General features: G+C 46.2%; 4 protein-coding genes and 1 non-coding gene across 6 annotated transcripts in view; 2 read left to right on the top strand and 3 right to left on the bottom strand.

Moving 5' to 3' along the window:
• SLC6A19 (solute carrier family 6 member 19) overlaps positions 1–22,620 on the top strand; it is a 30,828-nt gene extending 8,208 nt beyond the window's left edge. The window contains exons 2-12 of the mRNA XM_038770367.1: positions 7,916–8,056; positions 9,226–9,363; positions 10,133–10,314; positions 10,473–10,583; positions 13,329–13,441; positions 15,231–15,359; positions 16,162–16,318; positions 18,367–18,571; positions 19,108–19,267; positions 20,013–20,175; positions 22,125–22,620. Coding sequence (XP_038626295.1) covers positions 7,916–8,056; positions 9,226–9,363; positions 10,133–10,314; positions 10,473–10,583; positions 13,329–13,441; positions 15,231–15,359; positions 16,162–16,318; positions 18,367–18,571; positions 19,108–19,267; positions 20,013–20,175; positions 22,125–22,328 — 1,703 coding nt within the window. The 3' untranslated portion in view covers positions 22,329–22,620. The remainder of the gene's footprint in view (positions 1–7,915; positions 8,057–9,225; positions 9,364–10,132; positions 10,315–10,472; positions 10,584–13,328; positions 13,442–15,230; positions 15,360–16,161; positions 16,319–18,366; positions 18,572–19,107; positions 19,268–20,012; positions 20,176–22,124) is intronic.
• A 6,604-nt stretch (positions 22,621–29,224) lies between these two features.
• SLC6A18 (solute carrier family 6 member 18) lies at positions 29,225–61,696 on the top strand. Of its 2 annotated transcripts, XM_038770412.1 has the most exons (12): positions 29,225–29,411; positions 37,538–37,678; positions 39,234–39,371; positions 42,133–42,314; positions 44,821–44,931; positions 46,139–46,251; positions 49,172–49,300; positions 52,504–52,660; positions 56,261–56,465; positions 57,855–58,014; positions 58,882–59,044; positions 61,371–61,696. In XM_038770412.1, the coding sequence occupies exons 1-12, from the start codon at positions 29,249–29,251 to the stop codon at positions 61,575–61,577; spliced, it is 1,869 nt and encodes a 622-aa protein (XP_038626340.1). In that variant the 5' UTR covers positions 29,225–29,248; the 3' UTR covers positions 61,578–61,696. The 2 variants fall into 2 exon arrangements, with proteins under 2 accessions (XP_038626340.1, XP_038626341.1); XM_038770413.1 differs by lacking the exon at positions 49,172–49,300.
• Positions 61,697–72,659: 10,963 nt separating this feature from the next.
• Positions 72,660–102,948, bottom strand: TERT (telomerase reverse transcriptase). The gene is given in 17 exon segments (XM_038770288.1): positions 72,660–72,763; positions 73,482–73,619; positions 74,469–74,593; positions 77,590–77,651; positions 79,517–79,643; positions 81,772–81,960; positions 82,973–83,044; positions 84,777–84,890; positions 85,850–85,935; positions 87,815–87,910; positions 89,503–89,664; positions 90,629–90,811; positions 92,550–92,739; positions 97,588–97,783; positions 99,288–100,431; positions 100,433–101,104; positions 102,709–102,948. Coding segments are annotated over 17 exon segments (3,900 nt in total).
• LOC119948985 lies at positions 97,381–97,518 on the bottom strand. Its single transcript, XR_005457084.1, has one exon. It is a non-coding gene; the product is annotated as a small nucleolar RNA SNORA7 (small nucleolar RNA).
• A 13,051-nt stretch (positions 102,949–115,999) lies between the features above and the next one.
• Positions 116,000–142,367, bottom strand: CLPTM1L (CLPTM1 like). The gene is made up of 17 exons (XM_038770484.1): positions 142,108–142,367; positions 139,546–139,646; positions 136,841–137,030; positions 131,772–131,917; positions 130,107–130,185; positions 128,858–128,975; positions 128,234–128,328; positions 126,791–126,875; positions 124,414–124,517; positions 123,798–123,863; positions 123,291–123,341; positions 122,224–122,306; positions 121,274–121,308; positions 120,369–120,424; positions 119,979–120,023; positions 117,520–117,635; positions 116,000–116,881 (listed from the first exon to the last, which is right to left on the bottom strand). The coding sequence occupies exons 1-17, from the start codon at positions 142,267–142,269 to the stop codon at positions 116,797–116,799; spliced, it is 1,617 nt and encodes a 538-aa protein (XP_038626412.1). The 5' UTR covers positions 142,270–142,367; the 3' UTR covers positions 116,000–116,796.
• Between the last annotated feature and the right edge of the window lie 1,812 nt (positions 142,368–144,179).

Here is a 144,179-nt window from a genome sequence, read left to right as displayed (position 1 = left end):
TTCTAGATAAAGCTTCACTGACAAAAGCTGACCTCCTCCACGAGGCCTTCCCCAGCTAATCTCTCATTTTCTTTTCTCCCATTCCCTTCTGTGTCACCTTCACACCTGGATTTGCATCCTTTATTCACCTCTCCTTTAGTCCCAGAGCACTTATGTACATAGCCATAATTTCTTTATTTATATTTATATCTGTCTCCCCCTCTAGATTATAAACTCCTCATAGGCAGGGAACATGTCCGTCAATATTGTCCTCTCCCAAGCTCTTAGTACAGTGCTCTGCACCCTTACGTGCTCAATGAATGTGATTGATTGATTGATTTCCTGCTGGCAAATTCTCAGTTTTCAAGAGTTAGCATACTGGAGTGGAATTCACCCTGCTCTGGTCAGAATTTAGACTCCCAACAGTTCCCAAAGAGACCAAGTGTTCTTGGTGGGGTGAAGAGAGCTACACGAGAAGTAGAAGAAATTTTCCAGCCCCAGCAATTTGATCAGCTAGTGACTGAAGCCACAAAAGTGGATTTTTCTCATCTTCTTTCTTCACTGACTTGATTCCATTAGCAGCGCTGAAAGTGATTAACTTTAGATTGGCTCTCTGACCTGACAGCCTCAAGATATCTCTTCCTTATTTTCCAACTTTCCAAGGGCAGGGAATGTGTCTGTTCATTGTTCTTGTGTCCTCTCCCAAGCACTTAGTACAGAGAACTGCACATCATAAGCAGTGTGGCTCAGTGGAAAGAGAACGGGCTTTGGAGTCAGAGGTCATGGGTTCGAATGCTGACTCCGCCAATTGTCAGCTGTGTGACTTTGGGCAAGTCACTTCACTTCTCTGTGCCTCAGTGACCTCATCTGTAAAATGTGGATAAAGACTGTGAGCCTCCCGTGGGACAACTGGATCACCTTGTAACCTCCCCAGTGCTCAGAAAAGTGCTTTTCACATAGTAAGCGCTTAATAAATGCCAACATCATCATCATCATCATAAATGCTCAGTAAATACAATTGAATGAATTAATGAATGTTAGAATAGGCCCTCTCTCACCACGAGGATGGGTGTCTGGAAGCTACCAGCTCACTTTTCCTGAAAATGCCCACCAAAATGTTGAATATTGGTCTGTTCCAGCTGGGTATTTCTTCTGTCCTTTCATCATCATCATCATCATCATCACATGCCTCTTTATTGTTACATTGTACTCTTCCAAGTGCTTAGTACAGTGCTTTGCATACCGTAAGTGCTCAGTGAATATGAATAACTAAATGAATAATGGTAGCATTATATTTTTAAGCATCTACTAGTCGTCAGGCACTGTTCTAAGCACTGGAAGAGATACAAGTTAATCAGATCGGATTTGATCTCTGTCCCACATGGGGCTCACAGTCTAAAAAGGATGGAGAGGACCTGTTGAATCCTGATTTCACAGATGAGGAAACTGAGAAGCTAAGTGACTTGACCAAGGTCAGCAAACAGGCAACTGGCAGAGCTGGAATTAGAACCTAGGTCCAATGACTCCCAGGCTGATGTTCTTTCCACTAGGCCTCACCGCTCCTCTGCTATATGCTATTTTAGTGACATCTTTCAAGAGAATTTTCTTTGGAGATTCTGTGAGGGAGAGAGGACCAGCACTAGAAGGCAGTAGGAAAGTAGAACAGGCGTTTAGTTGTCATTATAACCAAGAGGCCACACACACTCACACACAAAATCTATTCAGGTGTCCAGGTAACAATGAGAGTATAATCATTACCTGAAGGCCAGCAGTAGATTTACTCCAACTGTTTACTCCCAGCATTTGAACTGCGGCAGGAAGTACCCTTGGCTTTAAACAGCACATCCTGTTTTTCAGTTCACTTTGCTCTGAGTGATCTATAGATACAAAACAAAATCAATTAAATGGCTCGTTTCCCAATTAAGCTTCGCCAATGCCAAAAGGTTTAAGAAATATTTAACAAATAGAAGCAAAGTTGCTTTTTTTTTTAAAAAAAAAAATGACGTCTGTAAAGCATTAACTGTGTGCCAGGCACCGTTCTAAGTGCTGCGGCAGATACAAGGTAATCAGGTTGGACACGGTCCCTGACCTACATGGGGCTCACAGTCTTAATCCCCATTTTACAGATGAGGTCACTGAGGCAACAGGGAAGTTAAGCGACTTGTTCAAAGTCAAACGGCAGACAAGTGGCGGAGACAGGATTACAACCCAGATCCTTCTGACTCCGAAGCCCATGCTCGATCCATTAGGGCACACTGCTGTATGCAAATATTGTTCATTGGAGATGAAAGCAGACTCTAAAAGTCCGAAATTGGACTTGGGTTTTTGGGGGGATCTTTTGTATTTTTTTAAACCACACACGCATAGCGGATACAGCACGGACCTGGGGATCAGAAGGTCAAGCGTTCTAGTCCCGGCTCCACCATTTGTCTGCTGAGTGATCTTGGGCAAATCACCTCACTTCTCTGGACCTCAGTTCCCTCATCTGTAAAATGGGGATTGGGACTGTGAGCCCCGTGTGGAACAGGGACTGTGTCCAACCCGATTTGCTTGTATCCACCCCAGCTGTTAGTACAGTGCCTGACTCAGAGTAAGCTCTTAACAAATACCATCATCATTATCATTATTATTCATCTCACATATTCTCCAGGGAAACTCAGAAATCTCAGCCACTGAAGTCAGAGGGCACCTCAGAATACAGTCCTTGAGGCCAAGGACTCTGGCTACTAATCTATTGTACTCTTTCAAGGGCTCAGTACAGTGCTTAATTACATTGATTGATTCTCTGGCTGAGCCTTCATTTCCCCATCAACCCTCCCTCTGTGAATTCAGCTGTGCACTCTTTAAGCACTTTGATACCCACAGCACTTTACCTACATGCTTCTATTTCTATTAGTTCCCTGTCTGTAACTTATATTAATGTCTCTCTCATCCCGCAGACTCCTTAAAGGCAGAGATCACATCTGCCAACTTAATTGTGTTCTACTTTCCCAAGTATTTCAGATGTCATGGGTGCTAATCCCGTCTCCGCCACTTGTCAGCTGTGTGACTTTGGGCAAGTCGCTTCATTTCTCTGTGCCTCAGTTACCTCATCTATAAAATGGGGATTAAGACTGTGAGCCCCATGTGGGACAACCTGATTACCATGTATCTATCCAAGAGCTTAGAACAATGCTCAGTACATAGTAAGCACTTAACAAATACCATTATTATTATTATTTATAGGTGCCTTGCACACAGTAAGTTCTCAACAAATTCCACTGATTAATTGATTGACTGCTAGATTGAATAGGAGTTATTAATGAGAAGAGAAGAGACAAGACGAGAAGAGAAGAGAAGAGTTATTGATCAGAAGCAGCATAGCCCAGTGGAAAGACCATGGGCTTTGGAGTCAGAGGTCATGGGTTCAAATCCCAGCTCCACCACTTGTCAGCTGTGTGACTTTGGGCAAGTCACTTCACTTCTCTGTGCCTCAGTTACCTCATCTGCAAAATGGGGATTAAGACTGTAAACCCCCTGTGGGACAACCTGATCACCTTGTAACCTCCCCAGTGCTTAGAACAGTGTTTTGCACATAGTAAGCACATAATAAATGCCATTATTATTTATTAAGAGAGAAGACAGTAGGGTGATTCCCACTCAATTATTGTTATTATTATGCTGATTAAGTGCTTACTATAATTGTGGTATTCATTGAGCGCTATGTGCCAGACACTGTAATAAGAGCTGGGGTGGATTCAAGCAAATCGGGTTGGACACAACCCCTGTCCTATGTGGGGCTCACAGTCTCAATCCCCATTTTGTAGATGAGGTGACTGAGGCACAGAGAAGTGAAGTGACTTGCCCAAGGTCACACAGCAGACAAGTGGCAGAGCCAGGATTATGGGTCAAGCACTGTTGTAAGCACTGGAGCAGAGAAAAGTTAATCAGGCTAGACACAGTCCCTGTCTCACGTGAGGCTCACACTCTAAGTAGGGGGAAGAACAGATATCCTCATTTTGTAGTTGAGGAAAGTGAGGCACAGATAAGTGAAGAGGTTTGTCCAAGATCACACAGCAGGCAGGTGGCGGAGCCAGGATTGGAACCCAGGCCCTCTGACTCTCAGGCCTGGGCTCTATCCACTAGGCCACATGGCTCTACCAAGGACAGTTCATTCATTCAATCATATTTATTGAGCGCTTACTGTGTGCAGAGCACTGTACTAAGCGCTTGGGAAGTACAAGACGGCAACATATAGAGCCGGTCCCTACCCAACAACGGGCTCACAGTCTAGAAGGGGGAGACAGACAACAAAACAAAACATGTGGACAGGTGTCAGGTCATCAGAACAAATATAATTAAAGCTAGATGCACATCATTAACAAAATAAATAGAATAGTAAATATGTACAAGTAAAATAAATAGAGTAATAAATCTGTACAAACATATATACAGGTGCTGTGGGGAGGGGAAGGAGGTAGGGTTGGGGGGATGGGGAGGAGGAGGGGAAAAGGGGGGCTCAGTCTGGGGAAAAAGTCGCCAAACCCAATTTCCAAGGGGAAAATATAAACTTTCCCCTGGAGTACGAAACCAACTTCAGTTGGGTGTCTCCCACTTTCATTCAATCATATTTATTGAGCACTTACTGTGTGCAGAGCACTGTACCAAGCGCTTGGGAAGTACAAGTTGGCAACACGGAAAGAGTGACAAGGAAAAGTGGGTGGGTGGGGTCCAGGGGCCAGGCAAGACCCGCCCTGGTCTGACTCTGCAAAATGTTTCTATTCCTCTTTGGATGAGATAATCCAAACTGATTTAATCTTACCATCTTCCCTTGGACTCACCTTCAGCCTCATCCTCATCTGCCTGACCTTTCCCTCTGTAATTAATCTTCATTTTGACTTCCAAGGGAAACCATCAAATCTCAGAGGAACTATTATTAGAAACAATACATCCTTGAGGAGCAGTCAAAACTGCATTCAATGGGTTTCCCCAGTGGTGATTACTTGGACTTCAATCCTGTGGCCCTACTTAAAATCATGACACATAGCAAATTGATTTTGAATGGCATTAGCTGAATGTTATCATCCTAACCTTTGCTAGTTGTGTAAGAGCGCATAAAGATCATTTATCTGGATGGGTTTACCTGCCACGATAATGGAGGCCTGTGAGTTTGGAATGCAAGAAGATTGGAGATGTTTCCGGTTATCTTTTTATTTGAGATTCCCGGACTACAAGGAGGGACTATGAGACTGATAGGCACCCTATTGGTTCAAGGCTTTTCTCCCAGATAAAATGACACCTTCTATTAGCTAAGAAAAAGGCCCATTAAGGACTCTGTAGTAAGTTGCAGGGGTGATATAAACTCTTTTTGTGCAAAGAGAACCAACAAGGCCTAGTGGAAAGAGCTCTGGCCTGGAAATCAGGGGATCTGGATTCTAATCCCCATTCTGCTACTTATCTGTTGGGCAAGTCAATTCACTTCTCTGTGCCTCAGTTACCTCATCTGTAAAATGGAGATTAAGAGTGTGGGACATGGACTGTGCCCAACCTGATTACCTCGTATCTATCCCAGCACTTAGTACAGTGATTGGCACATAGTAAACACTTAAGCAGCATAGTAAGCACAGAGAAGCAGCGTGGCTCAGTGGAAAGGGCCCGGGCTTTGGAGTCAGAGGTCATGGATTCAAATCCCCGCTCCGCCACTTGTCAGCTGTGTGACTTTGGGCAAGTCATTTAACTTCTCTGGGACTCAGTTCCCTCATCTGTAAAATGGGGATGAAGACCATGAGCCCCCCGTGGGACAACCTGATCATCTTGTAACCTCCCCAGTGTTTAGAACAGTGCTTCACACATAGTAAGTGCTTAATAAATGCCATCATCATTATTATTATTATTAACAAATACCATAAAAAAGGGGTCATATCTTGCACTTCTATAAGAGCACAAAACAAATACCAAGCTCATTATTATTACTATTATTATAATAAAATTTTCCCAAGCATTTAGCACAATGCATTTCTCCCAACAGTTTTCAGTAACCAGCATTGCTACTACACTAGGGAGTGCTTTTCTCTCCTATAATCAACATCTTGTCGCGGCAGGAGAGTTTGCGTGTGCCGGTGAAGCTTAGAACTATGCCACGGAGAGATATTCTCTTGTCAGGGTTACCCATAATGGAAAGGTCGAAGCCAAAGCGACAGACAAAATTGATTCACCTGTGCTGGGCAGCAGCAGCATGGGAAAGAGTCAAAGACGGGTGATCAAGTGATCAGAATATTGATCAAAGACAAAGCCAGAGACTAAAGTTTTTACTGCGTGGAAGAAGGCGATGGTAAACCACTTCCGTATTTTTACCAAGAAAACTCTACGGATAAATCCATAAAGTGACTATGAATCAAGAACGATTCAATCATTTTATGATGATGAGAGAGTTCTTTACTGACCAGAACAGATAACCGGGAGGTCTTTTAGGCTTTGGGAAATATTCTGGGTAGTGTATTATGTTCCTTCTCCTCTTAAGTGGGATTTGCAATCTTGGCAAATCTCTCATTAAGGAAAACTAGCATGAAAATACTCAGGCCTCGATCTAAACACTGTGGACTTGCTGAGTGTGGCTGTTTCCTCCTACGCCATACCACGTTCTCCCCAGACAGACACACGTGATTGGAAGAATGTTCTCAAATTCTTCCATAGGCTTCTATCTCAACTGCGAAATGAATACACACATTGTTGAGGAACCGACTCATGTAATTGAGCAGATCTGGCCCAGAATAATAATAATAATAGTATTTGTTAAGTATGCGTCAAGTGCTGTTCTAAGAACTGAAGTAGATACAAGCTGATCAGGCTGGACACAGTCCCTGTCCCACTCCCGTTTTTAATCCCCACTTTACAGATGAGGTAAGTGAGGTACGGAGAAATAAAGTGACTTGCCTGAGGTCACACAGCAGACAAGTGGAGGAGCCAGGATTAAAACCGAAATCCTTCTGGCTCTCAGGACTGTGCTCTATCCATTTGGCCATCCTGCTTTCCATGCTACTTCCCAGAAGAAGGTTTATCAGAGGAGTCTAGCCTGCCTCATACAAACCAGCTCCTTCCCTGCTTATTTCATGTCCCTTTCTAAAACCCTACATATATGTTGGCGTAGTTGTTAGAGCATGGGCCCAGGAGTCAGAAGTCATATATTCTAATCCCAGCTCTGCTACTTGTCTGTTTTGTGGCCTTGGGAAAGTCACTTCACTTCTCTGGGCCTCAGTTCCCTCACCTGGAAAAAGGGAATTAAGACTATGAACCCCATGTGGGACAGCGACTGTGTCCAACCCGATTTGCTTGTATCCACCCCAGTGCTTAGTACAGTGCCTAGCACATAGTAAGCGCTAAACAAATACCACAATTATTGTTATTATTATCAACTGTATTGTATTATATCATTATTCTTATTATTATGGTATTAGTTAAGGGCTTACTATGTGTCAAGCACTGTTCTGAGCTCTGGCGTAACTCAAGTTAATCGGGTCGGACACAGTCCGACCATGGGGCTCAGATTCTAAGTAGGGGGAGAACAGGAACAGGCATTGAATCCTCATTTTTCAGATGAAGAAACTGAGGCACAGAGAAGCTCTGTGACTTGTCCAGGGTCACACAGCAGGTTGGCAGAGCCAGAATTAGAACCCAGGTCCTCTGCCTGTACTTTTTCCACTAGGCCACGCTTGTCCTCTCCCAAGTGTTTAGTGTAGCATCTCCTCTCTCAGTAAGAGCTCAATAAATACCATCGATTGAAGAGGTAATCTTTTTGCTCTCCACTTCTGTATTTTTCTGTTCCCCTGTATTTACTAGGGGCAGCTACGTGCTTTTGAATTTTCAGGCAGACTTCTTTAACCACCTTCCAGAGTGGGTGGAGCTTTTTCCGTGTCTTCTTTGGGCTGGTTTCCAAGCTGGGCTTTGTTTTCCTTTCCAGGAGCCTTTATGATCCCATTTCTCATCCTGCTGGTCTTCGAGGGCGTCCCTCTGCTCCACCTGGAGTTTGCCATCGGGCAGAGGCTGAGGAAAGGGAGCGTTGGTGTCTGGAGTTCAATCCACCCGACCCTGAAAGGAGTTGGTGAGTCTCCAAAGCTTTTACCAGGACAAATGCTGGCCAACAAAACCCAGAAAACACAGCAGACAAGTGGCGGGGCCGAGATTAGAACCCAGATCCTTCTAACTACCGACCCTGGGCTCTAACCATTAGAGAACGCTGCTTCTCTAGAGGCTGTGCTGCTTCCTTTCCCAAAGTGGATATCCCCACTGCAAGTCACCCCTCTTTATTCAATTCCTTTCCCTAATGGGAACTCAGGCTCGGGAAGTCAGAACAGGGGGAGGGGGATGGGACCACGGGAGAAGATAGAGAGGAGAGGGGGATAGAGGGAAAGAGAAAAAAGAAAAGGGGAGAGAGGAGAATGGGAGAAAAAGAAATGGGGGAAGGTAAAAGGGTAAGGGAAGAGGGATCAATGAAATAAATCAAACATATTTAATGCACAGTACTGTACTAAACACTCCTCCTCTAGACTGTAAGCTCGCTCTGAGGAGGGAATGTGTCTGCTAATTCTGTTGCATTGAACTCTCCCAAGTGTCTGCTTGTATACACCTCAGTGTTTAGTATATTGCCTGGAACAATGTAAGCACTTAACAAATACCATTATTGTTATTTTTTATGGCATTTATTAAGCGCTTACTATGTGCAAAGCACTGTTCTTATTATTAATGCCCTGCACTTTGTAAACACTCAATGAATACCACTGTTTGATTGAAACAGAAGGAACCTGAGCCTGATATGGAGACTGAGGCAGCTTCTTCTGCTCTGTGGACCTACAGAGTGGGAGGAAGAAAGCTTCTGCCTTTGCTATTATGTCTGTACCTTCTAATAATAGTAATGATAATGGCATCTGTTAAGCACTTATTATGTGCCAGGCACTGTACTAAGCGCTGGGGTGGATACAAACAAATCCATCCCAGAAAATACTATCAAACCAGCAGAACCACTGGAGACTTCAAGTTCTTGTGGACAAGGATTGAGTCTACCAAATCTATTGTTTTATACTTTTCCAAACTCTTTGTTCAGTGCTCCGCACATAGTAAGCCCTCAGTAAATAGCATGGCTGATTGATTGATTCGAACTAATTTACTCCCAAGAACAATTCATGCAGGTTGAAGGCGAGGTGTAGTCTATAGAGTTGGAAATAGAAATAGAAATATCATTTACTTCTAAAAGCCTCTTCCCTTTCTCTCCAGGTATTGCTTCCATGTGTGTATCCTTCATCGTGGGATTATACTACAACACTATCATTGCCTGGGTTATGTGGTATTTCTTCAACTCTTTTCAAGAGCCACTGCCCTGGAGTACTTGTCCCCTGAATGACAACAGAACAGGTATTGATACCCTTGTGTTTGCCACAGAATTAGACTGTAGACTGCAAGCTCACTGTGGGCAGGGGATGTGTCTGTTTATTGTTATATTGTATTCTACCAAGAGCTAAGTACAGTGCTCTGCACACAGTAAGTGCTCAATAAATACAATTGAATGGATTAACTCAGTCAGAATTTGGTTTCCCTTGAGAATCGATAAATCATCCCGGCTTTTAACTGGGTATTTGTCTTTTTAAAAAGAATCCTACTTGAAAACAAATAACCACAAGTAATACTTTCTAGACTGTGAGCCCACTGTTGGGTAGGGACTGTCTCTACATGTTGCCAACTTGTACTTCCCAAGCGCTTAGTACAGTGCTCTGCACACAGTAAGCGCTCAATAAATATGATTGATTGATTGATTAATACTTCCTAATACTTCCACAGTTGTTATGATTATGGATCAGTTCCCAACATGGCTTAGTGGACGCAGAAGGGCCTGGGTTCTAATCCCACCTCCGCCACGTCTTTCGTGTAACCTTAGGAAGTCACTTCACTTCTCTGGGCTCAGTTACTTCATTCGTAAAGATGGGGATGAAAAAAACGTAAAAAAGATTGTGAGCCCAATGTGGCACAGGGACTTTGTTCAACCTGATTAACTTGCCTCTACGCCAGTGCTTGGACCAGTCCTTGGCACATAGTAAACACTTAAGTGCCATAATTATAATTATTATTATTGTTTCTCATTGAAACCAATCATCTTTCCTAAAACGGCTGCTTTCTCGCTTCCCAGGTTACATCGATGAGTGTGCCAGGAGCTCACCCGTGGATTTTTTTTGGTACCGAGAGACTCTAAATATTTCCACATCCATTAGCGATTCGGGAAATATTCAGTGGTGGATCCTGCTGTGTTTGACCTGTGCCTGGAGCGTCCTTTACGTCTGCACCATCCGCGGCATCGAAACCACCGGAAAGGTGCTGAGATTTTCTTCCACATCCAGAGTGGGTGGACCAGGATTTGAAGATTTATCTCTGCCTCTGGGGCTGAGTCTACAGGCAGAGATAGACGAAAATAAGTATCTCAAATGAATTCCTTAAAAATTATAACATTCAGCACCGCTTCTCTTTTCCAGGCGGTTTACGTCACATCGACTCTTCCTTATGTGGTGCTGACCATTTTCCTGATCCGCGGCTTGACGCTGAAGGGGTCGACCAATGGGATAGTGTTTCTCTTCACTCCCAAAGTAAGTCCGCTGAAGGCCTGGTCTGTGGCTGGCATCTCTAAGAGGAAGTTGACCGTGGGCAGAGAATCCTACCCAGAAAGAAGTAGGAGCGTTAGTCTGTTCAAAGATCTGGGAAGGGAGGTTGGTTCCTCCGGATTTTCAATCAATCACATTTACTGAGCACTTACTGTGTGCAGAGAGCTGTACTAAGTGCTTGGGGGAGTCCAACACCACAATATAACAGACACATATCTTGCCCACAATAGCTTTTGGCTCCACCCCTTATCTGCTGTGTGTCATTTAACTTCTCTGTGCCTCAGTTCCCTCATCGGAAAAATGGGGATTCAATACCCTTTCTCCCTCTTACTTAGACTGCAAACCTCATTTGGGTTGTGATTATCTTGTAGCTACTCCAGTGCTTAGTACATACAGCGCTTGACCCGTAGTAAGTGCTTAACAAATACCACAGTTCACTCATTCATTCAATCGTATTTATTGAGCGCTTACTGTGTGCAGAGCACTGTACTAAGCACTTGGGAAGTACAAGTTGGCAACATATAAAGACGGTCGCTACCCAACAACGGGCTCACAGTCTAGAAGGGGGAGACAGACAACAAAACACAGTTATTTTGGTGATAGCAAACCTAAGTCTCTCCCAGTAACTGTTGCTATAAACTGCCAAATGTGCCCACCCAAACCAGAGGTTAAGCTCTTTCTCAGAAGGGAATCTTGAGGGAAGTTGGAGTGCTACTCATAGATTATTGCTGGGACAATGTCTTAATAATGCATAATTTGGGTAATTATTAGGCTCTTTCTAAGTGCCAAACCACTGCACTGAATCCTGAGATAAATGGGATATGGCCCCTCTTTCACACAGCGCTCAGTATTGAAGAACGTGGAAGGGAAGGCATCTTATCGTCTTTTTGCCAATGAGGAGGATGAGGCACAGAGAGGTTAAGTGACTTGCCCAACATGTCACAGCAGGTCAAGGGCAGAGCCAGCCAAAACTGGGATGAAAATTCCGGACTTGTTATTCCCAGACACGTGCGTCTTCCTCTTTCTCTTCTTCCTCTGCTTCCCCCATCACTGGAACCCAGTGATTTGTCCACCTACCTCATTAAGTATTGACCCCTGTCTACTTGTTTTGTTTTGTTGTCTGTCACCCCCTTCTAGCCTGTGAGCCTGTTGTTGGATAGGGACCATCTCTATATGTTACCTATTTGTACTTCCCAAGCGCTTATTACAGTGCCCTGCACACAGTAAGTGTTCAATAAATACGATTGAATGAATGAATATGATTACCCCAATGCTTAGTAGTGTTTGACACATAGTAAGTGCTTAAAGAATGCCGCAATTATTTTGGTTAGGGAACCAGGTCTTTTTTTTAAATGGCATTTATTAAGCGCTTACTATGTGCAAAGCACTGTTCTAAGTGCTGGGGAGGTTACAAGGTGATCAGGTTGTCCCACGGCAGGCTCACAGTCTTAACTCCCATTTTACAGATGAGGGAACTGAGGCATAGAGAAGTGACTTGCCCAAGGTCGCACAGCTGACAATTGGCAGAGCGGGGATTTGAATGCGTGACTTCTGACTCCAAAGCCCGTGCTCTTTCCACTGAGCCATGCTGCTTCTCTGGCTTTTCTTAGTCACTGCTGTCATTGACTGCCAAAGTGTCTGCCCAAACCAGAGGTCAAGCTCTTTCTCAGAAGGGAAACTTGAGGGAGGTTGGAGTATTTTTATTTTTTTTATAATGGAATTTATTAAACGCTTACTATGTGCAAAGCACTGTTCTAAGTGCTGGGGAGGTTACAAGGTGATCAGGTTGTCCCATGGGGGGCTCACAGTCTTCATCCCCATTTTACAGATGAGGTAACTGAGGCACAGAGAAGTTAAGTGACTTGCCCAAAGTCACACAGCTGACAAGTGGTGGATCCGGGATTTGAACCCATGACCTCTGACTCCAAAGCCCGGGCTGTTTTCACTGAGCCATGCTGCTTCTTATTTTGGTGTTGTGTGTGTGCTTCAGACCAGCTGCTAGGCTCTACTGTCTCCCATCCCAACTTCTCACCAACCCTACAGAATCCCACAGATGGAACTCTTTCTGCAGTCATCAAAACCTGTTGATGCTTATTTCTGCTTCTTCTTCTTATCCTTACTGAGGATAAAAAAAATCTTGCCCTTAGAATGAAAAAAAGCCCATTCTGTTACTCAAGTTTGCAGTTAGCGCGAGTCTGTCTTTACAACCACGAACTGCTTTAGTCGCTTGATGTGTGTCGCCATCGCATTGGAGCTGGTAGCGGTGTCCTGCACACCTCACACTGGATTATACCTGGAAACAACCAAACAGGCAGGTGGAAACACCTTGGGGAGAAGCATTCCACACGCCAGACTCAGTGGCCCACATCAGAGCACCTTCCTTCATTATAAACAATCCCCGAAAGCATTCCCGCTACTTGTATTTTTGCTCAGGGGTTTTTCCCCCTCAGATGACAAAATGGTAGATGCTGTTTTGATCATATATATATATACATCTACACACACACAAACACTAGGCCTGACTTTCCCCTATTGTGGGTTTGTGAGAGAGGCAGAGATGTCAAGCAATGGCCTTGCCGATACTCACTGCTCTCTCCACAGCAGAATCAGCCAGCCAGTAGCCACTGAGCGTCCGCAGGGTTGGTGGAGGGAGAGGAGCGGGACAAGATCTCCCATTCCCTCTAAGGTGGGCTGCCTGACCGTCTGACCGTCTTCCCTTTAACTCCGCAGATCGAGGAACTGACCAATCCAGTCACGTGGCTGGATGCTGGAGCTCAGGTGTTCTTTTCCTTCTCCCTGGCCTTTGGAGGACTCATCTCCTTCTCCAGCTACAATTCCGTGCAGTGAGTAGCTATTCCGGAGGCGCCGATTTTGCCGGAGTTGATAACACAGAACCACGGAGAATGATGATGATGATGATGGTGTTTGTGAAGAGCTTACTATGTGCTAGAGAAGTAGTGTGGCTCACTGGAAAGAGTGAATCCCAGCTCCGCCATATGTCTGCTGTGTGACCTTGGGCAAGTCACTTAACTTCTCTGAGCCTTGGTTACTCATCTGTAAAATGGGGATTAAGACTGTGAGCCCCATGTGGGACAACCTGATCACCTTGTATCCCCCCAGTGCTTAGAACAGTGCTTTGCACATAGTAAGCGCTTAACAAATATCATTATTATTATTATTGTTATTATTAAGTGCTGAGCACCAAGTGCCGGGGTAGATACAAGTTAATCACGTTGGACACAGTCCCTGTCCCACATGGGGCTCACGGTCTTAATCCCCATTTTACAGATGAGGGAATTGAGGCACAGAGAAGTGAAGTGACTTGTCCCAGGTCATACAGCAAATGAGTGGCGGACCGGGATTAGAACCTAGATCCTTCTGATGCCCAGGACTGTGCTCTATCAACTATAATAATTATGGTATTTGTTAAAAGTGCTTACTAGGTGCCAAGAACTATTCTAAGCGCTGGGGTAGATACAAGGCAATCAGGTTGTCCCACGTGGGGCTCACAGTCTTAATCCCCATTTTACAGGTGAGGTAACTGAGGCACAGAGAAGTGAAGTGACTTGCCCATGGTCACACAGCAAACAAGTGGCAGAGTCAGGATTAGAGCCTACGACCTCTGACTCCCAAGCCTGGGCTCTTTCTGCTAAACCACACTGCTTCTCCAGGCCGTGCTGTTTCCCGATGCTAATTAAGGGCCAAAACCACCTCCCTCCTGTCCAGCATTTGTGCTCTGGCAGGGGAGATAATTTTTTTTATGATATTTGTTAAACACTATGTGTCAAACACTCTTCTAAGTACTAGGGTAGGTACGACTTAATTAAGTCGGACACAGTCCCTATACCAAATGGGGCTCACAGTCTAAGTAGGAGGCAGAACAGGAGAACTGAGGCTCAGAGAAGTTAAGTGATTTGCCCAAGGTCACAAAGCAAGCAGTCGGCAGAGCCAGGATTAGAACCCAGGTCCTCTGTCTCCCAGGCTCATGCTCTTTCCACTGCAGCTTCTCAGCTCCTCAGATTGCCAGCCCACTCTGAACTCTCAACAGTAGATTTCATGCAAGAGTCCATGTAAGGATGGTTTGCCGATTCTGTTATACTGTGCTCTCCCAAGCGCTTAGTACAGTACTCTGGCACATAGTAAGTGCTCAGTAAATACCATTGATTGATTGATGTCCTGGGCAAGGAGACAGCGCTTCCCCTGGGTTTATAAAATGGAAGTACTTTGAACTTCCAAAATCTTTCTCAGAACTTAGCATTTTGGGGAAGAATTTATATCATCATCAATCGTATTTATTGAGTGCTTACTGTGTGCAGAGCACTGTACTAAGCGCTTGGGAAGTACAAATTGGCAACATATAGAGACAGTCCCTACCCAACAGTGGGCTCACAGTCTAAAAGGGGGAGACAGAGAACAAAACCAAACATACTAACAAAATAAAATAAATAGAATTGATATGTAATAAATAGAATAGATATGTAGAATGTATATCTGTATGTAGATATGTAGAATTTATGATATGTATGTATGTATGATATGTAGAATTTATATCCCATACCGGACACACTGAAAACTCCCGCGATCGCTATACTAGTGTTTGAAGTGAGCTGAAGTTTGTCTCTTGATTTACAGTAACAACTGTGAGCGAGATGCCGTGATCGTGTCCATAATCAACGGTTTCACGTCAATTTATGCCGCGACCGTTGTCTATTCCATCATCGGCTTCCGAGCCACAGAACAATATGACGAATGCTTTCATCAGTAAGTTGTTGCTCGGCTCTCCGGGCTGCCCTCAACTCATTTCCATTCTAGTGGATCTTGGCTGCGTCTTCCATACACGCTTTGCTCTTCCAGTGCTTTCTAGCTGTACCTTAATCTCATCTACCTCGCCGCGGACCTCTGGTCCACATCCCGCCTCTGGCCTGGAAAGCCCTCTCTCCTCATATCTGACAGACAATTTCTCTTCCGTTTCAAAGCCTTATTGAAGGCACAATTCCTCCAAGAAGCCTTCCCTGACTAAGCCCTCTTTTCCTTGTCTTCAACCCCCTTTTGCATCGCCCAAACTTACTCCTTTTATTCATTTCCCCCTCTCAGCCCCACAGCACTCATTTCCATAACTGTAATTTATTTATTTATATTAATGTCTGTCTCCCCCGCTAGACTGTAAGCTGAGGGCAGGGAACGTGTCTGTTATATGGTACTTTCCCAAGCACTTAGTACAGTGCTCTGCAGGCAATAAGTGCTCAATAAATATGATTGACTGACTGTTTAAATGCTCACTGATTTATCCTAATTATTATTAATATTCATAGTATTTATTGAGCACTTACCATGTGCAAAGCACTGAACAAAACACTTGGAAGAGTACGATATAACATCAGACACATTCCCTGCCCACAACAAGCTCACAGCTTACTTGACTTATATATCCCACTTATGAGGTTCTAGTGAGACTCCTAGTTTTTTTTGCCTTCCATACATGCTTAAAGGCTTACTGATTTATCCTTATGTGGTTTACATAACTGTGCCCCTTAATCCCATGATTTATGTTTCCCTCTTGCAGAAACATCCTGATGCTGATGAATGCATTTGAATTGCCAGAGGGTAATGTCACTCAAGAAAACTTTGAGGAAATGCAGAAATTATTGAACTCGACCAACCCTGTTTTATTTGCGAGCCTTAACTTTCAGACCTGTGACCTCAATTCCCTTTTGTCCGAGGTGAGTGAACACTCCGGCTTCAGCATCACGCTGTCAACTGTAGCCCCAGGCAGTACTGTCGAATGGTGACCAAGTCAGGATGGCATCCTCCATAAACCCGGGGCTGTTCAGGATAGTTGTAGTACAGGTGTAAGCGCTTAGTACAGTGCTTGGCATACAGTAAGCGCTCAATAAATACGATTGAATGAATGAATGAATATTGTGTCAAGGTATATGGCTCCTAGGAGTCTATGAGAAAGCTCCAAGGTTGAGGGATTTACAGGGTGGCTTGGGATTTGAGGGCCAGGCTAGGAGACATCTGATTCTCACTCTCTAGTCCTAATGAGCTAGGTCAGTGGAAAACCTTTGGAGCTCCGGAAGGCTTACGTCATGTTAAATCTCACAGGAGTGCTTTCCCCCTCCTTTTTAAGAGGTCTGTGGGGGAGGAAAAGTGGACAAGGTAGAACCCGGCCAGGGATGGAACTCTCCTCCTCAGATAACACCTGCAGCTGGAAATAAAATCACCACATCATGTGGTTCTACCTTCCCAACATCAATAAAATCTGCTCTTTCCTCTTCATCGAAACAGCTACTATGGTGACCCAACCACCAATAGATATTATCCCGCCTTGACTACTGCATCAACTTCCTTGCTGACCTCCCTACCTCCTTTCTCTCCTCACTCCAGTCCTTACTTCACTCTGCTGCCCGGATCATTTTTCTAAAGAAAGCATTAAATCCACGTCTCTCCACTCTTCAAGAACTATCAGTGGTTGCCCATCCACCTCAGCATCAAACAGACACTCATCACCATCCACTCTAAAGCACTCAATTAGCTCTCGTACCTCACCTCGCTGATTTCCCAACACAACCCAGCCCTCACACTTCAATCCTCTAATGCCACCTTATTCACTCTATCTTGATCTCACCTATCTCGCCACTGACCCCTTGCCCAAGTCCTCCTTCCGACCTGGCATTTCTTCCTCCTCCATATCTGACAGATCACCAGTCTGCCCACTTTCAATTCCTTATTCATTCATTCATTCAATCATATTTATTGAGCGCTTACTGTGTGCAGAGCACTATATTAAGTGCTTGGGAAGTACAAGTTGGCAACATATAGAGACGGTCCCTGCCCAACAACGGGCTCATAGTCTAGAAGGTGGAGACAGACAACAAAGCAAAACATGTAGACAGGTGTCAAGTCGTCAGAACAAATAGAATTAAAGCTAAATGCACATCATTAACAAAATAAATAGAATAGTAAATATGTACAGGTAAAATAGAGTGATAAATCTGTACAAACATATATACAGGTGCTGTGGGGAGGGGAAGGAGGTAGGGTGGGGGGGTTGGGGAGGAGGAGAGGAAAAAGGGGGCTCAGTCTGGGAAGGCTTCTTGGAGGAGGTGAGCTCTCAGTAGGGCTTTGAAGGGAGGAAAAGAGCTAACTTAAAATCACATCTCCACCAAGAGGCCTTCCTTAACTAAGGCCTCAGTTCTCCTACTCACTCTCCCTTCTGTGACACTCATGCCCTTGGCTCTGTTCCTTTGAAGCACTTGATATTCACCACATCCTAGTCATCATCATCGATCACATTTATCAATCATATTTATTGAAAGCTTACTGTGTACAGAACTCTCTACGAAGTGCTTAGGAGAGTACAATAGCACAACCAAGTTGGTAGATACATTCCCTGTCCATGACGAGCTTACAATTATCAATATTTAAATTAGAGCCTACTAAATAAATAATAAATAAATAATGATGGCATGTATTAAGCACTTACTATGAGCAAAGCACTGTTCTAAGTGCTGGAGCACTGTTCTAAGAGCTTGTGCTTGGGAGTGTTTAATAATCTAATATTTCTTATCATGTCAGTCGCTGGAGTCACGGAGATGGACTGCAACCAATCGAAATGAGAAAACTGCATCAAAAAAATATCCATTTTACAGGCTCTCATCCTAGGAGAAGGAGGAAAGAAAATTCAAATTACTGGGGGGGCATTCTTCATGAGGGTTATGAAGAAGGGTGTTTCTGAAAGTTGAAATCTCTGTAATTTTCTCTGCAGGGTGTGGAAGGAACTGGGTTGGCCTTTATCGTCTTCACCGAAGCCATCACCAAAATGCCAATCTCCCCTCTGTGGTCCGTTCTCTTCTTCATCATGCTGTTCTGCTTGGGCCTTTCATCTATGTTTGGAAATATGGAGGGAGTGCTTGTACCTCTGATGGATCTCAAGGTTTTCCCTAAAAAATGGCCCAAGGAACTCCTGACAGGTACATAGGTTCCTGATGCTTCTACACACGCTGATTTCTACGACCTGTAGCTGCCATAGCTAATTATGCTGTCCCGTTGGAATAAGGGACATAACTCTATATTTGACCTCAACTGATGAGTTATTTGAAGAGCAGTTTTCACCCTGGAGTCCAATTTGGGATTCTTAAACTCGAGCTACTTTGCAAAGAAGTCTCAGTTGCTTTTTCCAGAGTGTTGAAGCTTAGTACTAAGTGCTTAGTACAATGCTCTGCCCACAGTAAGCGCTCAATAAATACGATTGAATGAATGTTGGAAGCTCTCTGCTCCCTCAGATCACTAACCCAATTTCAAAATTTTCCAAGTCAGGTTTTCTCCCTTGCTGCAACTCAGAGGAGTCAATTCGGGTCAATGGGAATCTCTTCATCACCAAGTTCACAGACCTGGAACCATGAAATACTGCTGTGTTCAATTTTTAGGTTGGCGGGGGCAGAGACCCAAGTTCAGAGCCTCTCGCCCGACTTAATCCCTTCCCCCATATTCTCTGTTTGTGCCACAGGGCTCATCTGCCTGGTAACCTATTTGATTGCCTACATTTTTACCCTGAGATCTGGCCAGTACTGGCTGTCTCTCCTTGACGGCTACGCGGCGTCCATTCCTCTGTTGATCGTGGCGTTCTGTGAAATGTTTTCGGTGGTCTACATCTATGGAGTCGACAGGTATGAAATCAGAGCGGACTTGGGGTTTACGGTCCGAAGATTTAGGAGGCAGGTAGGGCGAAATGTCCTCAGAGAAGTCACGGGCCGTCTCTGTGGGCTAGCCTGATCCCTGGTGGGAAGAACCAGAATCCCACCGGAGTCTTTAGTGTTTGAGGAAATTGTCCATGTTGAGTTTAAGGAAAATCTCGATGGGAAGAAGAGGAAATTGACTCATAAGAGTCAGTGAGTGCTTTACCCCCGGCACAGTCAAGAAGCCAAGGAGTGGACTGTCCAACTGGTGTTAATAGCATCCAGAAGATAGGAGAGATATTAGAGGGAGAGGACCAGGGGGGGAATATATGCCCTAGGTGGTCTCGCAGGAGAGATATCCACTCACCATGTCAGACCAGACCACACTGAAGTAGCCCTGCACGCCCTTCCTAAATCAATCAATCAATGGTATTTATTGAGCACTTACTGAGTGAAGAGCCCTGTACTAAGCGCTTGGGAAAGGACAATACAACAGAATGGGTAGATGTGATCCCTGCTCATAAGGAGCTTACGGAGGAGATGGACATTAAAGTCGACTGGGGATCAGGGAAAGGGTAGAGTAAATGCTCCTAAAAGCCGTACATTCACTGATATGGAATTCTGGAAGTGCAACCCAGGATATTTTGGGTTATTCTCGCTGATGAGAACAAAAGAGTAAGCCATCGATGAAGTGACTTTAAGAAAGTAATGGTCCCCTCTGATCTTTTGTTTTTAGGTTTAATAAGGACATTGAATTTATGATTGGTCACAAGCCCAATCTCTTCTGGCAAGTGACATGGAGAGTCATCAGCCCTCTTGTCATGTTAGTGATCTTCTTGTTCTTCTTTGTGGTACAAGTCAATGAAGAACTCCGGTACCTGATTTGGGACCCCGACTATGTAAGTACCTCCCCCTTGGGTGGGGAGGGGGGAGAGGGTTGGGGCTGGCCTGTCCTGACTGGAGGAAGCAGGCCAGCCAATCAATCAATTATTAGGGCGGGCAGAGCACTGGAGGAGGCTCCTGGGAGCATGCAATGAAGGATAGAGCACAGAGCATGGGCCTGGGACTCAGAAGGTCACGGGTTCTAATCCTGACTCTGCCACTTGCCTGCTGTGTGACTTCTCTGTGCCTCAGTTAGCTCATCTGTAAAATGGGGATTGAGAATGTGAGCCCCACCTAGGGCAGGGACTATGTCCAATTCGATTTGCTTGTATCCATTCCAGCTCTTAATGCAGTGTTAGGCATGTAATAAGTGTTTAACAAATACCATCATCATCATCATTGTTATTATTATGTAAAAGACTGGGTCCTTGCCTTCCAGAATTTATAGCCTAATGGGGGAAGCAGGGAAATTCAGATTATATACATATACACCATAGGAATAACAGGGACAATTTAGTGTGGCTAAGTGGATAGAACACGGGCCTGGTCGTCAGGAGGACCTGGGTTCTAATCCCAGCTCTACCACTTCTCTGCTGTATGACCTAGGGCAAGACACTTCACTTCTCTGTGCCTCAGTTACCTCATCCGTAAAGTGGACTGTGAGTAAAGTGGACTGTGAGCAACATGGACTGTATGACTGTGAGCTCCACGTGGGACATGACCTGTGTCCAACCTGGTTAGCTTGTATCTACCCCAGGGCATAGTACAGTGCCTGGCACATAGTAAGCACTTAACAAATACAATAATAATAATAATAATGATAATAATAATGATAATAATAATAACAATGGAAGCAGGTAGGAGAAGGGGTCAGTGTTCAATTTTCATTTCCCTATGGCTGATTCTCTCTTGCCCCTGCCCCTCAAGAGAAGTATTTTTTTAAATTTTAATGGTATTTGCTAAGTGTTTAGTATGTGCCAGGCACTGTTCTAAATTCTGGGGGAGAAGCAACTTGCCAACTTGTACATCCCAAGCGCTCAGTACAGTGCTCTGCACACAGTAAGCACTCAATACATACGATTGAATGAATGAATGAATGAATGAACAAGTTGATCACATTGGACACAGTCCATGTTCCACATGATGATGATGATGATGGCATTTGTTAAGTGCTTACTACATGCAGAGCACTGTTCTAAGCGCTGGGGGGAATACAAGGTGATCAAGTTGTCCCACATGGGGCTCACAGTCTTAATCCCCATTTTCCAGATGAGGGAACTGAGGCTCAGAGAAGTGAAGTGACTTGCCCAAGGTCACACAGCAGACATGTGGCAGAGCCGGGATTCGAACCCATGACCTCTGACTCCAAAGCCCGGGCTCTTTCCACTGAGCCACACTGCTTCTCACACTGAGGCACAGAGAAGTTAAATGACTTGCCCAAAATCACACAGCTGAGAATTGGCAGAGCTGGGATTTGAACACATGGGAACAAAGTCTTATTCCCCATTTTACCGCTGAGCTAACTGAGGTCCAGAGAAGTGAAGTGACTTCCCCAAGGTCTCTCAGCAGACAAGTGGAGGAGCCTGGATCAGAACCCAGGCCCTTCTGACTCCCAGGACCATGCTTTAACCACTAGGCAATGCTGCTTAAAATCCTACCCCCGTAATAATAATAATAATAATGGCATTTATTAAGTGCTTACTACGTGCAAAGCACTGTTCTAAGCACTGGGGTGGTTACAAGGTGATCAGGTTGTCCCATGGTAGGCTCACAGTCTTAATCCCCATTTTACAGATGAGGGAACTGAGGCACAGAGAAGTTAAGTGACTTGCCCAAAGTCACACAGCTGAGAATTGGCAGAGCTGGGATTTGAACCCACGACCTCTGACTCCAAAGCCCGTGCTCTTTCCACTGAGCCATGCTGCTTCTCCCGTAACTCACCGGCATTCCGTCATTTGCTTTCCAGGAGGAATTCCCCAAGTCCAAGAGCATTCTCTACCCTAACTGGGTGTACGCTGTCATTGTCATTGTGGCTGGGACCCCATGTCTGGTCATCCCCGTCTTCGCCATCTACAAAGCCATCAGGAATCGTTGCCAGGAACAAGACGACCGGGGAGAGCTCTTTGCGACTTCTTCTTTCCCCTCTGTGAACGGAGATCTAAAGAATTAGGCTTCGGGCCAGTGGGATCGGGATCTTAATTGGATGAGGAAAAGGAATAAAACCCAAAACCACAACCCAGCAGGACCCTGGAACACCAAGGGCTGGGGCGGGACACTGAGGCCCTGACGGAGACTTCCTCTCGGCGGAGTGGATGGTCTAACTAGCTGGACCCGGAAAACAAGGGTGACTACATTACTTTGCCAAGGCTAACTATGGTTGGACGGCTCCGTGGCTGCTCTTAAATCACTAAGCACCTCTGGAACGGGCACCGATTAAAAGACTTAGCCGCTGAGGTCCCTCACAGAGTCTGCTGTGTTTGATTTCCTAGTGGACCACTGGACAGATGTGGTCCATGTGAAACAACCTTGTTCTTCAAGGGCTTCTCTTAACCCACCAGCCTCCCTGCTTCCCCTGGTTCCTAGCTGAAGAGCCAAGGATCCTTGCTTATAGAAAGAACGGTATTTACCATAGAAATATTGCTTGCTGTAGGATCTCCAGTCGCTCTACTGGCATGAATTTCTACTGGGAATCTCCCTCCACCCAAATAATAGCCTCTCCACTCCAGGGAGACCCTTCTCTCTCCAGTGTTTAGAACAGTGCTTTGCACATAGTAAGCGCTTAATAAATGCCATCATCATTATTATTATTATTATTCTCTGTCTGTCGGTCAGCCAGAAATAGCAGACAAGGAAGAAATAGCAGAGCTATTTGAGAAGTTCGAAGGAAATCTGGTGCCTGGGCAGAGAGGCAAGCAAAGAGAACCTGGCTCTTCCCCTTCCTCTTCCCATCCTGCCTTTAATCTCCAGATGCTTCATCCATCTGGCTATGGAAGTTCTCAACTATTTTCATGGGGAAAAGTTATCCTACCTCCCCTGCCTCCTTGGAAGCCCTGCAGGCTCCAGGATCCAGCTTGGGCTACCTCAGGGTCCCTCCTCTCTCAAAGGAAAATGATAGGATTTGATGAAATGGGATTTCCTGTCCCCTACATTTAATTCAAATCTATTCTGTGGGAATCTCAGATGCCTCAGGGGTACCCCAGAAAAGTCATCCAAATAATTTTAATAGAGATGGTTCCCTCCCTTCCTCACCCTGCGTAGTCGTGGTAGAAGCAGTACTAATTGTAGTAGTTGTGCTAGTAATAGGTGGTATCAAGCAGTTCAGTAAGTGCTTTATTTATTGAGTGCTTGCACTGTGCAAAACACTTTAGTTGTAATAGTAGTAGTTGTAGTAACAGTGGCATTTATTGAGCACCTACTTGGCGTATTGTGCAGTTCTGGTTGCTTGGAAGGCCCAGAATAGCAAAGTGATATGCTCCCTGACCACAGGAAACTTTCACTCTCACTGGGGAGATAAACCTAACAATATTTATAATGAGAGGTCAAAGATAAGTAATTGAGCACTGTAAGTAAGCTTCTTCTGTGAGTGTATAATAAGATTCTGGGGCCGGAGTTTTTCTCCAGAGAAATATTGCTTCTTTAAAGGACAGCTATGGGGGAGAGAGAGGGGAAGGAAAGCTAATTCTTTCAATTTGGTCTATCTTGGGTCATTGGTTGTTTCATGCAGAGGACTAAGAACAGCCTAAAAAGAACTGAGACCCTGAAATGCTTGATATTTTTTTTCCAATGCGCCTAAGTTTCTTTACAATCCAGTTGGTGAATAAATGCTAGCAGCTCTTAATCATTGGCTCCATTCTCTATAATAGATAAACAATTAAGCAAAATCCTCCTTTGAATAATTCCAAGAAGAAAATATCTGCGGAGATTTATTGAAGAGATCATTAACACTGAGGTAATAATTGACTCCATATGAATCTCTGGTCTGATTTCCTTCAATAACATCACCATAACCATCCATACCACTCTACAATAACCATCTATATTAACCATCCAATCCCTAAACGGGCCTCAAACACCCTAGGCAATTTCACGTTGGGAAAGTTATGTACCCAGAGGGTCCTAAAGCAGCTTGGAGGCTTTCTTAAGGAAACTAGTTATTATTTCAGGCAGTCAAGGCAGCTCATATCTGGGATTCTGAAAAGCAATTTGTTCTGAACGGGACCTTCAGAAAGTAACTATGATACAGGGTTCAAACTCTTCGGGAAAGAGATCATCGGACACTGGGGTCTGAGCTTGCTTACTCTCAGGAATTTAAACCTTCTTCATTTTCTCCCTTCTGTTTCTTTGCGACTTGGCTCCAGTTTTTTTTGTTGTTGTTGTTTCTTTTTTGGGCTTTCTTTTTTTATTGGTACCGTAAAGTGCTTACTGTGTTCCAGGCACTGTACTAAGCAATGGTGTAAATACAAGCTAATCAGATTCGACACAGTCCCTGTCCCACATGGGGCTCACGGTGGTAACCCCCATTTTACAGATGAGGTAAATGAGGCACAGAGACATTAAGTGACTTGTCCAAGTTTTCATAGCAGACAAGTGAGGAGCCAGGATTAGAAACCAGGTCCTCTGACTCGCAGGCCTGAGCTATTTCTATTAGGCCAAGCTGCTTCTCGTATGGAATACAGTTTTGCTGCTTCTCTGCTGCTGACATCATATTGCTTTACCAAAGAGCGTTGAATAAGGGCCCACCTCCCATGATAGTGGGGGCTGCAGAAGCCAAACAGATTTTGGTTCTGGGATGAGGAGATCAATCCAGGTATTCCCCGGAAAGCCAGACTGAAACGGTCCTTCAGCAGCCATGACCTGCAAGAACTAAAGAGACCTTTTAAAAGCCCCATATTGCTCTTGAATGGCAGAAAGCATGTGCTCAGTAAATGCCACTGAATGATTAGAAGTTGCCCTCCCCAAAGACCTCTGTTCCTCTTAGAATTCCAAGCACTTAGTACAGTGCTCCGCAGACAGTAGCTCAATAAAAGCTATTGATTCGAAGTTGTCAGAGAGTATGTGCTCAATAAATACCACTGAATGATTAGCAGCTGCCCTCCTCAAATTCCTCACAGAATTCCAAACACTTAGTACAGTGCTCTGCAGACAGTAGCTCAATAAATGCCATTGGTTCGAAGTTGGCATCCTAAAGACCTCTGCTCCTCAAAGAATTCTAAGCGCTTAATATAGAGCTCTGCAGACAGTAGCTGAATCAACAGAATCGATTGATTAATTGATTGATTGTTTTTCCAGGGGGAGCGGAGGTTCAGGAAATGACAAAATCATCGGGAGTGTGTGCGGATAAGTGTTTAGGGATCACACTTACTTAAGCAAACCCTTTACTTCAGTGCCTCATGACTTCGGGGCCTCTTGTTTCTTCCTTATGTAAGACTCCTTCCCTTGAGACACCCCTGCGAGAACCTATGCAGTCACATTCATTGGGCAAGACACTTAACCTCTCTGTGCCTCAGCTGATCTGTAAAAATGAGTGAGCACCAGGTGGGACAGGGACTGTGTCCGACCTGATTAGCTTGTATCTACTCCAGGGCTTAGTAGAGTGCCTGGCAAATAGTAAGTGCCCAACAAATAACCATAAAAATGAAAATAAATGCCTTGATGACTGCTTGCTTCCCTGCTTTTGGGTGAAGAACTGCTGCATTTTGTTTGCTTTGAAGCCACTTTCCACTTCAGTGGGTGCCTCCTCAGCTCAGCTCTGACATAAAAGCCTGTTACCCTTAGCCACAGTGCACATGTGCTATACGAGGAATGAAATCACAACATAAAGTGAAATACAAATCCTCAGAATAATTCCCACAGCTTCTGGACTGAGTCAATGAGAAATCTTTTTTTTTTGTCTGGATTTGTAAGTACCGCTTCATGCTGCCCATCTGATTAAGTATGGGTGTCAAGAGGATGCTGGGAAAATATCCAAGAAACAAATCAACAGTAATATGGCATCTTTAAGGGGCAGGAAGTAAATGTGTCTGCATTCTCTCTGGGAGAAACTCTGAACTTTGAAACACCTGGGTCCTGCATTCTTTTGTCACTGTTTAATGAACAATTGAAACCATCCCAGTGGGACTAACTGAGCAGAGAAAGCATGAAGACTTTCATTTTTTTATGGTATTTGTTAAGCACTTACTATGTACCAAGCACTGTACTAACTGCTGTGGTAAATATGAGCTAATCAGGTAGGACACAGTCCCCATCCCACATGGGGCTCACAGTCTTGATCCCCACTTTACAGATGAGGTGAGAAGCAGCGTGGCTCTGTGGAAAGAGCACGGGCTTTGGAGTCAGACGTTCAAATCCCAGTTCTGCCAATTGTCAGCTCTGTGACTTTGGGTAAGTCACTTAACTTCCCTGTGCCTCAGTTACCTCATCTGTAAAATGGGGATTAAGACTGTGAGCCCCCTGCGGGACAACCTGATCATTTTGTAACCCCCACAGTGCTCAGAACGGTGCTTGGCACATAGTAAGCACTTAACAAATACCAGCATTGAAGCACTTAGTACAGTGCTCTGCACCCAGTAAGCGCTCAATAAATATGATTGAATGAATGAATGAGGTAACCAAGGCACAGAGAAATTAGGTGACTTGACCAAGGTCACACAAAAGGCGAGTGGCAGATCCAGGATTAGAACCCAGGTCATCTGATTTCCAGGCCCACACTCTTTCCACTAGTCCATGCTGCTTCTCCCAGACTCTCTCATTGCAAGGAGATTCTGAGCTCTAAGCCTTGAAGGGTGGTATAGGAGAGAGATGATGGAAGTACCCAAGCCAAAGTGAGCTCTAGAAATGGGTCTTAGGCTTTGGATTAATTATCATAATTAATTATGGTACTTGTTAAGTGATTACTACATAATAATGATGGCATTTGTTAAGCGCTTACTATGTGCAAAGCACCATTCTAAGCACTGGAGAGGCTTCAAAGTGATCAGATTGTCCCACTTGGGGCTCACAGTCTTCATCCCCATTTTACAGATGAGGTAACTGAGGCACAGAGTAGTTAAGTGACTTGCCCAAAGTCACACAGCTGACATTTGGCAGAGCCAGGATTAGAACCCATGACCTCTGAATCCCAAACCCGTGCTCTTTCCACTGAGCCACACTGCTTCTCCATGTGTCAGGTAGATACAAACTAATCAGGTTGGACACAGTTCCCGTCTCACATGCAGCGCACAGTCTTAATCCCCATTTCATAGATGTGGTAACTGAGGCCCAGAGAAGTTAAGTGACTTGCCCAAGGTCACACATAAGACAAGTGGTGGAACTGGGATTAGAACCCAGTTCCTAAAACTCCCAGACCTGTACTCTTCGCCCTAGACCATGATGATTATGATTAGGTCCTTAGAATTCAGTCCATAGTGAAGTCCTTGCAACCTAAGAGCTGCAAAGGACAGGCAGAGAGGCCAAAAATCTGGTCGCTTATAGTGGGTCAGGGAAGAGTCCAGAAAGGGAAAGGCAGGACTTCCCGCTGGAGAGCAGAAAGAGAGGAAAAGAAGGAGGAGTAAGGGAAAGGGAGAGAAAAGAAGGGAAAGGAGGTGAGGAGATTAGGGAAGAGGAGACACAAGATGAAAATGGAGACGAACTAAAGGGAAATCGATCAGTCACATTAACTGAGCGCTTACCGTGTATGATGAGGTATTTTCAACCACAGCAGAAACTGTCCCTCCACCACGTGGAAGGCCAATTCTGCCCCTACAATAGCCACCATGGTGGAGAGGCTCTCTCCAGCAACAAGCAGGACCCAGCAGTTGCCATCATTTTATATTTCCGGGTCTCTCTTTTGTTTCTGAAAGTAACCGAGGAAGGAAGCCCAGACCTAGAGTTTAAAGTAAATTAGGGGAACAGCCTATCCTTGGCAAAAAAAAAAAAGAAAAACAGAAGGAATTTCTGCAACTAGGAATGAGCAAAACAGAGTAGCCTAGTGGTTAGAGCACAGGCCTGGAAGTCAAAAGGACCAGGGTTCTAATTCTGGCTCCACCACTTGTCCACTATGTGATCTTGGGCAAGTCACGTATCCTCTCTGTGCCTCAGTTAACCTCATCTTAAAATGCGGATTAAAACTGTGAGCCCCATGTGGGACCAGAATTATGCCCACCTGATTAGCTTGCACCTACCCTCACCACTAGTACAGTTCCTGGCACCTAATAAGTGTTTAACAAATGCCATAAAAAAAAATTCAGAAAGAAACACACATAATGGGTGCCACAAAAAGGATGGACTTCTGAGTGGTGGGAAGGGTGAGGGGACTCAGGGGAGAGCCACATTCATGGAGGCCGGTAATGAGACAACAACGTATTGTGAGATAATGGATACAGCATGGGCCTCGGTGTGATGGGTTCTAATTCCAGCTCCATCACTTGTCTGCTGTGAGGCCTTGGGCAAGTCACTTCATTTCTCTGTGCCTGAGTTAACCTCATCTGTAACACGAGGATTAAGACTGTGAGCCCTATGTGGGACAGGGACTGTGTCCAACCCGATTTGCTTGTATCTTCCCCAGTGTTTAGTACAGTGCCATGACACACAGTCAGCGCTGAACACATTCCATAACGTAACTATGCGCTGTCAGACATGAAAACCCCAAAGTGCTTAAGATAGTTTTCTGAGCTTTGTCACAAAGGGACTCCAATGTTTTCTGGGCCTGGGTCTCCCCAGGTTTCATCTGGACCCACAAAGAGCTGCTTCTACGGAAATGGACGGAGCCAGAAGATTTTCTTCAAATCAAAGCAATAATTGAGCTCCCAGTTACCAATTAACCGTGCCCCCTCCTTCTGTACAAATAAGGGAGAAAGAGAAAGGGGAGAGCAAGTGAGAACCCCTTGGGATCATCTGGTCTGCCCTCTCCTCACGTTATATTCGTTTGGGGGAGGAGCCTAACCAAATCCTTTGGCTGGGATGCCAAGATGACAGAGCTCCACCCCAGGCTTTGAAACCCTACAAAATGCCCCCGCAGAGTGGGCTCAGGGTCAGGGCCAGGAGAACAGACCACAGTCACTCTTTCTCCCGTCTGAGCAGAGATCCTCGGAAGCGTTCAGGGAAGCATCCAGTATGGCTGTTTCTTTGCCAGGGAAGGGACTTCCAGAAGAGCCGAAGCCAGGTGACAGACCGCAATGGGACAACAAATTTCAGTACCTTCTGAGCTGCATTGGTTTTGCAGTTGGGCTGGGTAATGTGTGGAGATTTCCATACTTGTGCCAAACGTACGGTGGAGGTAAGCTCCTTGAAGCGCTCCTTATCCCTGCCTGTCTCTGTCCTGTCCCTCCCACCACAAATAATAATAATTGTGGTATTTGTTATGTGCTTGTTATCATCATCATCAATCGTATTTATTGAGCGCTTACTGTGTGCAGAGCACTGTACTAAGCACTTGGGAAGTACAAGTTGGCAACATATAGAGACAGTCCCTACCCAATAGTGGGCTCACAGTGTGCCATGCACTGTACTAAGAGCCGGGGTAGATATAAGCAAATGAGGTTGGACACAGTCCCTGTGATACGTGGGGCTCACAGTCTTAATCCCCATTTTACAGAGGAGGTAGCTGAGGCCCAGAGAAATGACGTGACTTCCCCAAGGTCACACAGCAGACAACTGGCAGAGCCAGGATTAGAACCCAGGTCCTTCTGATTCCCAGGCCCTTGCTGTATCCACAGTGCCATGCTACTGCAAGGCCATAGCATCCCAGGACCAGAAGGCTAGGAATGACTCATTCCTGAAGAGGGGAGACAGAGAAGAAGAGAGAATGAATGGAGACAGAGAGAGTCAGAAAGAGGGGGGATCTAAGAGATTACTGATTTCCATTTCCCTTTCGCATGTTCAAATGAACGCACATATTCGATAACAATCTTTCCTTTCAGGCAAGTTGGAAATGACAAACCACAGGTAAAACAAATCAGCCATGATTTCTAATCAATCGATTATATTTCTTGAGCGCTTACCGTGTGCGGAGCACTGTGCTAAGCGCTTGGGAGAGTACACCACAACAGAGTTGGTAGAAATGTTCTCTGTGCACATTTCTAAGAATCTGATGGCTTCTGCCAAGCAGTAAAACGTATTGCTTGGCTACCTCTTGTTCCCCACTATGTTAGAGGGTTGGAGAACATTCAGAAACGTAAGGAGAAATCCCTCCTCTGGGGGAGTTTATAATCTAGAAGGAAGACAAGCTGACCAAAATTGACAAAGCAGTCACTGAAAGAGCATGAGCTGAAATACGTACAAAGAGCTCAAGTAAATAAGAAGATATGTTTATCAGAGAGCTGGGTTGCTGGAAATTTATAGATGTATTGAACTCTCCCAAGGGCTCTGTACAGTGCTCTGCACACAGTAAGCGTTCAATAAATACGATTGACTGACAGAAATAGTTGAGGCAAAGCTGCCTGGAAGAGAGAACACTCTCTAGGAGGGCTGTGAAAAAAGAGAAGCACACCCAGTTTGGTAAGTCTGAGGAAGAATTTGTTCCAGGGAGGAGAAGTGAGTAAAATCATAATTTAGAGGAGGAAATGTTGCGAACAAAGGACAGTTCCATGGTCTGCTAGGAGAGGTCAATGTCATGAGTTGAGGTAAAGTTGGAAGGAAAGCAGATGGGCAAGGTGTTCAGACAGCAACAATTAGGGTTCTTCAGTCTGAAGAGAAGCAGGTCGAGAGCTGACCATATCATGAAGGATGAGAGCAGAAATATTGTTCATCAGATCTCACAACAACAGGAAGAAGTGGGAAGCCACTTTAAGAAGCAGCGGCCTAGTGAACAGAGCACTGGCCTGGGAATTAGAAGGACCTGGCTTCTAATCCCGCCTCTGCCACTTTTCCGCTGTGTGACCCTGGGCAAGTCACTTCACTTCTCTGTGGCTTGGTTACCTCATCTGGAAAATGGAGATAAAGACTGTGAGCCCCATGTGGGACAGGGACTGTGTCCAACCTGATTACCTTGTATCCACCCCAATCAATCAATCAATCGTATTTATTGAGCGCTTACTATGTGCAGAGCACTGTACTAAGCGCTTGGGAAGTACAAATTGGCAACATATAGAGACAGTCCCTACCCAACAGCGGGCTCACAGTCTAAAAGGGGGAGACAGAGAACAAAACCAAACATACTAACAAAATAAAATAAATAGAATAGATATGTACAAGTAAAATAAATAAATAAATTAATTAATTAATTAATTAATATGTACAAACATATATACATATATCCAGGTGCTGTGGGGAAGGGAAGGAGGTAAGATGGGGGAATGGAGAGGGGGACGAGAGGGAGAGGAAGGAAGGGGCTCAGTCTGGGAAGGCCTCCTGGAGGAGGTGAGCTCTCAGTAGGGCCTTGAAGGGAGCCCCAGCGCTTAGTATAGTGCCCAGCACAAAATAAGTCCATAACAAATGCCATAAACTACAGTCCTTGTCCCACATGGGGTTCACAGTCTTAACCCCCATTTTACATATGAGTTCACTGTGAGCCCACTGTTGGGTAGGGACGGTCTCTATAAGTTGCCAACTTGTACTTCCCAAGTGCTTAGTACAGTGCTCTGAACACAGTAAGCACTCAATAAATACGATTGATTGATTGATTACGTGACCTGCCCCAGGTCACACAGCATCTTGGACAGCAACCACCCAGTATTTAGTAGAGGGAGCCGCCCCTTCTAGACTGTGAGCCCGTTGTTGGGTAGGGACCGTCTCTATATGTTGCGGACTTGTACTTCCCAAGAGCTTAGTACAGTGCTCTGCACACAGTAAGCGCTCAATAAATATGATTGATTGAATGAATGAATGAATGAATCTCACCAAAGAGAAGCGAGCGATCCATTTCGAGTACTTTCTCTGGGCTAGCCTCACCAGGGCTCTCTCCTTGCTCACCTCACCAGTCATCTGCCAGTTCTAGCCTCAGGCTATCTCAGTACCCACACCTGGCTGTGCATAAGCAGGGAGGAATAAGCTCCTGTTACTCCAGGACATAAAATCAAGACATTTCACAATGATTTAAAGTCAAACCTCCCAAAATAAACACACAGGTTGCAATTATCCCCGCCAATAAAATGTGGGGAGAACTCAATGAAGATGCATCCTGTCAAGATTGAGTGCTTAGTACAGTGCTGAAGCAGCGTGGCTCAGTGGAAAGAACCCGGGTTTTGGAGTCAGAGATCGTGGGTTCAAATCCCGGCTCTGCCACTTGTCAGCTGTGTGACTTCGGGCAAGTCATTTAATTTCTCTGTGCCTCAGTTACCTCATCTGGAAAATGGGGATTAAGACTGTGAGCCCCACGTGGGACAACCTGATCACCTTGTAACTTCCCCAGCACTTAGAACAGTGCTTTGAACATAGTAAGCGCCTAAAAAATGCCATCATCATCATTATTATTACAGTGCTCTGCACACAGTAAGCGCTCAATAAATACGATTGAATGAATGAATCAGGCTGGAAAATAAGGCAGACCTTCAGAACATAGAAACCTTCCTAATTATGATTCTCCCAGAAATTGCCCTTTCACAAACACTAAGGGGCTCATGACCTTTTTTTTTTCCCATGGTATTTGTTAAGTGCTCACAAAGCCCTGGGCCAGTCTCTGTGCCTCAGTTCTCTCATCTGTAAAATGGGGATTAAGACTGTGAGCCCCATGTGGCATATGGACTGTGATCAATGTGACTGGCTTCGAGAAGCAGCGTGGCTCAGTGGAAGGAGCCCGGGCTTGACAGTCAGAGGTTGTGGGTTCTAATACCAGCTCTGCCACTTCTCAATTATGTGACTTTGGGCAAGTCACTTCACTCCTCTGTGCCTCAGTTACCTCATCCTTAAAATGGGGATTAAGACTGTGAGCCCCACAGAGGACAACCTGAATACCCTGTATCTCCCTCAGTGCTTAGAACAGTGCTTGGCACATTATAAGTACTTAACAAATACCATTGCTATCATTATTATTGTTACCCCAGAGCTTAGTACAATGCCTGGCATGTAGTAAGCTCTTAACAAACATTATTAAAAAAAATCCCTCTCCTGCCCATGAAAGCTCTTTATGTTGCTGACTTGTACTTCCCAAGCGCTTAGTACAGTGCTCTGCACACAGTAAGCGCTCAATAAATACGATTGAATGAATGAATGAAAGCACTAAATGATGGCATGATTTATAAAACCTTTATTGGACAGCAATTTTCATGGCCCTGGATTTCTTCAATCAATCATTCATTCATTCAATTGTTTTTATTGAGCACTTACTGTGTGCAGAGCACGGTACTAAGTGCTTGGGAAGTACAAGTTGGCAACATATAGAGATGGTCCCTACCCAACAACGGGCTCACAGTCTAGAGTCAATCAACCAATGATATTTATTGAGCACTTAGTGTGTGCAGAACATTGACTTAAGTGCTTGGGAGAGAGTACAATAGAGTAAGTAAACACCAGCAGTGGTATCTTGCCACTATTTTCTGACCTGATTATCTTCTATCTACCCCAAATGCTTAGCAAAGTATTGCGTACATTGTAAGCACTTAATAAATTCCACAATTACTATTATGATGATTATTATCATTGTTATCACATAACTGCTTAATACTTGTCTTCCTACCCTGTGTCCCACCTGATTAACTTGCATCGGGCTCAGAACGGTGGGTAGCCTAGTGGAAAGAACACGGGGATGGGAGTCAGAGGATGCAGGTTCTAATCCCAGCTCCATCACTTGTCTGCTATGTTACCTTGGGCAAGTCATTTTACTTCTCAGTGCCTCAGTTACCTCTGCAAAATGGGTTAAGCCTGTGAGCCCCAGATGAGGCATGGACTTTGCCCAATCTGATTAACTTGTGTCTATCCCAGCACTGAGTACAGCACCTGACATAAAGTGCTGAACAAAATGCCATTTAGAAAAAGAGTGGCTGACACAGTGCTTAGCAAATACTATTATTATTATTATTATTATTATTATTGTAAATTGATCTTCAGATCAGGTTTCAAGTTTCTGAAAGAGTCATTACTGTCTTTCAGAACAACAATAAAAAATCTGTAAAAATCTACTTGATCTCTGAGTTATTTTGGTCCTGGAAGCATTAGCAAAATGCAGAGCCAGTATTTATGGCTTCTTCATTTGTATGTTCCATTTTCCCATTGATATTTGCTGTTGGGGTCCCTGACCCCAAGAGGGCTATGATGATGTTCTCTATTAATCAATTGATGGTATTTATTGAGTGTTTACTATGTGCAGAGCATATACTAAGCACTTGGGGGAGTATAATACAGAGTTCTTGGCAGCTTTCTTCATTTTCCCAGGAAATAGATAATGAGCTGCCTGGATGGTTGGAATGCCAACTTAAATTCATTGGTTGTGTCATTATTCAATATCTCAGCAATCTCTTATGGGTGATAATTTTTTAATGGTACTTCTAAAGTCCTTGTGCCAAGCACTGTACTTAGCACTGGGGTAGACACAAGACAATTAGATTAGACTCCCCCTTACTATTCCAACCCCAAATTTCCTTTCTCTCCATCTTCTTTCAGCTATTTTTGGTAGATTGGTTCTAGTGATACCCAATAGCTCTGTTGATGTGATTCAATAGAGCCAATTTACCAAACCAGATGAAAACAGTAACTTCGGCTTCTGATTTGTTTCAATTGCTTTCCAATAGACCTCTTTAACCTCTTTCATGCTGCATTAGTGTTACTGAATAACTTTTCTCCTTTAACTTTTATCACCCTCAGTCTTCGAATTTATCGCTTGAGTGAAATCTGCTCTATGCTCTCAGAGACTGATGGATACTGATGCTGGTAGTTAAAGTTATATGGGGCAAAGGGATTTGTATCTAGGCAATCAGGATTTTCCCAAGAAAATGCTGGAGTTGAACAAGGATATTCAGAGAGGTTCAGGCCCTGAGGGTTTCTACCTCCTTTCTACCTCTAATTTCTACCTCCTTTAATGTACTCAAAATCTAATATTTATATAGAGGCAAAACATGGATCGCAGGAAAGGCTACATTAGAATTATTTCTTCATCTTCAGTAGGATTAAATCATGGGAAGCAGTGGTGGCCTAGTGGAAAGAGCATGGGCCTGGATGGTAGAGGACCTGGGTTCTAATCCCAATTCCACCACGTGTCTGCTGTGTAACCTTGGGCAAATCACTTCACTTCTCTGTGCCTCAGTTCCCTCATCTGCAAAATGGAGATTCAAACAAATGAATAAATGAATGTCCGTTCTCCCTCCTACTTAGACTGTGAGCCCCATGTGAGACCTGATTATCTTGTGTCTAACCCAGCACTTAGTACAGTGCTTGACACATAGCAAAACCTTAACAAATGCCATTATTATTAGTATTATCATCATTATCACAATTATTATCATTAGAGAGCCTTGAAGAGTTTTCTTTCTCATAAGGTTTGGCTTACCAAACCTTAAGTCTAAAATTGTCAGGTTTTCCTCCAAAGGATCTACAGCAGCAAATCATTGTGCAAAGGGAAAATGAGAGATAAATGTTGACCCTGACAGCAAGGTTTGCCGTATTGCTCAAAAGTAAAATACCTTCTGAAGCTCTCCCAAAGACCGATAGCATCATTTACAGTCAATTTTGCCGTTCACCCTTCTCCCTGCTCCCCACCCCAGTGAAAAATCTGAAGGATATGATGTACCTTCTTTTCACTGTTCAGAAATTAAAGGTGAATGCCTTCTCCTCTTTGCCTATCTCCATGGCGAAAAATAATCTGTATTTTCAGGGTTCGGTTGTCCCAGAGGGCTTTCAGGTATCTGACCTTGGCTTTCAGGTATCTGTGAGGGGAGCTGTTTGTTTCATACTCTTCTAGTAGAGAGATGGTTGGGGGTCAGGGCAGGGAATGGGAGTGGGGAGGGGGAGGAATGGAGAAGGGTGGGAGAGCAGAGGCTTGTCCCAAACCCCTCTCTTAGCGATGCCGGCTCATTAGGTGGGACTTTCAGGGGAGGGTAGAGATATCCCTACAATAGAGCCAATGGATTTATTGCCCCAGGAATACTGCCCCAAGGGGTCCGGCACTTCCCAACTCTCCCAAGCACTGTTCACTGTAAGCGCTCAGTAAATACAACGGAGTAAAGTGGAAGCAGGCCCATCTGAGGGAGAGGCTTAAGGAGCAGGATGGGCTACTCTTAAATCTCTCCCCTACTGACCAAAAGAGCCAGATGAATCAATCAATCATTCATATTTACTGAGCACTTACTGTGTGCAGAGCACTATAAGAAGCACATGGGAGAGTCCAATATAACAGAGTTGGTAAGTAAAGTCCCTGCCCACAATGAGCTTACAGTCTAGAGGGGGGAAAGCAACTTGGCTTTGAATTGAGCAAGGTTTTCAGTCACTTAAAGCCTCCTGGAGAAGGCTGGAACGGGCAATGTGAATGCTGCGATTTGGTTTATTTTCACCATTTCAGGTGGGCTCAGGACATGACTCTCCAGGATGGCTGCTTCTCATTTCATGACTGAAAGATTTGGGCTTTAGTCTGTTGGAAACCAAAAGAAGCCTTGGCTTCTGCTGGCATAAGCAATCTGCCCTCTAGACTGTAAGCTTGTTGTGGGCAGGGAATGCATCAGTTATATTGCTATACTGTACTCTCCCAAGCTCTTAGTACAGTGCTCTGCACACAGTAAGCACTCAGTAAATATGATTGACTGACTGACTGAGCTATGGCCTGGAGGGCTTAAGAGTTGGCATCAGGGCTGAGGTAACGCTTTCTATCCCCACTCCAGTCCATACTCACTCCACTGCCCAGATCTTTTTTAACAAAAAAGTTCAGGCCATGTTTCCCCACTCCTCAAGAAACTCCAGTAGTTGCTCATCCACCTCCACATCAAAAAACCCTCCTCACCATTGGCTTTAAAGCAGTCCATCACCCTGCTCCATCCTACCTCATCTCACTACTCTCCTACTAAAATCCAGCCCTCTCACTTCATTCCTCTATTGCAAACCTTCTCACTGTCCCTCCATCTCTTGTATCTCACCGCTGACCCCTCGCCCACATCCTACCTCTGGCCTGGAATGTCCTCCCTCCTCAAATCTGACAAACAATTGCTCACCCCTGCTTCAAAGTCTTATTGAAGGCCCATCTCCTCCAAGAGGCCTTTCCCGACTAAGCCCTCCTTTCCTCTTCTCCCACTCCCTTCTGCATCATCCTGACTTGCTCCCTTTATTCACCCCCCTCTCTCAGCCCTGCAGCACTTAAATACACATCTATTATTGATTTATATTAATATAAACTATATTATATTAATTTATGTTAATGTCTGTCTCCCCCTCTGTGGGCAGGGAATGTGTCTGTTGATTGTTGTACTGTACTTTCCCAAGCCCACATGGTACAGTGCTCTGCATACCAAGCTCGATTGACCGACTGTCCCATAATTTTGTTTCCAGGGGCATTCCTGATCCCGTATTTCATCGCGCTCATCTTTGAGGGGATTCCACTGTTCCATTTAGAACTTGCCATCGGACAACGCCTGAGGAGAGGCAGCCTTGGCGTCTGGAAGACCATTTCACCCTACCTGGGCGGAGTAGGTAGGACACGGAGCAGTATGGCCTAGTGGGACGAGCACAGGACTTGCAGTCAAGAGATCTGGATTCTGGTCCCTGCCTCACTGCCTGAGTTCTCCATAATTCTGTTTCCTTATCTGTAAAATGGGGATGATACCTGTCTTCCCTCCCTCTTGAACTGGAAGCCCTGTTTGAGGCAAGGACAGTGCCTGCTCTAATTATAATAACAATAATTGTGGTATTTGTTAAATGCTTACTATGTACCAGGCACTTTTCATTCATTCATTCAATCACATTTATTGAGTGCTTACTGTGTGCACAGCACTGTGCTTAGGGCTTGGAAAGTACAATTTGGCACTAGATACAGACAATCCCTACCCAACAACAGGCTCACAGACTAGAAGAGGGAGACAGAAAACAAAAGAAAACAAGTAGACAGGCTTCAATAGCATCAAAATGCACTAAGCTCTGGGGTAGATACAAGCGAATCAGATTGGACACAGTCCCTGTCCCACATGAGGCTCACAGTCTCACTCCCCATTTTACAGATGAGGTAACTGAGGCCCAGGGAAGTTAAGTGACTTGCCCAAGGCCACATAACAGAGAAATGGCAGAGCCGGGATTAGAACCCATGAACTTCTGACTCCCAGAAGCTCAACTATGCCATGCCGCTTCACTAGTAGATGTAGGGCTTGAAGAGCAATACAATGTAATCGACCAATCACATGTATTGAGTGTTTACTTTGTGCAAAGCACTGGACTAAGGGTTTGGAAGAGAACAATATAACAGAGTTGGAAAATGTTCTAAGCCATTGGGAAGGACAAAATAGAAGCTCGTTATGCACAGGGAATGTGTCTGCTAATTCTGTTGTATTGTACTTTCCCAAGCACTTAGTATAGTGCTCTGCACATAGTAAGCACTCAATAAGTATGATTGATTGATTGATTTATAGAGCAGGGACAAGTTCCCCTACCCTCAAGGAGAGGCAGAGAGGTAGCATGACCTAATGGATAAAGCACAGGCTTGGAAGTCAAAAAGACCTACCATTTCTTCAAATCCCAGCTCCACCACTTGTCTGCTGTGTGACCTCAGGCAAAACACTTCACGTCTCTGTGCCTCAGTTACCTCAGCTGTAAAATGGAGATTAAGACTGTGAGTCCCACGCTGGGACATGGACCGTCTCCAACCTGATTTATTTGAATCTACCCCAGCGCTTAGTAGAGTGCCTGGCATGTAGTAATTGCTTAACAAATACCATAAAAAAAAGGTTTCCACCACAACCAGGGAGACAAATGTAAAATGTAAAAATACCAGCAGAGTGATAGAGACAAATACCCGAAGGTACAATTCAATAAACATTTCCTCAAAGTACTGAGGAGGTCTCTTAGCTCGTTGTGGGCAGGGATTGTCTCTAGTGCTGAATCATACTTTCCAAGTGCTTAGTACAGTGTTCTGCACACAGTAAGCGCTCAATAAATTCGACTGAATGAATGAACTTCCAGGTCAGACAAGTGTCTTAATGGTGTCAATTTCCAACCTACTTTTCTGATGGAAGACTTTCTTTTCTGCGTTTTGCAGGAATTGGCTCCGTGATTGCATCTTTCCTGGTGAGCTCGTATTATAATACCATTTTGATGTGGGTGATGTGGTATTTCCTGAATTCTTTCCAGGCTCCTCTACCCTGGGGCTCCTGTCCCCTCAATGACAACAGAACAGGTAAGGCATAATCAAAATGGCCAGTACTAGCCATGTTGCTGAATACTAGCCATATGGCTGGGTCTTTTCCCACCCCATAGGCAATCACGTTTCTATGCGCAGGGACCACGTTTCAATCTGTATTCTGTAGAGACCAAGCCCACACCCGGACTTTTGGCAATATAAGAGAAATAGTGTGGCTTAGTGGATAAAACAGGGGACTAGGAGTCAAAAGGACCTGGGTCCTTAACCCAGCTCTGCCTCATGTCTGCTGTGTGACTTTGGACAAGTCACTTCACTTCTCTGGGTTTCAGTTACCTCATCTGTAATATTCATTCATTCATTCAATCGTATTTATTGAGCGCTTACTGTGTGCAGAGCACTGTACTAAGCGCTTGGGAAGTACAAGTTGGCAACATATAGGGACAGTCCCTACCCAACAGTGTACTCACAGTCTAGAAATATGAGGATCAAGAGTGTGAGCCCAATGTGGGACAGGCGCTGTGCCCAACCTGATTAACTTATATCGACCCCATTGCTTAGAACAGTGTTTGGCACATAGTAAGCATTAACAAGTACTATTATTATTATTTTGACAACACACTGTACACCTACTGTGCAATATTTTCCAGTGGACAACTCGGGAAAATAAGCAATGAACAAGAACACTAGAGTGATGGTCTCTGTGGAGATTCCACAAATGGTGCTGGTTATAAGACAACTGAGAGAAAATTCCAGCAATAAAGATGCTCACACTTCTGAAACTTTCCATAGACAGACAACTACCTACCTATGTAGGGTTAAAGGGCAGATGTTTATTCATCTTCAGCAGTTGTAAAAGTTCAACCAACTAGCGTTTTTGGTTGGTCATTTCCAAGTTCCAGGGATAGAGGCCTTGTTATCATCAAGTTCACAGTAAAGATAAAGATACCGGGACTTGGAGGAGTGAAGTGGTATAATTAGTCCCTTGTCGCTGAGAAGAAACAGGCTCAAGGTCAGAGTCCCTCAGGCCAAGAGCTTGACCAAGGTCATGGCTTTTAACTCTCACAGACAGAGGCCCTGAAGAAGTAGTGTGGCCTAATGGAAAGAGCAGGGGTTTGGGAATCAAAGAACCTGGGTTTCTAATTCCACTCTGCCACTGGTCTGTTCTGTGACCAAGTACTTCTTTGTGCCTCAGTTATCTCATCTATAAAACGGGGATTAAAACTGTGAGCCCCATGTGGGACAGAGACTGTGTCCAACCTGATTATCTTGTATCTATCCCAGCACTTAGTAGAGAGCCTGGCACATAGTGAGTTCTTAATAAATATGATTTAAAACCAAATGGGTTAGGCTGGGTGTTCTCCTAGTTATCTGAGGCTCTCACTTCAGGCAGAGGACCACAATCCCACCCAAACACAGTCCCAGGGGAAGCAGCGTGGTCTAGTGGAAAGAGCACAGGCTTGGGAGTCTGCGGACCTGGGTTCTAATCCCGGCTCTGCCAATCGCTCTCTTGACTTGTTCAAGTCACTTCTCTGGTCCGCAGTTTCCTCAACTGTAGCCTAAGGATTAAATCCTACCCGTGGCTCAGTGGGAAGAGCCCGGGCTTTGGAGTCAGAGGTCATGGGTTCAAATCCCGGCTCCGCCACTTGTTAGCTGTGTGACTTTGGGCAAGTCACTTCACTTCTCTGGGCCTCAGTCACCTCATCTGTAAAATGGGGATTAAGACTGTGAGCCCCCCGTGGGACAACCTGATTACCTTATAACCTCCCCAGTGCTTAGAACAGTTCTTTGCACATAGTAAGCGCTTAATAAATGCCATCATTATTATTATTATTATTACTCTCTCCTCCTTAGATTGTGAGCCCCACGTGGGACAGGGACTGTGTCCAACCTTGATGAATTTGCATCTATCACAGAATTTAGAACAGTGCTTGACCCATAGTAAGCGCTTAACAGATACCTTAAAAAAAACAATAATTGAAGGAATTCTGGACCTATTAATGGCCAGAAACTTCCTCCCAGGGGGTGTACACGAGCTTCCCATGTATTGCTCTGTTAACGTGTGAGTGTAAGTGAGAGCCTGACTTCAGCTTCTCAAGCCCCGAGCCTCAGTAAGAAATGACTTTCTGGCCTCTTCTGCTTTGGATTTTTTTCTTTTTTTATGGTATCTGTTATGCGATTACTACGCGCCAGGCACCGTCCTAAACCCTGGGCTAGACGCAAGCTGATCAGGTTGCGTACAATCCCTGCCCCACATGGGGCTCACAGTCTTCATCCTCATTTTACAGATGAGGTAACTGAGACCCAGAGAAGTGGAGCGACTCGCCCAGGGTCACACAGATGATGACAAGTGGGGGAGCCGGAAGCGCTTAGTACAGTGCTCTGCACACAGTAGGCTTGTGTTCTAGCCAATAGGCCATGCTGCTTCGTATGAAGTCAAGACTGTGAATAGGGCAGTCCAGGGCAAGCCAGACATGGGATTTCCACCTCACATGAGGCCAGAGCTCCATCACTTTGAGAATGAGAGAGCCCCCAACCTCTGCCCACAACCATCTCGGATTTCCCGGGGCATGAGCCACATAAACAAAGATGATGGCACCAAGACCCAGGGAAATGGCCGCTGCATCTTTAGGTAACATTGTCTTTGATTCCCCCCATAAATGGACCCCACACACACACAGCCCAGGTGATCAGTAGGCTACTCCTGGTTTTGTGGTGTTGTCACCTCACTAACTGTTCCTTCACACCTCTCTCCAACCTGCCTCCTTCCAGCGACTCATGGTGGTCTTCGATTTTCCAGGGCCCATTGATGAATGCCAAGACAGCACTGCTGTGAATTATTTCTGGTACAGGAGAACGTTGAACATAAGCCCTGATATCCGTGAGAGTGGCACTCTCCAGGGGCAGCTGGTCATATGCTCTGCCTTGTGCTGGATAATTGTATACATCTGTACCATAAGAGGAATTGAGTCCACAGGAAAGGTGAGATGGTTGGACATGTACCCGTAGCCCTGGAGTGATTCAGATTTCATTATCATCACCATCATCATCATCATAATAGCAGTATTTGTTAAGAGCATACTATGTTCCAGGTACTGTCTAAGCGCTAGGGTAGATACATGATAATTGGTTTGGACACAGTCCCTGTCTCACACTGGGCTTATAGTCTTCACCTCCATTTTACAGATGAGGTAACTAAGGCCGATAGAAGCAGAATGACTTGCCCAAGATCAATCATTCAATCAATCAATTGTATTTATTGAGTGCTTACTGTGTGCAGAGCACTGTACTAAGCGCTTGGGAAGTACAAGTTGGCAACATATAGAGACAGTCCCTACCCAACAGTGAGCTCACAGTCTAAAAGGGGGAGACAGAGAAAAAAACCAAATATACTAACAAAGTAAAATAAATAGAATAGATATGTACAGGTAAAATAAATAAATAAATAAATAGAGTAATAAATATGTACAAACATATATACATATATACAGATACATAGACAAGATATATATATATATATATCTTTCCCTGGCCTTTAATAATAATAATAATAATAATAATAATAATGGCATTTATTAAGTGCTTACTATGTACAAAGCACTGTTCTAAGCGCTGGGGAGGTTACAAGGTGATCAGGTTGCCCCACGGGGGGCTCACAGTCTTAATCCCCATTCTACAGATGAGGGAACTGAGGCCCAGAGAAGTGAAGTGACTTGCCCAAAGTCACACAGCTAGATCACACGGAAGACAAGCGGCGGAGCTGGGATTAGAACCTGGGTCCTTCTGGTTCCCAGGCCCAGGCTCTAACCATTAGGCTACTCTTCCCAGGTGTGAGGGGCTAACCACATTCACGGTCTGAAAAGCCTCGATCGGGCCTCTCCCTCTCAGACAACTACCTGTTCGCGTGGGCAAGGTTTACTAATGATGGCATTTGTTAAGCCCATAATATGTACCAGGCATTGTGTTAAGTGCTGGAGTACATACAAGACAGATAAATAAATAAATAATAATAATTACGGTATTTGTTAAGCGCTTACTATGTGCCAAGCACTGTTCTAAGCGCCGGAGTAGATGCAAGGTCATCAGGTTGTCCCACGTGGGGCTCACAGACTTCATACCCATTTCACAGAGGAGGCAACTGAGGCACAGAGAAGTTAAGTGGGCTTGCCCAAGGTCACACAGCAGACAAGTGGTGGAGCCGGGATTAGAACCCACAGCCCACACTGCTTCTCACTAAGCCACACTGAGTCTCACACACAGTAGTATGGCTTAGTGGAAAGAACACAGGCTTGGGAGTCAGAGGACATGGGTTCTAATCCTGGCTCCGCCCCTCGTCTGCTTTGTGACCTTGGGGGCAAGCCATTAACTTCTCTGTGCCTCAGTTACCTTGTCTGTAAAATGGGGATTGAGACCATGAGCACCATGTGGGACTATCCAATTACCTTGTATCTATCTAGAACAGTACTCCAGTGCTTAGAACAGTGCTTTGCACATAGTAAGCGCTTAATAAATACCATCATTATTAGTATCCCAGTGTTTAGAGCAGTGCTTGGCACTTAGTAAGCGTTAACAAACACCATAATTATTATCATTATTCTTCAATCATATTTATTGAGCACTTACTGTGTGCAAAGCACTGTACTAAGCATTTGGGAGAGTACATTATAACAATAAAAAGACAAAAGCTGTTTGATCTCAGGACTCGTAATCTATCTCATCCCCATTTTACAGGTGAGGAAACTGAGGCTCAGCATGGTTAAGTGACTTGCCCAAAGTCACCCAGCAGGTCAGGGGCAGAAGCAGAAACTCACATCCAGGTCTCCCAACTCCCAGTTTTGTGCTTTTTCCACTAGGCAACACTGCCTGGTGACTTTCTCCTATGATGCTTGGATTGTAATCTCCCAAGCACTTAGCACTGTGTTCTGCACACAGTAAGCGCTCAATAAATACCCCTGATAGATTGGAGTCAGAGCAACTTGGGTTTCCAGGGTAGGAGAGAAGATGGCAGCAGCAGAAATGATGAACCAAAATGTCTTGGAGAAGTGCACTGTGGAGAGGTGACACGTCTACCAACTCAGTTATATCGTACTCACCCAAGCGCTTACTACAGTGTTCTGCACACAGTAAGCACTCAGTAAATACCACTGATTGAGTTTCCCTGGGATACAAAACTGGTGATAATCACCTTCCAAGGAAATCCTTTTTCAATTCCATATATTACATGATACTCTCCCAAGCACTTAGTACAGTGTTCCTCACAAAGAAAGCACTCAATAAATATGACTGACTGGTTGATTTAGTGTTTTTTTTCTTTTAAACATTCATTCATTCATTCAATCGTATTTATTGAGTGCTTATTATATGCAGAGCACTGTACTAAGCACTTGGGAAGTACAAGTTGGCTGAAACATCAGAAAATGCAATCCTAACCCTGGTGAACAAACTTGCATTTTGTTCCTCCTTTCTGTCTGTTTTATCTTTCGTGTAGGCAATTTATTTCACCGCCCTATTTCCCTATCTGGTCCTGACCATCTTCCTCATTCGAGGACTCACCCTGCCGGGAGCTACCGAAGGACTGATTTACCTTTTCACCCCTAATGTAAGTAACGGTTTGCCTTCTGAATCACTCCAGTTCTCTCTCCTCCCAATTTATCCCCGTTTAAGCTAGGAGGGCATTTCGGTAAACCTTTTTGAGGGAGGTTTCGGAAAAGCTGTGCTCAAACTTTGGGGGTCCTGGACCCATTTAATAACGATAATGGCATTTACTAAGCACTTACTGTGTGCAAAACACTGTTCTGAGCGCTGGGGAGGTTACAAGGTGGTCAGGTTGTCCCAAAGGGACAGTCTTAATCCCCGTTTTACAGATGAGGTAACTGAAGCCCAGAGAAGTAAAGTGACTGGCCCAAAGTCACACAGCTGACAATTGGCGGAGTTGGAATTTGAACCCATGACCTCTGACTCCAAAGCCCGGGCTCTTTCCACTGAGCCAAGCTGCTTCTCCAAATCATGGTCCCTTTCACATTCCATGTGTCTTGTTGGGAATGGGGAGAAGATAGGTTGTCCTTCAGGCCCCTAGGAGTCAAGCGAGCTGGGCTTTCAAGGTTTTATCAATCAATCGTATTTACTGAGTGCTTATTGTGTGCAGAGCACTGTACTAAGCACTTGGAAGAGCACGATATAACAATATAACAGACACATTCCCTGCCCACAGTGAGCTTATACAGTCTAGTGGGGGAGGCGGACATTAATATAAATAAATAAATGACCTATATGGATGTAAATGCTGCGGAGATTACAGCCACAAAGAGTTTACAGTCCCCGGAGAAGCAGTGTGGCTCAGTGGAAAGAGCCTGGGCTTTGGAATCAGAGGTCATGGGTTCAAATCCCAGCTCCGCCAATTGTCAGCTGTGTGACTTTGGGCAAGTCGCTTCACTTCTCTGGGCCTCAGTTACCTCTTCTGTAAAATGGGGATTAAGACTGTGAGCCCCCCGTGTAAACTCCCCAGTGCTCAGAACAGCGCTTTGCACATAGTAAGCGCTCAATAAAAGCCATCATTATTATTATTACAGTCAAGAGGGGAAGACAGACATTCATATAAATAAATAAACTACCAATATGGACATAAGTGCTGAGGGGCTGAGGGAGGCAGGGGGATGAACAAAGGGAGCAAATTAGGGTGACGCGGAAGGGAGTGGGAGAAAAGGAAATGAGGAGTTAGTCAAGGAAGACCTCTTGGAGGAGAGGTGACTTCAATAAGGCTTTGAGGTTGTGGGGGCCGCGTAAATGACGGATTTCTATGTTTCCAGATGCAGATTCTTCAGAACCCTCGAGTGTGGCTAGATGCTGCTACTCAGATCTTTTTCTCACTCTCATTGGCTTCCGGGGGCTTCATTGCATTTTCCAGTTACAATCAACCCAAGTAAGTATAGTTTCTGCCTATATACACCCCACAAGGGGTGGTTGTTGGGTTTTGTGGGATCATAGGGTGGTGCAAGATAAATCCTGCACATAGTAAGCGCTCAATAAATACGGTTGAATAAATGAATAAATCCATTCCCACTCATTCATTCATTCATATTTATGAGCGCTTATTGTGTGCAGAGCACTGTACTAAGCGCTTGGGAAGTACAAGCTGGCAACATATAGAGACGGTCCCTCCCCAACAAGGGGCTTACAGTCTAGAAGGGGGAGACAGACAACAAAACGAAACGTGTGGACAGGTGTCAAGTCATCAGAATAAATAGAACTAAAGCTAGATGCACATCATTAACAAAATAAATAGAATAGTAAAAATGTACAAGTCAAATTAATGGAGTAATCAATCTGTACAAACATATATACAGGTGCTGTGGGGAGGGGAAGGAGGCAGGGCGGGGGGATGGGGAGGAGGAGAGGAAAAAGGGGGCTCAGTCTGGGAAGGCCTCTTGGAGGAGGTGAGCTCAGGGATGTCAGGTGGTGCCTTCTGGATCTCAGATTTGCACCGGTGAATAGGCTGGATTTTTTTTAATGGCATTTTTTAAGCACTTACTATGTGTCAGGCACTGCTCTGAGCACTGGAGTAGATACAAATGAATTAGGTTGGACACAGTGCTTGCCCGCCTGGGGCTCACAGTCTAAATAGGAGGGAGAACCAAAGAACTGAGGCATGGAGCAGTTAAGTGGTATTTGTTAAGTGGTTAAATGGAATTGGTATTGGTATTAAGTTGTATTGAGTTAAGTCGTATTGAGAAACAGTGAGGGAGAACAAAAGAACTGAGGCATGGAGCAGTTCAGTGGTATTTGTTAAGTGGTTAAGTGGAATTGGTATTGGTATTAAGTTTTATTGAGTTAAGTCGTATTGAGAAACAGCGTGGCTCAGTGCAAAGAGCTCGAGCTTGGAAGTCAGATATCATGGGTTCAAATCCCTGCTCCGCCACTTGTCAGCTTTGTGACTTTGGGCAAGTCACTTCACTTCTCTGAGCCTCAGTTTCCTCATCTGTAAAATGGGGATTAAGATTGTGAGCCCCACGTGGGACAATCTGATCACCTTGTATCCTCCCCAACGCTTCATCATCATCATCATCATCATCAATCGTATTTATTGAGCGCTTACTGTGTGCAGAGCACTGTACTAAGCGCTTGGGAAGTACAAGTTGGCAACATATAGAGACAGTCCCTACCCAACAGTGGGCTCACAGTCTAAAAGGGGGAGACAGAGAACAAAACCAAACATACTAACAAAATAAAATAAATAGAATAGATATGTACAAGTAAAATAAATAGAGTAATAAATATGTACAAACATATATACATATAAACAGGTGCTGTGGGGAAGGGAAGGAGGTAAGATGGGGGGATGGAGAGGGGGACGAGGGGGAGAGGAAGGAAGGGGCTTAGAACAGTGCTTTGCACATAGTAAGCGCTTAACAAATGCCATCATTAATATCATTATTTGTTAAAAGCTTATTATATGCCAAGCAGAGTACTAAGTATGGGGTAGATACAGGCAAGTCAGGTTGGACACTGTCCCTGTCCCACATGGGGCTCACAGTCTTTAAATCCCCATCTTCCAGATAAGGGAACAGAAGCCCAGAGAAGTGAAGTAATTTACCCAGGGTCACAGAGCAGACAAGTGGCGGAGTTAGGATTAGAACCCAGGCCCTTCTGACTCCCAAGCTGTGCTCTTTCCTCTAGGCCGCACTGCTGTCGGGTCACATTAAATGGATTTATGTTTGGAGCTGCTGTGTCCCCTGCCCCAAGGCCTAGGACACTGTGGGAGGGGATTCTCTTCACTCTCTTGAACATCAGGCCTTCAGAGCCTCAGAGAGGCCCCTCTCGCCCAGGATAAAATAATAATAATTGTGTTACTTGTTAAACGCTTATTCTTTGTCAAGCATTGCACAAACTGCTTGGGTAGATCTAAATCATCAGGCCCCACGTGGGGCTCACAGTCTAAGTAGGAAGGAGAACAGGGATTGAATCCCCTCTGAGCAGAAGAGGGAAAGCAGTGTGCCTCTGTGGAAAGAGCCTGGGCTTTGGAGTCAGAGGTCACGGGTTCAAATCCCACTCCACCACTTGTCAGCTGTGTGACTTTGGGCAAGTCACTTAACTTCTCTGTGCCTCAGTTACCTCATCTGTAAAATGGGGATGAAGACTGTGAGCCCCCCCGTGGGACAACCTAATCACCTTGTAAACTCCCCAGTGCTTAGAACAGTGCTTTGCACATAGTAAGCACTTAACACATGCCATTTTTGTTATTATTATTAACTGAGACACAGAGAAAGAGCACCAGCCTGGGAGTCACAAGTACCTGGTTTCTAATCCTGGCTCTGCCATTTGTCTGCTGTGTGACCTTGGGCAAATCACTTCACTTTTCTGTGCCTCAGTTGCCTCATCTGTAAGATGGTGATTAAGACTGTGAGCCCCCTGTGAGTCCCTGTGTCCAACCCAATTATCCTGTAGCTACCTCAGCACTTAATACAGTACACTATGCACAAGAGAAGCAGCAGAAAGTAGTGGGTAGAGCATTGTGCATGGGCCTGGGAAGCCGAAGGTCATGGGTTCTAGCCCTGGCTCCACCACTTGTCTGCTGTATGAAGTCACTTCACTTCTCCGTACCTCAGTTACCTCTTCTGTAAAATGGGGATTGAGACTATGAGTCCCACGTGGGACTGGGACTGCATCCAACTCTCGGTGCCTCATCTACCTCATCTGTAAAATGGGAATTGAGACTGTGAGTCCCACGCGGGACAGGGACTGCATCCAACCCGATTTGCTTGTGTCCACCCCAGCACTTGGTACAGTGCCTGGAACATAGTAAGTGCTTAACAAATACCATTGTTATGATTTTTTTTTTCCAGGAATGACTGCGAAAAAGATGCTGTAATCATAACTCTAATCAACAGCATGACATCCCTCTACGCCTCCATCGCAGTGTTCTCTGTCCTGGGCTTCAAGGCGACTAGTGGCTACTGGGATTGTGTGGACAGGTGGGTTTCTGGGGGCCCAGAAACGCCCTCATGAAGAGAATCTCCAACTAGGCAAGGAGATTCCTCATGACTCAGGCAGACTTTCAACTGCGGAGCAGTTTTTTCCCCAGGCAATTTACAGGATTTACACTGGAAACCTCACGCTCGGAGTCCAGGGTTTATTAATAACAATAATAATAATAATTGTAATGGTTATGGTACTGGTTTAGCACTTTACTATGTGCCAAGCACTGTTCTAAGTGCTTGGATAGATGTAAGTCGATCAGGTTGAACACAGTCCCTGTCCCACATGGGGCTCAGAGTCTTAATCCCCAGTTTATAGATGAGGTAACTGAGGCACAGAGAAGTGAAGTGACTTGTTCCTGTCCCACATGGGGCTCAGAGTCTTAATCCCCAGTTTATAGATGAGGTAACTGAGGCACAGAGAAGTGAAGTGACTTGTTCAAGTTCACACAGCAGATAAGTGGCAGAGGCAGGATTAGAACCCATGACCTTCTGACTCCAAGGCCCGTGCTTTATCTGCTATGCCATGCTGCCTGGATAGGGTGCCTTCCTTCCAGAGAGAGCATCTCTAGACTGTGAGCCCACTGTTGGGTAGGGACCGTCTCTATATGTTGCCAACTTGTACTTCCCAAGCGCTTAGTACAGTGCTCTGCACACAGTAAGCGCTCAATAAATACGATTGAATGAATGAATGAAAGTATCAACATCATCACCAACCATCATCAACATCATCTGCCAACTCTGTTGTATTATACTCTCCCAAGTGCTTAGTACAGTGCTCTGCATAAGAATAATGATAATCGTACTTGCTAAGCACTTACTGTGTGTCAAGCACTGTTCTAAGAGCCGGGGTAGATACAAGTTAATCAATCAATCGTATTTATTGAGCGCTTACTGTGTGCAGAGCACTGTACTAAGCACTTGGGAAGTACAAGATGGCAACATATAGAGCCAGTCCCCAACAGTGGGCTCACAGTCTAAAAGGGGGAGACAGAGAACAAAACCAAACATACTAACAAAATAAAATAGATAGAATAGATATGTACAAGTAAAATAAATAAATAAATAAATAGAGTAATAAACATGACAGGCTTCCGGTTACCTCTGTTCGTCTCCCTGTGACTCCCCCATTACTCTAGGCCTCGGCCGTTTCCCCTAAGTTAATCAGTTTGGACACAGTCTCTGTCCCACATGGGGCCCACACTATTAATCCCCATTTTCCAGAAGAAGTGAGGCATAGAGAAGTGCTCAGCGCTTTGAACAGTGCTTTGCACATAGTAAGCGCTTAACAAATGCCAATTACAAAAAAACAAGTGAAGTGACTTGCCCAAGGTCACACAGCAGATAGGTAGTGGAGCCGGGATTAGAACCCAGGTCCTTCTGACTCCCAGGCCAGTGAGATACACAGTGAGCGCTCGATCGATCGATCGATGGACTGATGCCCCCTAAACTCCGGCTCGGAGCTATCAGCAATCGCTGCCTTCAACAGACGGACAAAAGGCCAACCCTTGACAACTCTTCCACAGCCTGTTGGCAGCAAGGAGAGGAATCCCTGGCAGCTTGGGAGTCTTCTACACTGCCACCACTCCATGGGCGCTCAAGACCCGATCACAGACTGATAGGCTTCAAGCAAATAATCTCCAGCTTGATTACTCCATCTAAGGTCTTCAAGGCCACAAAGGAGAATATTTGAGGTGAAAAAGAGGAAATTTCCTTTATACCACCTACTTTATTTTCTGTACCCAAAACCTTCAAGGCCTGAAAAGATAATATATGGGGTGGACAAAAAGAGAATTTTGCTTCCTGCAAAAACTCTCCTATTTATCTGGCCCCCTAAGATCTTCAAGGCCTCAAAAGAGAATATTTGAGGGGCATAAAAAGGAGAAATTGGTTTCTTATACACCTCCTGTTCCTAATTTGTGGCTGAATTGTACTTTCCAAGCGGTTAGTACAGTGCTCTCCACACAATAAACGCTCAATAAATATGATTGAATGAACGAATGAACTAGGGGCCCAAATAGCAGAAGTGAATGCAAGGGACCAGACTGTCTGGGAGTTGGATCTCAGAGCCGGTCCCCTCCGCTGAAGGAGTTGTCCCCTCCGATTCCTTGGCTTGCTTACTCACCGGTTCAGATTTGGGGGGGTAAAGGTTGGGACGAACTCAGGGGAGATCAGCAACTGCCCAGAGAACTTAACAACCGGATGAGTCAAAGAAAGAGGTCATTGCACCCAGCCTGAACCTTGCCTGGAAATTTGCCTGCTCAGATGTTCGATTCCCCTATCAGGGAGGAAATGGAAGGTCTTCTATTTCCACTCAGATTTGATCAGATTATGACCTATGGCAGAGGTCATCCCTCATCCTCCCCCCCCCCCCGCCCCCAAAAACAGGCTGCTAATGTCCAGCTAGGTCCCTGGACTGCAGGAGGATGGAGGTCATCTCATAAAAGAGTGCAAAGCTACATGTCTAGATGGTCTTTTAGAAGTGAACGCCACAATTAACCTCTGATGGTGCTTTGAAATCCCCCCTCCAGTACTGTGCATCTACAAACACCCCTCCCCAATTATTTTATAGCAATAATAAAACCATCTCATCCCTTACTGGGCATTTAATTCATCTGGACATCTTTTTGAACTCTCAAAGAAATGCTTACCAAGCCACCTGGACCATAAGTTTCTTGTGAGCAAGGAACATGTCTTCCAACTCTTTTATATTACACTCTCTCAGTGATACTAATTATTGCGGCACTTGTTAAGTGCTTATTTGTGCCAAGCACTGTTCTAAGCATTGGAGTAGATACAAGGACGCAGTCCTTTTAGACTGTGAACCCACTGTTGGGTAGGGACTGTCTCTATATGTTGCCAACTTGTACTTCCCAAGCGCTTAGTACAGTGCTCTGCACACAATAAGGACTCAATAAATACGATTGATTGATTGATTGATTGATATGGGCTCACACCCTTAATCCCCATTTTATAGATGAGGTCACTGAGGCTCAGAGGAGTGAAGTGACTAACACAAGGTCCCCCAGCAGACACGTGGCAGAGTGAGGATTAGAACCCAGATCCTTCCGGCTCCCGGGCCCTTACTCTAGCCATACCGTTTCGGCTCTCGAGCGCTCGCTTAGTACAGTGCACTGCACACAGTAAGCCCTTAAAAAATATAATCAATTGACTGATTAATCTGCTAATCTCTCGGACAGAAACATCATAAGCATCACCAATGAGTTCGACTTCCCTGAACATAGTATCCAGAGACACAACTATTTGGATCTCCTCGGACACCTGAACTCAACCCAGCCAGGCCGACTCACTGGTCTCAGACTGAGAAGCTGCAGGTTACAGGATTTCCTTGACCAGGTACTAAAATGGTACTTGTTAAGCGCTCACTATGGGCCAAGTACTGTACTAAGCGCTGGGGTAGATAAAAAATCAAGTTGGATACAGTCCCGAACCCACCTGGAGGTCACAGTCTAAGAAAGTCTAAGTCTCCCCCTTTTAGACTGTGAGCCCACTGTTGGGTAGGGACTGTCTCTATATGTTGCCAACTTGTACTTCCCAAGCGCTTAGTACAGTGCTCTGCACACAGTAAGCGCTCAATAAATAGGATTGATGATGATGAAAAGGGGAGTAGGATTTAATCCCCATTTTGCAGATGAGGAAACTGAGGCCTAGAGTCAGTCAATCATATTTATTGAGCGCTTACTGTATGCAGAGCACTGTACTAAGCACTTGGGAGAGTACAAAATAACAATAAACAGACACACTCCCTACTCACAATGAGCTTACAGTCTAGAGGACGAGTTTAGTGTCTAGAGGGAAGTTAAGTGACTCGACAAAGGTCACATAGCGCGTAAAGCGGCAGAACCAGGATTAGAACCCAGGTATTCTGATTTCCAGACCTGTGCTCTTTCATTCATTCAATTGTATTTATTTCGCGCTTACTATGTGCAGAACACTGTATTACACACTTGGAAAGTACAATTCAGCAACAAATAGAGACTATCCCTGCTCACAACTGGCTCACAGTCTAGAATGGGGGAACAGGCAGTCAAAACGGGCTCTTACCACTAGACCATTCTGCTTCTGCGGTAGCAGCCTCTCAGATTCTGAAAGGAAATGTTCCATAAATAAGTCAGATGAGAGCCAGAGTTGGGTGATTGTAGGCCACAATCAATAAAAGACTGGCTGAGTATCCCAACACTGATTGTGCTTAAAAATCTCAGAAAAATAACTACTACTATGAGCTAGGTACCTTCAGTGAGCAGAATGCCATTCATTCATTCATGCATTCAATTATATTTATTGAGCGCTTACTGTTTGCAAAGCACTTTACTAAGCGCTTGGGGGAGTACAATATAACAGTAAACAATTACCTGTTGCTGAATTGTACTTTCCAAGCGCTTAGTACAGTGCTCTGCACACACAGTAAGAGCTCAATAAATATGACTGAATGAATTTCTAGACTGTGAGCCCGTTTGGGGGCAGGGACCATCCATTTATGTTGCCAGTTTGTACTTCCCAAGCGCTTAGTACAGTGCTCTGCACACAGTAAGCGCTCAATAAATACGATTGAATGAATGAATGAATAAACAGACTGATCCCCTGCCCACAGGAAGCTCACAGGCTAGAACCTTTGGGGAAATAAATCATTGCATATCTTGGAGTCAAGTGGGAATAATGGGTGCATACAGTTGAACACGAACAACTCTGCAATAGTTTAAAAGGCTAGTAGTCAGTCATAAATACAAGTAAATAAAATAATTGATAACAAATCACCAAAATGCTCCAGGTTTTAAATTCTAAATGTGAAATGAATGTAAATGTCTTTTCCAGGATTTCCCTGCTTGACATGATTCCCAATCCAGTTCCGTGTGTCTTAAATCCCCAGAAAATAAAGTCATCAAGGATAGCAAAAAATAATAATCATAATAATTAATAGTTCATTGGTGAAAAGGAGAGCACTGGAAAAAACGTCCTTTAATTCTATCTCTGATTTTCACAATTGATAGATGAACTTGGGTGAGTTACATAATAACTTCTCCCCGACATACTTCAAGTACCCACATGCTCAGCTGACAGGGGCAACTCAAATGTCTATCATCATCATCAATCGTATTTATTGAGCGCTTACTGTGTGCAGAGCACTGTACTAAGCGCTTGGGAAGTACAAGTTGGCAACATATAGAGACAGTCCCTACCCAACAGCGGGCTCACAGTCTAAAAGGGGGAGACAGAGAACAAAACCAAACATACTAACAAAATAAAATAAATAGAATAGATATGCACGAGTAAAATAAATAAATAAATGGAGTAACAAATATGTACAAATATGTCTATGTTGGAAATGGGCTTGGAGATCTGGGGACAGAAGATCATCATCATTTTTATCAGTGTTTACTGGACTGCTACTATGAGCAGAATGTTTTCCTAGGTATTTGAAAACAGTCAGTAGAACATACTCCGGGAAATATTTGGGAACACATAGCAGAGTCCCCTGCTCTTGGATCTCCACTCTTTATTCACCCCTCATTCAGCCCTACAGCACTTAAATAGTATTTATTAAGTGCTCACTATGTGCCAAGCACTGATGACAACAAATGGCAGCAAACCTTGTGACTCCCAGGCCCGTGTCCCATCCCCATGCAGCAGACAAATGTCTCTGTCTCCCCCGTTTAGAATGTGAGCCCACTGTTGGGTAGGGACTGCCTCTATATGTTGCCAACTTGTACTTCCCAAACGCTTAGTACAGTGCTCTGCACACAGTAAGCGCTCAATAAATACGATTGATGATGATGATGACAAATGGCAGCAAACCCTGTGACTCCCAGGCCCGTGCCTTAACCCCAGGCAGTAGACAAATGTCTCTGTCTCCTCCTTTTAGACTGTGAGCCCACTGTTGGGTAGGGACTGTCTCTATATGCTGCTAACTTGTACTTCCCAAGCGCTTAGTACAGTGCTCTGCACACAGTAAGCGCTCAATAAATGCGATTGATGATGATGATGATGATGACAAATGGCAGCAAACCTTGTGACTCCCAGGCCCGTGCCCTATCCCCATGCAGCAGACAAATGTCTCTGTCTCCCCATTTTAAACTGTGAGCCCACTGTTGGGTAGGGACCGTCTCTATATGTTCCCAACTTGTACTTCCCAAGCGCTTAGTACAGTGCTCTGCACACAGTAAGTGCTCAATAAATACGATTGATGATGATGATGATGACAAATGGCAGTAAACCTTGTGACTCCCAGGCCCGTGCCCTATCCCCATGCAGCAGACAAATGTCTCTGTCTCCCCATTTTAAACTGTGAGCCCACTGTTGGGTAGAGACCATCTCTATATGTTGCCAACTTGTACTTCCCAAGCGCTTAGTACAGTGCTCTGCACACAGTAAGCGCTCAATAAATACGATTGGTGATGATGATCACAAATGGCAGCAAACCTTGTGACGCCCAGGCCCTTGCTCTATCCCCATGCAGCGGACAAATGTCTCTCTCTCCCCCTTTTAGACTGTGAGCCCACTGTAGGGTAGGGACTGTCTCTACATGTTCCCAACTTGTACTTCCCAAGCGCTTAGTACAGTGCTCTGCACACAGTAAGCGCTCAATAAATACGATTGATGATGATGATGATGAAGTAGATACAAGTTAATCAGACTGGACCCAATCTCTGTCCCACATGGTGCTCACCCTCTTAATCCCCATTTAACAGAAGAGGTAACAGGCACAGAGAAGTGAAATGACTGGGTGCTTAATGTTCCCTCACCTGCAAAATGGGGATTAAAACTGTGAACCCTGGGTGGGACGGCAACTATGTCCAACCTGATTAACTTGTATCTAACCCAGTGCTTAGTACAGTCCCTGGCACATAGTAAGCGCTTAACAAATGCCATTAAAAAAAAACATCCCAAAGCTCTCGGCGACCAAGGTGGCTAGCGGGATTGTGTCCGTGTCACCCACAGAGCGCATCGGGCCCTGGCCTGGCTTTCATCGTCTTCACGGAGGCAATTAACCGCATGCCCGGCTCCCCGGCCTGGGCTCTTCTGTTCTTCGGCATGCTGTTCTCTCTGGGGCTCTCGTCGATGTTTGGGAACATAGAAGGGGTCCTGACTCCCCTCCTCGACACTCGCTTTCTGTCCAGATCCATCCCCAAGGAGGTTCTATCCGGTAAGCTGATGTTTGCTAGTCTTCTAAATACCCCTCCGGCCTCGCGGGACTGTCCTTCCATTCATTCCTTCGTGCAGTCGTATTTATTTAGCGCTTACAGTATGCAGAGAACTTTACTGAGCGCTTGGGAGAGTACGCTATTAATAGACACATCCCCTGATGACGGTGAGCTTCCTGGAACTTTTCACCTTCTGGCCTTGTCTTCCTCCTCCCACTCCAGCCACCCGCTCCCCGAATTCAGAGGGTTCAGGGAATGAGAGTAAAGTCCACTTCACGGACATGTACCCTTTATTCACCCCCTCCTTCAGCCTCACAAAGCTTTCGTACAGAAGCCTAACTGATTTATTTCTATTAATGTCCAGCTCCCCCTCTAGACTGTAAGCTCACTGTGGGCAAGAAATATGTCTATCAACTCTGTTATATTGTATTCATTCAATCATATTTATTGAGCACTTACTTTGTGCAGAGCACTGTACGAAGTGCTTAAAAAGCATGGTATTTGTTAAGCGCTTACTATGTGCCGAGCACTGTTCTAAGCCCCCGGGGAGATACAAGATAATCAGGTTGCCCCACGTGGGGCTTACAGTCTTATTCCCCATTTTACAGATGGGGTAACTGAGGCACCAAGAACTTGTCCAGTCACACAGCTAAGTGGCAGAGCCAGGATTAGAACCCACGACCTCTGACTCCCAAGCCCAAGTTCTTGCAACTAAGCCACGCTTCTTCTCTCTCCGAAGCGCTTAGTATAATGCTCCGCATACGGTAAGCACTCAATAAATAGCACTGGTTGATTGATTAGGATGAATCCCATGGCTGGACTCTGGCTTGAGAGTCAGAGGATGTGGGTTCTAATCCCAGCTTCACCTCTTGTCTTCTGTGAGGCCTTGGGCAAGTCCCTTCACTTCTCTGGGCCTCAGTTACCTCATCTGTCAAATGGGGGGCCCCATGTGAAAAAGGGACTCTGTCCAACCTGATTACCTTGTATCTAGCCTAGCATTTGATACACTGTAGGCACTTAAGTATCGTTATTATTATTATTATTATTAAGAACCCCTCTCCATCCCATCCCAGATCATTCCAGAACCCAGGATTCTCTGCTTCAGTCTACTCCCAAGCTCCGGACCCCCTCCTCATTGTCTCCAAAATCTTCTTTTCCTTCAGGCGTCATCTGTCTGGCCTGCTTCCTCTGTCCAACCTGATTACCTTGTATCTAGCCTAGCATTTGATACACTATAAGCACTTAAGTATCATTATTATTATCATTATTATTATTAAGAACCCCTCTCCATCCCATCCCAGATCATTCCAGAACCCAGGATTCTCTGCTTCTGTCTACTCCCAAGCTCCGGACCCCCTCCTCATTGTCTCCAAAATCTTCTTTTCCTTCAGGCGTCATCTGTCTGGCCTGCTTCCTCATAGCTCTCTGTTTCACTCTGCAATCTGGGAGCTACTGGCTTGAGATTTTTGATAAGTACGGCGCCTCCTTGTCCCTGTTAGTCCTGGCTTTCTTTGAGTTCATTGGAATCGCTTATGTCTACGGAATGAAGAGGTAAGATCAACTCTGTCACGTTTCTAGCATGGCCTTGTGGAAAGGGCAAAGGTCAGAGGACCTGGGTTTGAATCCTGGCTCTGCCACTTGCCTGCCGTGTGACCTCAGGCAAGTCACTTCTAGGCGTCAGTTTCTTCATCCGTAAAACGGGGATTAATTCTGTGAGCCCCATGTCGAACAGGGACCGTGTCCAACCTGATTACCTTGTATCTACCCCAATGCTTAGTACAGTGCCTGGCACGTGGTAAGTGCTTAAGAGATACCATTTAAAAAACAACAAGAAAAAAATTGATTCTAATGAGCTGAGAAGCTCAGAACATCAAAGTGGTGAGCCTAGAAGACGTCAACGACGAAACAGGGAAGGGGAGGTCAAGGTAAATGCTTTGAATCTGTATACTGTTGTAGTGAACTCTCCCACCCCTCTCATGGTCACACCTGGAGGGTTTCCAGTACTTTCCCAGTCTGGGCTATGGTGAGAAAGAAACAAACAGAGGCCTACCCAGTTAATTCCCAGCTTGGGCAGTGGCTAGCAAGTGGCAGGCAATCTGCTACAAGTCAAAACTCACCTGTGCTGGGCAGCAGCGGCACAGGAGAGAGTCGAGGGCGGAGATTGAAGTTTACTGCACTGAAGGAGGCAATGATAAACCACTTCTGGATTTTTACCAAGAAAGCTCTATGGATATCCTACCAGAATGATTGCAGATGGAGAGCGGGACCTTCTGGGAGAGATGTGTCCGTCGTGTCGCTATGGGTCGGAAACGACTCAACAGCGTAAGACAAGACTCTCCCAAGCGCTCAGTAAAGTGCTCTGCACACAGTAAGTTCTCAATAAGTACGACTGACTGATGCTCTTTTGTTGATTCACAGGTTCGGCGATGACTTGGAGTGGATGACAGGGCGGAGACCTAACCTCTACTGGCAAGTGGCGTGGAAATTTGTCAGTCCTCTGCTGATGCTCATCATCTTTTTGGCCTTCCTCGCCCTCCAGACCCAGAAACAGCCCAGTTACGGTGCCTGGAACCCACACTATGTACGTCTTGGGGACCCCCAGGGAGCAATTTCACCATCTTCCTCTGCCTCACCTCCCTTTTTTCATTGTTACTAAATTCGCTGAGAGCCTGCAAATTGTAGAGCACTCTAGTCGGGGCTTGGAGAGACTAAAGAAGACATCTGTTGGGAACATCCCTCCCCAGAAAAGTCACCCAACCTAGTGGGTTCAAATCCTGGCTCCGCCACTTGTCAATCAATCAATCATATTTATTGAGCGCTTACTATGTGCAGAGCACTGTACTAAGCACTTGGGAAGTACAAATTGGCAACATATAGAGACATCCCTACCCAACATTGGGCTCACAGTCTAAAAGTCAGCTGTGTGACTTTGGGCAAGTCACTTAACTTCTCTGTGCCTCAGTTACCTCATCTGTAAAATGGGGATTAAGATTGTGAGCCCCACATGGGACAACCTGATCACCTTTAACCTCCCCAGCACTTAGAACAGTGCTTAGCACATAGTAAGCACTTCATAAATACAAAAATTATTGTTATTATTATTATTATTATTAATGGGGGGAAAAAAGCAATGTGGCCTAGTGGAAGCCTTGGAGTTGGAGGACCAGAGTTCTAATTCCCCCTCCACCACTTATCTGCTAGGACACCTTGGGCAAGTCATTTAATTTTGCTGAGCCTCAGTTCCCTCCTTTGCAGAATACCTGTTCTCCTTCCTATTTAGACTGTCAGCCCCATGTGGGATCTGATTAACTTGTATCTACCCCAGTGCTTAGTAGTGTTTGACACATAATAAACACTTAATTACCACTATTATTATTCACTCATTCATTCAGTCAATCATATTTACTGAGTGCTTACTGTGTGCAGAGCACTGTACTAAGCGCTTAGGAAAGTGCAATACAATAGTGACATTTTCTGCCCACAACGAGCTGAACAGTCAGTCAACTGTATTTATCGAACACTTACTGCATGCAGGACTCTGTACTAAGCACTCAGGAGAGTAATGATAAGGATTAAGCATAATTATTCAGAATAACAGTTATCACCAATCGTATTTATTGAGCGCTTACTATGGGCAGAGCACTGTACTAAGCGCTTGGGAAGTACAAATTGGCAACATATAGAGACAGTCCCTACCCAACAGTTACTATTATTAAGAACAACAAAGCACAAAAACAATTCAACATCAATAATAGCACATCAGCCCTTGAGGAGATGCTGCCTTGTGAATCAGTGTCTAGATCCCTTTCTCTCACAAAGCTAGGGGCAAAGAGATTACCTCCTCTTCCCCTTCCTTTTCCCCTTCCTTTTCCCCTTCCTCTTCCCCTTCCTCATGCTCCCATGCCTGAATTGCCCTAACCAGAAACAGAAGGAGAATCAGGGAACCTGCATCCTCCTTGCTGAGTGGCTGAGAGTGATCTGAGCTTGGTCAGCTGAGGTTAATTAAGCACAGAAGTTTAGTTTTCAGGCCAGGATTCCTCCGATCGGTGACCCTGGAGATCTGGCTCTGGACCTTCGCTCTATCACAGCCCTTATCTTCATTGCCCTCGGTGCAATAGGAATTGATGAATTTCCCCTTTCCACCCCAGCCAGCATCCTGCTAGCCTCCTGGCTGGCCTGCTCAGCTGCTAAAGGGGGCTGCCCCTGGAAGTCGTGGGGTGACTGGACTTCCCTCCAGCTTTAGGAAAGCCCCCTTGCTCCCCTTACCTCAAAGAATCTCAGACGAGACACGCAAGGACCGGTGTTTCCCATCCCGGGTCCATCACGTGTCTGCCGGGTGACCTTGAGGATGTCACGTCACTTCTCTGGGCCTCAGTTATCTCACCTGTAAAATGAGGATTGAGACTGTGAGCCCCACATGGGACAGGAACTGTGTCCAATGTGGTTTGTTTGTAGCCACCCCAGTTCTTAGTACAGTGCTTGTACTAAGCACTTTTAGTACAAGCCCCTTTTAGACTGTGAGCCCACTGTTGGGTAGGGACTGTCTCTATATGTTGCCAATTTGTACTTCCCAAGCGCTTAGTACAGTGCTCTGCACATAGTAAGCGCTCAATAAATACGATTGATGATGATAATAAGTGCTTAATAAATGCCACAATTATTATTACTTCTCTGACCCTCAGTTCTCTCATCTGTAAAATGGGGATTAAAACTGTGAGCTCCATGTGGGACAGGGATTTTGTCCAACCTGATTATGCTGTATGTACTCCACCACTTCGTACAGTGCCTGGCACATAGTAAGTGCTTAACAAATACCATTTTTTTTTAATAAAAAGCCCTCTCCTTGCCCCCAAACCGTTTCAGCCGAGCGAGTTTTGAAGCATCTTGTTTTCTTTTCCTCCCCGCAGGAGAATTTTCCCACCAAGCAAGAGAAGATGTACCCTGGGTGGGTACAGGCTATCTGCGTGTTACTACCGCTCTGTGCTTGTATCAGCATTCCCTCCGTCGCCCTCTACCACCTGATCAACAGGTGGAAAGGAAAGAAACAGACTTCCAGGCCAAACCCTTATGAGAACCGTTCTTATGACACTGTAGGGGACTGCGGGAGTGAATAAGGAAACCGGGGCTGTGGCGGGAGGAGGAAATTGTAGGAACTAAACGGGGTGCATTTGAATCTTATGCGTTACTCTTTAAGAGAAGCAGCGTGGCTCAGCAGAAAGAGCACGGGCTTTGGAGTCAGAAGTCATGGGTTCAAATCCCGACTCTGCCAATTGCCAGCTATGTGACTTTGGGCAAGTCCCTTCACTTCTCTGTTCCTCAGTTCCCTCATCTGGAAAATGGGGATGAAGACTATGAGCCCCCCGGGGGACACCTGATCACCTTGTAACCTCCCCAGCGCTTAGAACAGGGCTTGGCACGTAGTAAGCACTTAATAAATGCTATCATTATAATAATAATAATAATAATAATGGTATTCATTAAGTGCTTACTACACGCCAAGCATTGTTCTAAGCACTAGGGTACGTATAAGGTTATCAGGTCAGACCCAGTCCCCGTCCCACCTGGGGCTCACAGACTTAATTCCCATTTTACAGCTGAGGGAACTGAGGCCCAGAGAAGGGAAGTGACTTGTCCAAGGACCCACAGCAGACACGTGTTGGATTAGAATCCACATCCTCTGACTTGCAGGCCTGTGCTCTTTCCATTAGGCCATGCTGTTTCTAATAAAAATGACATTTTCCCCCTCCCTCACCAATAGCAATAGGTTAAGTCCCTCCATTAGAAATCTCAGCTATTGGCTCCTTTTCTTCTTCCCCTCATTCTCAGCTGGCCTCAGAGCTCTCCTTAATAATAATAATAATGGCGGTATTAAGCGCTTACTATGTGCCAAGCACTGTTCTAAGCGCTGGGGTAGATACAGGGTAATCAGGTTGTCCCATGTGGGGCTCACAGTCTTAATGCCCATTTTACAGATGAGGGAACTAAGGCACGGAGAAGTTAAGTGACTTGCCCAAGGTCACACAGCAGATAGGTGGCGGTCGGGATTAGAACCCACGACCTCTGACTCCCAAGCCCGTGCTCTTTCCACTGAGCCACGCTGGTCCTTCTTGGGTTGGGTCCTGGAGGCTTTTTCCTGTTGAGAAGTTTGATGAACTAAAGCTTCCACTATCTACAAGCTGAGATAATAATACTAATACAGTGCTCTGCACACAGTAAGCACTCAATAAATATGATTGAATAATAATACAGTAATAATTAGTACGGTGCTAAATGCTTAGTACAGTGCTCTGCACAAAGTAAGCGCTCAATAAATACAATTGAATGACTAATAATCATTTTGGTACTGGTTAAGTGCTTACTATGTTCCAAGTACTATTCTAAGCAATGAGGTCGATACACGGTCATCAGGTTGGACAATCAGGTGTCCCACAAGGGGCTCATACTCTTAATCCCCGTTTTACAGATGAGGTAACTGAGGTTCACAGAATCAATCAATCAATCGTATTTATTGAGCACTTACTGTGTGCAGAGCACTGTACTAAGCGCTTGGGAAGTCCAAGTTGGCAACATATAGAGACAGTCCCTACCCAACAGTGGGCTCACAGTCTAAAAGGGGGAGACAGAGAACAAAACCAAACATATTAACAAAATAAAATAGAATAGATATGGACAAGTAAAATAAAAAAATTAATAAATAGAGTAATAAATACATACAAACATACATACATATATACAGGTGCTGTGGGGATGGAGAGGGGGACGAGGGGGAGAGGAAGGAAGGGGTTCAGTCTGGGAAGGCCTCCTGGAGGAGGTGAGCTCTCAGTAGGGCCTTGAAGGGAGGAAGAGAGCTAGCTTGAAGAAGTGAAGCTTGAAGAAGAAGCTTAAAGAAGCTAGCTTGAAGAAGAACAGAAGTGAAGTGACTTACCCAAGGTCACACAGCACACAAGTGGCAGAACCGGACTCCACCCAAGTCATTGGACTTTCAAGGATCGGTTGGGTTTGAGAACTGATTCAAGCTTAAAGAACAAACTTTCTATTTTAGGTGATTTTATATTTGGCGCTACGCTTTCGGTGCACTGTTCGAGATCCTGTAGATGAGGAATCGGCAGTTTTACTAGTTTTGAAATGTGTTATTTCACAGAACTGGGGTGACTCAGGAATGGCAGTATAGCAATTTGCTTCTTCTCAGAAGCAAAGTAGGCACTTCTGAAATGAAGAACTCCACCCAAGACCTCAAAAGAACGGTGTGGCTTTTCCTTTTTTTTTTATGGTATTTGTTAAGCACTTACTATATACCAGGCACTGAATTAAGCACTGGGGAAGATTCAAAGCAATCAGGTTGTACACATCCCTGTCCCATATGGGACTCCCAATCCCCATTTTATAGATGTGGTAACTGAGGCCCAGAGAATTTAAGTGACCCGCCCAAGGTCACAGAGCGGCCTCCTTCTCAACTTCGAAAATTGTCCTATTAGACAAAAGATGACTTGCAGTCAGTCAATCGTATTTATTGAGTGCTTACTGTGTGCAGAGCACTGTACTATGTGCTTGGGAGAGTACAATATAACATTCCCTGCCCACAGTGAGCTTACGGTCTGAGAGTCCACAGTCCAGCGTCACGGAATAGATTCTCCCTATAGTCCTTTATAAGAAATAGATGAAAACAACTTTGCAGATAAATGCCAAAAAAGTAGGACCCCACGGCATTTTTCCCACTAGCCTGCCCTCCCCTCAGGCCACCTAAATAGCGAACACAATTCCTCAAGGGTCCAAACAATCACCTCCTCCTTCCCTTCCTCCCTCCAGGGCTTGTTTAGTGCTGAATTAGTCAATAGGACTGAAACTCACTGTGTGGGAGTAAAATTCTCCTTCACCTTTGGAAACGGGAGTGTCCCGAGATGTCCTTTGCTCCCTCATTCCAAAAGTCACACGGGGGACACCTCTATAGTCAAATATTAAAGACAACAATGACCCGATAGGTTGGCATGAGTTGTCCGAATTGGAGTTTTCCAAGTACACATCCGGGCTTAGAGAAGGTTGAGACGCGGAAAGGATTAGTCATGGCAACTTATTGGCATTCTCTTCTCCCATTAATTCATTCAATTGTATTTATTGAGCACTTACTTTGTGCAGAGCACTGTACTAAACGTTTGGGAGAGTACAATGTGACAATAAACGGACACATTCCCGGCCCACAGTGAGCTTACAGCCTAGAGGGGGAGATGCGCAGTAATATAAATACATAAATTACATTACAGATAGGTGCATAATATTAATAAATAAATTACAGATATGTACAATATGGTGGAAGGAATGGAGGTGTGTGTGTGTGTGTGGCAGGGAGACCTTGGTATTATCATCCTTGGTATTTTTTGAGCACTTAACTGTGTGCAGAGCACTGTAACGCTTAGGAGAGCTCATTTTAACAGAATTGACAGACACGTTTCCTGCCCATGGCGAGATTACAGTCAATCAGTCAATCGTATTTATTGAGCGCTTACTATGTGCAGAGCACTGTACTAAGCGCTTGGGAAGTACAAATTGGCAACATATAGAGACAGTCCCTACCCAACAGTGGGCTCACAGTCTAAAAGGGGGAGACAGAGAATAAAACCAAACATACTAACAAAATAAAATAAATAGGATAGATATGTACAAGTAAAATAAATAAATAAATAAATAAATAGAGTGATAAATATGTACAAACATATATACATATATACAGGTGCTGTGGGGAAGGGAAGGAGGTAAGATGGGGGGATGGAGATGGGGACGAGGGGGAGAGGAAGGAAGGGGCTCAGTCTGGGAAGGCCTCCTGGAGGAGGTGAGCTCTCAGCAGGGCCTTCTAGACGGTCTGTATCAAGATGCCCACCAAAGTACAAGTCTCACAGTATCAATACCCGATTAGCTAAAATTCCTTGGGAGATGTCAATGCACGGGTGGAGAGTGATGCTAAAATGTGGAGAAAAACCAGTGGACAAAATGGGATCAGTCCATTCAGAGAACATGCCAAGAAAGAGTTCATCAATCATAGATAGTTTTTTCGCTTATTTTCCTCTGTAAGCTCGCTGTGGGCGGGGAAGGTGTCTCTTAGATTGTTGTGTTGTAGCAAAAGCAACAACAAGGAACTCTTTATACTCTCGTGGAAGGACTTTTCCACTCTCAGCATGGAAGGACACACTTTGTTTCACCAGACTCAGCTGTACGCAGATAAAAATTTCCAAGCTCGAAGCATCATCTTGGAACCTGAAATGCAAACCAGAGGGACTTAGAGGGGGCGAATGCACGAGTCAACTGAGACCCAATAAACTCTCTTTAGCACGGGCTTGGGAGGGGTTGTGTCCGCAGGGGATATCAAATCCCAGCAGTCTTTCAATCAATCAATCGTATTTATTGAGCGCTTACTGTGTGCAGAGCTCACACAGTCTTGGAAGAGTCTTTCAGGTTTTGCTGCCTATGGATGAAGGATCCCTTGGGTCAGTGGATTACGCCCTTCCCACCGGAATGGTCACCCAATCACAAAGCCCATGCTAGTTCCACACTTTCTCTCCCCCTCGAGATGGTAAGCTCACCGTGGGAAGGGAACGTGTGCGCTGCGGTCTCCCAAGTGCTTAGTACGGTGCTCTGCACACGGTAAGCGCTCAATAAGTACGACCGATTGATTGATCTCACAAGGTCCCTGGGAATAGGATGGGGAGAAACCGATCCTCTGGGGCCCTCATCCCAGCTCAGCAGTTGCTCCTGGCTCTCTCAAAGTCCTTCCCAAGGAAACCTCCTCTCTCTTCTGCGGCTGTCGGACTCCCAGAGCCTGCCATCTTGCTTACCCAATCCTTGCCATTTCCCTCCGGAGAAAGTTGCTATCTCCATTTTGCAACTGGGAAGTCTTGAGTACGGATGGTCTTTGCCCACGTCATCCCCCGGGCCTGGAATGCCCTCCCTCTGCCCATCCGCCAAGCTAGCTCTCTTCCTCCCTTCAAGGCCCTGCTGAGAGCTCACCTCCTCCAGGAGGCCTTCCCAGACTGAGCCCCTTCCTTCCTCTCCCCCTCGCCCCCCTCTCCATCCCCCCCATCTTACCTCCTTCCCTTCCCCACAGCACCTGTATATATGTATATATGTTTGTACATATTTATTACTCTATTTGTTTGTACATATCTATTCTATTTATTTTATTTTGTTAGTATGTTTGGTTTGGTTCTCTGTCTCCCCCTTTTAGACTGTGAGCCCACTGTTGGGTAGGGACTGTCTCTATATGTTGCCAACTTGTACTTCCCAAGCGCTTAGTACAGTGCTCTGCACATAGTAAGTGCTCAATAAATACGATTGATGATTGATGATGATGATGAAAACGACCTAATCAACCCTTCGAGGATTATGTCTGACAGCTGCTTCGGGTCAAATACTCCCCTGCAGAGGAGCCACCAGAGGAATATATTGGGGAAAGGGAGGAGGCCCAGAAGGGCCCATGGCCGATATCTGAGAGGGAAATAAACGCTCCATTGCCCAATAGTATTGCATCCTAATTCCTAAACAGCTCTGAATGAAGCCTTATTGATTTTTCCTTGGTGTAACCATGATAATGGGAAAGTAAGAGATGAATGGAAAGGGGTGACTTCCTCCTCTTTCACTCCTGCGGCGCCACCCTTGTCCCTCTGGACTTTCAAACAGGCCTGCTCCCGGGGTGGGGCGAAAACCAACAAGCCCGGAGACAGGAAAGGGAGAAACGCTGAAGCGCCAGTTCAGGAGGCAGACAATCGAAGGCCACGGCGAACCGGGCGCTGAACGTGCGTCAGCCCTGAAACCAGGCAGTCACCAGTCGGTCAATCAATCGTACTTATCGAGCGCTTACTGTGAGCAGAGCACTGTACTAAGCTCTTGGAAGAGTAAATGTCACGATAAACAGACACATTCTCAGCCCACAGCGAGCTCAGAGTCTAGAAGGGGAGAGTGGCATTATTCAAAGCCTTATGGAAGGTACGTGACCTTCAGGAAGTCTTTTCCTGATTAGGCTCTTATTTCCTCTTCTTCCACTGGCTTCTGCATGAACCTTGCATTTGGATTTGAATCAATCAATCAATCAATCAATCGTATTTATTGAGCGCTTACTGTGTGCAGAGCACTGTCCTAAGCGCTTGGGAAGTACAAGTTGGCAACATCTAGAGACAGTCCCTACCCAACAGTGGGCTCACAGTCTAAAAGGGGGAGACAGAGAACAAAACCAATCACACTAGCAAAATAAAATAGAATAGATATGTAATAAATAGAATTGCTCTGCACATGGTAAGCGCTCAATAAATACAATTGATGATAAATAGAATAGATATGTAATAAATAGAATAGATATGTAAATATCTATATATTTGAATCCTTTATTCAAATATCTATATATTTGAATCCTTTATTCACCTCTCGCTCAGCCCATGTCCATATCCGTCATTTATTTATTTCTATCAATGTCTCTCCTTCCACACTGCAAGCTTGCTGTGGGCAGGGAATGCGTCTGCCGACTCCGTTACTCTGTACTTCCCGAGAGCTTAGTACTGTGCTCTGCACACAGTAAGCGCTCAATAAATATGCTTGCATTGATTGATTTCAAGAGCCGGCGTGGGGCTGGGAAATACGAACGCGAGCCTGACATATCACGCGGACACCCTGCCCAACCCTAAGACCCTCTGTTAATATAATGGGGGGAGAAATTAGTCTAGGCCACTGAAACAGTGGATGATCCGGATTCATCCACTTAAGAGCATAAACATGTTCATTTTGTGTATCTCTATGCACACACACACACACAGGTATCTTGCACAAGCAGCATGGCTCAGTGGAAAGAGCACGGGGTTTGGAGTCAGAGGTCATGGGTTCAAATCCCGGCTCCGCCAACTGTCAGCTGCGTGACTTTGGGCAAGTCACTTAACTTCTCTGGGCCTCAGTTCCCTCATCTGTAAAATGGGGATTAAGACTGTGAGCCCCCCGTGGGACAACCTGATCACCTTGTAACCTCCCCAGCGCTTAGAACAGTGCTTTGCACATAGTAAGTGCTTAATAAATGCCATTATTATTATTATTGTATATATGTACTTTCTTCCCATCTCTTCGCCAGCTTTTCTTGGTGAACCTGTTGGCTGCAGCCTTCTAGGCTCAGATGGGTTGTTGAAGGGAATCCAGAGAGGAAATGACGAGAGCCAGTTTAGGGTTCGGAGTGGTGTCGGGGGGGTAACAGTGTATTAGTTGGGCCCAAAGATAGAAGAAATAGGGTCAAATTAGGTAAAACCCTAACCATTTATTCTCTAATAATAAAAACCATCACTGGATCCAGAAACATAGGATTTTCCCCGCTCTTGCTAATCACTCTGTCTCTCCCTCGGATGGGCTATCTTGGTGTGAGATCTCCCACAGTTGCCCTTGTCACACGGCTGTTACTGTCTAGGTTTTCCCAGACTGAGCCCCCTTTTTCCTCTCCTCCTTCCCCTCCCCACAGCACCTGAATATATGTGTGTACAGATTTATTGCTCTATTTATCTTACTTGTACATATTTACTATTCTATTTATTTTATTAATGATGTGTACATAGCTATAATTCTATTTATTCTGATGGTATTGACACCTGTCTACTTCTTTTGTTTTGTTGTTTGTCTCCCCCTTCTAGACTGTGAGCCCGTTGTTGGGTAGGGACCGTCTCTATGTGTTGCCAACTTGTACTTCCCAAGCTCTTAGTACAGCGCTCTGCACGCAGTAAGTGCTCAATAAATACGACTGAATGAATGAATGACTCCAAGGCCGTATAATCAAATTTTTAAAATCCCGAGCGTGAACCCCAATCTGGGGTGGGACTTCTCCAGGCAGCCCAAAAACTGGCCACAAACCACTACCTTTTGTCACTTGGGCTTGTGAGTGTGGGGACTTACAATCTACAGCCCCTCTAGACTTTAGTTCATTGTGGGCAGGGAATGTGTCTGTTTATTATTGTATAATAATGATAATAATGGCATTTGTTGAGTGCTTACTATGTGCAAAGCACTGTTCTAAGTGCTGGGGGGATACAAGGTGATCAGGTTGTCCCATGTGGGGTTTACAATCTTAATCCCCACTTTACAGATGAAGTAACTGAGGCACAGAGAAGTTAAGTGAATTGCCCAAAGTCACACGGCTGATAAGTGGCGGAGCCGGGATTAGAACCCATAACCTCTGACCCCCAAGTCCATGCTCTTTCCACTGAGCCATCATCAGGTCCCACAATGTACTCTCCCAAGCGTTTAGTACAGTTCTCCACACACAGTAAGCCCTCAATCAATAGGACTGAATGAATGAATAAGTTAAAACACGGCACTGAGCACGAAGGGGAAAATGAGATAACAGGGACTATACTTTGTCCAACCCCATTTTCTGGTATCTAGCCCAGCGCTTAGTACAGTGTCTGGCACACAGTAAGCACTTAACACATACCACAGTTATTATTATTACTTCTGGGTGTTCTTCTTCATTGTAAGTCAAGGCTGCCCCACAGCTCCTGTTTTAGTTTGAGGGTTACTGACAGGATACAAAGTTCAAAAGTTAGGCAAGAAGGAAGATGGAAAGGGACCTCAGAACAGAGATAGGAAGTCTGAAACAGAGATATGTATTAATCTTTAATTAATTTATTTATTTACTCATGTATACTACTGTCTGTCTTCCCCTTTAGACTGTGAGCTCGTTGTGGGCCGGGAATGCATCTGTTTATTGTTATACTGTCCTTTCCCAAACGCTTAGTACAGTGCTTTGCACACAGTGAGCGCTCAATAAATACGATTGAAAGAAAGAATGACATCAATTTTATCGGGAGCAAGTAGTTTAGGGAACTTTGGTTTTGAATCCCCTAACTCCTCTGGGAGGTAGGGGGTGAAGAGAGACATAGACTGGAAGCCTAGTGTGGGCAGGGATTGTCTCTGTTGCTGAATGGTACTTTGCAAATGCTTAGTACAGTGCTCTTGCATGCAGTAAGAGCTCAATAAATACGATCGAATTTATGAATGAATGAATGGTTTGATGCCCATTTTCCAAATGGAGTTATAGTAGTACAGAGATGCCAAATCATTTTCCCGGCATTACTCCGCTAAGCGGATGGAAAACAGAATTGGGTGCAGGATCACCTGACCTCTGGTGATCTCTAGGATCAGGGAATCATAAGAGACGCCAAGTGATGCAGTCTCCATCCATCGGGAAAGTTCAATGAGAAGACCTTGGAGTTAGCCCCTAAAGACATAAAAATAAAAATCATCAGATACCAACCCTTATCTTTGGACCATGCTATTTTAAGAAAAGCTATGCAAAACAGGTGGGCGAAGATAAATTTTATTGGCAGTAATTACCTGTGGAAAGCTACGCACCTGTCCTGTAACCAGGGCGCGTATAATGACTCCAGTATCTGGGGATCCGCGGTTTTACACAAAGCAGGGGCATAAAATCCAAACACAAACAATCAGGCTGTTTCCATTCCAATTTCCTTTTTCTGAAGCCCTCATGCTACTTGTCCAGACTTAGCCTTCCTGAGGCAGGGAAGACCAGGAGACTGGTTCCTTTCCAGGAGCGGGATCAGTCTCTCTGTTCTCCATGTCGGGGTGTATGGAGGTGCCCCCACTTTCAGCCCCAGAGAGGAGGTTTCTAGCATTGCCCCCTGGAGACATGGATAGTTTGGGCACCTCCTCGAAGACGGGGAACTGAGAGGAGTCCCATCCTAGTGTCTTTCTCTTCTAATCAATCAGTCATATTTATTGAGCGTTTACGGTGTGCAGAGCACTGTACTAAGCGCTTGAGAGAGTACAACAGAGTTGGTAGACATATTCCCTGCCCACAAGGAGCTTCCAGTCTTCCATCCGGTCTCCGGGACCCACAGATGTTCCCAGGGCCCTCACACGCAAAGGAATGAAGAACTCGAAAGTGCAGGATTGTAACATCCTTGTGGGCAGGGACCATATCCAACTCCATTAGGGGCAGGGAACGTATCTATCAACTGTATTGTTCTGTACATAGCGAGTCCTCTATATAAACCATTGATTGATTATATTGTACTCTCCCAAGTGCTTAGTACAGCGCTCTGCACACAGTAAGCACTTAATAAATATCACTGATTGATTGATTCCCAAATAACAGGAGGGAGGGAAGATCAGGCACCCTGATCTGGAACCAGGGAGGGAGTCGCTGAGATGAGAACCGAACTGCCTAGAATATGGGCCCTTCAAATTTTCCAGAGTGTCGAGAACCCTCAGAACTAACCACCAAAATGAATTAGCTTCCGCTCCTTTTTCCTTTGGTCATCTTACCCGCCTGACGCAAACCAGTTTCGACTGCTGAAAGCCACCCGTTGGGTTGTACTCTGCAGTACAACCGGGAAAAATCAACCCAACGTTCTCGGGTAAAATAAATTAAAGCCACAATTGGATTTCTTCTCTCACACCCCTGGAGGTTTCCCTGGGGGACTGAAGACATGACCTTGGCCCTGAGACCTAGCAGGAAGAGCCTACTTTCTGGATGGAAGTAGGAGAGAAATTTGAGGCTGCAGCAGCGGGGGGAGTGGCCCCTCTAAACCAGCCAAGGCGTGTAGCTTTGGGGAGTCCTGCACTCCCGTAGCCGCAGGAATCAAAATGGGGAGAGGCCCGGGGAGGGGGTCACAGAGCCACCGTGCAGAAGCAACAGTAATTATTCTCTCGCTTAGCTGCTCGAGACTTTCGTGGTCCTGAAGGGGTCATCTTCATCCCGGTTGATGTGAACGTCGCTTCAATTCTTCCACAGTCAAAGACATCGTGCTTCTTCCTTCCCAGTTCCTTTCCCCCCGCCCTCGCAGGGCCGGCGGATGGAGGGTAGGGGGTCTCGAGATGCCCGAGTGGGATCGCTTTCCCTGGAAATCACTCGGAACGAAGCCCAAAGCGGCTTTGATTACGAAGGTGATCAGGCGCAGAGGCGGACAAAGGAGGCTCTAGATGTACCATAAGCTGAGAGTCGGTTAGACGCTTGCTGAAACTGAATTAGCGCAGACACAGAGGAGCCATCAGCGGTGCAAGAGAAAGAGGGCGAGTCCAAGACCTGGCAGCTAAGGACAGCATAGATCCGGCTTAGGAAAAAGGTGGACACTCTCTTGCTGAGCGAGGGACCATCTGGCTTTTGCCGGCAGCCGGGTGAAAGTCATCCCCGGAGAGGTGTCCAAGAGAAGTGGGCGTCCCCTCCGTTAATCCAAGATGGTTTTAAAATCTTGACAGAGCATTGGGTCGGTCGCAGCTTCTAGCATCAGCATCGTAGGCCTTGGGAGTCTTCGAAGTAACTGCTGTTTACCTGTCCCAAAATTTGAACATCAGCTGACCTTTCAATGTTGAACAAAAGAACTTGTTCATCCCCTTCAGAACGTTCGAATGCTACCCTTGCCGGAAACAAATAGGGAGGATTTTTCGCTACTTCAAAAGAGAACGATTTCTACTTGTTCAGTTCCAATGAAAACAGCAACTTCAACCTAAGTGGGGTCGATAATAGGACACTGTCTTCCCAATTTAAAATACCAGAATCAGGTTGGCCTGGTGGATAGGGCACGGGCTTGGAAGTCAGAAGGATCTGAGTTCTAATCCCAGCTCTGCCACTGGAGTGTCAGGTCTCCTAAATCCAGTCCGCTGGGCTCTGGCCTGCAGAGGAGACAGTAAGAGGCAGCAGGGCCAGATGGAAAGAGCCCAGGACTGGAGTCAGGAGACCTGTGACCTTGGGCAAGTCATCAAACTCTCTTTGCCTCAGGTTCCTCTTCCAGAAATGTCTGGGCTCCCTCTTGGACTGCAAACTGGGACTTGGGACTGTCTCTGATCTGAATGTCTCGTCTCGACCCCAGGGCTTAACACATATCATCACCATCACCACCATTATTATTATTATTTGAATATTCCCACTGCAGCGATGGGAAATCCGAGGCCCAGAGTTGAGACCTCTTTCCTCAGGCTCGAGAAGCACATGAATCCTGCCCGTCTAAATGGCTACGGATCTACCCCTTTGGCGGTCGACGTTTACTTACTCCTTTTGAGAGGCCCCAGAAGACACTTGTACACAACTTTGTGATTTGCCAGCTTAGTCAGGAAGGCCTGATAGCAAAGCCATTGGGCTGCTTCTGAAGGAAACGGGCCAGAAGCTTCTTTGGCTCCGAGAGTAACCCCTAGGATGAGAATGTTAAATTCAGGGAGGAAGCGCGGGGGTTTCAAGCACACACACCACCTCCCCACCTCCAACCCTCAAGTTTCTGGGAGGCGAAGACAGGATCCCCGGGGCTGATGGAAGCTCTCCAGTAGAACTGGGAGTGTAAAATGGCTAACAAAGCATTGCCCCCTCCTACCTAACCTCACTGCTTTCCTAAAACAATCCAGCCCAAATACTTCACTCCTGTAATGCCAACTTACTCACTATACCTCCATTTTATCTATTTCCCCGCTGACGTCCTGCCTCTGGCCTAGAAAGCCCTCCCTCTTCATAGCCGACAGACGATCACTCTCCCCACCTTCAAAAACTTTCTGAAGGCACATCTCCACCGATCAATCAATCAATTGTATTTATTGAGCGCTTACTGTGTGCAGAGCACTGTACTAAGCGCTTGGGAAGTACAAGTTGGCAACATACAGAGACAGTCCCTACCCAACAGTGGGCTCACAGTCTAAAAGAGGCCTTTCCTGATTAAGCTCTTGTTTCCCCTTCTCCCACTCTCTTCTGTGTCACCTTTGCACTTGGATTTGCAGCCCCACAGCCCTTTGCTCCATAGCCACAATTTATTTATTTATATTATTACCTGTCTGCCCTACTGGACTATAAGCTCGTCGTGGGCAAGGAACATATCCACCGACTCTGTTATACTGTACACTCCCAAGCACTAGGCCATGCTGACTTGCCCAAGGTCACTCGGAGAGTTCACCAAGAACGCAACAGGTTGAGGGACGGAACCAGAATTAAAGACTGAACCCCTTTATTAACAGGAAACTTATCTGACAGCGAAGTTTAGCCCACGGTGACTTACCCGCATTCCTGGCTCGTACCATGGAATAGCAGCAAGATGCCGTGTCGGCAATGACCGTGAGGAAGAATTCTGGATTTTTCCTGACTCGCTGATTAAATGGAAGCTGGAGGACGCAGGCGTGAAACCTGAGGATAAATAGGGAGTGAATCCTCTTTTCTTTTAAGGTATCTAAGCGCTTATTCTGAGCCAGGCACCGTACTAAGCGCAGCGCTCAATAAATACGATTGATTGATTGATTGATTGATTGGAGTAAATACAAACAAACCAGGTTGGACACAGTCCATGTCCCACATGGGGCTCACAGTCTTAATCACCATTTCACAGATGAGGCAACTGAGGTCCAGAGAAGTGAAGTGACTTACCCAAGATCACACAGCAGACAAGGCAAGGGGCTTTAGTGGAGGATGAGGATTGGGAAGGGGCAGGCTCCAAAGAATTGATAAGTCGGTAAGCCACTGTATTACGTCTTTTCGAAGCCTTGACAGGAAACTCGGACGTCTTCGGGGTCGTATGGGATAGGGACTGTGTCCGACCTGATTTTCTTCTATCTGTCCCATCTTGGCCCATAGTAAGAGCTTAACAGATACCACAATTATTATTCTCATTATTGTAATTATTATAACGACTAAGCTAGAGAAGCAGCATGGCCTAGTGGAAAGAACACAGGCATGGGAGTCAGAGGACCTGGGTTCTAATCCCGGCTCTGCCACTCATCTGCTGTGTGAACTTGGGCAAGTCATTTCACTTCTCTGTGCCTCAGTTCCCTCACCCACAAAATGGGGATCCAATACCTGTTCTCCCTCCTACTTAGACTGTGAACCCCTCGTGGGGCCTGATGATCTTGTAGATACCCCAGCGCTTAGTACAGTGCTTGGCACATAGTAAGCACTTAACAAACACCACAGTTGTTATTACTGGTGCCACTTCCAATGAAATCCTGTCTATTCAGCTTCCCTAGGGGGGCTGGGGGAACAGGAAAATGGTCACCTGAAAGGAAGAGAAGACCAAAGGGCAGGAAGGCTAAAGAAACACAAACCTGGAGTGTGGGAACAAGGACCTGGTGATCTCTAATGACCTTTGATTTCCACGTCCATTGAAAAGTTTTCATCCATCTGGGCAAACATGGGCCACACACTAAAGAGGAACCTAGCTGTTTGGGGAAATTTACATTTCAAGAAACCTGGGGAACTGCAAATGTTAACATGACACTTGCTTTTTCTTTCTCCCAGTTGTTTTCTGTTTACCTCTGACTTCCACTGACTCTGCACAAAGGTGGAAGAGTGAACCGGTGGGCGGCCTGCGAACTTTTGCAAAGCAGATTTCAGTCTGTTTAGCTATAAAGTCATCAAGAAGTTAGCTATCTACAGCTGAGCTGCACTTCTCCAGGAGAGTCAGAGCTCGAAAACTATTAGGGCCAAAGTCCCGCAGGTTGTTCCTGAGGTTCAGGTCAGGCAGTGCTTGAGTTAATGAGTGATTGTGTTTCTGGAATTTGGGGAGGAGTGATTTACTACTGTTTTTCGGACCCCCAAAGTGACAGGACTTCGAGAGGTCGAGAGGTCATCCTGTCCACCCTCCCCTCCACACAGGTTTGCCCTTAAGCCATTCAAGATCGATCATTCCCTGTAAAATTTTTTTAAAAACATCAGTTGCAGAATTCATTCATTTCATTCAATTGTACTTATTGAGCATTTACTGTGTGCAAAGCACTGTACTTAGTGCTTGGAAGAGTACAATATAACAATAAACAGAGACATTCCGTGCCCACATGGAGCTTGCTTAAGAGATTCCTGCTTTTTCTGCTTGGAAAAATGCAGGAATAATCACAGCCTTCCCATAAAACCTGAGGCCCTCCCCTGTCCTGGATCTTATAATGGTAAGAAAATTACTCTCCCCGGATCCCCTCTCAAAGCCTTATTGAAGGCACATCTCCTCCAAGAAGCCTTCCCTAACTAAACCCTCCTTTCCTCTTCTCCCACTCCCTTCTGCGTCACCCTGACTTGCTCCCTTTATTCACCCCCACCCCACCCCAGCAGCCCTGAAGCAGCGTGGCTCAGTGGAAAGAGCCGGGGCTTTGGAGTCAGAGGTCATGGGTTCAAATCCCGGCTCCGCCAACTGTCAGCTGTGTCACTTCGGGCAAGTCACTTCACTTCTCTGGGCCTCAGTGACCTCATCTGTTAAAATGGGGATTAAGACTGCGAGCCCCCTGTGGGACAACCTGATCACCTTGTAACCTCCCCAGTGCTTAGAACAGTGCTTTGCACATAGTAAGCGCTTAATAAATGCCATTATTATTATTATAGCTATAATTTGTTTATTTCTATTAACGTCCATCTCCCCCTCTAGACGGTAAACTCGTTGTGGGCAGGGAATGTGTCTGTTTATCAGCGCAGTGTACTCTCCCTAGGGCTTAGTGCTTTGCACACAGTGAACACTCAATAAATACGATTGAATGGAATGAAAGAATGGTTTTTAAAGAGTCTGCCTTGTGGGATTTATGGGAGGAGATTTGAATCCTGATCCAAGGGATGGCAAGGGTGGGAATTTCGACCATGCGGCTCCCTCTCGTGGCTTCCGGCTGGAATGAAACTATTCATTCAATCGCATTTACTGAGCGCTTACTGTGTGCACAGCACTGTGCTAAGCGCTTGGGAACTACAAGTCGGCAACATATAGAGATGGTCCCTACCCAACAACGGGCTCGCAGTCTAGAAGGGGGAGACAGACAACAAAACAAAACATGGAGCCTGGTGTCAAAATCGTCAGAACAAATGAAAATACCATCGTTATTATTATTGTCATTATTACAGTTTAGCAACAGATACCCAACAACAGGCTACTGTATTTATTTTACTTGTACATATCTATTCTATTTAATTTATTTTATTTTGTTAATATGTTTTGTGTTGTTTTCTGTCTCCCCCTTCTAGACTGTGAGCCCGCTGTTGGGTAGGGACCGTCTCTATATGTTGCCAACTTGTACTTCCCAACCGCTTAGTACAGTGCTCTGCACACAGTAAGCGCTCAATAAATATGATTGAATGAATGAATTAAAGATATATATATATATATATATATATATGTATATATATATATATAAACAATGCAAAGGATGCTACTTTACCTGTAGGCTTGCAGCAAAAATATCTTGTAAATGTTGATGCAAACAGTTCGGAGGCTGTTCACCTGGAGGAAAAAACAAGATGCCCAGGAGCAGGTCAAGACAAAAAGTCACTTCTGGTCATCAGTCGTGAGAAATTAAGCACGTAGACCCCATACCACAGCCGCCTGGTACCAGTCAATGCTACTTATTGAGCGCTGACTGTGTGCAGAGCACTGTACTACCCGCTTGGGAGAGTAGTCAGTCAGTCAATTGTATTTATTGAGCACTTACTGTGTGCCAGACTGAGCCCCCTTTATCCTCTCCTCCTCCCCGTCATCCCCCCTGCCCTACCTCCTTCCCCTCCCCACATCACTTGTATATATTTGTACTTATTTATTATTCTATTTATTTTACTTGTACATATTTATTACTCTTTTTATTTTATTTTATTAATGATGTGCATATAGCTATAATTCTATTTAACCTGACGGCTTTGACACCTGTCTACATGTTTCGTTTTGTTGTCTGTCTCCCCCTTCGAGACTGTGAGCCGGTTGTTGGGTAGGGACCGTCTCTATATGTTGCCGACTTGTACTTCCCAAGCGCTAAGTACAGTGCTCTGCACACAGTAAGCGCTCAATAAATACGATTGAATGAACGACTGAATACCAAGTGCTTGGGAGAGGACAAGAGAACAATAAACAGAAACATTCCCTACACTACAATAAAGGACAATACAATGGAATTAGCAGACATGTTTCCTATCCCATCATTACCCAGGTCCCTTGCTGGTCTTCTTCCTCCTCATCCCTCCCACTCTGAGCTTGTTGTGGGCAGGGAACTTGTCTACTGACTCTGTTACATTGAACTCTCCCAAGTGTTTAGTACAATGCCCTACACCCAGTAAGTGCTCAATAAGTACCACTGACTGACTGATTGATTAATTGACCATGAGTTATCCGACTTCGTCCTCACTCAGATCAAAGTTGGGCAGGGGCACAGAATGTCCACAAGCCCACTGGGCTCCTGGAAATTAAGAGCAAACGTTTGCTGATGGAGGGAAGTGAAAACATTTCACTTCTCTGTGCCTCAGTTACCTCATCTGCAGAATGGGGATTACCACTACGTCCAACCTGATTAGGTTGCTTCTAATAATAAACAATAATGATGGTATTTGTTAAGCGCTTACTACGTGCCAAGCACCGTTCTAAGCACTGGTGTAGATACAAGGTCATCAGGTTGTCCCACTTGGGGCTCACAGTCTTAATCCCCGTTTTCCAGATGAGGTAACTGAGGCAAAGAGAAGCTAAGTGACTTGCCCAAAGTCACACAGTGGTAGAGCCGGGATGACCCTTGACCCACGACCCTTGACTCCCTTCCCACTAAGCCGGGCTGTTTCTCTACCCCAGCACTAAGTATCCTCCTCCTAAGTATCCTCCTCCAGGAGGCCTTCCCAGACTGAGCCCCTTCCTTCCTCTCCCCCTCGTCCCCCTCTCCATCCCCCCCATCTTACCTCCTTCCCTTCCCCACAGCACCTGTATATATGGATAGATGTTTGTACATATTTTTTACTCTATTTATTTATTTATTTTATTTGTACATATCTATTCTATTTATTTTATTTTGTTAGTATGTTTGGTTTTGTTCTCTGTCTCCCCCTTTTAGACTGTGAGCCCGCTGTTGGGTAGGGACTGTCTCTATATGTTGCCAACTTGTACTTCCCAAGCGCTTAGTACAGTGCTCTGCACATAGTAAGCGCTCAATAAATACGATTGATGATGATGATGATGAAGTATCCCAGCGCTTACTCAGTACAGCATTTGGGACAGAGAAAGCGCTTCACAAATACCACAAAATAACCCAAAATCCACGTGTCAATGGACCTCCCTCAAGTCTGCACTTAACGGGGGAGGAGAAACCCAGGCAAACTGGATGGCGAAGGTCTCACCTGTACATCCAGAAATAAGCCGTGACACTTCAGCTTCAGGACGGTCAGGAGTTTCCGCCTCAGGCTCCTTCCAGCGGAGGTGCTCTGACATAGGGACAGGCTTGCCCTGATCGATGTCCGGCTGTAGCTGAGGGGGACGGAGAGGGGCAGACAGAGAGAGATCCCAATTTACCACGATTTTAGCCCTCTCTCCCCGCACTGTCAGCCCCTGCGGACTCAGCATAACGAATACTACCATATGCTATCATTAGAGAAGTCACTTCATTTCTCTGTGCCTCAGTTCCCTCATCTACAAAATAGGGATTCAATATCTGTGCTTTCTCCTACTTCGAATGTGAGCCCCACGTGGGACCTGATCATCATCATCATCATCAATCGTATTTATTGAGTGCTTACTGTGTGCAGCGCACTGTACTGCACAGCACTGTACCTGATGATCTTGTATCTACCCCAGTACTCACAGCAGTGTTTGGCACATTGTAATCATCATCATCAATCGTATTTATTGAGCGCTTACTATGTGCAGAGCACTGTACTAAGCGCTTGGGAAGTACAAATTGGCAACATATAGAGACAGTCCCTACCCAACAGTGGGCTCACAGTCTAAAAGTAATCATTTAACATATATTATTATTAATTATTCATTAATTTTAAGGTCTGTCTCTCCACTGTAACTAAGTTCCTTATGGGTGGGGATCGCATCTACAAACTCTGTTGCACTGAACTCTCCCAAGTGCTGAGTTCAAATTTCTGCACCCAACAAGCACTTAACAAATACCACAAATCATCATCATCATCAATCGTATTTATTGAGCGCTTACTATGTGCAGAGCACTGTACTAAGCATTTGGGAAGTACAAATTGGCAACATATAGAGAGAGTCCCTACCCAACAGTGGGCTCACAGTCTAAAAGGGGGAGACAGAGAACAAAACCAAACATACTAACAAAATAAAATAAATAGAATAGATAAAATACATAAACAATGGTATTTGTAAAGTGCTATGTGGTAAGCACTGGGGCACAGTCAACACAGTCAGATCAGACACAGGCCCAGTCCCACATGGGGCTCACAGTTTAAGGGGGGATTGCCGCTAAGGAGGAACAGTATGTGAACCCTATTTTACAAACAGGAAAACTGAGGCACAGTGATTCCCTGAGGTCACCTGGCGGGCTAGGGAGAGCCGGGATGAGAAGCCAGGACTCCTGTAGTCCAAGCCCATGTTCTCTCACCTAGGCAGTGTGAAAAATGCCTTCACAGACTAAGCCCTCCTTTCCTCTTCTCCCACTCCTTTCTGCGTCACACTGATTCGCTCCCTTTATTCATCCCCTCTCCCAGCCCCACAGCACTTATGTCCAAATTCGTCATTTATTTATATTCATACTTGTCTACCCCTCTAGACTGTAAGCTCATTGTGGAAAGGGAATGTTTCTTTTTATTGTTGTACTGTACCCTCCCAAGCACTTAGTACAGTGCCCTGCAAGCACCATGGCCTAGTGGAAAGAGCACAGGCTTGGAAGTCAGAGGTCATGGGTTCTAATCCCGGCTCCGCCACCTGTCTGCTGTGGGACTTTAGGCAAGTCTCGTCACTTCTCTGGGCCTCAGTTCCCTCATCTGTCAAATGGGGGTTAAGACTGTGAGCCTCATGTGATGATGACGGTGGCATTTATTAAGCGCTTACTATGTGCAAAGCACTTTTCTAAGCGCTGGGGAGGTTACAAGGTGATCCGGTTGTCCCACAGGGGGCTCACAGTCTTAATCCCCATTTTCCAGATGAGGGAACTGAGGCCCAGAGAAGTGACTTGCCCAAAGTCACACAGCTGGCAATTGGCAGAGCTGGGATTTGAACCCACGACCTCTGACTCCAAAGCCCGTGCTCTTTTCCACTGAGCCACGCTGCGGGGACCGTGTCCAACCTGATTACTCTGTACCTACCTCAGTGCTTAGAACAGCGCTTGGCACATAGTACGCGTTTAACAAATACCACAGTTGTTATCAGCGGTGGTAAGTGCTCAATAAATCCGATTGACTGACTGACAGGCATCGTGTCTGGCTTCGAGTGAGCCTCCCCCTAGCTCCATCCTTTCCTAGAGCTTGGGCGGTGGTGACGAGGCTGGGGCCCACTGTTGGGTAGGGACTGTCTCTATATGTTGCCAATTTGTACTTCCCAAGTGCTTAGTACAGTGCTCTGCACATAGTAAGCGCTCAATAAATATGATTGATGATGATGATGATGATGGGGAAGGGGTGCTCACGTGGAGTAGTCGCAGTACACCTCCAGGGTCCGTGTGTCCAGCAGCAGGCCGCACCACGGGAAGAGGCAGCCAGCCGGGAGCTGAGTAAAGTGCGAGCATCCCACGGTGTCCTCGTCCACGTCAAAGTTCACCACGGTCTTCCGCGGGTTGATAAAACAGCCGTACTCGGGAATTCCTTTCGCCAGAGTCCTAAGTTACACAGAACCTGTTCAGAATGACCACCCGCTAAGTAAAAGAGAAGCAGCGTGGCTCAGTGGAAAGAGCCCGGGCTTTGGAGGCAGAGGTCATGGGTTCAAATCCCAACCCCGCCAATTGCCAGCTGTGTGACTTGGGGCTAGTCACTTCACTTCTCTGGGCCTCAGTTCCCTCATCTATAAATGGAGATGAAGACTGTGAGCCCCCCGTGGGACAACCTGATCATCTTGTAACATCCCCAGCGCTTAGAACAGTGCTTTGCACATAGTAAGCGCTTCATAAATGCTATCATTATTATTAAAAAAAGACTATGAAATAAGCGCTTGCTTCGTGTTGAGTGGATGAATGCCTTCAGACCATTCTTGAGCCGGTCAGTCGATTGTATTTATGCCCTGTGCTACGCACTTGGGAGAGGGCAGTATGCCACTTGTCTGCTGTGTGGCCTTGGGCAAGTGACTTCACTGCTCTGTGCCTCAGTTACCTCATCTGTAAAATGGGGATTAAAACTGTGAGCCCCATGTGGGGCAGGGACTGTGTCCAACCCAATTTGCTTGTATCCACCCTGGTGATTAGTACAGTGCCTGACACAAAGTAAGCGCTTAACAAATACCAGGATTGTTATAACAATAGAACAAATACAGGTCTGAAGCAGGACCTCTATCTCATAATAGTCCCAAAAGCCACAGGGCTGAGTTTTCTTAAATCCAAAGTTGCAGGACGAAATGGCTGGAAAAGCGTGTCGGAAGCCACGGGCATCCACTAATTCAATCGTATTTATTGAGAGCCTACTGTGTGCAGAGCTCTGTACTAAGCGCTTGCAATAAGATCAGGCATAGCACCTGAGACTAATTTCTCTATCTTCAGGCCCCTTGGGACTTTATTTTCCAAGCCTTATGTGACCTTCCCGTTTAAGCAGGAACTGAAACCAGGTAAACCAATAATGTCCCACAGGAGCTCTTTCAAGGAAGGAGGCCAGGGATGAAAATTCACGTTTCAGGCAACTTACCGAAGGAAAAGTTTAGCTTGGTCTAAGTGAGGCGTGACCAGCAGAAAGTCATCGATTAAACGGAGCAACACCCTAGGAGGAGAAAAAGAAAGAGGGAAAATAACATTATCCTTACATTCTACATTGATTTTGTCCTCAAAGTGATAGGATATAGAAATTCAACTTACACTCACGGAAGGAAAACTGGGAAAGAAAAGGGCATGGGAATCAGAAAGCCTGCCTTTTAATCTGGGCTCTGCCACCTGCTTGCTGTTAGACCTTGGGCAAGTCCCTGGACCTCAATTTCCTTAACTGCAAAATCAATCGTCTTTATTACGCGGTTACTGTGTGCAAAGAGCACTTGAGAGAGTACAATACAACAGTTTGTCGATATAGCCCTGCCCACAAGGAGTTCATATAGGGATTAAACACCTGTTCTCCCTTCTACTTACTGCCAATTATTTGGACACCACAGCCCCAAGGACACCCTGTGGGACAAAATAATACAACTGCGGTGTTTGTTAAGCACTTACTATGTGCCGGGGGAGATACAACAAAATCAGATCAGACACAGTCCCTGTCCCACATGGGACTCACAAAGAGGTAGGGGCAGCAGGTAGCTCATCCCCATTCTACAGGTGAGGAAACTGAGGCACAGAGCGAATAAGTGATTTCTCCCAGGTCACACAGCTGGACAGGGGCAGAGTTGAGACGAGAAACAGTATCTTCCAACTCCCAGTTTTCCGTTCTTTCCACAAGGTCACTCGGATTCCTTCCTGCAGCTCATTCTGCCCTGCTGAGACGACCGCTAGTAGTGGTAGTAATAGTAGTAGTAAAAATAATGGAATTATAGGCAGGGAACATGTCTACCAACTCTGTTATACTTTACTCTCCTAAGCACTTAGTTTAGTGCTCTGCCCACAATAAGGGCTCAATGAGAAGCAGCGTGGCCCAGAGTACCGAACAAGTCCTGGAGTCACAAGGATCAAGGTTTTAATCCTGGTTCTGCCCCTTTATCTGCCGCGTGACCCTGGGCAAGTCATTTCGCTTCTCTTTGCCTCGTTGTCCTCATCTGTAAAATGGGAATGCTTCTTTTAAAAGATGTAAGCATTTATTGAAAGGCAAATACCGTTCTAAGCGCTGAATCAGGTCGGGTACAGTCCCTGGCCCACATGGGGCTCGTGGTCTAAGTGGGTGGGAGAACAGATATTGAACCCTAATTTTACAGTTGAGGAAACTGAGGCGCAGAGAAGTTAAGTTAAACCGAGGGGAGCTGCATTGAGCCTGACTTTTACCAACCGTTGCCTCCCTCCACAGGAAGCAGACAGCCATGTTAGGGAGGGATTGGAGGGAATCCCAGAAGGAACCGATCAGTCAGGATGGCAGCGCTGGTTCCTGCAGCTACTCCCTTGGTAAAGCACCACGAACCCCAGCTTCCATTACATTACATATCTCCCAGCTTCCATTACATTAATATTAATAATAATAATAATAATAATAATAATAATAATAATGGTATTTGTTACACGTTTACTGTGTTCCAAGCACTGGGGTGGATACAAACAAATCAGGTTCGACAGTCCCTGTCCCACGTGGGGCTCACAGACTCAATTCCCATTTTCCAGTTGAGGGAACTGAGGTACAGAGAAATGAAGTAACTTGCCCAAGGTCACATAGCAAAGAAGTGGCAGAGCCGGGATCAGAACCCACTCCCAGGCCCGTGCTCTAGCCACTATGCCACGCTGCTTCCCTTCCTGGATAGGTTCTCTCCACAACTTGGGAAAACCTAAGCGAGAAGCTTCCTGAAGGAGCGGGACATATTTACCCATCCTGCTGGATCCCGGGGAACAGACGGTTTTCCATGTCTCCGTAGCACAGGCTGCAGAGCAGCGTGGACAGAATGGAGCCCTGCGGAATCCCTCGGCGTTGGACGTAATACCTAGAGGGAGAACGGTCATTCATTCATTCATTCAATCGTATTTATTGAGCGGTTACTGTGGGCAGAGCACTGTACTAAGCACTGGGGAGAGTACACTACAACAATAAACAGACATATCCCTGCCCACAATGAGCTTACAGACTAGAAATCAGGAAATAATGGGGACAGGCACTACACCAAGGCCAAAGCTGGCATTGGAAGTGGGGCTCTGCACCCCAAATTTGCACAGCAACAGGAGCTCTGCCACACTTGGTAGTCCCAACCCATAGAACCAGACACATCTCACAACTCAACCCAACAGGGTCTTTCTTTTTTTTTTTTTAATGGCATTTGTTAAGCGCTTACTATATGCCAAGACACTGTACTAAGTGCCAGGGTACTTACAAGCTGATGAGGTTGGACACAGTCCGGCTCTTTGAGCTGGTGGCATGATGGCATTACAGGAATTGCAAGTATTAAAGGAAGAACTGGTAATTGAATAAGGAACAGTGGGGTTTAGAGTCAGGGAGCAGCTTAGCCTAGTGGATAGAGCATGGGCTTGGGAGTCTGAAGGCCATGGTTTCTAATCCCGGCTCTGCCACTTGTCTGCTGTGTGACCGTGGGCAAGTCGCTTCACTTCTCTGGGCCTCAGGGGGATGAAGGGGCATGGACTGTGTCCAACCCGATTAGCTCGTATCTACCCCGGGGCTTGGTACATTCAGTGCCTGGCACATACGAATACCAAAGAAAACAAAATTAGCATGGCCTTGGGGCCTGAGTTGAGAGTGAGACTGCCATGCCCGCTGGTTGGTTGGAAGGCCGCCTCTGGCACTGGTACCAGTTCCCTTCCACCTCAGGCCTCACCCCCTAACTCCCGATTGGGGGGCTCATTCCCCCAGCAATGGACCTCTTTTCGGCCCAGCCTTCAGACTGGCAGTGCCCCTGTGCCCCCTGACCAGATTAGTTGGGTGGCAACTTACCTGTTTCTGATCTTCAGGATGTTGTGCTGAATCATCTGCCGAAAGAAGGCAAAGAGGCTGGTGCTTGTCTCGTTGAGAGAGGAGCTCTTAAAAAGACAAAAAGGGAGAGTCAGAGCCCAGAGACATAGAATAATAATAATAATCCTAATAATAACGGCATTTGTTAAGCGCTTACTTTGTGCGAAGTACTGTTCTAAGTGCTGGGGGGGATACAAGGTGATCAGGTTGTCCCATGGGGGGCTCACAGTCTTAATTCCCATTTTACAGATAAGGGAATGGAGGCTCAGAGTAGTTAAGTGACTTGCCCAGGGTTGCACAGCAGACATGTGGCAGAGCCGGGATTAGAACCCATGACCTCTGATTCCCAAGCCTGGGCTCTTTTCACTGAGCCATGCTGCTTCTCTAAAAGAGAGGAGAGAGGCAAGGCTGGAAACTTCCAGATCCAGACCCACACTGGGGTGGACAGAGGAAGCTACTTCCTGCCACTTCCACGTCTGAGCAGTTAATAATATAATATAATAATGGCATTTATTAAGCACTTACTACATGCAAAGCACTGTTCTAAGCGCTGGGGGGATACAACGTGATCAAGTTGTCCCACGTAGGGCTCACAGTCTTAATCCCCATTTTTACAGATGAGGTAACTGAGGCTCAGAGAAGTTAAGTGACTTGCCCAAGGTCACACAGCAGACTTGTGGTGGAGCCGGGATTCAAACCCATGACCTCTGACTCCAAAGCCCGGGCTTTTTCCACTGAGCCACGCTGCTTCTCTTAGCCACGCTGCTTCTCCTTTTTGAGTTTTGAGGTTTTTAGTTCTCTCTCTTCTTTTATGCCATTTGTTAAGCGCTTACTATGTGCCAGGCACTGTACTAAGAGCTGGGGCAGATACCAGCTACTCAGGTTGGACATGGTCCATATCTCACCTGGGGCTCACAGCCTTAATCCCCATTTTACATACGAGGGAACTGGGGCACAGAGAAGTGAAGTGATTTACCCGAGGTCACACAGCAGACAGGTGGTGGAGCCGGAATTAGAACCCAGGTCCTTCTGACTCCCAAGCCCCAGGCTCTTTCTCTTCAGAATTGAGCCACTACAGTCTAGACGGGGAGGCAGGCATTACAATAAACGATGGATATGTACATAAAAATGTGCTGTGTAGATTAGCTCTTTAAGTAGAAAGATCCCCCTCCCCTCCAGCAAGAAGCTGTTGGACAGGTGAACCCAAATTATTCATTCATTAACTTCTCTGTGCCTCAGTTACCTCCTCTGTAAAATGGGGATTATCATCATCATCAATCGTATTTATTGAGCCCTTACTATGTGCAGAGCACTGTACTAAGCGCTTGGGAAGTACAAATTGGCAACATATAGAGACGGTCCCTACCCAACAGTGGGCTCACAGTCTAAAAGGGGGAGACAGAGAACAAAACCAAACATACTAACAAAATAAAATAAATAGAATAGATATGTACAAGTAAAATAAATAAATAGAGTAATAAATATGTACAAACATATATACATATATACAGGTGCTGTGGGGAAGGGAAGGAGGTAAGAAGACTATGAGCCCCACATGGGACATCCTGATTACTGCGTATCTACCCTAGCACTTAGAAGAGTGCTTGGCACATAGTAAGTGCTTAACAGAGACCATCATCATTATTATTATTCAATTATATTTATTGAGCGCTTACCGCGTGCAGACCACTGCACTAGCGCTTGGGAGAGTACGCTAGAAGGATAAACCGACACATTCCCTGCCCACAGTGAGCTTACAGTCTAGAGGGGGAGACAGACATTAACAGAAATCGATGAATTACACTCATCCACCTCAGTGGGGCCGTGGCCAGCTTGGTCAATCAGAAAGGGGAAAGCAAATGTCGGAGTTGTGGTGAGTCCTTTCCCGGAGGGGACCGCCCACCCTCCCGGCTGAAGCTACACTCCCACCGAGGGGCCGGACGCTACCTGCTGAACGACGATGGCATTCTGGAGCGACGTGGTCTCCTGCAAATGGGACACAAACTGCTTCATGGAGGGCAGGAAGTCCTTCAACGTGGAAACCTAGGAAGAGAGGAGGGCGAGAGACCCCCCCGTGTGAGAAATCGCGCCTGAAAGGTCTTCAGGTGGTCTTCGGAAATCAACTGCCTTTAAACTCTCGGCAAACTGGTGGGGCCAGGACACCATAACAGGACTTTTCCTCAGTTCCCCATCCTGTCCCCAACGCCCCAACTCGCTCCCTTGGCTCTCCCCCACTTCCCCGCCCCACAGCACTTGTGTATATATGTACATATCTATAATTCTATTTATAATTAATGCCTATTTACTTGTTTTGGTGTGTATATATCTATAATTTTATTTATTTACGTTGATGCTGCTGATGCCCGCTTACTTGTTTTGATGTCTGTCTCCCCCCTTCTAGACTGTGAGCCCGCTGTGGGCAGGGATTGTCTCTTTGTTGTAGAATTGTATTTTCCAAGCACTTAGTAAAGTGCTCTGCACACAGTAAGCACTCATCATCATCATCAATCGTATTTATTGAGCGCATACTGTGTGCAGAGCACTGTACTAAGCGCTTGGGAAGTACAAGTTGGCAACATATAGAGACAGTCCCTACCCAGCAGTGGGCTCACAGTCTAAAAGGGGGAGACAGAGAACAAAACCAAACATACTAACAAAATAAAATAAATAGAAAATGATTCAATCAGTAAATGATTGAATGAATGAATGACATAAATGACATAAATGACATAAATAGGGAGGTGGTGGGGCTTTTTTATGGCATTTGTTAAGCATTTCCTATGTGCCGGGCACTGTACTAAGCGCTGTAGTAGATGGAAACTAATTAGGCTGGAGACAGTCCCTGTCCAACATGGGGCTCACAGTCTTAATCCCCATTTTACAAATGAGGGAACTGAGGCACAGAGAGGTGAAGCAACTTGCCCAAGTTCACACAGCAGGCAACTGGGGAAGCCAGGATTAGAAGCCAGATCCTCTGACCCCCAGGGCTGGGCTCTTTCCACTATTCATTCATTCAATCGTATTTATTGAGTGCTCACTAGGCCATGCTACTTCTCTCAGTGTTAGTTCTCTTACAGTCCTCTAGACTGTACGCTAGTTGTGGACAGGGAATATGTCTGTTTATTGCTACAGTGTACTCTCCCAAGCACTCAGCACAGTGTTCTGCACACAGTAAGCCCTGACTTGTGGGCTTAGAGAAAAGGGCATAGGGCTGGAAGTCAGAAGACCCGGGTTCAAATACCAGCTCTGCCCATGACCCGCTGACCATACTCTTGTGGTTTTAGGACTTCACGCCCAGAATCCCCCAGGATGGAAGGAGTTCCGAGTAGCCAGGGACTCAGGGAGAGGACCACTTTGACCACATTCTTTGGGCAGAATTCAGTCTATCAACGGCATGGATTGGGCATTCATAACCACATCCTGTGGTTATGAATGCCCAATCCATATGGCTAATAGGCTGAACTCTACTTCGGGTCACAAGGCAGAAGAAACACCAAAGAGAAATCTCAACAACTCTCAACACGCAGTGCCTGAAAACACCAGATCCATTTCAACGTTCTCTTCAAGCAGAAGAGTCTAAAGGGACTAGAGGACAGAAAATTTCAGAAAGCAGGAGGGTTCATGGCAACTCATACGTGTCTTCTAAAGGTTTTCCGAACTGAGCCATTGGCCGTTTTCTGGATCACGGCGTAACGCTGGATGCAATAGACGGTCTCCTCTTCGGGCTTCAAGATCCTTGAGATCACTTCGACAAGCTTGTCGTGAGGAATGGTGTCATAAGCCCCCGTCACGTCGGCCTATGTGAGGAGAGAGATCATAGATTCCCCAGGAGATGTAACGGGTTCGCGGCCAAGAGGCCGGTAACAGGCTATAGGAGGGAGAGTGGGGTCCTAGAAGGGAAAAAATGAGGGGTGTTTTCATTCATTCATTCATTCAATCGTATTTATTGAGTGCTCACTGTCTGCAGAGCACTGTGCCAAGCGCTGGGGAGGTTACAAGGTGATCAGGTTGTCCCACGGGGGGCTCACAGTCTTAATCCCCATTTTACAGATGAGGTAACTGAGGCCCAGAGAAATTAAGTGACTTGCCCAAAGTCACACAGCTGACAGTTGGAGGAGCCGGGATTTGAACCCATGACCTCTGACTCCAAAGCCCATGCTCTTTACCACTGAGCCACGCTGCTTCTCTTAATCACACAGGAGAGTCGTCACAATTAATTCTCTTAATCACACACGCTGCTTCTCTTAATCTTCCTTAATCACACAGGAGAGCTGGTAGTCTATTCTTTTAATAAATAAACCAAATTACCAGGTTTGGGGCCAGTGGGACAAAGTGGTCAGAATCAGCCATCACACTGCAAAGCAGAGAGAGTTCCTCCCTTCGTTCAAAATCCCGGGATGCCCTCTCCCGGGTCTTCCCTTTCCAATGGCTGTTGGCCTTGGGGTCACACTGACTGTTCAAAAGAGGGACCTCCGAAACTGCTATGCCTCCCTTCTGAGGAGGTTCTGATGGCTGGACTGGTGACATTACAGATGGAAACTGCTTGCATAAATTTTCTTCCTCCAAAGGAGATCCCTCTTCCCGGCTTGTGGTCCTCCAGGACCCCAAACTCTCTTTCTGCTGTGCATGGGCCCGGCACATCTTTTCCCAGGCTGCATTTTCTTTATTGTCTCTTTTTCTTTTTTTTAAGTCTTCAAGCTGTTCTTGCTTTCTCGAGAAAGCAGCATTAGGGAGAAAGACGCAGAGCTCTCTCCCACTTACCTTCACAAAATAAAATCTGCGTTCTTTATCCTTAGACGTCAGAACTCTGAGCACAAACTGCCGCCACGCTTTATAAATGTCATCGATCCCAAACATGGAGGCCCCCAGCAGATGCGGGTGTAGAGTCCGCTCGTAATTCAGGACGCTAAATAGGTTTTTCAGTTGGGTGTTGAAATATTGAACCTGAAAAGAAATGATCAGAGAGGCAACTTCAGCAGAGTCTTGCCGCCGAGCTAATCTTCAACTACTCCAAAAGAACTGGCTATAATAAATGGCAGCATTTGACCCAAATCCCATTGCTACAATAGTTAATTCTCTTAGGAAGAGCAATAACTAGAATATCTTCAAAGTATTTGTTAAGCGCTAAGTGTCCAGCGCTGTTCTAAGTGCTGGGGTAGATATAGGGTAATCCGTTTGGACACAGTCCATGTGGGACTCAGTTTTAATCCCCATTTTACAAAGGAGGTAACTGAGACCCAGAGAAGTGAACTGACTTGCCCAAAGTCACCCAGCAGACAAGTGGAAGAGCTGGGATTAGACCTACTATTCATTCATTCATTCATTCATTCAATTCAGTCGTATTTATTGAGCGCTGTGTGCAAAGCACTGTACTAAGCACTTGGAAAGTACAGTTCCCCAATAGACAGAGACAATCCCTACCCAACAATGGGCTCACAATCTAGAAGGGGAAGACAGACAACAAAACAAAACAAGTAGACAGGCATCAATAGCATCAAAATAGATAAATAGAATTATAGAATATATTAGGTCCTTCTAACTCCCAGGTCTGCGCTCTAACCACTAAGCCAGGATGCTTCTCACTACAATTTGCTACAAAATCACCTTGGGTCACTGGGAAAGATGGAGAATAATGGGCTGAAGAGGGAAGAACGAGGTGAGAAGATGGAGGCCCTGAATTTAAGTGTAGCTCTGATAAGATATCATCCAGCAAACGTCTGGCTTAGCGAAAAGAAAAGGATGCCAAGACGGGAAACCCAGGTTCTAGAACCGGCTCTGACAACCTCTCTGCTGAGTGATCTCGGTTAAGTCACAATTCCCCTGTGCCTGTTTCCTCATCTGTAAAATGCGGGGAGACAAAATACCTGTTAAATAATCGCATTTAAGTGCTTACTATGTGCCAAGCACCGTTCTAAGCACTTACAAGATACAAGGTAATACAAGGAGATACAAGGTAATCAGGTTGTCCCACGTGGGGCTCACAGTCTTCATCCCCATTTTACACATGAGGTAACTGAGGCACAGAGAAGTTAAGTGACTTACCCAAAGTCACACAGCTGATAAAAGTGGTGGAGCCTTTAGTAGAACCCATGACCTCTGACTTCCAAGCCTGCGCTCTTTCCACTAAGCCTCGCTGTTCTCCCCGCTCCCTTAGGCTGGGAGCCACCCACTTGGTTATCTTTATTTTAATATCTATTCCCCTTCCACTGGACCGCAAGCTTCTTTAAAGGCAGGGATCATGCCTACTTATTCTATTACATCTTCCCACATGCATACTACAGTGAGCACTCCATACATTTCAGTGAATGATTATCCTAGTGCTTGGCACACTATTTGGCACATAGTCAGTGCTTAATCAATGCCATCATTATTAAAAATTCTTCCTTTCTAGAGCTAGGGCCAAATTCCCTTTATCACTTATTTTTGGAAGAATGCCAGAAGTCCTTTAGGAAATCTATACATATCTCTATATGTATATATATGTGTGTGTGTTTGTGTGTGTGTATATATATATTTATGATATAGATATGTAAAGATCTAACTTTTCAAACACTAGTTCAATTTCTTTCCAAGTACAGTATTGCCTTCCACTTTTCAGTTACTCTTAGCACGCTCAAGAGATCCTATCCATGGCCCTAGAATAAAAAAATACCCAGGCTCCAAATAAGCAGTGAACAGTGACCTTCTTATCTCTGCTTTCTTTTGGGAATAACTTTGCTCCAGCAACGGTGTCTGCATTCACAATTGGCCGCAGTCCGTTGGATTTTGGGATGAACCGGAGTTTGGATACCACGGGAACATATCTCTTGGGCAGGTTTTCTTTAATTTCCTTTTCAGATATTGCTTGAAGCTGCACCTTGGCCAGGTGGTTGCTGAAAGAGGAAAAAAAGCATTAACTCTGTTTTCTGAAATGAACCTCTTAGAATAACGTCTCCCCGCAAAACCAGCCCAAACAAACGAAGCTAGCGGATTCACAGAACTTGGAAGATGATCCGATATCAATAATGTGGGAGGAATCTGGAGCTTTTCCTCAGCTTGTTCAAAACAGAGATCAGATTTCCGCTTCAAACACTTCAGCTGGGACGGCAACACGGCACCAAAACACAATCTGCTGTTCAGCTTCTCGCTTACTCTTCATCTCACTGAGGAGATCCTACCTACGGCTTGAACATAAAACTTGCCTCCAGGGTCCGAACGAACCTGTCCACCTGTCCACATGTTTTGTTTTGTTGTCTGTCTCCCCCATTCTAGACTGTGAGCCCGTTGTTGGGTAGGGACCTTCTCTACATGTTGCCAACTTGTACTTCCCAAGTCTACTTTCTAGACTGTGAGCCCACTGTTGGGTAGGGACCGTCTATATATGTTGCCAACTTGTACTTCCCAAGCGCTTAGTACAGTGCTCTGCACACAGTAAGCGCTCAATAAATACGATCGATTGATTGATTGATTAGTACAGAGCTCTGCACACAGTGAGCGCTCAATAAATACGATTGAATGAATGAACAGAGAGCAATCAGGGGGTCAATCTTTCTGTTTTCCTCAGATTCGGTTCTCTGCATTCTGAGTAGTGGTTCCAGCACTTTAGCAACCACAAGATTAAAGGAAATCTGTGCCATCCCCACCACGTTCCAGAATAACTGAATAAATGGAGCTGGAAGAAGTAAAGCCTCATCCTGCTTTGTTGGTTTGGGGCGGCCGTCTGGTTTTTGGGGGGAACTGCCAAGCTCAGGGTCCTATGGAGCTGGCTATCGGGTCTTGGGTCCCTCAAGGAATCAAGCACCTTTTGGTGTGGCAGCTATCTTGCCAGGGTGGAGCTGAACTCAGGGCCCCTGGCTCCCCATGGCCTCCCCATGTGGTGGTCTGAACCCGCTGCTGAGGAACCCCCCCCCCGCCCGCCCAGCGTTTAGAACAGTAGCAACCCTCCCAAGTGCTTAGTACAGTGCTCTGCGCACAGTAAGTGCTCAATAAATACGATTGAGTGAATGAGCATGTTTTGTTTTGCTGTCTGTCTCCCACTTCTAGACTGTGAGCCCGCTGTTGGGTAGGGACCGTTTCTACATCTTGCCGACCTGTACTTCCCAAGCGCTTAGTACAGTGCTCTGCACACAGTAAGCGCTCAATAAATACGATTGAATGAATGAATGAACACATATCCATACCGTTAAACACTGTTGCTTCCCCTTCCTGTCATTAATTTTCTTCCCTGCCTCGCCCACTAGACTGTAAGCTCTCAATAAATACGATTGAATGAATGAATGAACACATATCCATACCGTTAAACACTGTTGCTTCCCCTTCCTGTCATTAATTTTCTTCCCTGCCTCGCCCTCTAGACTGTAAGCTCTCAATAAATACGATTGAATGAATGAATGAACACATATCCATACCGTTAAACACTGTTGCTTCCCCTTCCTGTCATTAATTTTCATCCCTGCCTCGCCCACTAGACTGTAAGCTCATTGTGTACAGGGAATATGTCGACCAACTCTGTTGTATTGTAGTCTCCAAAGCGCTTAGTACAGTGCTCTGCACACAGTACGTGCTCAGTAAATACCATTGCTTGAACAATTGATCGTAGACAGGGATTATGTCTACTAAATCTATTGTATTCTCCTCTAGACTGTAAGGTTATAGTTGTTAGGGAGGGTGTCTGTTAAAGTGTACTCTCCCAAGCGCTTAATACAGTACTGTGCGCACAGTAAGCGCTCAATAAATATGACTGGCTGACTGCCACATGCTTACTACAGTGCCCTACACAGAGTAAATGCTCAATAAATCCTAGCAATCAAATGACCGATTGGTTGGGTCTCTGAATTGTTGTTGTAGTCTTACGCTGTCAAGTCGTGTCCGACCCACAGGGACGTCAGGGACACATCTCTCCCAGAATACCCCATTTCCATCTGCAATTGTTCTGGTAGTGGATCCACAAAGTTTTCTTGGTAAAATTACAGAAGTGGTTTACCACTGCCACCTTCCGCGCAGTAAACCTGAGTCTCTGTGATCATAATCTTCTCACCTGCCTCCTCACTCACACTCCTTTCCCTTGTAAATCCATATTACTCCCTCACAGAGATCTCCGCTCTCTGGACCCCATCCATCTTTCTGAGCGCCTCACACCCCACCTCGCCTCCCTCTCCTCTCTACTCATTCTTGATGATCAGATTGCTGCTCTCAACTCTACCCTTTCTACTCAGCTAGACTCACTCGCTCCCCTTTCCCTTCGCTGCTCTCGTACCACTAACCCACAGTCCTGGATCACTGCCACTGTCTGCCTCCTTCGCTCTTATGCTCGAGCTGCCGAACGCTGCTGGCGAAAGTCTAAACACCATGCCAACCTCGTTCACTTCAAGTTTATCCTTTCCTGCCTTACCTCAGCCCTCTCTTCTGCCAGACAAAACTATTTCTCCTCCCTTATTGACACCCATGCCCATCATCCCCGCCAGCTCTTCCGTACATTCAACTCCTTTCTCAGGCCCCCGGTTCCTCTCCCTTCTCCTTCCCTCACCCCCAATGATCTGGCCTCCTACTTCATTAACAAAATTAAATCCATCAGGTACGATCTCCCCAAAGTCTCTTTCCCCCCTTCTCCAACCCCCCGGCTCTCAACACTCTCTGCTACTCTCCCATCCTTCCCAGCAGTATCCTCAGAGGAGCTCTCCTCCCTCCTCTCAAGTGCTACTCCGGCCACCTGTGCTTCTGACCCCATTCCCTCTCATCTCATGAAATCTCTCGCTCCATCCCTCCTCCCCTCCTTAACTTCCATCTTCAACCGCTCACTCTCCACTGGTTCCTTCCCCTCTGCCTTCAAACATGCCCAAGTCTCTCCCATCCTAAAAAAACCCTCTCTTGACCCGACCTCACCTTCTAGTTATCACCCCATCTCCCTCCTACCATTCCTTTCCAAACTTCTTGAACGAGTCGTCTACACGCACTGCCTCAAATTCCTCAACACCAACTCTCTCCTTGAACCCCTCCAGTCTGGCTTCCATCCCCTACGTTCCACGGAAACTGCCTTCTCTAAGGTCACCAATGACCTCCTGCTTGCCAAATCCAACGGCTTCTACTCTATCCTAATCCTCCTCGACCTCTCAGCTGCCTTCGACACTGTGGACAGCCCCCATCTCCTCAACACGCTATCCAACCTTGGCTTCACAGACTCCATCCTCTCCTGGTTCTCCTCTTATCTCTCCGGTCGTTCATTCTCAGTCTCTTTTGTAGGCTCCTCCTCCCCCTCCCATCCCCTTACTGTGGGAGTTCCTCAAGGTTCAGTTCTTGGTCCCCTTCTGTTCTCGATCTACACTCACTCCCTTGGTGACCTCATTCGCTCCCACGGCTTCAACTATCATCTCTACGCTGATGACACCCAGATCTACATCTCTGCCCCTGCTCTCTCCCCCTCCCTCCAGGCTCGCATCTCCTCCTGCCTTCAGGACATCTCCATCTGGATGTCCGCCCGCCACCTAAAACTCAACATGTCCAAAACTGAACTCCTTGTCTTCCCTCCCACACCCTGTCCTGCCCCTGACTTTCCCATCACTGTTGACGGTACTACCATCCTTGGTGTCATCCTCGACTCCACTCTCTCGTTCACCCCTCACATCCAAGCCGTCACCAAAACCTGCCGGTCTCAGCTCTGCAACACTGCCAAGATCCGCCCTTTCCTCTCCATCCAAACCGCTACCCTGTTCGTTCAAGCTCTCATCCTATCCCGTTTGGACTACTGTATCAGCCTCCTCTCTGATCTCCCATCCTCTTGTCTCTCCCCACTTCAATCCATACTTCACACCGCTGCCCAGATGGTCTTTGTCTAGAAACGCTCTGGACATGTTACTCCCCTCCTCAAAAATCTCCAGTGGCTACCAATCAACCTACACATCAGGCAGAAACTTCTCACCCTCGGCTTCAAGGCTGCGCATCACCTCGTCCCCTCCTCCCTCACCTCCCTTCTCTCCTTCTCCAGCCCAGCCCGCACCCTCCGCTCCTCCGCCGCTAATCTCACCGTACCTCGTTCTCGCCTGTCCCGCCATCAACCCCCGGCCCACGTCCTCCCCCGGGCCTGGAATGCCCCCAATCCCTCTGCTCATCTGCCAAGCTAGCTCTCTTCCTCCCTTCAAGGCCCTACTGAGAGCTCACCTCCTCCACGAGGCCTTCCCAGACTGAGCCCCCTCCTTCCTCTCCCCCTCCTCCCCCCTCCATTCCCCCCACCTTACCTCCTTCCCTTCCCCACAGCACCTGTATATATGTATATATGTTTGTACATAGTTATTACTCTATTTATTTTACTTGTACATATCTATTCTATTTTGTTAATATGTTTGGTTTTGTTCTCTGTCTCCCCCTTCTAGACTGTGAGCCCACTGTTGGGTAGGGACCGTCTCTATATGTTGCCAACTTGTACTTCCCAAGCGCTTAGTACAGTGCTTTACACACAGTAAGCACTCAATAAATACGATTGATTGATTGATTGATTGATTCTCTCCCCTGCTGTTGCTGCCCGGCACAGGTGAGTTTTGACTTGTAGCAGATTGCCTGCCACTCGCTAGCCACTGCCCAAGCTAGGAATGGCACATGCAGGCCTCTGCTTCACTCTTCCTCCCATAGTCGGGACTGGTAGAGGACTGGAAACTCTCCAGGTGCGACCCTGAGAGGGGCTCTCTGAAAATCATTCCACGTAGCTCTCACTTTCCCGCAATGCCCTCTAGGCAGTCAGTGAAAAGTACCTAATTCCAATGGCCTGCAACCTGTCCCAAACGCATTTTCGGTAGAAGAAAAGCAGATTCTTCTGAAACATGGTCTCAGTGACGTAGAAGAAGGCTCGGAGTAGTTCCACCACGTAGGCCCTCATTAACCAGTGTAGGAACTTGGCTAGGATCTCCTCCCGGAAACGGTGTTCCGACGCTGGGACGGAGTGATCCCCTGGAATGGGCAGAAACGGAATACAGAGTTCCTAGATGGCGGCAGCCCCTCGTCCTGCCCTTGAGACAACTGTCCTTTAACAGCAGAACTGTTTTGGCGTCAGTAATAATAATAATAGCAATAACTGTGGTATTTGCATAAGTACTATTGATGGTTAAATACTTACTCTGGACCAAGCACTGTACTAAGCGCTGATTAACTACATGATAATCAGGTCGGACAGGGTCACCTCGCCCCCTCCTACCTCTCCTCGCTGCTCTCTTACTGCAATTCAGCCCAGACATTTCACTCCTCTAATGCCAACCTACTCACTGTACCTCCCTCGTCTGTCTTGTTGCCGACCTCCTGCCCACATCCCACTTCTAACCCGTATCATCCTCCCTCTTCATATCCGGCAATGACTCTCCCCCGCTTCAAAGTTTTATTGAAGGCACATCTCCTCCAAGAGGCCTTCCCTGCCTAAGCTTTCTTTTCCTTTCCTTCCACTCCTGCGTCACCCTGACTTGCTCCCTTTCATTCATTCCCCCTTCCCAGTCCCACAGCACTTATGTCCACATCTGTAACATTTATTTATATTAATGTCTGTCTCCCCCTCTAGAACAAGCTCATTGTGGGCAGAGAATGTGTTTGCTATATTGCACTGTCCCACGCACTTAGTACAGTGCTCTGTACACAGTAAATATGATTGACTGACTAACTGACACAGTCCCTGTCTTATAGGAAAAAGACCAGGTATTGAATTCTTGTTTTGCAGTTGAGGAAACTGAGGGCCAGAAAAGTGAAGTCACTTGCTCAAGGCTCCACAGCAGATACACGGCAGAGCCAGGTTTATTAATAATAATAATAATGATGATGATAATAAGAATAATAATGGTATCTAAGTGCTTACTATGTGCCAAGCACTGCTCTAAGTGCAGAGGTAGATATAAGGTAATCAGGTTGTCCCACACGAGGCTCACAGTCTTAATCCCCATTTTACAGATGAGGTAACTTAGGCACAGAGAAGTTAAAAGGCTTGCCCAAGGTCACACAATGACAAGTGGCGGAGTTGGGATTAGAACCCACGACCTCTGACTCCTGAGCCTGTGCTCTTCCAACTAAGCCATGTTGCTTCCCATGCCGGAGAAGCCTGAAATGTGGGGAGGCTGCTCAGTCGGAGAGGTGATGCTAAACATTTGGTAATCATTTGACAGGAATCTCCCCCTCCCATCCCTTCCGAACACATCTTTTCATTCCTCTCTCCGTCCCCCTCTAGACTGGAAGCCCGTTATGGGCAGGGAACGTGTCTGTTACTTCTGTTGTATCGCGCTCCCTTAAGAGCTTAGTACAGTGTTCTGCATTCATTTCATTTATTCAATTGTTTTTATTGCGTGCAGAGCAGTATACGAAGCCCTGGAAAGAGTACAATATAACAATAAAGAGACACATTCCCTGCCACAACGAGCTACTGAGCGTATAGAAACGCTCGATAAATCCCCCCGATCGATCGACTGCTGCCCGCTACCTCGGCCCGTCCGAAGCCAGGCACAGTCGGAGACTCTCATCTTCCACCTCAGCTCCTGCAGGGAAAACTTGTCGAACTTCCCCAGGGCCAAGAAGGCCTTGACGTTCCTGAGGAAGCGACACTTGTTACGGCTGGACCCCCAGAGCTCGGCAGGCACCACGCGGAGCAGGCATTCCCTCACAAAACCGTAAACCCTCCAGGGGCTGCTGTGCTGCCGGAGGAGGTCACCCACGTCCCACACGGGCCCCGGAGACGCCGTGGGGGAGACGCCTCCGGCACGGCGGGAGCCCTCGGGGGCGCCGACGACCGGAAACGGGCCGCCGCCGGCCTCCGCGTTCGGCGACGCCGTCCGTCTCCCCGCGGCCGGCCCGACGGGAGGCCCGGTGTCCGTGCCCGGCTCGGCCGCCCCGACCCGGACTGGGCAGGTCTTCCTCAACAGGACGCCGTAGGGGCACCTCCTGTGCTTCTGCAGCAGCTCCTGGAACACGTGTCTCATCCGCCAGTAGCGTCCGCGGAGCCGTCGCTTCTTCCGGCTGAGGCTCTGACCGGCCGGGTCTCGCTTCCCCTCCGGGAGGCTCCCGGACAGGAATATGGCCTCCACCAAGCCTCGTCCCCCCGCCTGGTCTCCCTGCAGGCGATTCAGCAGGAACGACCGCGGTAAGCGTTCCTTCAAGTCCCTGGAGGAATACAGAAGGCGCATCCTGTCGATGAAGACTCCAGCGCGGCAGAGTGCCCGGGAACTCTCCGGAACCGAATTCGGAGGCCCCTGTCTGGGGGTCTGCTCCTCGGCTCCCGATTTCGGGCTCTCTTCCTCCTGAGGAGAGCAGGTGGGGGAAGACCATCTTGGGGGAGCTGATCCCGTCCTCCTGGACTGGGATGGGGCCTCCAGACCTCGGGTTTTTTGAACCCGAGGCCCCGACCGGACTAAATTCCCTCGGACCTGCTCGGGGAATGGTGGATCTGATGGAATTCTGGAATCTTCCCGGCCCCGGCAGCTCCCGGGAACCGACTGCATTGGGAGCGGACGCCGGGCGGCCTCCGACGCCTCGGACCCCCGAGCTTCTGGCCCGAGCTCCCCCGTGGGCCTGGTGGGGCGAGGTGACCCTAAGTTCGGGCTTCCGTCCTGGCCGGCGAGAACCACCCCCCTTCCGCCTCTTGACGAAGGTTCCCCTTTCGTCCTTTTCGAGATATCGCTTGGCGGCCCGGGGAGCGAGCCCGGGGTCCGTCTGCTTTCTTGGCCCGTCGGTGACGGGGCGGTCCCTTTCACGCCCACTTCGGTTCGTGCGTCTGGACGGCAGACGGGTTTCTACACGGCCTCCGGCTCCGCTCTCCCGCTCCCGAACTTGGCATCCCTTCTGCTTCCGATCTGATTCCGCCCCGCGTCTTCTGTGAAGACGAACCTTCCTGACGTACTCCGATAGGACGTTGTGCCTCTGGTTGGAGGCTCTCTGTCGGAAGAACCGGGGGGAGGAGGGGCAGGGGGGAGACGAGTCCTTCGGCAGGAGTTCGTAGATGGGCTGCCCGCAGATTTGATAGGAGCAGTTGGGTGGCACCAGCATAAACAGGGCACAGTGCTCCAGCAAATACATTATCACATCGTCCCCGACCCGGCTGAACAGCATCTCCCAAAGGATACTGGTCCTGATGGTTTCCGTGGAGATGTTCGGGAGGTAGTTACAGACGTTGGACGTGAACACCACGGGCTCTGACCTACTGTTCTCGTCCAACAAGGTGTAACCAAACGCCAGCACGTTCTTCCTCCCCTTCTCGCAGATTCGCTGAACGATCCGAGCCACGATCTCCTTCTGGCTCGACAGCTGGAAAGGGCAGAGAAAAACGCTCGTAGTTATTTTGTGTCGCCACCCAACCGCTCTCGCTCCGTGGCTATCTTTGACTGCTTTGGCTATCTCTGACTCCGGACGGGGTGGGGTGTGCAGTCCAGGCAGGTGGAGATCGTGGGGGGTGGTTAACCCCTTCTAGACGTGAGCTTGTTGCGGGCAGGGACTGTCTCTCTTCGTCGCTGAATTTTCCTTTTCAAGCGCTTAGTACAGTGCTCTGCATACAGTAAGCGCTCAATAAATACAATTAAACGAACGAATGAACCAGGTGAGGGGAGGGGATCTGGGCAACGGAAAATACCGACCCGAGGGGGTTCTGAAGTGGAAGGGGGTCAGTCTGGAGAGCAGCAATGAGGCCCCTAAAAAGGGAGGGAGAAGAACAGTCTGGAGGGGAGCGATCAATCACATTTACTGATTAGGTGCAAAGCACTGTACTAAGCGCTTGGGAGAGGACAACAGAACAATAAAGAGGGGCATTCCCTGCCCACAACGAATTTACAGTCCAAAGGATGAGCAGCAACAGAACTGGTAGACACATTCACACGCAGCAATGCCAGAGGGAGGGGACCTTGAAAATTCAATTCCATTGGATCGTATTCATTGAGCGCCTACTGTGTGCAAAGCACTGTACTAAGCGCTTTGGGGAGAACAATAGAACAGTAAAGAGATGCCCTCCCTGCCCATAACGAGCTTACAGTCTAGAGTTCGAGCTGTAACAGAGTTGGCAGACCCACATTCCCTGGCCGTAACAAGCAGCAATGCCGGGGGGAGGGAACCTTGAAAAGCCCAATTCAATTCAGCCGCATTTATTGAGCGCTGATTGTGTGCAAAGTACTGTAGTAGGCGCTTGGGAGAGGGCAACAGAAAGATAAACAGTCGCGTTCCCTGACCACAACGAGTTTACAGTCTAGAGCTCGAGGTTTAACAGTTGCTAGACACATTCCCTGGCCACGACAAGCGGCAATGCCGGGAGGGAGGTGGGCCTTGAAAAGTCGGGGGCAATCCGGACTGCGGCCACGCCGGGAAGAGGGGATCCTGGAAAGTTGGGGGGATGCAGTTTGGTGAGAGGCAAGGCCGGGAAGAGGGGATCCTGGAAAGTTGGGGGGATGCAATCTGGGAAGCGGCAAGGCCGGGAAGAGGGGATCCTGGAAAGTTGGCGGGATGCAGTTTGGTGAGCGGCAAGGCCGGGAAGAGGGGGATCTTGGAAAGTTGGGGGGATGCAATCTGGGGAGCGGCAAGGCCGGGAAGAGGGGATCCTGGAAAGTTGGCGGGATGCAGTTTGGTGAGCGGCAAGGCCGGGAAGAGAGGATCTTGGAAAGTTGGGGGGATGCAATCTGGGGAGCGGCAAGGCCGGGGAGAGGGGATACTGGAAAGTTGGGGGGGGTGCAGTTTGGGGAGCAGCAAGGCCGGGAAGAGGGGACCTTGGAAAGTTGGGGGGACGCAGTTTGGGGAGCGCAAAGGCCGGGAAGACGGGATCTTGGAAAGTTGGGGGGATGAGGTTTGGGGCGCGACAAGGCCGTGAGGAGGGGGGGCCTGTGAAGTTGGGGGTCTGCAGTTTTGGGGGGGGGGGGGTGCGGAGGTACCTGTCGGAAGGTGAGCGGGTTGGGGAGGGGGCGGGCCCCCCGGGGCACGCAGACGACGCACTGGGCCAGGAAGGTTTGGTAGATTTCGGGGTCCCCGGGGCCCCCGAGCGGCAGCAGCCCTGGGGGGGCGCCGGGGAGGCCCCCCACGAAGTCGGACAGCCGCACCACGGACCCGTAGCGCGACCGCAGCAGCGCCTGCACCGACCCGAACGGACCCGCGCGACCCACACCCATCGCCATCGCCACCGCACGGGGCCCGGGGGCGGCGGTGGCGGCGGCGGCGGCGGCGGCGCGGGAAAGGGGGCGGGGCCGAGGGCAGCTGCGGGAGAGGGGGCGGGGCCGGGGGACAGGGGGGCGGGGCCGGAGGCGCGTGGCGGGAAAAGGGGGGAGGGGCCGGGGGGCGGGGAAAGGGGGGGGGAGGGAAGGACCGGGGGGCGGTGGCGGTGAAGGGGGCCGGAGGCGGGAAAGGGGGCGGGGCCGGATTGGGCTGCGGGGAAAGGGGGCGGGGCCGGGGGAGAGGGGCGGGGCCGGGGGCGGCTGGGGAGTGGCCGGAGGCGGGGAAGGGGGCGTGGTCGGGGCGTCGAGGCGGGAAAGGGGGCGTGGTCCGTTGGGGTTGCGGTGAAGGGGGCGTGGCCGGGGGCGCGTGGTGGGAAAGGGGGCGGGGCCGAATGTGGGTGACGGGGAGGGGCGCGGGGCGGGAAAGGGGGCGTGGTCGTGGGGGTTGCGGAGAAGGGGCGTGGCCAGGGGCAGGGGGCGGGACCAGGGGCGGGATCGGGGGCGGTTGGGGAGTGGCCGGAGGCGGGAAAGGGGGCGTGGTCAGGGTGTCGAGGCGGGGCAGGGGGCGTGATCAGGGGCACGTGGCGGTAAAGGGGGCGTGGTCAGTTGTGTTTGCGGTGAAGGGGGCGTGGCCGGGGGCGTGGAGGGGGCGGGGCCTGATGCTGGCGGGGGGGCCAGGGGCGCGGTGAGGGAAAGGGGGCGTGGTCGGGGGGGGGTTGCGGTGAAGGGGGCGTGGCCAGGGGCGCGGGGGAGGGAAAGGGCTTGAGGGTCCTGCGGTAAAGGGGGCGGGGCCAGGGGCGCGAGGAGTGGGAAAGGGGCGGGGCCTGTTGCACGTGGCGGGGAGGGGCGTGGTCTGTGGTGGTTGCGGTGACGGGGGCGGGGCCAGAGATCGGTGAGGGGAAGGGGGCGGGGCCTGGGGCATAGGGCGGGAGAGGGGGAGGGGCCAAAAGTTCGTGAAGGGGCGGGGCCAGGGGAGGCTGAGGTGAGGGGGCGTGGCCGGGGCGCGAGGCGATGTGATGGGGCGTGGTCAGGGGCACGTGGTAGGGAAAGGTGGAGAAGCAGCGTGGCTCGGTGGTAAGAGCCCGGGCTCTGGAGTCGGAGGTCATGGGTTCAAATCCCGCCTCCGCCAATTGTCAGCTGGGTGACTTTGGGCAACTCACTTATCTTCTCTAGGCCTCGGTTGCCTCATCTGTAAAATGGGGATGAAGACTGTGAGTCCCCCCACCCCGTGCGACAACCTGATCATCTTGTAACCTCCCCAGCACTTAGAACAGTGCTTTGCACATAGTAAGCACTTAATACATGCCATCATCGTTATTGTTACTATCACTAACAGGGGGCGTGGTCAGGGCCGCGGGGCAGGAAAGGGGGCGTGGCCATTCATTCATTCATTCGTGCATGCATTCATTCATTCATTCAATCGTATTTATTGAGCGCTTACTGTGTGCAGAGCACTATACTCAGCGCTTGGGAAGTACAAGTTGGCAATATATAGAGGCGGTCCCTACCCAACAGTGGGCTCATTCATTCATTATATCGTATTTATTGAGCGCTTACTGTGTGCAGACCACTGTACTAGACGCTTGGGAAGTACAAGTTGGCAACCTATAGAGATGGTCCCTACCCAGCAGCGGGCTCACAGTCTAGAAGGGGGAGACAGAGAACAAAACAAAACATTAACAAAATAAAATAAATAGAATAAATAGGTGCAAATACATATTTCGGGAAGGGGCGTGGCCAGGAGCACGTGGCGATGAAATGGGTCGTGGCTAGGGGAACGTGGCATGAAAAGTGGGCGTGGTCAGCGGCGCGTGGCGGAGAAAGTGGGCGTGGTCATGAGCGCGTGACGGGAGAGTGGGCGTGGTCGTGTACACGTGGTGGAGAAGTGGGCGTGGCCAGGGGCGCGCGACAATTAAAAGGGGGCGCGGTCAGCAGCGCGTGGTGAGAAGAGTGGGCGTGGTCAGGGGCGAGAGACGGGGAAAGGGGCGTGGCCGTGGCAAAAATGGGGCGTGGTCAGGGGCGCGAGGCGAAGGAAAGGGCGTGACCAGGGGCACGTGGCAAGAAAAGTGGGCGTGACCAGTGGCGCGTGGTGGGGGGAGTGGGCGTGGTCGGGGCGCGAGACGGGAAAGGGGGCGTGGCCATGGGCGCGCGGCAAGAAAAGCGGGTGTGGTCAGTGGCACGCGGTGAGGGGGAGTGGGCGTGGTCAGGGGCGCGAGGCGGAAAGTGGGCGTGGTTGGGGCACGTGGCGAGGGACAGTGGGCGTGTCAGGGGGCGTGTGGTTGGGTGGGCGTGGTCAAGGGCGCGAGGCGGGGGAAGGGGGCGTGGCCAGGGGTTTGAGGCGATAAAGGGAGCAGGGCCAGGGGCTTGAGAGTAATAAAAATAATAATGATGATGATGATATTTGTTAAGCAGTGCAGTTCAATGGAAAGAGCCCGGCCTTGGGAGTCAGAGGTCACGGGTTCTAATCCCGGCTTCGCCACAGGTCTGCTGTGTGACCTTGGGCAAGTCACTTCACTTCTCTGAGCCTCAGTTCCCTCATCTGGTAAATGGGGATGAAGACTGTGAGCTCCCTGTGGGAGTGGGCATGGCACATAGTAAGTGCTTAACAAATGCCGTCATTGTTATTATTATTAAGCGCTTACTATGTGCCAAGCATCGTTCTAAGTGCTGGGGGGGGGGATACAAGGTGATCTGGTTGTCCCATGTGGGGCTCACAGTCCCCATTTGATAGATGAGGTAACTTGGGCACAGAGAATAATAATAATAATGATAATAATAATAGCATTTATTAAGTGCTCACTATGTGCCAAGCACTGTTCTAATCGCTGGGGAGGGGATACAAGGTGATCCAGTTGTCTCACGTGGAGCTCACAGTCCCCATTTGACAGATGAGGTAACTGGGGCACAGAGAATAATAATAATAATAATGGCATTTGCTTAGCGCTTACTAGCATCATCATCATCATCATCATATGTGCAAAGAACTGTTCTAAGCACTGGGGAGGTTACAAGGTGATCAGATTGTCCCACGGGGGGCTCACAGTCTTCATCCCCATTTGACAGATGGGGTAACTGAGGCACAGAGAAGTAAAGTGACTTGCCCAAGGTCTCACGGCTGACAAGTGGCAGAGCTGGGATTCGAACTCATGACCTCTGACTCCCTAGCCCACCCTCTTTCCACTGAGCCACGCCGCTTCTCTGCTTCTTCTACTATATGCCAAACACTGTTCTAAGCGCTGGGGTAGATTCAAGGGAATCAGGTTGTCCCATGTGGAGCTCACGGTCTTCACCCCATTTTACAGAGGAGGAAACTGAGGCACGGAGAATAATAGTTATGGTATTTGTTAAATGCTTACTATGTGCCAAGCACTCTTCTACGCACTGGGGTAGACACAAGGTAATCAGGTTGTCCCTTGTGGGGTTCACAGTCTTCATCCCCATTTAACAGATGAAGGAACTGAGGCCCAGAGAAGTTAAGTGACTTGCCCAAAGTCACACAGCTGACATGTGGCGGAGCCGGGATTAGAACCCACGACCTCTGACTCCCAAGCCCGGGCTCTTTCCACTGAGCCACGCTTGACGTGCTGAGCACTGTACTCTTGGAGGAAACCAATACAACAGAGTTGGCAGACATCTCCTGCCCACAATGAGTTTACAGTCTACAGGGATAAAGGGTGCAAATCCAGCGGTAACTGTGAAATCCATTGTGAAAAATAATCCAATATAAATAGCTATTTCTTTTTATATAGTGCTGTTTTGAAAGCGACAAAATACATTTGTGAAATCATTTGTTTATAAGGTCCAAAACTAGCAACAAAGAAATTCTCATGCAACACTGACAGCAAAGAATGAATTATTGCTAAAAAAAAAAAGGGTTCTTAACCAATGGCTGAGAAATTCTGTTTGAGCAGGTAAACAATATGGTAACAAATTCAGCAACATCCTTTATGCACTAAGGACATAAACCTCCTTTCTTGAATGCAGATTCAAGTGATGTGACTGCTAAGTCTTTGAAATACAAAGACTTGGACATTTGACTTTTATTTCATTCATTCATTCGTATTTATTGAGCGCGTACTGTGTGCCGAGCTCTGTACTAAGCACTTGGAAAGCACTTTTATTTGACCACGTTCCGTATGAAATGCACTGTCCTTAGTGCTACTTCTTGTCTTAAAATCATTTCTGGAAGCTGTTAGATTTTTAGAAAACCAAGTGTAACTAGAATGTTCTTCACAAATAGTGGCAGTTTTCTAAGACAGGGAATCTCAGCAGCCCAAAACTCAGTTTGATCCAACTCTTAATGTCCGATTATTTATCTAGAACCACTGAAACAGATCATCTCATCCTCGATCCTCACCGGAACACCTTGCAATGGGTGGAAGTGGGAAAAACTAAGTGTTTTACTAAGTGTTTTAGTTTAGCATCCAAGAAGGAGACCGGATCAAATTCTTGAGAATCTTAAAAGAACCTTTCGACATTACAGGCATCAACTTCTGAAAAGCCTCAAAGCAAAACAGTTCCAAAAATCCGATGCAGGAGAGTCAAAGTGGTGGTTGACTGTGGAGAAAGGCTTCCCAGAGGGGAGGGGATTTCAGGAAAATGGGGAGAGCTGGGTTTTGGTAGATTTGGAAAGAAGGGAGGTTCGGGCTGAGCACAGTTATTTCAGCATCTGAGATGAAAACACAGGAAATGCACGGGCCCCGAAGATACTGCTGTGGGACTTTCCATCCCTGAGCACACGTAGACTTTATGTTTTCGATGGTAATGGTTAAGAGCTTATTATGAGTCAAGCACTGTTCTAAACGCTGGCTGGCCGATCAGTCCAGACACTGTCCCTGTCCCACATGGGGCTCACAGCCGAAGCAGGAGGAAGAACAGGCATCCAACCCCTGCTTTGCAATTGAGGAAACTGAGGCACGGAGCAGTGAAGTGACTCGCCCGAGGTCCCACGGAGGAGAGGTGACCGAGTCAGGTCCTCAGACTCCTAGGCCCTTCTAAAAATAATAATTATGGTGCCGTTAAGCACTTACTATGTGCCGAGCATTGTTCTAAACCCTAGGCAGGGCTTGACAGAGTCCCTGTCCCACACGGGGCTCACACTCTTTATCCCCATTTTACAGATGAGGCCCAGAGAGTGAAGTGACTTGCTCAAGGTCACACAGCGGAACGGACTCCTATCCAGTAAGCCAGACGATGCTGTCTCCCTTCCTTTTCTAACGTCCTTACCGTTCGCAGTCGTGGGGGCTGTTTTCAATTCTGCTTTTTAGTATCACGTTTGTTCTGAATAATTTCAGTTTGTTCTGAAATGACTGCTCAGAAACGGCCGAGCCCCGCCAATTCAGCTAATCAGGTAGAGAGCTATTTCGGGTTATTTCATGCAAATCCTCCCTCTTCTGCTTTCCCTGCTCATTAACACTTCCACCAGAGGACAGGTGGGATAAAGAAATTCCCATCAGCCAGTTTTGTTGGAGTAAAGAAATTCCAAACAAACAGTTTTGTTATCTGCTAGCTGCAGGGCTTAAAGGGGAGACTCATTCAGTCACTCATCCATACACATTTATTGAGAGCTTATTGAGTGTAAAGCACTGTACTTAAGCTCTTGGGAGAACACAGTGTAGCAACAAACAGACACATTCCTGCCCACAACGAGCTCACAGTCCAGAGAAGTTGAACCTATGGACTTGAGGATTTTTAGTACAGTGCCCTGCACGCAGTAAGCGCTCAATAAGTACACTCGATTTGGTTGACAGAGTAGAGTTTGTTAGATTTAGCAAACACTGGTGATCATGGAGAAAGGGGGTTTTAGTGGACTGAACTGGTTCGGAACCAGATTGGAATCCATCAGTGGCATTTATTGAGTGTTTACTGTGTGCAGAGCACTCTAATAATAATAATAATGATAATAATGACATTTATTAAGCGCTTCCTATGTGCAAAGCACTGTTCTAAACGCTGCGGAGGTTACAAGGTGATCAGGTTGTCCCACGTGGGGCTCACAGTCTTAATCCCCATTTTACAGATGAGGCAACTGAGGCACAGAGAAGTTGAGTAACTTGCCCAAAGTCACACAGCTGATAAGTGGCGGAGCCGGGATTTGAACCCATGACTTCTGACTCCAAAGCTCGGGCTCTTTCCACTGAGCTAACTAAGTACTTGGGAGGCCCCCCCCCCGCCTCCACCCCTCAGCACTTATGTATGTATATATATATATATATATATATATCTAAAATTATATTTATTTATATTGATACTTGTTTACTTGTTTTGATGTCTGCCTCTCCCCCTCTAGACCATAAGCCCACTGTGGGCAGGGATTGTCTCCATTTATTGCTGTATTGTACTCTCCAAGCACTTAGTACAGTGCTCTGCACATAGTAAGCGCTCAATAAATACAATTAAATGAATGTACACACTGCAATAGAAATAGTTGGTAGTCATGTTTCCTGCCCACAAGGAGCTCGCAGTGTAGAGGGGAGATTGTGAAGGGTCTACAAGGGAGTTGGAGGAGAGGAAAGGGAAGCTGTAGGTATATAATAATAATAATGACATTTATTAAGTGTTTATTTTGTGCAAAGCATTGTTCTAAGCGATGGGGAGGTTACAAGGTGATCAGATTGTCCCACAGGGGGCTCACAGTCTTAATCCCCATTTTACAGATGAGGGAACTGAGGCCCAGAGAAGTTAAGTGACTTGCCCCAAAAGTCACACAGCCGACAGTTGGCGGATCCGGGATTTGAGTCCATGACCTCTGACTCCAAAGCCTGTACTCTTTCCACTGAGCCACGAACCTTTTTGAGGAGCTTAGACAGGGAGGGAGATGTGACAAGTGTTGGATGATGCATGGAGACTAAGAGATCATTTTTTTTTTCAGCATCAGCTAGGTGTGAGCATGCTTGAAAGCAGAACGGAAGGAATCAGAGCCTGAACAGCTGATGGGTATCAGAGAGGGATAAAGAGCGGGTTATGAACAGTTTTAGAAGGTGAAAAGGGGTGGGATTGGTGATATAGGTGGAGCGGCTAGATTTTGAAAGCTGACAAGAGGCCTCATCTTGAGAAATAATGCTAATGGTGTTATTTGTTAAGCGCTTACCATGTGTCAAGCACTGTTCTAAGCACTGGGGTGTATACAACCTAATCAGGATGGACACAGTTTCTGTCCCACTTGGGGCTCTAAGTCTTAATCCCCATTTGACAGATGAGGTAACCGAGGCACAGGGAAGTGAAGCGACTTGCCCAAGGACACGCAGAAGATAGATGGCGGAGCCGGGATTAGGACCCAGGTCCTTCTGACTCCCAAGCCCAGGCTCTATCCGCTAGACCACGCTGCTTCTTGACTAGACTACTCTCCTAAATCTACCATAAAAAAAATGCATCTAGAATCTGAAAAGAACTCCAAAGAGAGATGGCTGAGAGAGTGGGAAGCAGGATTCCCTAGTGGAAATAGCACAGACCTGGGAATTGGGGTCCTGGAGTCTAATCCCTGCTCTGCCACTTGTCTGCTGTGTTCTAATCCTGACTCTGCCACTTGTTGGCTGTGTGACCTTGGGAAAACACTTCACTTCTCTGGGCCTCAGTTCCCTCATTGCTAAATGGGGATTAAGACAGTGAGTCCCATGTGGGACAGGGACTGTCTCCAACTTGATTATATATATATATATACTTGATTCCTGTATATATGTATATATGTTTGTACATATTTATTACTCTATTTAACTTGTACATATCTATTCTATTTATTTTATTTTGTTAGTAAGTTTGGTTTTGTTCTCTGTCTCCCCCTTTTAAGACTGTGAGCCCACTGCTGGGTAGGGACTGTCTCTGTATGTTGCCAACTTGTACTTCCCAAGCGCTTAGTACAGTGCTCTGCACACAGTAAGCGCTCAATAAATACGATTGATTGATTGATTGGTTGACCCTGGGTAAGTCACTCCACTCCTCCGTGCCTCAGTTACCTCATCTGTAAAATGTGGAGTAAGACTGTGAGCCTCATGTGGGACAGGGACTGTGTCCAACCTGATTACCACGTAACTACCCCAGTGCTTAGAACAGAGCTTGATTCATAGTAAGCACGTAAAAAATACCCTAAAAAAGGTTGATAATAATAATAATCACTGCCAGGCCACTTCTCTCATGGGAAAACTCCAATTCATCAGGGCCAGCTGTTTCCTCTGAAAATTTTTTTGTTGTTCTCACGTGTGGTTTATAGTCAGAGCCTTCAACAGCCTCTCCTTCGCGGCTTTACCAAATTAATCCTTTCCGATACCACTTCCGTCTCTTTGCTTACTTTCTCTCCCTCACTGAGCCACCTTCGGAAAACTAATAAAAAGTACTTAGGGAAAAAAAAAATCCTTCGGAAGGGGGTTATTTAATCCGTCTACCTTTGCAAACACCGCTCAGTTCCTGTTTAATATCTTGGGTTTCCAACGGTCTGAAAGCGGCTTGGCCGAAATTAAGAAAAGGTTGAGATACAGTCGCTCACTGAGACGGAAAGGGCTTGAAATTTACTCTCGGAATTAACTCTCTTTAAAATTCTTCCATCGACATCATTCTGGGAATGAAAGCATGGCAGTGTCGGTTGCGGTTCGAGTTTGCCATGAGATTCCTCTCCGTGGGGGTGGCCAGGTCCCTGAGGGAAAAGGAAGTAAGGAGTCGTGATCCGTGGCCCAAAAAAGATCAATCAATGAGCGCTTACTGTGTGGAGAGCACTGTACTAAGCGCTTGGGAGAGTCCAATATAACAGTTCTTGCCCTTTCCTATTCAGGCTCATAGACTGCAGCTCCCACCTCCAGGATTTTTGAAAAGACTGAGCAATTGCCAGATTGGAGGGAATGTCCTGTCGGAGTTGGGAAGTAGTAATAGTAATAATAATGATATTTGCTAAGTGCTTACTATGTGCCAAGCACTAAGTGCTGGGTCTATGAGTCAGAGGCTCTGAGTTCTCATCTCACGTCCACCACTTGCCAGCTGTGTGACTTTGGGCAAGTCACTTCACTTCTCTGTGCCTCAGTTACCCCATCTGTAAAATGGGGATGGAAACTGTAAGCCCCATGTGGGACGGGGACTGTGTCCAACCCGATTTGCTTGTATCCACCCCAGCGCTTAGCGAGGTGGTTGGCACATAGTAAGCACACAATACCATTATTATTATTTTATTACTTCACTTTTCTGGGCTTTTGTTTCCTCATCTGCATATCTATTCTATTTATTTTATTTTGTTAGTATGTTTGGTTTTGTTCTCTGTCTCCCCCTTTTAGACTGTGAGCCCACTGTTGGGTAGGGACTGTCTCTATATGTTGCCAATTTGTACTTCCCAAGCGCTTAGTACAGTGCTCTGCACATAGTATGCACTCAATAAATACGATTGATGATGATGATGATGATCTGCAAAATGGGGATTCAGAACCTGTTCTTCCTCCTACTTAAATAATAAATAATAATAATAATGGCATTTGTTAAGTGCTTACTATGTGCAAAGCACTGTTCTAAGCGCTGGGGGGGATACAAGGTGATCAGGTTGTCCCACGTGGGGCTCACAGTCGTAATCCCCATTTTACAGATGAGGGAACTGAGGCTCAGAGAAGTGAAGTGACTTGCCCAAGGTCATACAGCAGACCTATGGTGGAGCCAGAATTCAAACCCATGACCTCTGACTCCAAAGCCCGTGCTCTTTCCACTGAGCCACGCTGCTTCGTCTGTGAGCCCCATTTGGGATCTGATGATCTTATATCCACCCCAGCACTTAGCATAGAGTAAGCACTTTAATATCTCAGTAATTATTATTGTCTATCTCCCTCTTTGTGCCTCAGTTACCTCATCTGTAAAATGGGGATGAAGACTTGAGCCCCACGTGGGACAATCTGATCACCTCATCCTCCCCAGTTCTTAGAACAGTGCTTTGCACATAGTAAGCGCTTAACAAATGCCATCATCATCATCATCACTTCAGGTCCAGTGCCCAGAACAACACTTGACACAAAGTAAGCATTTAACGAATATCATTAAGAAAAAAGGGTATTTGTCCATAATTAAATCCAATCCCCTCTTGAGCTTGCTAGCATCTTCAGTCTGCACAGTTTCCTGGGGTAAGAAATTCCAAATGTTACCAGGCATTAAGAAGGTAAAAAACATGCCCAATAGGCAAGTGGCAGTCAGGATTAGAACCCAAGGCCCCTGACTCCCAGGCGTGTTTTAATTTCACTAGACCACTGCTTCCTAGGGTTGGAGAGGAGACATTAATGGTGTTAGGCGATCCATCTTTAGTCATCAAGGTCAGTGATCAAGAAGGCAACCCTCATCAATCTTGTTGCCACTTTGGGGGAGAAAATCCAGGGCAATAATAATAATAATTGTGGTATTAAGCACTTTGTGCCAATCATTGTACCAACAACTACTCTGTGCCTCAATTTTCTCATCTGTAAAATGGAGATTCGATTCCTGCTTCCTCTGACACTTAGGCTTAGGCAACCACATTTGATCGAATTTTTATTAAGCACTCTGTGCCAATCATTGTACCAACAACTACTCTGTGCCTCCATTTTCTCATCTGTAAAATGGGGATTCAATTCCTGCTTCCTCTGACATGCTTAGGCAACCACGTTTGATCTAATTTTATCATAACTCTCCCAGAGTTTAGCGCAGTGCTTGGCACACAGAGTGCTTCACAAATACCACAATTATTACTACTTAGGCAGTTGGACAGATTGAAGACTTGGAGAATCCTGTTAGCCAGACTACTACCCTTAGTGTTTCTTTCCTAAATCCAAACTCCTCTTAACAAAAACACCACACCGCAGAAATGGCATGGCACCTTTTAACGGTCAACCCCCTTCATGAAATATTGGAGGGGAAAGGGAGCGGAAACCAGTTATGAGAAAAGGAGACTTGACAGCTTAAAAGGTCTCTGAATCCATTTTAATTTCGACTTTTTGCAAATCACTAATCTGAAGAATTAACAAAGCAGCAGAAAACTGTGTAATGTATAATCTCAACTGGGCAGGAATATAAAATTAATTTTCTACATGAGACACTGCCAGAAAATAAAAAAAATTCATCAGAGGCAATTCTCTGTAAAGACAGAGGCAAGTTAATGTTAATTTAAACAATGTGGTTGGCACATGATTAAAAACACACACACACACACACACACACACAAACAGGTTTTCCATAAATACACTTACATTTTTGCAAAACTCAGAAGAATAATTCTGTTCACTTAAATCATGGGGTTGATTTGCTTACATCAGAGCATACTGAAAATGAATTTTACCTGTCGAACAGAGCCCATTATCCTGTCTCAATATATCATTTTTTAAAAACAATCTGAAGAAACTGTGCGTGTCAGTGAAGTCAAACACCCACTGGATGATCTGAAGGTTGCAAAGCATCTAAGGCCGGATCTGAATACAACAAAAAACTATTTTGCGGCTTTTTATAACTAGAATTTTTAAGAAAAAACTCAAAATGCCAACATACAGCCCAAGGGACACTTTTTCCCTTTACTGAAAAGTAGTGTGGGCTAGTGGATAGAGTGCAGACCTAGGAATCAGGAGGACTTGGGTTCTAATCCCGGCTCCGCCACTTGTCTGCTGCGTGACCTTCGGCAAGGCCACTTCTCTTCTCTGTGCCTCAACTACCTCATCTGTAAAATGGGGATTAAGACCGTGAACCCCAAGTTGGACATGGACTGTGTCCAACCTATCTTGTGTCAACCCCAGTGCCTGGCCCAGAGTAAGCATTCAATAAATAGCATTAAAAAAAAAAGTGAAGTTGTCCCTTCTCAGTGGAATCTGCTGGCTCAACTCTACTCCGGTTTGGATTGGCTCAATCTTCACTATTGTATTGTATTCTCCCAAGTACTTAGTACCATCCCCTGCAAAATAAGTGCTCAGTACAGTGCTCTGCACACAGTAAGTGCTCAATAAATACGATTGAATGAATGAATGAATGAATGAATACCATGGATTGATTAAATATACAATTGGCATTCCCAGGGATGAGGATGTTGGTTTTGAGAAAATTTAAAGGTTTCTAAACTCCTTTTCAGAAACTGGCCTTGGTAATAGAGACAAAATACAATAATTTAACTGTAAAAATTAGCTTTCTGTCAAAATAATGGATATTTTCTGATTCACAATGCTACTTCTTTCACATACTAGCCAAAAACAGTAAACTGATCACGTACATGTTTTACAAAGACTCTCCTTGCCTTGAGATTACTGAAGCCTGGACCAGGAATCTCAGCTGTTTATTTTCTACACATGTGCACAATACACACACTCATGTAGTCACACACACACACACTTGCTCACAGTATATAAAAGGCACATTTTGAAAGTTTTCAACAATGTAATTTCATTGAACACACTAAATTTTTTTATTTTAGTGCATGTCATTGTTAATTGCTTTTTAATGTTAAATATGTTCTTTGGGCTATGTAGGGACAAAAGGGATACAATAAAACACCAAACAAAAGTTGCACGCAAGGGAAAAGTGGGCAAAATTGGCAAAAATGTCAATGAGTTTCTTAGTCCTAGGCACAGGAGGAGTAGTGGCATTTCTGCCCCCCCCTAAGGTGAGCTGAATTAAATCATTTTATGTTTCGGCAATTGGAAGAATAATCGGATCTAAAGATAAATTCCGTTATTACATGCAAGACAGAAATGGACCAGTACTCGCAGTGTAAACACGGATTAACAGGTCCCGCGCTTTTACAAACCAAACACCCTCCTTGGGAAGCATCATGACATAGTGGGTAGAGCACAGCCCTGAGAGTCAGAAGGTCACGGGTTCTAATCCTGACTCCATCACTTGTCTGCTGTGTCACTTCTCTTTTCCTCAGTTACCTCATCTGCAAAATGGGGATTGAGACTGTGAACCCCAGGTGGGACACAGACTGTGGCCAGCCTGATTTGCTTGTACCCACCCCAGCGCTTAGTACAGTATCTGGCAATCAATCAATCGTATTTATTGAGCGCTTACTATGTGCAGAGCACTGTACTAAGCGCTTAACTCTGGCACAGAGTAAGCGCTTAACAAATACAATTATTATTATTGTTGAAAGAGCCAAAAGGGCCGTATCGTGAGTTCATTATCTGGGAGACTCTCTGGGAGGAAAAACTACAATTCAAATGTCTAAAACGTTTTCCCTCCCACACACAAGGGCAAGAAGAGTTTCTACGGCCAGTGAAATTTATTTGAAAATGAACGCGCTGATAGTGAAACACATTTTTAAACCAAAGAAAAGTGAGTCTTCAACGTGTTGGTCAGAGTGCTTATTATGTACAGGTCTGCGGAATTTTACATTTAAATCCTAGAAAACCGTCTGCAGTGGTAAATGACATTTCTCCATCCCACGAGAGCTATTTGGCTTTGCCCTAGTTTCCCAGGATCTAGCGCATCTCTCTGATGCCAACGGCATCAGCACTAGAAATCGTTTCCAGCAGCCATTCTTTTATAAGCCATGGAGGGTGAAAACCGTGTCGTTCAGTTCTGGGATTGAGAAGGATGGCTAAACTTTCCGGGAAAACTTTTAGGTGCTCGGCGGTGGCTGGTTGAATTATTGGCAGCCTTCTTCACGAAGACAAAATGACAATAAAAATGGATCCAAAAAAATCTATCAGAAGCATTCAAAAAAGAGGTTTTGGCAATGTAGAAGAGAGATGTCCATAAGAGTCCATTGAAGCTTTCCAAAAATACTCAGTTGATGATGCAAACTTTGTTCTTTGCTTGAAGAGGAGAAAAACAACATTAGGATCCAATACACAAAATCAAAGGCAGTCCCGAGACAGGCCTCTTCTAGAATGATTTGAAGGATTAATCTCTGTGGGGTTTCCTTTTGGGCTTTTCTTCATAGGACTCTCCATATTCATTTACTCTATTCTTATCCACAGGATAAAGCCTGAGAGAAGACAATGGTGACAGAAGTTAGGATACGTTACTCTTTTTAAAACCAAGACAGAGGAAGAAATCAAACAACCTACACATGCCCTTGACAACTCTCAGCACTCTACGAAAGGATCAAAAATTCAGTGGTTAAAATTCAACTTTGGGTGGGCAGTGAGTTGATATTTCCATATTAGGAAGCGTAAACTAAATTAACCTCGCCTAATGTGGAAATAATGAAGGCTAAGCATTTCTGCAATTTGAACTTGAAAGCATGGTACCACAGTCTCTGAAACTCTGTTTTTAGAGTGACAAATCAACAGATGTGAAGAAAAAGGCCTTTTGATGCATCAACTGACTGCAAATTTGTGGTTTCCACATGAATTCTATCCCCTACTCCAAAATCTTCAATGATATTTACTGAGCGCTTACTGTGTGCAGAGCACTGTACTAAGCGCTTGGAAGATGACAATACAGCAGAGGTGGTAGACATGTCCCCTGCCTATGATAAGCTTACACTGTAGAGGGGATGATCCTGAAAATGAATTCAGATCAAGGCGGTCCAAGATTATAAGACACACTTGAGTTGCCTTTTGATCAAGACTGACAACTAAAAGAAAGCAGGAGAAGATAAATAATTGGAGAGGAACTTACCATCTTTGGTACAGGTACACAAGGAAAACCACATCATCCCTAAAACATGCCAATCTATGTGACGTTGGCATAGTGATGATAAAGGCGAAGATATCATCGATGAATGTATTGAAAGCCTACCAAAGCAAAGGGAGAGAAAAATTAGGAAATCGTTGGTATTAGTTTAGTTGAAAAAGCCCATATTGTCTTCAAACAGTAATAGTGGTGGTGGTGATAGTATTTCTTAACCACCTGTCAATCAATCAGTTGTATTTTTTAATGGTATTTGTTAAGAGCTTACTATGTGCCGGGCACTATTCTAAGCGCTGGGGTAGATACGAGGTAATCAGGTTGGCTCAGTCCCTGTCCCACAAGGGGCTCACAGTTTTAATCCCTACTTTATAGATGAGGTACTGAGGCACAGAGAAGTGAAGTGACTTGCCCAAGGTCACACAGCAGACACGTGGTGGAGTCGGGATTAGAACCCATGTCCTTCTGACCCACAGGCCCGTGCTCTATCCAGTAGCCCATGCTGCTTCTTGAGCGACTTACTGAACACTTACTATGTGTGGAACACGGATACAACAGGATTAGTAGACATGTTCCCTGCCCATAATTAACTTACCATCTAGAGAGGGAGACAGACATTAATACGAATAAATAATTTACACTATATAATTTAAAGATATGTACATATATATGTGTTGTGGGACTAATGGTGGGGTGAATATCAAGAGTATAGGAAGCACCGTACGTAGCACTGAGAAAAACAATATGCAAGTCAGAATTAGGGGTTTTTGGTCCTCAGGAGTGAGAAGGGGAAATGGGTTGGTGACAGAGATCATCATCAATCGTATTTATTGAGCGCTTACTGTGTGCAGAGCACTGTACTAAGCGCTTGGGAAGTACAAGTTGGCAACATATAGAGACGGTCCCTACCCAATAGTGGGCTCACAGTCTAAAAGTGATGTAAGAGATGTAAGAAAAGGTTAAAAACAAGAAAAAACAATGAAAAGATGAGGTCAATGATATACATAATTCAAACAATAGAGCTCGGGCCTGGGAGTTAGAAGGATCCGGGTTCAAATCCCGATTTGCCCGCTTGTCTGCCGTAGGACCTTGGGCAAGTCACTCCACTTCTCTGTGCTACCTCCTCTGTAAAATGAGGAGGAAGACTGGGAGCCCCGTGTGAGGCACGGGCTGGGCCCAACCTGATTAGTTTGCATCTACCCCGGCGCTCTGCACAGCCCCTGGCACATAGTAAGCACTGAACGAATACCGTAAAAAGAAACAAAAAACTGGCACAGGCTCAGGGCCTGAGCTGAGGGCGAGACTGCCGTGCCCACTGGTTGGCTGGAGGGATGCCTCTGGCCCTGGGCTTTGCCAGTTCCCTTCCTCTAGCTTACCCTCCCCTCTTTCTTTCAAGCAGAAAAGCCACCCAAGTCATCCTTGGGGAGATAAGAATTGGCTCCCCTCCAACGAGTAGGAAAAACGGATGCATTTCCATGTGTCCGTCCACATGACCAGTAATTCTACTTAGGGAGAACTGTATACGACCCACTGCGTAGTCACAAATCCAATGTAAAAGTCTGACAACGGGTCACCATGCTGAAAACTGCTCATCAGAACTTTATTTCTTTTAGACTGTGAGCCCACTGTTGGGTAGGGACTGTCTCTATATGTTGCCAATTTGTACTTCCCAAGCGCTTAGTACAGTGCTCTGCACATAGTAAGCGCTATGATGATGATGATGATTTCTCTAGAATTTCCCAAAACTAATTTCCAGAATTATTCCGGCATTTCAATTTTCTTTCGTTAATTGTGAGCAATTTAATTAGTTTAATTCATGCATTTCTGATGGCTCTACAACTCAGAGAACAATATTTCAGAGTACATTCTTATGATGCCAGTGATTTAATGTTATAATTGAAAGATTTTAAAAAGTGGCAATGAAACAAATGTATTCTTAGGCCCAACGAATATTTTCACTGCACCCAGTGAACACTTGCAACCAAAGTACAAAATTAAAGTACTTTTCTTTATCTATTATGTTATAAAATCATGCTTAAAAGGCAGAGACATCAGTCCCTAGGAAAATTCACCGGATGATAAATTGAAATATTAAGGTGATTTACTGATCCTTGAGAATTTAATACTTTGTTGTTGTTGCCTTATGCCGTCGAGTGATGCGAGGGACAGACACATCTCTCCCAGAACGCCCCACCTCCATCTGCAATCGTTCTGGTAGTGGATTCAGAGAGTTTTCTTGGTAAAAATACGGAAGTGGTTTACCATTGTCTCCTTCCGTGCAGTAAACCAGAATCTCCGCCCTCGACTCTCTCCTGTGATGCTGCCTCCCAGCAGAAGTGAGTTTTAATACTTTAGCTAAATAACTGTTTTGCTTTACACCGAGAATGCTCAGTGCTGTAATAATTTGCGGTGGGCTGGGGTGAGAAAGGGAAATATATAGCCTTACTTACTTTGTATGTAAACGCCTTCCATGGTAAATGTGCTACGGACTTCATCTGGAAGTAGAGAGTCACAGAGATTATTCTAGGGTAGGGGAGTGTGAGAAAAAAAGATTATATAGTTGTCCTTCATACATGGAGATGTCACTCTGTGAACTTTACCAACTGGGAGAGCTTATGTGGCTGAAAAAGCCGATGCAGAATCTCCTCCCCTGATTTTTCTCCCCCATCATTGCCAGTTCTAACTACACCGTGCATAGGCAAAGACTGTATTTTGTTGTGCTTTTGTATTTGTTGTCGACGGAGTTTGGTGCTGTTTGACCTCTCTGCCGAAAAAAGATTACATAACTATAGAGCAGAGAAAGAAATGATGACCCCTAAAAAGACATGCTGATATCTTACCTTATAATTCACAAAGAGTTGGGGTAACATAAAGAGAAATCCAAAGGCATACACCCCTGAGGAGAAAACACAAATATTCTGTGATAGATTCCATGAAACACTCCCTACACTTTTGATCTCCAACTAAAAAAGGCATGAATGAACCCATTTGAAAGGCAAGCGACTCCAATTCATGTTCTTTTTTAAAATAATGATTGAACATGTAAATTAAAACAAATCAAGTCTATTACTTTGCAGATTTTTTTTTCTTTCTGATCGAAAGTGTCTTTGAGGAAGAAACAGCTTTGGACACAGACTGCTGATGATTCTCTAATCTTAAACTATTACAGTTTGAACAGAGAAAACCAAAAGTTTTAGTCTTGCTTCAATTTGTGCTATATCATCCCGTAATACACTAAATCGTATTGGTTCACAAAATTACATGCAAATTGTATTCAAATTGCATTCACTCACAAAGTTACATTCCTTCCCAAATAAATGACACCCATCCTGGTCAAATGAAACCAAAATCTCTCTGAAAATCTGACAAGCCAAAACTGAAATATCTCTTATTATCAAGTCTATTGCTTTGCAGATTTTTTTTTTCTTTCTGATCAAAAATGTCTTTGACGAAGAAACAGCTTTGGACACACTCAGACTGCTGATGATTCTCTAAATCTTAAACTATTACAGTTTAAACAGAGAAAACCTAAAGTTTTAGTCTTGCTTCAATTTGTGCCATATCATCCCGCAATACGCTGGATCGTATTTGTTCACAAAATTGCATGCAGACTGTATTCTACATTGCATTCACTCACAAAGCTACATTCCTTCCAAAACAAATGACACCCATCCTGGTCAAATAAAACCAGAATCTCTCTGAAAATCTCTGACATGCCAAAACTGAAATATCCTGAAAGACTCACCATTGACGAAGCTGTTGATCAGCCAGGAATACCAACTGAAGGATAAAAATAAAGGTTTCACTTTTAAGAAAAAGGGACCTCATTCTCTTTGGTGGTTATAATTACACTAGTACTCTGCACATAGTAAGAACCCAATAGATACCATTGATTGATCCTAATTTAACATTCATGGATCCTAGCCCCTCTCAATTCCAATTCCATGTTCCTACTGTCCCATGATGTTTGCTTCTACCTCTCTGATTCCCTCTCCCTGTTGTTTACATCTTTTCTTCTCATCTCTTCCTGTCTCCCTCCTTCCTGCCCCATCTTCTCTGTCCTCTCTGAATGCCTTTTTCTCCCTTCCTCTCCACTCCAAGTAACTCTACTTTCCCCTTTTTTGTCCACTTCAAATTCTTAACCCCCCTTCCCACTTCTTTCTTTCTCCTCTTCTCCTTTAATCGCCCCTCTTCTGTCCAGAGAGCTACAGGGAATTGGGGGCCTGTCTGAGCCATTTATGATCCGAGGGAAACTCAAGGGAACAACCTCGTTGTGGGTAGGTAATGTGTCTGTTATATTGTTGTGTGGTGCTCTCCCAAGCGCTTACTACAGTGCCCTGCACACAGTAAGTGCTCCATAGATACGATTGATTGATTGCTGAAGCAGGACAGGTCTCTTCAGCCTTTCCCTACCTACTGAGCACAGAGGACCACGATGAGAAAGAGCCTCTGGATTCTCCAGATCAGACCGCTTTAATTCTAGACAATCCCGCTAAGGCTATAATTAGTGGACAGTTCTTTTACACGTGTGCCCAAGGAGAACTTTTCTAATCCCACCTAATAATCACTGTTAAAACAGGCCCGATTCCCATCCTGATTCCCACAAACCTAGCTTAAAAATAATTAAAAAAAACCCCCTTCACTGCCTGCTATTCAACAGGGTTAATTTATTTTTTTAAAAGTAAAGAATCTTACCTTTTATACTTAACGTTTAGGAGTGAATAAACTGCCCCTCCGATACAGAGCGGGTACAGTAAATATGACAAATATTTCATAGCCTGAAAGGAAATGGATAGATTTTCAGTCCGGGGTTCTGAGGGTGAACAGCAGCCAATGCCATAAACTTGGGAAAGCTGAGAAGGTTATGGCAGGGTATCCATGGATGACCTGCCTGGAGCCAGGAGATGCAGGATTCCCTGCAAAACACTAATGGAATTGGAACAGAGAAGCAGCATGGCCTAGAGACTAGAGCATGGGCTTGGGAGTCAGAGGACTTGGGTTCTAATCCCGGCTCCACTGCCTGTCTGCTGCACGACCTTTGGCAAGTCACTTTACTTCTCTGGGCCTCAGTTACCTCTTCTGGAAAACGGGGATTAAGACTGTGAGCCTGATGTGGGACAGGGACTCTGTCCAACCCGATTTGCTTGAATTCTCCCCTAGTGCTTAGAACAGTGCTTGGCATTTAAGCAAGCAAGATAATAAGGTTGGACACAGTCCCTGTCCCACGTGGGGCTCACAATCTTAATCCCCATTTTACAGAAGAGGGAACTGAGGCCCAGAAAAGTGAAGTGCCTTGACCAAGGTCACACAGCTGACAGGTGGCAGAGCCAGGATTAGAACTCAGGCCCTCTAACTCCCAAGCCTGGGCTCTATCTGCTAGACCATGCTACTTCTCTAATCAATAGCACTTACAGGTTGTCTGCAATTGATTGACTGATCATACAGTCCTTCATGGTACCTAATGCACAATATATTATCCAAACCCAGCAATCACTAATCAACTGATAAAAGGGGATGAATAGGGATATGCCATCATATAAGCGCTTAGTACAGTGCTCTGCACACAGTAAGCGCTCAATAAATACGATTGAATGAATTATCTTCCAGCAAAGATGAGAACACAGAATTTAATTAATAGCTGTATGGGTAACTCGGTTTGGATCAATCCAACAGGGAAAAATAAAGGCTCTTTTTGAAGTACTGAAAATTAAGCATGCCATATTTGAAATCTAACAGACTGTAATCAATTCTCCACATCTTACCTGAGTGTCGTATTCCTCTGTTTTTCTTTCAGATTCATTGTATGCTCCAAACTGTTTAAAAGGAAAACAATGTTACATTCAGTAATGCATTCTCCATTGTAAAGACAACTTAATTTCTTATCTCAGGTCTAGCTGCCCTGTGAAAAAAACAATTACACTTAGGACCAAGTTGATACAATTATGGAATAGTACATTTTGCACTGTATTTATGTTTTCAGGTTTCCCTTTTACTGTAGGTTTGTCAATTATGAGTATATTTTTACTCTGCGGAGTAATGGATTTCACGAGAAGGAGCGTGGCTCAGTGGAAAGAGCCCGGGCTTTGGAGTCAGAGGTCATGGGTTCTAATCCCAGCTCCACCAATTGTCAGCTGTGTGATTTTGGGCAAGTCACTTAACTTCTCTGTGCCTCAGTTACCTCATCTGGAAAATGGGGATTAAGACTGTGAGCTCCCTGTGGGACAACGGGAGAAAATCAATTGCAAGGCTTCACGAACGACAAATTTTACCTGGAATGTGGGCCTCAAGCCTTTCCACTTAATGGTCATTTTCAGCGCTTTCTTTACTTTCCATAGCTGAAGGAAAAGATGAGAGTATTTTAAGACATTACAAAAAACCAATGATGACACAATAGAACAGGAAAATCCCGCCAACACCTAGTATATGGTTGGCTGAATTTTACATGCGGACTCCAAAAGGTGATAGAAAGCCCCTGGAAACAATATTTCTTCCTCGATCCCATCGCTTCCGCTTTGGGAACAGCTCCTCCTCCTCAACTATTATCAGGGATAATGTCTTTATACTTCTAAAATACTTTTCAAAAACGGATACTTCCTGGAAACACTTCTAAGATAACAGGGGATGGTTCATCTTCGTCATGGAATGGTCATTCCCTCTGTCATAGTGTTTCCTTCCACGCACTTAGTACAGTGCTCTGCACACAGTAAGCGCTCAATAAATACGTCACGCGGCTTCTCGTCCAGCCAAAAGAAGAGGAAGGATGGGAAGTACTCAGTGGGCTAGCACAACTGACCCGGCTTCATGGGCAGCCCAGGACACTGTGGACCTCTGCAGAAAGGAATTCCAAGCCCAAAACGAGCCCTCAGGGAGCTTCCTGAAACTCACCTCGATCACTGCCCCGATGCCCGCCGGGACCAGGACCAAGAGACTTGTCTGTTCATCCAAGAGGAAAAGAAAGATCACCACAGTACTAAAGCACCTCCAGAGCACTGAAGAGACAAATATGTGTGCGTTAATACACTATCACACCCTGAAGGACATAAAACAATTTAAGCCCCCCGCACAGATTTGCTGAACTGCCCAACTCTGAGGCTCTATTTCTTTTGATTTCCTTCAGTTTCATCTGGGGCCTGAACTTCTCTCCGAAGTCAAGACTTAATTCCCAACTGCTTTGAGACCCTTTCATGAAGTCACCAATTAGTTTATTCCGGAAATAAATCGGAAGCGCCAACGACCTAAGGTCAAGCCTGGCTGCAAACATGACAGCCCAAAAGTCAAGAGTGAGTGAGTGTGAGTGTGTGATGATGTGGTTTGGGCTGGGGGCATAGCATTTGCCTTTTCAGCTATGGCAAAAAGAAAAAGCCCAGAAACTAGGAACACACATGAAGCACAAGTTCCTAAACTAAAATTAATTTTGTAGCTCAGAAGCGAATCTTAAAATATTTGTGACTTTGATCACCTTGTAGTAGGGCCATCTTTGATACACTGTCAGCACTTGTTGAATGCCACACCTAATTTAGACCAACTTTTGATTGCATCTCCTCTCAAGAGTCTTAAAAAATGCCACAAAAATCAAGTGAATACTAGATGACAAATAACTTAGGCTCCACGGAAAGCAAATACCGGTTAAAGTCATCATCACAAAGCAAAATTATCTCCTGGTATTTAAAAAGCAATTTTCCATCTTTCATTTGGTAACTGATTATCCTGACTCAGGCAAACTATGAGGTGAATGCAGTATGAATAAACGTAAACTACCCTCACCCCTTTGATTAAAAATAGTTGCAGATATTTGAGAAAGACACGAAACACGCCTTTTAGTAGATCCTATTAGCAGATATTCTGGCCAAGCCACTTTCAGCCTATTGCAAAATAATTCAGATATTATCCACTTTCCTGGCAATGCCTTTTCAGATAAAGCAGCTTGGATTGACAGTCAATCTGCTGCTAGATGCTTAGGTGAAACTCATCAGACTTACTGTTCACTAAGCATACGAAGTGTAGTTATATATATGAAAAAAAAGGGATGGGAGCCAGATTTTCCACACCTTCACTGAACAGGAAACAAGTCAGACCTTACACTCACTGTGGGGAGGGAATGCCTGGTTACTCTACCAAGTGCTTAGTACAGTGCTCTACACACAGTAAGTGCTTAATAAATATGACTGAATGAATGAACAAGTGCAAATGGGCTTAAACTGTAGCATGTGGGACAGCTTTTGATTAAATAAGGAAAAAGTTCCAGCCAGTGAAGACTATTAAACACTGAAATGTATTCCACAGTAACTCAGTGGACTCTTCTTTTCCAGAGATATTACACACACCAAAAAAAAAAAAAATCAAGATAATCTCTCCTCCACAAGATCATTTTAGAACAACAAATTAAAGACTACATGGGTCCCAGTTGAAATTTGCATTCATATTGTACACACAAGAAAATAAAACAGCTTTTTGACCAGTGCAGCTATCAGAAATAAGGCACAGAAGTGGAGTTCAAAAACACTTCAAACCTTACTTCTCCCTGGGCACCGAACCAAAGGAGTCAGATCATTCTTTTAAAACTACAGCTAACTTTTGCTCCACTTGAAGAAGAGGACATTAGAGGATCTCAGAAACAATATTCTCTGATTTGACAGTGATCCAAGTGATGGGAAAGACCTTTATTCCGCATATGCCTAAACACTGAGAGACATAATTACAAGATCATCATCATCATCAATCGTATTTATTGAGCGCTTACTGTGTGCAGAGCACTGTACTAAGTGCTTGGAAGTACAAGTTGGCAACATATAGAGACAGTCCCTACCCAACAGTGGGCTCACAGTCTAAAAGGGGGAGACAGAGAACAAAACCAAACATACTAACAAAATAAAATAAATAGAATAGATATGTACAAGTAAAATCGAGTAACAAATATGTACAAACATATATACATATATACAGGTACTGTGGGGAAGGGAAGGAGGTAAGATGTGGGGGTGGAGAGGGGGATAGGAAGGAAGGGGCTCAGTCTGGGAAGGCCTCCTGGAGTAGGTGAGCTCTGAGTAGGGCCTAAGATCTGAAAAGACTTCCTGTCTTTCGGATTAGTTTCATCCAGGCTACATAATGAAGGCCTAATTAATGGAGCATTGCTTATACCAGAAAAGAACGGCTTCATATTGCTATTTCACCCAAGGCTCACAGACAATTTACTTGGGTCCTGACTGATATGTGAGGAAATAAAGAGAACTGCAAGAATCATTCTGCCTTCTTTAAGGAGTACCTGCTTTAGTAGACATTCCAATCATGTTCTTCTTTTTCTTCCAGAAGCTGATATCATTTTTAAATGCCAGGAAATCGAAGAGAAGCTGCCAACACAAAAAGGGACAGTAATTTGATTGATATTGGAAGTAAGCACATCAGTTACACAATGTGGGAATTCTCACAACGTGACCAACAGCCCTGTCCCAGGGAGCAGAAGTAAAACCTCAAATTAAATCCACTCATTAGGCGGAGGACGGAGGGTGTCCCCTCTTGCCTTTTCACTGGGCGGTACTATACTGCTCGGCACGCTAGGGAAAAATTTTACTCCACCGGGAAGACGGAGCCAACTAGCTTTAGTTTAGTTGTTCTTTGGTTCAAAGACACACCCTCCCTGGTGACACTGCAACTGGGAGTGTGAGAGACAATCTCTTGCATACTTTGTCCCTGGAAATCTTGTTGGACTTCTTCTCTGGCCCTAAGCCACTCAAGTGAGCATTGCTTAGCTGCTTAGGACAGTGCTTGGCCCAAAGTGAGCGCTCAATAAATACCACTGGATTGATGGGGCAGGGGAAAGGTTTGGGCTACCATCAGTAGGATCGGCATCCTGCGGTAGTGGTGCTGGTTTGCACTGAGCAATCTGCAATTTCTCAACTGTACCCAACCTTATTATCGTGTACCGACCCCAGTGCTTAGTACAATGTCTGGCACATAGTAAGTGTTTAACAAATACCGTTTTTTAAAAAAAGGTAGGCGAATGAGGCTGGAAATGGGAAAGGAGTGGCAGTTTAGCAGGTCCACGGCCAGAGGCCAGCCAGTTAAACATATTTACTGAGCGTTTACTGTGTGCAGAGCACTGGACTAAGCGCTTGGGAGAGTATAAGATAGCAACATAACAGACACATTCCCCGTCCACAATGAGCTTACAGTCTAGATTGTTGGAAGAAAGATGGCTTATAGACCTCAGAGTGCTTTACCAATATTAACGATCTTGTTCATCTTCTTATCCTCGTAAAGTGAGCATGGAAGTAATCATCATCCCCAGTTGGTACTTATGGATTAGACACAATAGCCTTGGGTTAAGCCTTAAAATCCTAATCACATCTTTCAGAGGAGGAAGCTGAGCTAATGAGGGTATAAGTGATTTTTCCCAAACACACATCACGGATCACAAATAGGGCCCAGGAATGGATGCCCAGTTCACAACCCAACCTTGAAAACTCAAAGTCTCAGGACATAAAGAATGAGTTGAAAACCCGCGGTTTAAAGTACAGGGCTTCAGATGCTGCCTGGGAGGAAAAAATCTGGGATTTTGGCTTTGGTCTATGTGTTCCCGGGGCAGGAATGCTCTGGGAAACAAAAGTGAAGGAGCATTTTGATCATCTCATAGCCTTGAGTAGTTCAACAACATCAAAGGCTCTGCTTGTTTAGTTAGGTGCTGCTCAAGAACAAATGATTCACTTACATGAAATGCGGCTACAAAAAAAGTCAAAGCTAAGAAGTACAGGTTGGTATCTACAAAAATTCCTTTCACTTCATCTGCATCCTTTTCGGAGAATCCTAAATAAAAGGAAGGAAGCTGAATTATCCTAAAATATAAAATACAAGGCCCCAAATTCCAAAGGTAGAGTTAAAAATCATGCAGATGGATTTATATGTCCCACTACCAACAAATACGGTACTGTTTCACTCAATGACGTGTGAGTCTCATCACGGTTTAAACATATTACCCAGGGTAATTTCCTGATCATGGCTCCCTTTGATTAAAATTATACCCGACATAGGAGATTTGAAGTTGTATAATTAAAGGTGGGGAGGGTGGGAAACAATGGAGGTAATTCATCACGGCTTAAAAAAAACCCAACTGATCAAAACTCTTTAAGCAGTTGAACAATGAGATATTCACGAAGACTGAAACTGCCGCAAGTTTTCAAAGAATCCCGTATGTGTACAGTTATTTAATCAGAAATAGTAACGGTTTTGCATGTTCTAACACAGTTGGGGATAAACTTGCAGTACTATTTCTAGGCAACAGAAACCCTGAAACTAAGCCTGAGTTGCCGTTCTCTTATTTCAAAAGACAACGTACCAAATTGTTGCAGAGAATAGACGGCATCTTGCATGTGAATCCAAAAGCGGAGCTTCCCTAAAGATATTTTATCGTACGACACTGTTAGAGGTAGCTCGGTTGTTGAACGATTTATGACCTGCACATCGCCCAGAAAAGACAAATAAACCATATGAACCAGGTGCCTTAGAATTCCCGAAGGTTTCAAAAGTTAAAAACTTAATGGCTGGCCACTTTGTTAAATACACCGACTTTTTATTATTACAGAGTATGACCCTATATCAACTTGAAAATAACCCTAGAGAGGAATAAGATAACTAAATTCCACTCTATCCTTACCCTTGTACCCTTACCCTAAGAAGTCTATTACATTCCCAAACTATAAACTGCTTTGTTGAGAGGAGTAAGTTCATTATAGTCGTAAAATAAAATTATAACCTAATTAAAGAGTTCGGGTCTAGGGTGCCTTGAAAAGAGTCACCCCGCTTTATTTTAGAAGCAGCGTTGCCTAGTGGAAAGAGAAGGGGCCTGGGAATCAGAGGATGTGGGTTCTAATTCCAGCTCTGCCACTTGAACTACTGTGTGACCTTGGGCAAGTCATTTAACTTTTCTGAGTCTCAATTTCCCCATCTGTAAAATGGGAATTAAGACTGTGAGCCCCATGTGGGACACAGACTGTATTCAACCTCATCACCTTGTATCGACTCCAGTGCTCGGTAAGGGCTTAACAGATACTGTCATTGTTAATAATTGTGGTATTTCTTAAATGTTTACCCTGTGTCAGGCGCTGCAGTAAGCGCTGGGGTGGATAAAAACAAATTGAGTGCGACACGGTACCTGCCCCATATGGGGCTCACAGTCGTAATCCCCATTTCACAGATGTGGTGATTGAGGCACACAGAGAAGTGAAGTGACTTGCCCAAGGTCACAGAGCAGACACGTGGCAGAGCCAGGATTAGAACCCACATCCTTCTGACTCCCAGGACCGCACTCCATCCACAGGTAATGCTGCTTCATCACCATAATAACGGGAACAGTAATAACCTTATAATAATATTAATTATTAATTATTATTGCCTTACAGTGATCAGCTCCTACTTTGGATTATTTTGCATAAATTACTTATAATTATTACTTATAACTATTACTTATAAATGCCAAACACGGAGGAAACTGAAATATACATTCAAATTCAACCCACCCCTCTTAGGACACACATGATGCAGCATTTCAAATATAACCAAAAAGAAATTGATGGGCAATCACTTACCATTAAGTCCTTCACTCGGTTGCTTAGTTGATCAATAAATAGAATTGGCAGGTAATGTACACTTTTCCCCAACTGAATCCTGTGGGATTAAAACATTGATTTTAATATGACTCCCGGGAAGGTTCGTGATCTCGCAAGAAACCCTACAGGAATCACCCATCAGTATCATGAGAGTTACAGACTTTTATCATTCTACCCTTGCATCTACTTGCATCCTTTGAAAAATCAATGTCCGGAAATTTTATCTTAAAACGTCCACTCTTCGAAGTTCAACTTTGAGGGCAGTTATCAGAGGCAACTTTCTCATTTGCTCCTATTTATTTTCCCACATCTGTCTGTGAGGAATAATTGAGGTGGGAAGAAAACAGGAGGAAATTCTCAAGTTGAGAAGAAGCCATCCCTCTGAAACAGAGCATCGATTTTAAGGGGTACCACTGTTAGCAGAAAAATATATTCTCACTAGGGTTAGCTTTCAATTATCCGTGATAATGAGGGACAAGTCGAAACGAGTCAAATAAATAAATAACATAAATGCCTCTTTTAGAGAAGAGTTTCAGTGAGCTCCCTTTAGACTCTGAGCCCACTGTTGGGTAGGGACTGTCTCCATATGTTGCCAATTTGTACTTCCCAAGCGCTTAGTACAGTGCTCTGCACATAGTAAGCACTCAATAAATACGATTGATGATGATGATGTGGGCAGGGAATGTATCTGTTGTTATAGTGTACTTTCCCAAGCGCTTAGTACAGGGCTCTGCACACAATAAGCGCTCAGTAAATACGACTGAATGAACGAATGAATCTTTCTCCCCCAAAGCCAATCAGTCGCTGCCACTGCCAACCAAAATGGAGGAGTCCTGAACCAGGGTAATCCCTAAAGCTCTGGATGTGTTGTTTATTTATTTTTTTCTTGCCATGTACGATGGGTGATGGCGTGGCGAATATTCAAGGTCTCCCACCACTAGAAGAAGCACCCACTAAAGCTCTGGCACCCTCGGGGTTGGAAAGAACTGCTCTATTTTCTACTGTGTGCTGACGATCAGGGAAGCATCCAAATGGCAGAGTGTGAGAAGAGAAACAGAGCCAAACGACTGGGTGATCCACAGATCAGATCATCGGTCCCTTAATCCAAGCAGGGTGGCCGGGTGGAAAGAGTTTGGGCCTGGGAGTCCGAGGGTGTGGGTTCTAATCCCGCCTCTGTCACGTGTCTGCTGTGTGACCTTTGGCAAGATGCTTCACTTCTCTGTGCCTTAGTTCACTTAGCTGTAAAATGGGGATTAAGACCGTGAACCTCGTGTGGGACAGGGACTGGATTCATCCATTCATTCAGTTGTACTTATTGAGTGCTTACTGTGTGCAGAGCACTGTACTAAGTGCTTGGGAAGTGCAAATCGGCAACATATAGAGATGGTCTACCCCAGCACTTAGTACAGTCCCTGGCACATAGTAAGCGTTTAAAGAACACCACAATTATTATTCTTCAGACAGATATTCTTCAGACTATTGTTCTTCAGACAGATTCCTAATTATTAGCACTACTGTAAGCTCGTTGTGGGAAGGAAATGTGTCTATTTGTTACACTGTACTCTCCCAACTGCTTAGTACAGTGGTTTGCACACCTTAAGTGCTCAGTAAATATGAATGAATAACCGAACGACCGCCTCTTACATCTTCATGTATCTGTGGACGTCGGCAGGGAGAGAGGTGCCGTCGAAGATAAAATCGTCTACCATAATGTTCAGCGTTAGCCTTGACCTCCAGTGAGAAACCGGCTCGTCGAGAGCATTCGTCTGCTTCTTCTCCGCTTCAATTTGCTTTCGAGTAAAGAGTGGTACATGATCAATAGTCGAGGACAAATTACGAAGCTCATTTAGGAAAAAAAAAAAAAGACCTTAAACTCTGCCAAATCAAGACCGGGCAACAGGATAGGATCCCGCGGCCGCTGAAGAGTTCAGGAATAAAACCGCAAGTGAAAGAAGCTCAGAAGAGACCTTGCTACAATTTACGGGTCTTCATGCACTGACAAATGCAATTTCTTTATGAAAATTTGCAGCCTTGACTACAGGCATTTGCGCCCCTCTACAAACAAGACAAAACATAAGTCCCCCAAGGAAGGAACAGAAAAGTGAACCTGCAGAAGGCCAAGAATCGTGCCTAGCTCCCACCCGGAGATTCTTTCCCAGCGCTTAGTATGGTGCTTTGCCTACAACAGGTACTTGCTACTTCTACCGCTATTTGAAGTGGGCAGGGAAGTGTAACTTTTCAAATTGTTCGAAAAGTAAAAATACCATTCTTGCCCCAACAACACCTGGCTCACGACCTTTTGAAATAGAACAAATCACTTAAATCACCAAAATAAACCTCAAAACTTCTAAAAGCACAAAGTTCCAACGGCAGAGCAGAAGGGTAAAAAAAAAAAAAAGCTATCATTGTGCACATTACAGAGCATCAGTGACTTTTAAAAAAGGTTTAACTTTGGATACAGAACTTGGGAAGAATTGTTGGGGCCGCAACGAAATCATGCTAGTTATTCTACGAGATGACTGAAGACTTGAGTCTGTCTTCTGAGCTGATTGGTTTCACAGTTCATGGGGGCAAAATAACCAGGAAGAGCGGAAAACTAGCATCAGTTGAAACGGATTCCCTGGTTTTCCCCTCCCTCTTCTGGTTTCTTTTGCTCATCTGAGGGAAAAGGGCTCACTGGGGCTCATATACTTCTGCCCCAATGCAGGATTTTTTGCCGTTCCTGCCCACCCTCCCAGGAGGTTGCTGCAGCTACAGGGATTAACCAGAGTTGGAGCGGGCAGGCCTATCCATTGTTTCAGGAGGTAGGATTCTTTATACTTCCTTCTTGGCTTGCCTCCCACCAGCCCCCTTTGTAAAGCAGATCAATTCTGAGTTTCTGCATTTCCCTGCAAATTCCTTTTAATTCTATCCAAATCAGGGTCACCCCCAAATCCTCTAATTGCTGTCTGCTACAGATTGTAAGTGGTTGGGCTGTTCACCCCGGGGGAATGGTGAAACTGGGAAGATGGGGGATAAAATGAAGCCTGTGGGTAGTTTAGTGTAACCCATCAATCCTGATGAAAAAATAACTCAGATGCACGTCTTACTGACGGCGGGAGTAAGCTCGTTGTAGGCAGGGAATGTGCCTTGATTGCTGTATTGTACTCTCCCATGTGCTTAGAACAGTGTTTTCCACACGGTGAGCGCTCAATAAATACGAATGAATGAATTCAAGTCCCATGAAGGGCACTACAAGGGCCATTCCGAATTTGGGCATCTAAGCAGTCCTGTTTAGGAACCTCAGAAAGGGATGTTATTCCTAAAAACTATCCTTGTCATCCCCAATACACTGTGTTTTCCACACGGTGAGCCCTCAATAAATACGAATGAATGAATTCAAGTCCCATGAAGGGCACTACAAGGGCCATTCCGAATTTGGGCATCTAAGCAGTCCTGTTTAGGAACCTCAGAAAGGGATGTTATTCCTAAAAACTATCCTTGTCATCCTCAATAAACTGTGTTTTCCACACGGTGAGCCCTCAATAAATACGAATGAATGAATTCAAGTCCCATGAAAGGCACTACAAGGGCCATTCTGAATCTGGGCATCTAAGCAGTCCTGTTTAGGAACCTCAGAAAGGGATGTTATTCCTAAAAACTATCCTTGTCATCCCCAATAAACTGTGTTTTCCACACGGTGAGCCCTCAATAAATACGAATGAATGAATTCAAGTCCCATGAAAGGCACTACAAGGGCCATTCCGAATTTGGGCATCTAAGCAGTCCTGTTTAGGAACCTCAGAAAGGGATGTTATTCCTAAAAACTATCCTTGTCATCCTCAATAAACTGTGTTTTCCACACGGTGAGCCCTCAATAAATACGAATGAATGAATTCAAGTCCCATGAAAGGCACTACAAGGGCCATTCTGAATCTGGGCATCTAAGCAGTCCTGTTTAGGAACCTCAGAAAGGGATGTTATTCCTAAAAACTATCCTTGTCATCCCCAATAAACTGTGTTTTCCACACGGTGAGCCCTCAATAAATACGAATGAATGAGTTCAAGTCCCATGAAAGGCACTACAAGGGCCATTCCGAATTTGGGCGTCTAAGCAGTCCTGTTTAGGAACCTCAGAAAGGGATGTTATTCCTAAAAACTATCCTTGTCATCCCCAATAAACTGTGTTTTCCACACGGTGAGCGCTCAATAAATACGAATGAATGAATTCAAGTCCCATGAAAGGCACTACAAGGGCCATTCCGAATTTGGGCATCTAAGCAGTCCTGTTTAGGAACCTCAGAAAGGGATGTTATTCCTAAAAACTCTCCTTGTCATCCCCAATAAACTGTGTTTTCCACACGGTGAGCGCTCAATAAATACGAATGAATGAATTCAAGTCCCATGAAAGGCACTACAAGGGCCATTCCGAATTTGGGCGTCTAAGCAGTCCTGTTTAGGAACCTCAGAAAGGGATGTTATTCCTAAAAACTATCCTTGTCATCCCCAATAAACCGGGCTTACTAAAAAACGATGAGGAGGGAGACCTAATTCCCGAAGCATAGACGCCTCCTCTGTCTCTCCGTCTAGGCTGTCAGCTCCTTATGGGTGGGGAATGTAACTACCAATTCCGCTGTACGGTACTCTCCCAAGGTCTTAGCACAGTGCTCTGCGCACAGTAAGCACTCAAAAATTGCTAATGATCGGTAGAGAAGACCACCATCAAGCCATGGACCATCAAGTTGCTGTGTACTAGGTGATCAGAACAGTTGCTGCCCATAAAGAACAGCACCTGCCTTGCAGGAAGTGCCCAAATAGTGTCATCATTTTAGCACTAAGTGGATCTTAGAGCTCCTAAAAAGACAGCGACAAGAGTCAGGGACTGTTAGGCTGCAAGCTTCCCGATGGCAGGAATCATGTCCACCAACTGGATGGTCCTTTCCCAAGTGCTCAGTACAGAGCAGCAGCTGGAGAGAGCACAAGCCTGGGAGTCGGAAGGTCACGGGTTCTAATCCCGGCTCCGCTTCATGTTTGCTGCGTGACCATAGGCAAATCACTTCCCTTCCCTTTGCCTCATCTGTCAAATCATCATCATCATCAATCGTATTTATTGAGCGCTTACTATGTGCAGAGCACTGTACTAAGCGCTTGGGAAGTACAAATTGGCAACATATAGAGACAGTCCCTACCCAGTAGTGGGCTCACAGTCTAAAAGTCAAATGGGGAATAAGACTGTGAGCCCGATGCGGGACAGGGATTGGGTCCAACCCAATTTGTCTGTGTCCACCCAGCGCTTAGTACAGTGCCTGGCACATAGTACGTGCTTAACAAATACCACCGTCATTATTAATATTCGACCAGAGAAAGGAAGCCAATAGGCAGTCAGTTCTTCGATAACAGATGTTTTGAATGTTTAATACCAACACCTGCTTTCTGTCCAAATACAGCACAGCGTGGTGTCGGAACCAGGGGTGAAGCGGGAAGCGACCGGAGTAGCGAGGTTTTTTTTAGGAGAAGTTTTAGCCTGTGCTGAGAAGACGCCTCCGGCCTCCTAACACCACTGACACCAGTAAGGACGTGTGAAACGCCATCAGCCGTCAAGACCTCGGGATCAGAAAAATCCGGAGAAGTTTGCCTTCCTGGACAGTGAATCCCAATGTTTAGGGATGGGCCATCAGACCTCCATAGCTTTCAATCCCTACGGCCTCAACTTTTCCTCTAGTAAACTTCCCCACTACGTGAAAATGGGTTTGCTCTTTTGGTACCTCCCCACACTGCTGGCGCGAGATTTGGTCAGTGACAAGTGGGTCTTGTCCACCCTTTTCCTGATTTTGCAGGCTACATTCTATCATATGGACGAATTCTACTCATTCATTCAATTCATTCAATCGTATTTATTGAGCGCATACTATGTGCAGAGCACTGTACTAAGCGCTTGGGAAGTACAAGTTGGCAACATACTCCTTTAAGTCTCTCCTGTTTTATTATAATCTCACTTAGTACAATGCTCAGCACGCAGTAAGCACTCGGTAAGCACATTTGATTGATTATTCTCCTATGGAAACTTCCGTCCACTTGAATATTCAGTAGGCATCCACTATGCACTACTGATTGACGGATTTTTAATCTCGGCAGATTAAATGAATGGATAAAATGTATTAATCCTAAGGAAATAGCTAGCTAAGATTACGTTTTACACCTGTTAAGCGTTTAAGATGTAGAGAAACTTATCTTAAGAAATGGAATGGGTTTGCTAAGTAAGCGATGGAATCTTCCTCTTCTTGGAGGCTTTAAAAACGAAGATAAATCTTACTTGCTTAAATGAGGTGATGCCCTAGCAGCCGGAGGTGGCCTAGGCACATCTCTAAGTCATTATCACCTTGGATTGCATTGATTGACACAGTCAAAAATGATGATTTCAACGGGATAAGAACGGAAGGGAGAGGAAATCTCTGGGAGACACCCTTGCTGCTTTCTTCAAACTCACTGGATTTCCCTTCACGGGTGCTAAAATACACTTGGCCAATATGCGAGATTTCTAGCCCCGTGAGAACAACAACTCCCGCTGAGAAAATAATGCCATTTTAACAGTAATACTTTCAAACATTAACTACTTCATGCTTTCGTGTTTCTTTAGGAGAGCACCAGGATTCTAACTCTGTCAAGGTGAACCCCCCCACCCCCAAAAATGAGCATTTTACATTGTGACTAAGAAACTAAAGTAGTAAACTTACCTGGGTAGTGGATTCTCCAGTGAGAAGATTGATTTCTTCTGGCTTGGGGATCATATACGTGGTTAGAGGACTTACTATATGCACCTGCTTACCATCATGCCAAGGTAAAATCCCAGCATGATGCAGAAATATGTACGCATAGAGGGTGCCATTATTTCGTGTTTTCTTAGGTACGGACACATTGACGGTTCTAAAAGACAAATCAAAACCCTGATTGACAATTATGTCCTATTCTCTCCAACGCAGTAGCAACTACTCCAACAAACGTTCATAAACTAGACATGGCTTCAACAAAGAACCAGATTCCACCTGCATATTTTCACTAAAAGTGAAAGCACCCACACATTTTTGCATCACCTTAATACCCACTTCAACACATAAATTCAAGATAAGACCATTCTGGTTTCGTTACACAACTCCTGGCCACATAATTATCTGTAGACAGTGCGATGCGAAACTTAATACTAATCAAACCCTCAGGAGGCCTTTAAATAAGCAAGCTACACTTTCAGTTTTGTCAACTATAGCTCTGCGTGTTCTTTTGTGTCAGTGAGGATGGCAGGCTTGACACCTCCGGACAGTAAGCTCACTATGGGCAGGAAAAGTACCTGCTAATTCTACTGTACTCTCCCAAGCGCTTAGTACAGTGCTCTGCATATAGTAAGTGCTCAATAAATACCATTGAATGAATGGGGGCAGAATCAAGACTCCAATTGCGGTCTGATCCCGGAGAATCCGACTTTCCTCTCCATTCATCTCCTGTCCATCTCCGCTCCGCCGAGAGGCTTTCTATCCTACAAAAATTTGTGATACTGCTCTAAACACACTTCCAGAGACAACCTGCAAACTGCTTGGTCTGATGCTGAGAAGCAGCGGGGCTCAGCGGAAAGAGCCCGGGCTTGAGAGTCAGAGGTCGTGGGTTCTAATCCCGCCTCTGCCACTTGTCAGCTGTGTGACTTTGGGCAAGTCACTTAACTTCTCTGGGCCTCAGTTACCTCATCTGTCAAATGGGGTTTAAGACTGTGAGCCCCATGGGGGACAACCTGATTACCTTTTATCTACCCCACCGCTTAGAAGAGTGCTTGGCACAAAGTAAGTGCTTAACAAATACCATTATTATTATTATTATTATTATTATGGCCAAACTAATGAGAGTGAGCTGGATGCTTTATGCAGTAAAACGGGTTTAACAGTAAGCGCTCAATAAATGCGATCGACTGGATGTATGAATGAAACAACTAGTCCTGCATTTTCAAGGGAAAATATGCCTTGAAGCATTTTATAATTTCCAGGGCTGATAATCCCCCAGCAATCCCTTTAAATTGGCCAACGCATTGAAAACTGCATTGCCTATATAAAACTAGAGAAACCCAATTTTATAAATTGCTTGAAACATCATGTGTGTGGCCATCAATCCTCTACCACAGAAGAAAAACACTTCTGGGTCATGAGGATGAGCTACAGTAACCGTATTAACAGCCACGAGAAGAGACTTTGAACTTCTTTTAAACTACTGTAGAAATTCGTGGAGGATTGAGAATTTGCACATAGATGAGAAGGATTTGAAATGGGGGAGAAATGAAAGGTAATTAGCATTCTTAAAAACGGGCATTCTTTTGAACACATTTATTAAATCTGATGATTTGAATGGAAGGAAACAAATGAACTGTACTTAATAAACAATTTTGCGCTCATATGAAGAGGTCCTTCTTGCTGTCCACCTTACTGCAACAATACAGTGAATTTCTGGGATTTTCTGGTGGCCAGTTTTCTTTTCAATATGGTTTCCTAATCCCGCACTCCTGAACGAAATGATCTTTAATAATTTAATGGACTCCAGCCCATTAAAAAGGCAAGTGCCCACCTTACGCAGAGTGTACCATCCAGACTCAAACACTAATAGTATTAGAACAAACACTGATCTCCACCCCTATAAATCGAGCTCTCATCTATCCCAAAAACTCTCTCATAGGTAATAATCATCAACATCATGACTATATTCTAAACCTTGGGTGGTAGTATCAGTTTTAAATCTTGAACCTTGCTACTTTGCACCCTGGTTTATTGCTTTAGGCCTACATCTTGATTTATGTAAAACTTGAATATTTACAGGAATTAGAAAGTTCCTAATCACCTCCTCCAAGAGACCTTCCCTAAGCCGACATTCGCCTTCCCCACTCCCTTCTGCATCACCCTTGCACCTGAGTTTAATAATAATAATGATGGTACTTGTTAAGCGCTTACTATGTGCAAAGCACCGCTGGGGAGGTTACAAGGTGATCAGGTGGTCTCACAGTTTTCATCACCATTTTACAGATGAGGTAACTGAGGCACAGAGAAGTTAAGTGACTTGCCCAAAGTCACACAGCACCCTTTATCCATCCCTCCCTCAGCCCCACGGCACTTCTGTATATATCTGTAATTTTTATTAATGTCTCCCTCTCTAGACTGCAAGCTTGTTGTGAGTAAGGAACTTGTCTTCCAACTGTTATGGTGTACTCACCCGAGCACTTAGTACAGTGCTCTGCCCATGGTAAGCACTCTGCTGATTGAATAATGCGGTAAAACAAAACAAAATGCCTTTTAGAAGATGGCTTATTTTCCAATGTGCCCGTCATCAGCGACAGAAGTGACTCTCCCAAGGTCACACAGCGGGAAGCCTGCTAAACAAGGACTACAAAAAAGGCTTTAAACTTTGACCATACCTTTCAAATTTGGATTCGACGTCAAAATCCTCCACATTTAAAACCAGATCGATATTAGTTTCAGCGCCGAGATTGGAGCGAGTGGTGGTGTAAACGCTTAGCTGAGAAGCAATGACAAATACAGGCAGATTAGGACGCGAGAGCTTTTTTATTGGGAAATAGTCCTAAAACTAGTCATATTTTGGGGCTGTGGAAGAGGGATGCTTGAGATTTGACTTAGCTTTGCTGTAAGGTCAGGAATCTACACTACCTCTCCAATTTTAAAATGAGAGAAATGATAGGGACTGTAAGCTCGTTGTGGGCAGGGAACATGTCTACCAACTTTGTCACATTGTACTCTGCCGAGCTCTTGGTACAGTGCTCTGCACACGGTAAGTGCTCAATAAATAAGAATATGATTGATATTTATGCATGTGTGTGTGTGCTTGTGTTGCCAATTTGTACTTCCCAAGCGCTTAGTACAGTGCTCTGCACATAGTAAGCGCTCAATAAATACGATTGATTGATTGATTGATTAGGGAGGGAGAGCATACATCTGGCATTCTGACAACTCATACAGATTTTGCAGCATGGTTCAGTGGAAAGAGCCTGGGCTTTGGAGTCAGAGGTCATGGGTTCAAATTCCGGCTCTGCCAATTGTCACCTGTGTGACTTTGGGCAAGTCACTTCACTTCTCTGCGCCTCAGTTACCTCATCTGTACAATGGGGATGAAGACTGTGAGCCTCCGGGGGACAATCTGATCACCTTGTAACCTCCCCAGTGCTTAGAACAGTGCTTGGCACATAGTAAGCGCTTAATAAATGCCATTATTATTATTATTATTTTGGAACCCTGATGGCAGAAGCTGGTGTTTTAACAGGGGCTTTGGGGGAGTGAACGAAGGTGGGAGGCAGTGGAGGAGAAACCCTCAGGAAGAGGGGGCTTTCCCCTGGGAAAATGCAACATTTGGGCTGGGGGGCTCGGAGAGAAACGAGGTGACGGTGACCCCAAGAGCAGGGAAGCCCCCTGACCTGCGCGGGTTGGGGAGGTGGGATGGGCACCAAGTGAGAAAACATTAAGCACGGTTGTTCTGCACGGAGTGGGCGCTCAGTACGTGCTCTTGACTGACTGACATTGACAGACAGCGTGTGTTGAGGTTGGGGGGGTAGAAGGGATAGAAGGACACCTGGCGAAATGGACTAGAAAGGGCAGGGAGGGAGATGGGACAAGGGGTGGAGGGGGGGGAGATAAGACGGGGACAAAGGGGACAAGGGGTGGAGGGGGGGACGAAGGAAAGAGGGGGAATGGGACAAAGGTGGGGGGAGGGAAATGGGACAAGGGGGAGGAAAGGGAATGGGATAAGAGGGAGGAAGGAAAATGGGACAAGGGGAATGGGATAAGAGGGAGGAGGGAAAATGGGACAAGGGGAAGAAAGGGAAATGGGACAAGGGGTAGGAGGGGAAATGGGACAAGAGGGTAGTGGGTGAATGGGTCAAGGGGAAGAAGGGTGAATGGGACATGGAAAGGGAGGGGGGATGGGGCAAGGGAGAGGAGGGGGAATGGGACAAGGATGAGGGGGGGAATGGGGCAAGAGGGAGGAGGGAAATGGGGCAAGGGGAAGAAGAGATGGCACATGGGGGAGGAGGGGGAATGAGTCAAGGAGAAGAAGGGTGAATGGGCCATGGAAAAGGAGGGGGGATGGGGCAAGGGGAAGAAGAGATGGCACATGGGGGAGGAGGGGGAATGGGAAAAGGAAGAGGAGGGGGAATGGGACAAGGGGGAGGAGGGGGAATGGGACAAGGGGAAGGAGAGATGGCACATGGGGAAACAGAGGGAGGGGGACAAGGGCAAGAAGGGTGAATGGGCCACAGAAAAGTAGGGGGGGGTGGGGCAAGGGGGAGGAGGGAGAATGGGACAAGGGGAGGAAGGGGAATGGGACAAGGGGAAGGAGGGGGAATGGGAAAAGGGGAAAGAGAGGGAGGGGGACAAGGGAGGGGAATGGGACAAGGGGAAGGAGGGGGAATGGGAAAAGGGGAAAGAGAGGGAGGGGGACAAGGGAGGGGAATGGGGCAAGGGGGAAGAGGGAGAATGGGAAAAGGGGAAAGAGAGGGAGGGGGACAAGGGAGGGGAATGGGAGCCCATTGTTGGGTCGGGATCGTCTCTATATGTTGCCAACTTGTACTTCCCAAGTGCTTAGTCCAGTGCTCTGCACACAGTAAGCGCTCAATAAATACAATTGAATGAATGAATGAGTGAATGGGGCAAGGGGAAGAAGGGTGAATGGGCCATAGAAAAGAAGTGGGGATGGGGCAAGGGGGAGGAGGGGGAATGGGGCAAGGAAGAGGAGGAGGAATGGGACCAAGGAGAAGAGGGGGACAAGGGAGGGGAATGGGGCGGGGGGAGGAGGGAGATTCATTCATTCAATCGTATTTATTGAGCGCTTACTGTGCGCAGAGCACTATACTAAGCGCTTGGGAAGTCCAAGTTGGCAACACACAGCGACGGTCCCTACCCAACAGTGGGCTCACAGTCTAGGGTGATGCCGCGGGGCCGGTGGGGCGGCGGCGGTGGCAGCGGCCTACCTGCAGCTTGGGCCTGCGGGCCAGGTAGGGCTGGATGCAGTTGGCCTGGGCGCGGCAGGGCTTGGTGTAGACGATGCCGTACATGACCCAGCAGGTGTGCACCACGTACACCACGAACACCCCCACGATCAGGCTGCTCCACGAGCTCCGGCGGCTCCACATGGCCCACGACCCCCGCCCGACCGACCGACACCCTGGGCGGCAACGGACCCGGAGGGCGCCCCCACGCCGGGCGGGAAAGGGAAAGGGAAGGGGAAAGGAAAGGAAAAGGGAGGGGAAAGGAAAGGAAAAGGGAAGGGAAAGGGAAAGGAAAGGAAAAGGAAAAGGGAAGGGAAAGGGAAAGGGCGGGGCGGGAGGGAGGGCGCCCCCTGCCGGGCGGGGACGGAATGGGAAAGGACCCGAGGGCGCCCCCTGCTGGGAGGGGGCGGAAGGGACCCGAGGGCGCCCCCTGCTGGGTGGGGACGGAAGGGACGGAAGGGACGGGAGGGCGCCCCCTGGTGGGCGGGGTGGGAAAGGGCGAGACTGGAGGGCGCCCCCTGGTGGGCGGGGAGGGAAGGTACCCGAGGGCGCCCCCTGGTGGGCGGGGACGGAAGGGAGGGCGCTCCTTGGTGGGCAGGGAGGGAAGGGCCGGGAGGGCGCCCCCTGGTGGGCGGGTTGGGAAGGGACGGAAGGGCGCCCCCTGGTGGGCGGGGAGGGAAGGTGCCCGAGGGAGCCCCCTGGTGGGCGGGGAGGGAAGGGAGCGCGCTCTTTGGTGGGCAAGGACGGAAGGGCGCCCCCAGGTGGGCGGCGAGGGAAGGGACGGGAGGGCGTCCCTTAGTGGGCGGGGAGGGAAGCGATGGGAGGGCGCCCCCTGGTGGACCGGGAGGGAAAGGAAGGGAGGGCGCCCCTTAGTGGGCAGGGAGGAAAAGGAAGGGAGGGCGCCCCTTAGTGGGCGGGAGGGCGTCCCTTAGTGGACGGGGCGGGAAAGGACGGGAGGGCGCCCCTTAGTGGGCGGGGAAGGAAGGGCGCCCCTTAGTGGGCGTGGAGGGCAGAGGCGGGAGGGCGCCCCCTGGGGAACGGGGGAGCTGGTTCTGCCCGTGTGCGGGGCGGTGGCGGCGGCGGGCGATCAGCGCAGGGTCCCGGTGTGGGGCCCCGGGGCTCGGCTCGTGCCTCCCGCCCGGCCCTGCCCGGCCCGTCCCGGCCCTGCCCCGCCCCGCCCGCCGCCGGCCGCACCTCCGACCTGTCACTGCGGGATTCGCCCAGCAGGCCGGCCGCCCACCGACACTTCCGCACGGGGAGGGGCGGGGCCGCGCCGCGCTGCGCTGCCGGAAGGCGCCCCGGGGCCCGCCCACACAGCCCGGCCCCAGACGCCGCGCTGCCTCCTGGGAAATGGAGTCCGCCCGCCCCGAACTCCGGCCGCCGCCGCCGCCGCCGCCGCGCTGCCTTCTGGGAAATGGAGTCCGCCCGCCCGTAACGCCAGCCGGCGCCGCGCTGCCTTCTGGGAAATGGAGTCCACCCACCCCGAACTCCGGCTGCTGCCGCCGCTCTGCCTTCTGGGAAATGGAGTCCGCCCGCCCCTAACCCCGGCCGCCGCCGCTCTGCCTTCTGGGAACTGTAGTCCGCCCGCCCCTAACTCTGGTCGCCGCCGCGCTGCCTTCTGGGAAATGAAGTCCGCCCGCCCCTAACTCCGGCCGCCGCGCTCCCTTCTGGGAAATGCAGTCCGCCCGGGGGCTCCCTCGGCGGCCGCCGCCGCTCTGCCTTCTGGGAAATGTAGTCCGCCCGCCCCTAACTCCGGCCGCCGCGCTGCCTTCTGGGAAATGTAGTCCGCTCGCCCAGCCTCGCCTTTTCTTCTTTTTTTTTTTTCAAAATTGTATTCAATCAATCAATCAATCAGTCAGTGGTATTTATTGAGCGCTTACTGTGTGCAGAGCACTGCACTAAGCGCTTGGGAAGTACATGTTGGCAACACATAGAGACGGTCCCTACCCAACAGTGGGCTCACAGTCTAGAAGGGGGAGACAGAGAACAAAACAAAACATATTAACAAAATAAAATAAATAGAATAGATAGGTACAAGTAAGATAAATAAATAA

Source organism: Tachyglossus aculeatus, chromosome X3, assembly GCF_015852505.1.
Source record: "Tachyglossus aculeatus isolate mTacAcu1 chromosome X3, mTacAcu1.pri, whole genome shotgun sequence".
In the NCBI taxonomy this organism is placed as follows: Eukaryota; Metazoa; Chordata; class Mammalia; order Monotremata; family Tachyglossidae; genus Tachyglossus; species Tachyglossus aculeatus.
The sequence above is the reverse complement of the archived record's forward strand: the minus strand, read 5'-3'. Positions and strand labels throughout refer to the sequence as shown.

Excerpts from the sequence above, each read along its gene's own strand:
- SLC6A18 (XM_038770412.1), top strand. The coding sequence starts at position 29,249 with ATGGCTGTTTCTTTGCCAGGGAAGGGACTTCCAGAAGAGCCGAAGCCA. Across the intron at positions 49,301-52,503 it reads TACTGGGATTGTGTGGACAG|AAACATCATAAGCATCACCA; the intron begins GTGGGTTTCTGG and ends TCTCTCGGACAG. Across the intron at positions 52,661-56,260 it reads TACAGGATTTCCTTGACCAG|AGCGCATCGGGCCCTGGCCT; the intron begins GTACTAAAATGG and ends TGTCACCCACAG.
- CLPTM1L (XM_038770484.1), bottom strand. The coding sequence starts at position 142,269 with ATGTGGAGCCGCCGGAGCTCGTGGAGCAGCCTGATCGTGGGGGTGTTC. Across the intron at positions 120,024-120,368 it reads AACTCTTTGTGAATTATAAG|ATGAAGTCCGTAGCACATTT; the intron begins GTAAGATATCAG and ends CTCTACTTCCAG. Across the intron at positions 117,636-119,978 it reads GGAAGGCGTTTACATACAAA|GCTTTCAATACATTCATCGA; the intron begins GTAAGTAAGGCT and ends TTGCTTTGGTAG.